General features: G+C 32.3%; 2 protein-coding genes and 2 long non-coding RNA genes across 8 annotated transcripts; 3 read left to right on the forward strand and 1 right to left on the reverse strand.

Annotated features, from left to right (window-relative positions):
- The first annotated feature begins 4,928 nt into the window (after positions 1-4,928).
- LOC127702182 (uncharacterized) lies at positions 4,929-6,224 on the forward strand. Its single transcript, XR_007982298.1, has 3 exons — positions 4,929-5,163; positions 5,686-5,767; positions 6,024-6,224. It is a non-coding gene; the product is annotated as an uncharacterized LOC127702182 (long non-coding RNA).
- A 1,900-nt stretch (positions 6,225-8,124) lies between these two features.
- On the forward strand, positions 8,125-101,494 carry LOC127702114 (serine/threonine-protein kinase SIK3-like). 5 transcript variants are annotated; one of them, XM_052206187.1, is made up of 18 exons: positions 8,125-8,272; positions 13,259-13,375; positions 23,562-23,625; positions 27,755-27,916; positions 40,558-40,682; positions 44,914-45,037; positions 55,323-55,555; positions 58,806-58,968; positions 61,777-61,889; positions 63,362-63,680; positions 65,133-65,245; positions 82,540-82,652; positions 83,235-83,410; positions 84,016-84,039; positions 86,198-86,409; positions 87,259-87,342; positions 88,867-88,916; positions 100,003-100,108. In XM_052206187.1, the coding sequence occupies exons 1-17, from the start codon at positions 8,138-8,140 to the stop codon at positions 88,909-88,911; spliced, it is 2,322 nt and encodes a 773-aa protein (XP_052062147.1). In that variant the 5' UTR covers positions 8,125-8,137; the 3' UTR covers positions 88,912-88,916; positions 100,003-100,108. The 5 variants fall into 5 exon arrangements, with proteins under 5 accessions (XP_052062147.1, XP_052062143.1, XP_052062144.1 ...); XM_052206183.1 differs by lacking the exon at positions 88,867-88,916 and having other exon boundaries at positions 100,003-101,494; XM_052206184.1 differs by lacking the exon at positions 88,867-88,916 and having other exon boundaries at positions 83,235-83,392; positions 100,003-101,494.
- On the forward strand, positions 65,663-74,446 carry LOC127702176 (uncharacterized). Its single transcript, XR_007982293.1, has 2 exons — positions 65,663-67,042; positions 68,949-74,446. It is a non-coding gene; the product is annotated as an uncharacterized LOC127702176 (long non-coding RNA).
- Positions 101,495-118,848: 17,354 nt separating the features above from the next.
- LOC127702124 (serine/threonine-protein kinase SIK2-like) lies at positions 118,849-140,570 on the reverse strand. Its single transcript, XM_052206208.1, has 8 exons — positions 140,287-140,570; positions 135,758-135,874; positions 134,422-134,485; positions 133,388-133,503; positions 126,690-126,860; positions 126,182-126,305; positions 125,128-125,348; positions 118,849-124,290 (listed from the first exon to the last, which is right to left on the reverse strand). The coding sequence occupies exons 1-8, from the start codon at positions 140,407-140,409 to the stop codon at positions 122,653-122,655; spliced, it is 2,574 nt and encodes an 857-aa protein (XP_052062168.1). The 5' UTR covers positions 140,410-140,570; the 3' UTR covers positions 118,849-122,652.
- Positions 140,571-144,179: the final 3,609 nt, after the last annotated feature.

The following is a 144,179-nucleotide window of genomic DNA, read 5'->3' on the forward strand; positions in this document are numbered from 1 at the left end:
CCACGCAAGTATTTTTTCATTTACGACCGTTTAAAATTTAGATATTTAGCTAACTTTGGGTACGCATCCCTGCTCATTGGTGCTCTTACGTTACATAATTTTCATAAATGTAATGACTGATCAAACCTGTGAGACATAATGCACGTAAACATTACAATTTTAATTATGTTCTGTAATTATTAGGAATAAATTCAGTCCCAGTTTGACCTTAACAATGAATATTCTCTTAGTCTGGTAGTATCTATTAATGAAATTAGATATTTTTTTACAGAAAAATCCTTTTGTTTGATTATCTTTCTGCTTTTCCGACCACTGTGTTTCCGACCTTAGATAAATATTTTTAACAGAAATATCGTTTTCTTAATTTTCTTCATTATTTCCGACATTTTCTCATGTTATGATTGAAATACTTAATATCAAATGATGAACGTTCAGAAATTATCAGTTTATTCTGGGTCATTGTATATCAATTAACTATTCCCAGGTTTATTAAATACGACACACACAAGGCGTAGAGGGACCGTCTCAAAGCATGAATTATATAATTGCGTTATCATTATACTTGATATGTAATAAACATTCACATTATTAAAAGCATATATGTTTTGTCAAAAGGCAAATAGGTTCTAACATATAAATGATTTTTAGAATGTAACCTAGTCTTTATTGTTTTACTTTCAAATCTACAAATGAACCGTTTGTCGGATTGTTGAAATATACAATGTCACGTTGTAGCCTATCTATATAACTACCTATATAAATGATGGAAAATTTTCGAGACGTTCCGAGAATCGTGATTCCGAGGATATCGAGTGGCCCATAGGCACTTCCAAAACTCGCCAATATATAAGCGTGAAACCCCTCAGTGGGTTCACGCAAAAACTTTTTCAAGCTGTCATATATATTCTAATGTGTATTACAATTGGAAGTTGAACAGTTATCAGAAGAATTTTTATATGAAATCCCATTTATTTTTTTTATTTTTCTGAATTTATCTATTATTCAACATGATATATTTTTAAAAAGTATAATATGAAAATTATATTATACATTGCATAAAATGTATACATTGCATAAAATGAATACAGGTCTCACTATACCTTCCTAAAAACAACAATTCTAATTTCTATATAAACACCAAGCCCGTCCATTGTTTGACACTTGTTTGATAAACGTGAGTTGGATTTTTCAAATTTTGGAGAACTATTAATAAACCAAATAATCTGTGTATTTTGAAGATGTTTGGAAAAAAATCGAGTTACTCCCCTTTTTTGCCACTTTTCACAGTTTACTACTTAAATGAATGTTACTTCGTAAAAAGATTAAATTTAACAAATTAAATGCAAAGATATATAAAAATATTACTTAATCATTATATCTTAATTAGGACAATTAAAAAATTAAAATATTTTCAAAATTATTTTGTTTATCTCTACTTCCTTTTAGATGTTTAAACTTTAAATTATATGATCTAATATAAAAGAAATATTTGATAAGGCAATATTTGAAAATTTACTGTTTCTTCAATACTTTGGGTGTATCAACAACAGTGTGAATGAAAAAATAAGAGGGGATAACACTTGAAATGAAAAAGTATGATAAGAAATGCAATGAAAACATAATATATAAGTTTTGAATATTTTCAGTAAATACTTTACCATGTGAATATGTTTTTGAAACGGGTATTTGATTTATAATATAAAAAATGTCCCCTAAATTCTTAAATGCAGCTGAAAAAGTTTGTACGCGTTTGACCTGAAATTTTCTTCTTCAATGCAGGTCATGACCTGCATTCATTTTCAGAGGTTGACAGGTATGAATGATTAGGTCTCTTCCTCAGATACTTTGAAAAATTTGTAAGGGGTTCCGCGGAACCCTGTGTCTCCCCTGCGATTGCTGCTGTCAGTGTAAAAATGTAATGTTGAATTAAAAAGTGAGTCCATTCATCAGTAAAATACAGAATTTAAAAAACTTTTCTTTAGATGCTTTTTTCTTGTTCTTGAAGATTATCGTCTGTCCAAGTTTCATAAGAATCCATAAAAGTTTACAAATTTATCATGTCAAAAAAGTTTAATCCCAGACTGTCTGTAAATGTTAACTGTAAAAAACGAAGTCCATCTATCAGAAAAACACTAAAAATGAAAAAATAATTATTTTCAAAGGTTTGCTTCAGAAAATATCTCTTAATCATTAAAAAGCTTCTGCTAAAGTTTCATAAAATTCTATCAAGGTTTTAAAAAGTAATTGATGTGTAACAAACTTAAACCCCAGACTGTATCTTCTTGTTAACTGTAAAAAAGATAAGTCCATTTATCAGTATAATACGGAAAAAATGAAATTAAATATTTTCATAATTTCGCCCTGGATACTGTATTTGGTCATAAACAAGCTTTTGTCCAAATTTCATAAAATTCCATGAATGTTTGATAAATTTATTGATGACTGAAAAACTTTAACCCCACACTAAATTTTCTTGTTAACTGTAAAAAAAACTAAATCCATTTATCAGTAAAATACGTATTTTAAAAATTTTGCTCTGGATACTGTATCTGGTCATAAATACTGTATGTTGACATAAACAAGCTCCTGTTTAAATTTCATAAAATTCCATGTAGGTTTGACAAAGTTATTGATGTATAAAAAAACTAACCACAGACTGAACCTAAATGTTGACGCCCCCGACGACGACGCCGACGACGGAATCTAGGATCGCTTTGTCTCGCTTTCGCGAAATATATTTCGCAGCTCGACATAAATAGGTCAACTATATTGGGTGTACAGAATGATTGTAAGGTGATGAGGTACGTCTGATCTCGACCTTAATTCGTTAACTTTTAGGTCCCAACTAGAGAGAGTGTGTATAGAATGATTGTAAGGTGTACATACTCATCTGACATTGTTTATCTACAATTGATCTTATTTTCATGGACCATTGATAATGTTAATTTTCTGTTATACCTGTATTAAAACCTTGGTCTTAAAGACTTTCAACATAGTAACACAGGCATGAAAATTCAGTATGTGCACTCGTCCTAATCGTAAAGGCATTTGGGACAAACTTTTGGTCAAAGTGTTCTTCCTTGAACACTTTATAAACTTTCAGAAAATGAAACTTAATTATGGCTGTGTTTGGATATACGCCTGAGGCGGCCTATGGTTTTATATATTATATATCAAAATATCAAACCATGGGTACCAAAAGGTACAATGGGTAACCATAGGCCGCCTAATGCATATATCCAAACATAGCCTATGATCCACACATGGCTGCAACTGCAAAAAAAATTATCAGTTTGTCTCCATTGCAATACACATTATCAAGTATTTTTCTTGAATGTTCCGTAGATATTTTTGTTGAGCCTGCAACATTTTGTCAGGAACTAAAGCACGCTTAGGTTCAGTCTGAGTAAGGTTTTTTAGACATTAAAAAATTGTTAAACATTCTTAAACTGTATGCTTTATTATGATTAAGAGATATAGATATTGTCTGAAGTAATTTTTAGTTTCTTCAATTTACAGTATTTTACTGATAAATGGCCTTAGTTCTTTGCAATTAGCATTTACATACAGTCTGGGATAAAAAAAATTAAGACATCGATTACTTTGTTAAACGCTCAGAATGTTATGAAACTTTGAAAGAAGCGTCTTAAAAATCAAGAAATAGCATTTGAAAAGTAAAGCTCGTTTTTGTAGACAAATTTTCTGTCAAGATTGTTAACTTAGTTCAGCTTTAGGGACCACCATTTGTTATTCTTGGGGAGGGGAGTATAAGAGCTAGGATAATTTGTTTCTGAAGATATATTCATAATATTAGAATGTTTGACTGCAATTTCTAGTCAATACTTTGTATTTTAAGATGAATATCAGATGCTTGGGTATCACTTTGTGAGGTTTCATTGCTGTTAATTCTGGTATGACATTGGTATTATGCATGAGTTTATCAAAGCTTTATATTTTTAAGGAAGAGTAGCCAATAGCAGATTTTTTCTTGCAAAATTAGTGATATATTGATCTGCAATTAATCAACAATCAGGTGACAATTACCAGTAATTCACTGGAGACAATAGGCATATATTAAAATTGCATAACTTTCAAATATGGCTTTCAAATATTCGGCTTTGAGCGTTCCTAGTGAAGGTAAATCCAGAAATGCGTTTCAGACGCACAAAGTTTATAAAGTGTTGTTTTTTTTATTTTTTGACTTGGCCTAAACTCAGCAAATAGCAATTGAATTCCCTTTTTATGCCTTTTCAGCAGTATATGGTATTTGTATATTTGAATGCTGGAAATGCAGTTTTGATAAAGGATAAATCCTCATCTAAATGATAGGAAATAAAGAACTCATTAGATAAAGTTAAAAGAAAAAAATCAGCTTTCAATACAGTCTTTTGGAAAAATATTAAGTCAAAATTCAATATATAAAAATAATACTACGCCATCCTGTGAAAGTTCTTCTATCCAGCCATGTAAACATCATTTTTTTTAACTATAAGCTATCAGGCAAAAAAAGAAAATGCAGAAGCAGTGCATCTTTTAAAAACTGACTCAGTCTACGCCACTACGCCACCATACAATCATTCGTCTTCAATGTCATATATTTATTTTAACCAAAAGCAATAAGTAATCCTAATAGGAGTTAAATATACAAATGCCTCTAAATACAGTCATTTACAAGTGATTTTTGTGGAACAGTGATATTGCAAAACAATATAAGTTTCGTTTACCTTTATCTATGAGGGTATGGATGGAGTTTACAGAATATACACTGTAAAAAATGTGCTTAGAATTTAAACGTGTTGCAAGACTTATGTGCTTAGGAAAGTGTTTAATTTCTAAACATAAACAAATAAACATGTTTTGGCTCTCAGCACTTCGCAATAAACATGTTTTGGCTCTCAGCACTTTTCAAAAAACATGTTGCTGTGCTAAACATGTTTAGCTACTTTGTCAAGTATATAAAGCTAAACGTGTTTAAATTCTAAACACTTTCAATATTTAGACACTTTCCTAAACACGTTTAGAATTACAACACATTTAGGCCGAATACGGCATTCATATCACGTGCTAATTTTTGAGCGGGAAGAAGAAACAAAGAACCCGAAGTCAAAGGCCACGCTGTTTACTTCTGATCATAACTGACCGTAACTTGACTGTTTCAGAAAGGTAAGGAGTTATGATTATACTGTCTTTTATTTTGTACTGCCAATTTTAAATGATTATTGACAGTTATAAGCATTATTTACAAGTACACTACCGTATAGTCAATGCAGGAGAGAAAAGGGGGTACCATCCCACGAAACAAGTGCTTGTAAGAGCTTTAAGTGTTCAAACTATCTTGTGTATAGATGATAAGAGTTGTTTAATGTTCTATCATGCAAGTTTGCATTTATTGTTTTATTTCTATGTTCTTGGAAAGGAGTTTGTGAGGATAATTTTCGTTCGGTACTCCTCGACAGATTATAATGGAACATGAAGGGTAGCGGAATCTGCCGAGTCTTATCAGGATGAGGTGCATCATTCGCAATTCCAGTGTCATATCGAGTTCATTGTTTTCGTAAGCACTTCCGATATGCACAATCAACATTTCCTCAAAATAAATAGAAAGATGCTTGTTTATTTCAATAGTTATAAGCGGTTGTGATTTTTTTTTTATAAATCTTATTGATATGTATTGTTTTATTCTAGATGAGAGAAGTGCAGAGGAAATCATCATCTGTCTTGGCATGCTAAAAGAGGAGATAAAGAACAGTAGCAAATATGCTGCTAGGTAAGAATCAAAAGTGTATTTGATTTTAAAAATGCCAATATATATTTGATCAAATGAATAATATTAAGCATGAAAAGAAGTTTTATATAAAAAAATATCAATTGATTCATCAGTAAATTTATGTTTTTATACCACGGTCCTAATGTTGTTATCTGGATCTTAAATCATGCTTTTACTTTTTGGTGTTGTAGTTCGTATTCTTATATTTTTAGATTAATTCTACTTAGTTGCTTAACAATATTTTTCTATATTTCAGGCCATTGACCAGCAGTTGGGTACTAAGAAAGGAGAAGCTCTTATTGACCTGTAAAATGAAAACAGGACATTTTCAAATTGTTTTGTTGTAGGGATGGGGTACAAGTAGAAGATTGGTCAATATTATGTACATGTACCTTGATATGAATTTATTTTTGATTGTGTTCAATGATAAACTGGAAATAAATGATAACATAAATTCCTTTGTTTTATATGTTGTAATTTTGTTTTTAAAGCTAGAATTAGTATAATGATAATTTCCTTTCAAAAGTTCCAGACTGTTTTACGAATATTTGAAATGAAGAAAAAATGCAATAGTCGAATGACGTGAATTGAATTAAAGAAAAAACTCATTGAGATTGAAAAGGTATTGGTCACATTCAATTTGATATGGAAATTCCAGTTTCTTAGTTTGATGCATTGGCTCCTTTTTGTGCTGGTATGAAAACCTGTTTTATTGAGAGCTATCATACGTTTTACAGTCAAGCCTTCCGGAATATTAGTTTAATTGGGGCCTAATGAAGTAACGGCTTCTCACAATAAAATGATAAACATGTTTCTTCACGACCCTTTATGGTCTAAACATGTTTACATTCAAAACACACCACAGCTAAACGTGTTTCCAGACAAAATACTTCTCAGCTAAACATGTTTCCAGATACAACAATTCACAGCTAAACATGTTTAAAGTCTAAGCACTTTTTAGCTAAACGTGTTTCTAGTCTAAACGCTTTACAGCTAAACATGTTTACAGTCTAAGCACTTTATAGCTTGACGTTTAGGCTGTTATCACATTAAATATTAAACATGTTTAGATTTAAAACATGTTAAAAATCGGTTTCATAAATGTGTTTAGGAAAGTGTTTAGGCTCTAAACACATTTTTTAGAGTATAGAAAAAAATGGGCCAAAATATTAAAAGATTAGAAAACAAGAGGCTCTCAAGAGCCTGAATCGCTCACCTGTATTTCAGAGGAGAAGATTTTTAAATGTTAGCAAACTTGATGAACAAATTGTGTAAAATTGTCTTTAAAGGGCAATAACTCCTTAAGGGGTCAATTGACAATTATGGTCATATTAACTTTTTTGTAGATCTTACTTTGTTGAACATTATTGCTGCTTACAGTTTATATATATCTAAAATAATATTCAAAATAATAACAAAAAACTGCAAAATTTTGTTAAAACTACCAATTCGGTGGCAGCAACCAAACAATGGGTTGTTCGATTCGTCTGAAAATTTCAGAGCTGAACAATTTTACCCCATGTCAGATTTGTTCTAAAAGCTTTAGTTTTTGAGATATAAGCCAAAAACTGCATTTGACCCCTATGTTCTATTTTTAGCCATGGCGGCCATGTTTGTCGATGGATCAAAACTTCGGATACAATTTATAAACTAGATACCCTAAGGAACATTTAGTTAAAGTTTGAAGGTATTTGGCCCAGTAGTTTCAGAGGAGAAGATTTTTGAAATAGTTTACGACGACAGACGACGACAGACGACGGACGACGACGGACGCCAAGTGATGGCATAAGCTCACATGGGACCCTTCGGGCCCCGGTGAGCTAAAAAGGGCAAAACAATAAATAATACAGTAGAAATAATGGGGTTCCTAAATGTCCAGAATAGAGAAAAATGAGCAAAATTTAGAAAGAATAGAGAAAAGGGTCTTAAAAATTAAGGAATGCAGAATTTAAGACCCTGATCCAGACCTTATCTATTGTTCCCAGACTTTTTAAGTTTTAAGATTACCCAGGGAATAGTATACTAATATAGTATGCCCCAGGGCAGAGACATATAATACAATTGTATTATATGTCTCTGCCAAGGGCTACCTAAATTCGATCTCGTTAAACAAGACATATCTGTGTGTCCACACTATCTTCTTATTTGCAACTATATTCTTATTATTTTCAGATACAAATTTCTCTGTTATTTTAAAGAATCTAATCACAATAGATCAGATAGTTTTATTTCAATATGTACTCTTAAGCTAAAGTTTCGATTGACCTACTTGGGTTGAATGTGTGTCAATGGTGTGTACTCAACCGTAGCAGTTCGTTGTGTATTGCTTTTGGAGACTTAACGCATGCGTGGATCTATATTGTAAACAAAATGGCGACGGTGAAGGGAAAGTCGCAACCCCACGGGGGAATCGTTAGAATAGGATGTTACGAAATTGATAGAACCATTGGAAAAGGAAATTTCGCCGTCGTCAAATTGGCTACTCACATGTACACTAAAACAAAGGTAAGATATGGCGTTACTCAGTAAACAATAAAATGATACACAGAAAACAGTCAGAATAACATCACTGCTCAGTCATTTGAGAATGTTCATACACACGTTCTGATACGTTGTTAAGTGTCATTTGGCCAATTTTACATTTAAGAAGCCTAGCATTAATGAAGGAAATGCTAAAGAGTACAACAAAGGGGATATATATTTTATACCTGAGGCCGAAGACTTCGAAATCTAAAAAGGTCGACAACCCACATGGGGCTGAGACAGAATTTGTTTACTTAATAATGATTGACAACTGAAACAATTGTTCATGTCGTAGTCCCAATTTTGTCCATTATGAAGATGACAGAGATATTTGTCACATTTATTTAAATGGAAACTATTACAATGTATTAAATATTTATTTCTTGAGCTAATTTTCCTGTACCATTCATAAGTTTAGGGAAGGACCATGTACATGTAACTTTGAGGGGGTTATTGTTTTTTTTTTCGATCTGAAAATTTTCTTATACCACATAAGCAATAAATTATTTTTTTATGGTTCAAAGCATCAAATATTGGCAAAAACTATCAATAAGGATTTGTTTTCCTTTCCCCTGATCTGAATATTTTTTCATGCAAATTTGAGAATCAGTTTTATTTGTAGCAAAAAGCCATACCCCCTCTCCATCACAGTTAAACATTGGTTCTCTTAGCAGTATGAAGAGTTTTTCTATGGTTTAAAGAAAAATTTCATGGGAATTGGATAAAATACTTTGGGTTGGGGAAACAAAATCTATACACAGGTGTTTATCTTAGTATTTTGGGAAAAAGGGAACCTGAGAGAACATGATGCCTTCATGTTTAGGAAATTACTGCTGTCAATTTCTAAAGTTCTGGAAAAAAGATTTATTGAACAACCACCCCTGTTTCCTCTAGAATTATTAATGAAGAAACCAGTGAAATGCCAGACCTGTCTTCATCTGTTACTGTACAAACCACTTATAGACCAAATTGAAATAGTCCTCTTCTAACCCAGTTCTACTAAATATATTATAATTGGAATAAAAGAAACATGACATTTTTAATCAGGTTTCTTAAATTTTTTGTATGACTTTTAACAAAATGTAGAGCTTGACTCTTTTCAATCAGGAATTTTCTAAATCATAAGGGAAAAGTCCTTGGTGTAATGATATTGTATGTATTGAAAATTCTTGATAAACTTGTTTAGACAATATGGTTGTTATTCATTAACTCATATCATGTGTATGGTCAACTTGAATTAAATTTCAATAAAATTTGTTGCTAGTATATATATATCATGCTTTTATTTTATGTGCATCTGTCTCAATTTATTTTTAAAAATCCAGAAAAATATGACTCCCAGTTTATCTGATGACTTGGCAATTTGAAATATATCACCACACCTTGTCATAATTTAGTAAAATAATTTTGAATGTCCAGGACATCATGTCAGTTGTAGTTTGAGATTCTCGTGAATGGTTGTAGACCTATAAATGAAGATATCTGTCAATCACATATAAATGAACTGATAAAGAGCTAATTTTTATTAATTCTATTATAAAAGATATCTCTCTTATTAACGAGTTGGTTATGGAAAAAACCACACTGCTGATCACAAGTTGACCTCGCGTTATAGGTTTGCTAACAAATTATCCATCAGCTGTTTTTTCTTTACTTTTTACAATCAATTTTTATCAATGATTAGCAAAAAATCACCTGTTAATACCCACCCCTCAACCTATCGGATAGTACAACTGGTCGACTCGTATAAAAATACTGAAAACAAATCAGCAGATCGATTTTGCAACATCATCTGACCTCATGACAATAAATATCATCGACAATGATAACTCAAACAGTCGCTCGGTTTCCCGTTATAATAGTTTTGAATGTTAAATACAAGGATGTTCATTGTCACCGTTGTATTTATTTCATTTAATCGTTGACAGTATTAGTACTTGGTCGTTTCAAATATACCTCGATTTTCCTTGTCAGTCACCATATTTGCTTACCTGTCATGCCTGTGCGACTTGTAAATCACAAGTTGTCTTTTTTATACTGATTTTGATAGCGACTTGACTTTGCTTTGTAGTCAGTCGGCTGGTTTGTTTAAGCAATTTTGAAAATTCTTTGGCAACTTAAATCTTCATTAATTTTTGCCGGGAAAAATTACGGCCTGAAATGGGTAATACTGGGCAATACTGGGTAATATGATTTTTAGCTTATTTTTGCACAGAATAGTAAAGACATATTGCAGTTTCATAGTATTATTGCTGAATATATACATTTTATACAGATAAACATTGATACTGTAAATTCAGAAATTATTGCGAGGTTTTTATTAATGCGAATAATGCGACTAGGTGAGGATCGCAATAATAAGAACTCGCATATTGATAACTACAATGTAATACATAGATCTGTATGTAGATTGTTCTGAAATCGCAATAATTAATCTCGCATTCTTGTCCATTTTTGAAAAATCGCCATAATAAATGCACACAATAATTTCTGAATTTACAGTAGTCTATTTCAGAGAACAAAAAAAAAAACCAATTTCTTCCTATATATTCTCCAATAATTTTATTTAGGCAGAATACTTATAAGTTTTTCACATTTTTGGATACCTTGTTTATTTCCCAGCTTTGTTTGAATCAATCCAAAGTTTGTAAATGCAAATTAGAGTAGATCATTAGTAAATTGTAAAATTTAATTGCTATATACAATCCAATTGCTAAATAAACACTCTAATATTGCATATGTCACCCACATTTTTAGATATGAAAAGGCTAATTATTGCAATATAAACATATCTGGGTAAATGATGTGCAATGATAAGTTTGTAAAAAATTTTGTAAACACATTTTAGCAATGAGCAAAAGTGTTAAATAGTCATTTAATTTCCTTACATATAATACATTATTTACTACATATATATATGTACATCTTTGAAAAAAAATCCAAATTGAATTATTTGGATTCGTGTTAACAGTTTGACCAATTTTGACAGAATGGTAATTTGAATGTTTTAGAAGGATTATCTATAGCTATATATAACTTATTGAGAAATATTTTCACTTTTGTCTATCTATGTTCATGCATGTCTTAGAATTAATGGACCAATACTTTCTCAAATGTATACACTATATAATAATACATGTACTATTAATAGTCTCAAACACGTGAACTTATGAATTAAAATAGTTTGTCTTATATATAACTTATACATTGCAATTGTAATTGATCACTGAATACTCTTATAGATTTAGGACAGTACTTCATATTACCCTGTATTACCCAGTTTTACCAAGTAAAACACATGTTTTCACAGTATTTCCCACTGGACTGGGCAATACTCATAAAAACCTGGGTTTTTGCCAACCCTGAATATATATATTATACGGACCATAGAAATCACATTTTCATCTTTTATTCTGTATCTGCTGGTTAATCAATCAAAACCATGTTGACAGCAAATATATAAGAAATAATTTTGCCTGAAAAAATTCAATAAATAGTCATTTTTATTGCGGTCGTATATTGGTATCACGTCGTCGTCGTCCGAAGACACATTGGTTTCCTGACAATAACTTTTGTTCAAGTGTATGGATTTCTATGAAATTTTGCCATAAGGTTTATGACCACAAAAGGAAGGTTGGGATTGATTTTGGGGATTATGGTCCTAACAGATCAGGAATTAGGGGCCAAAATGGGGCCCAAATAAGCATTTTTCTAGTTTCCAGACAATAACTTGTGAAATGGTGTATGGATCTTTCTGAAATTATACCACAAGTTACCATATCTCAAAGGGATGGTAAGAATTTGCTTGAGGGGGGGGGGGGGTTATGGCTCATACTGTTTAGGAATTAGGGGCAAAAAAGGGGTAAAAACAAGGGTTTCCAGGTTAATGGACAATTACTTCAGTACAAAACATAATTTTAAAGCAGTGGAAGGGAGGTAATTCAAACGCATATTGTCAAATTACCTCCCTTACACTGCTTGTATTTATAAAGAAATGTATTGTCTTTAGGTGATTAGCTGTCAATTTATTTTTAGAAGTTACTATTTTTGAAATGTTTAATAAAGGGTATTTTAATTATAGCCATGATTATGTGTGTGAAGGAATTTTATTTTTAGATATTACTATTTAATGTTGCTGATGGAGTCTTTTTAATTTAAAAAAAGCATTTTTCTAGTTTCCAGACAGTAACTAGTAACTTGTGATTAAGTGTATGGATCTCTCTAAAATTGTACTACAAGGTTCCATACTACAAAGGAAAGACTGCAATTGAGTTTGATGGTTAATGCTAAAAGGGGGATTCAAAAAGTTTGGGAGGAAGGAAGGGTTTCCAATTTTTTTTTCAAAGTTTTCCAAATTTTGAATTTTTGAAAAGTTTCAAGAAGAAATCTTCAATTGCACAGTATTGCGCATAAGATTTGTAAGGTCTTTGACCACATTTATTTTGTGTCAGAAACCTATATTATGTAAAAAATTTGATCACAATCCAAATTCAGATAGTATCAAGCTTGAATATTGTGTCCAAATTTGCCCCAACTGTTCAGGGTTCGACCTCTTCGGTCTTATCAGGCTGCGCTCAGCGAAGCATTTTATATTCTGTATATTCAATTGTATATAATACAATTTTGTCAGAGGAAGTTCTTGATTCTTATTGGCCAGTTTTGGAATGTTTTCTTTAAAGCTACAGAAAAAAGGCAAAATCTTTTCAAACTTAATATAGAATTGACAATTTTAAAGATAATTTCTACAATGTATCCCTATTTTGTACTAACCAAGTGACTTAAAAGTCAGCTGTATTGCCACATAATTGCTTATTTTATATAATAAAAAGTTAACACCACATCAAACAGGCAGGTATTCTGATTATTATTGGCTGTATACAAAACTTTCTTTTTGCAGTTTGATTTGATCTTAAAAATTGAACAAGCATATCTGTATACAAATATAATGTAGCTGTCTTTTCTTTGCAGGTTGCCATTAAGATTATAGATAAAACACAGCTTGATGATGATAACATGAAGAAAATTTACAGAGAAATACAAATTATGAAAATGTTGAAGCATCCTCACATCATTAGACTTTATCAGGTAAACTACACATGTAAATGCATCCAATTAGCAGGTAAAATAGACATGTAAATGTATCCAATTAGCAGGTAAACTACACATGTAAATATATCCAATTAGCAGGTAAACTACACATGTAAATGTATCCGATAAGCAGGTAAAATAGACATGTAAATGTATCCAATTAGCAGGTAAACTACACATGTAAATGTATCCAATTAGCAGGTAAACTACACATGTAAATGCATACGATTAGCAGTTTAACCACACATGTAAATGCATCCAATTATCAGGTAAACTACACATGTAAATGCATCCAACAAACACATCCCTTTGTTATTGCTCTGTGTTGTTGTTGGGTTGCTTTTGTATTGATAATAACTCCACATCTCCTTTAATTCCTAAGAAAACTTTTTTGCATCTACAGAAAATTTTGATTTTGTTTGACTGATAAATGGATTAACTTTTTAAGGTCAGCATCACACTTTTTAACTGACAGCAGCAATCCCATGTGAGAAATAGGATTCCACTGAACTCTTTACGAATTTTCATACTACACCTGACCATCTATAAAAATTAATTATTTCATGTGTCCATTAACGGAATTTGCACAAAAAATGGAGAGAAAACTAGATGAAGTCAAAATAATTAATAGAACAACAACATTTAAATGGAGACTTTTTTAAAGTCTTGGATTTTTTGTTGATTGATTGTTTTACCCACATCTCCATTTAAACATATTTAACAGTAACTGATTTGGACATTTTTCTCAATGACCATTATATTCGAAATCAACACAATGAATAAATTAAACATAAAAAATAAACAAATTCTACTCTAAAGTATGTTGCTATTGATGCATTTCTAATGACAGAAATGATATCTTTCTGTATAACTCGTTAGCTTCCGGGGGCTTTGCCTCTCTAACCCCTTACCAAGAGGCCCTCTACCATGGACCCGCTGGGGGCCCTCAGACCCCTTGCCGTGGTTCAGGCTTATTCTTAAAAATGGCCTAGCTATGCCTCTGAAAATGTGAATGATTTAAAAACAGAAATATATGGTCTTTATCAAAACTTATTTACCCACTCACAAGAGCTTTCAAAACTTTTTGACATAAATGGAGAATTCCAAAAAATAGGTGGAGAACTGTGTACTTGTAAAGCTAGTGTTAAACTTGGGTACCTGGCATAGGGAGGTACTCTTACTGCAAAGCTAGTGTTGAACTTGGGTACCTGGCATAGGGAGGTACTCTTACTGCAAAGCTAGTGTTGAACTTGGGTACCTGGCATAGGGAGGTACTCTTACTGCAAAGCTAGCATTGAACTTGGGTACCTGTCATAGGGAGGTACTCTTACTGCAAAGCTAGCATTGAACTTGGGTACCTGGCATAGGGAGGTACTCTTACTGCAAAGCTAGTGTTGAACTTGGGTACCTGGCATAGGGAGGTACTCTTACTGCAAAGCTGGTGTTGAACTTGGGTACCTGACATAGGGAGGTACTCTTACTGCAAAGCTAGTGTTGAACTTGGATACCTGGCATAGGGAGGTATAGAGGGAGGTACTCTTAATGCAAAGCTAGTGATGAACTTGGGTACCTGGCATAGGGAGGTACTCTTACTGCAAAGCTAGTGTTGAACTTGGGTACCTGGCATAGGGAGGTACTCTTACTGCAAAGCTAGTGTTGAACTTGGATACCTGGCATAGGGAGGTATATAGGGAGGTACTCTTAATGCAAAGCTAGTGATGAACTTGGGTACCTGGCATAGGGAGGTACTCTTACTGCAAAGCTAGTGTTGAACTTGGGTACCTGGCATAGGGAGGTACTCTTACTGCAAAGCTAGTGTTGAACTTGGATACCTGGCATAGGGAGGTACTCTTTCTGCAAAACCAGTGTTGAACTTGGATACCTGGCATAGGGAGGTACTCTTACTGCAAAGCTAGTGTTGAACTTGGATACCTGGCATGGGGAGGTACTCTTACTGCAAAGCTGGTGTTGAACTTGGATACCTGGCATAAGGAGGTACTCTTACTGCAAAGCTGCAAAATCATGAAAGCTGGGTATATCCTGGCATTAATTTTCACTTTTTGAAGACCCTTTTTGTTCACTAAAAAGATTTTACATATATTTAGTAAAATCTGCAGACAACAACAGACATATTCCATATAGCAGCATTCGTTAAAAACACTGCTAAAATAAAATTGTTTTCTTGTGAACATGGTAAATACAGGAGACTTTTAACAAGAATACAGAAGAAGTAGTAATCAGGAGACAGGGTTCGTAACAGAGTACACATTTTAAAAATGAATTAGATGGAGAACTCTTTTATAGACCATAACACATAACATGATTTAAAACATCATACTGTTGCCATGATCAAGTCAAAGAAAGGCTGAAGTAGGTCATATATCTATCCAAGAGGGTCATGTGAATCGATTATGTCTCTGCATCAATTGTTAACTATTTCATATTTTCATCCTCTCCACAGAACAACTGCACAAGATGTTACATATTATGTAAGTCAATATACTGTTCATCCAAAGGGGTTTAGGAAAATTAAATTCAATGTTCATATGCATAAAAATGTGTTACACTTATTAACATGGTTAATTAATACTTTATTTAATTGTTTTCTCATTGGAAATTCAAACGGTTTAGCTTCAGTTTTTAGTGACAGGTTGTTTTCAAAGATTTCCTGCAGCAGTACTGTCTGGTATTATTACAACACAACAGTGCCAAGAAAATTGCTGCTGCTTCATTGTTTTTCTGTCCCAAAAAATGCCTTTATATGTATGATGCAATCATTCAGACAAGCATGTTGTTTTTAAACACACTATTAAATAACATGTACATGTACTCTTTTTTGAGTTCAGAACATTTGTACCTTTATAATGATTTTATCAAAACATGTAGGTTTAAAGCCCCTTCCAAGCAAAAGTTCAAGTGTAGTTGAGAATTTAATGTCACATTTGTTGTCTGCTTTTAAATGGCAAGACATTAGTATTTACATGTTCATTGTGTTGATGGTGTATTAGTTCAGTGATTATCACATAATTTCAGTCCGAAGTGTAAATTTATACAAATTATACATTTTTACAGAGGCTAATGATCTTTTATTTAAAATTTGGTTATATATATGATATATAATTAATACATGGTATGTGTAAATTCCTTCTTCTGTGTTCTTATTTGCAAATGCATATATATATGGATGTAATATCATAAAAGATGATTATATAGATCTGACAGGAATACATGTCATTTGGTCTTTAGTGGAAAGTTGTCTCATTGGCAATCAAACCACTTCTTATTTTCATATGTTGATGAATATCATATTTAAGCTAGAAAATTGGTCTAGATTATCAGTAGAAATTCTGTAATATAAAAAAAAGAAGATATGGTATGATTGCCAATGAGACAAAACTCCACCATAGACCAAATGATGTAGAAGTTTAGCAACTATAGGTCATTGTATGGCTTTGAACAAAGAACAAAACCCATACCTCATAGAAAACTAACGGCCTGATATATATATATATGTACAAAACCTTAAAGGAAAAACAAATATGATATACAACAACAAATATGATATACAACAACAAACAACAACCAATAAATTACAGGCTTCTTACTAGGGACAGGCAACTATAAATTATTGTGTAAAGCTATATTGGTTTAAATTTGTTCCTCTAACCAGTTAAAGAGTATTACCCCTATTTTACTTGAATGTGATCGATGCTATCTGAAATGGATGTACAGCTATAGTTTCTACAAACAAGATTGTACATATATTTTATTATTCTCTGTTTACCTTGATGCTTAAAGAAATTTGTGGGGAGAAAACAGTAGTCAGTGCTACACATGGACAATAATAATTTGTTGTCTTTTATACATGTTTGCAAGCAAAATTCTAAGCACAAAACACATTTAGACAAACTTCCTATTTCATCATGTTCCTGAAATATTAGAGATGATTGATTTAATAAAAAGAATAATTAATTGTTGTTTCATGTAGACAACTTGAGGAATTCAAGGCATTTTTTTTCTCACTTGGTTACTATTTTATCCAATTTTGAGTGTGCTACACTGCAAATGTATATGATTTGAAGCACTAAAGCCTTTGTTTAAAAAATAAACAAAACATCCATTTGGGACTGTTGGTCGATAGTTGCACTTGATTTGATGGCCATAAAACTTTGACAGGATCATAGATTATCCTTGCAATGTTCTTCATGCAAAAATAAAATGTTAGGAAAAAAATTGATTGATTTGTGTTTGCTTAATATCAAGTGGCAAATATTTCTTTCATTATCAGGATGAGTACAAAGCAATAAATTAGATATGTACTCAGTCTTCAAAGTCAGTCAACAAGGTTGATGAACAGGAATTTGAAATGCCATTTAGAGACCTGCCTTGAAACATGTCACCTACACATCTCTCAGATAGGTGTTTCAAGTACCTGAACTTGTAGATAGCATGGTTCTATTCCAACACAGGACACCATATCAAGTATTCACATTATTACTGGATATTACTGCTACATACATGTATACATCTTGCACAGCTAAACTAACTCCCCTCGTCAGCATTAAATCTTACTAACACACGAGTTAAGTCTTAAAGACCACATTTCTCTACCATAGGCACCAGGGGGGGGGAGGGGAGGGGGGAAGGGATATAATAAAAAATGGTGTGAATGTTCGGCATACAATTTCCAGCTCATAAGCTATGCAGCCAGTTTCAGCTGTTATGATTGGACCCTTGTTGATTTTATGATCTTTTTAGTTCCCTACCGAGAAGTCGAAGGGGACCTTAGGTTTGCACTCCATCCATCTGTCTGTCTGTCCGTCCGTCCGTCAGTCAGTCAGTCAAAAAATTTTAGACGAATCAGACATCCCGTTGGGTTGCTGCCTCCGAATATTGGTAATTTTAAGGAAATTTTGCAGTTTTTATACGACCGCAAAAATTGAAAATTTTTTGGTCGTATATTGGTATGACGTTGGCGTCGTCGTCGTCGTCGTCGTCGTTGTCGTCGTCGTCGTCGTCCGGCGTCGTCTGGCGTCGTCCGAAGACACATTGGTTTTCGCACTCTAACTTTAGTTTAAGTGAATGGATCTCCATGAAATTTTACCATAAGGTTCAATACCATGAAAGGAAGGTTGGGATTGATTTTGGGGGTTATGGTACCAACAGTTAAGGAATTAGGGGCCAAAAAGGGGCCAACAATAAGCATTTTTGTAACTTCCAGACAATAACTTGTGTGTAAGTGTATGGATCTCTCTGACATTGTACCACAAGGTTCCATATCACAAAGGGAAGGCTGTAATTGATTTTGGGGGTAATTGCCTCAAAATGTTAGGAATTAGGGGCCAAAAAAGGGGCAAAAAACAAGCATTTTTCTAGTTTCATGACAATAACTTGTGTGTAAGTGTTTGGATATTTCTGAAATTGTACTACAAGGTTCCATATCACAAAGGGAAAGCTGGAATTGAGTTTGGGGGTAATTGCCCGAAACGTTTAGGAATTGGGGGCCAAAAAGGGGCCAAAAATAAGCATTTTTCTAGTTTCCAGACAATAACTTGTGTTCAAGTGTATGGATCTCTCTGAAATTGTACTGCAAGGTACCATACCACAAAGGGAAGGCTGAGATTGAGTTTGGGGGTGATGAATCATAAGGGGGTTCAAAAAATTTGGGGGGGGGGGGATTTTTTTTTTTTTCTTTTTTTTTTCTTTTTTTCCTTTTTTTTTTTCTTTTAAAATTTTCTATTTTAAGTTCGTTATTTCTGATTTATATTTAAAAGCAAATAATAATGATATGGTAGGAGATACACACCAAACAGGATGTGTAAATTATTATATAATAAGTATTGTGCAATAGCAAGAAATTTTCAATTGCACAGTACATTGTATTGCACAATAGCAAGAAATCTTCAATTGCACAGTATTGCGCAATAGCAAGAAATCTTCAATTGCACAGTATTGCGCAATAGCAAGAAATATCCAATAGCACAATATTGCGCAATAGCAAGAAATTGTCAATTGTACAGTATTGCGCAATAGCAAGAAATAATCAATTGCACAGTATTGTGCAAAAGAAGATACTTCGTATAAATTGCTTATTTCTTGATCAATTTCAATGGGGTTTTATTCTTGAATTCTTGGGGTTCTTTAATATGCTGAATCTAACCGTGTATTAAGTTTTTAGATTTTGGGCCCCGTTTTTAAATTGGTCCACATTGAGGTCCAAAGGGTCCAAAATTTTACTTTGTTTGATTTCATCAAAAATTGAATTATTGGGGTTCTTTGATATGCCGAATCTAACCGTGTATTTAGATTCTTAATTTTTGGTTCTGTTTTCAAATTGGTCTACATAAAGGTCCAAAGGGTCCAAAATTAAACTTAGTTTGATTTCAACAAAAATTGAATATATGGGGTTTTTTGATATGCTGAATCTAACCATGTATTTAGATTTTTGATTATGGGCCCAGTTTTCGAGTTGGTCCAAATCGGGGTCCAAAATTAAACTTTGTTTGATTTCAACAAAAATTGAATATATGGGGTTCTTTGATATGCTGAATCTAACCATGTATTTAGATTTTTGATTGTTGGGCCCCGTTATCAACTTTGTCCACATTGAGATCAAAAGGGTCCAAAATTAAACTTTGTTTGATTTCATCAAAAATTGAATATATGGGGTTCTTTGATATGCTGAATCTAACCATGTATTTAGATTTTTGATTATGGGCCCAGTTTTCGAGTTGGTCCAAATCGGGGTCCAAAATTAAACTTTGTTTGATTTCAACAAAAATTGAATATATGGGGTTCTTTGATATGCTGAATCTAACCATGTATTTAGATTTTTGATTATGGGCCCAGTTTTCAAGTTGGTCCAAATCGGGGTCCAAAATTAAACTTTGTTTGATTTCAACAAAAATTGAATATATGGGGTTCTTTGATATGCTGAATCTAACCATGTATTTAGATTTTTGATTGTTGGGCCCCGTTATCAACTTTGTCCACATTGAGATCAAAAGGGTCCAAAATTAAACTTTGTTTGATTTCATCAAAAATTGAATATATGGGGTTCTTTGATATGCTGAATCTAACCATGTATTTAGATTTTTGATTATGGGCCCAGTTTTCGAGTTGGTCCAAATCGGGGTCCAAAATTAAACTTTGTTTGATTTCAACAAAAATTGAATATATGGGGTTCTTTGATATGCTGAATCTAACCATGTATTTAGATTTTTGATTATGGGCCCAGTTTTCAAGTTGGTCCAAATCGGGGTCCAAAATTAAACTTTGTTTGATTTCAACAAAAATTGAATATATGGGGTTCTTTGATATGCTGAATCTAACCATGTATTTAGATTTTTGATTGTTGGGCCCCGTTATCAACTTTGTCCACATTGAGATCAAAAGGGTCCAAAATTAAACTTTGTTTGATTTCATCAAAAATTGAATATATGGGGTTCTTTGATATGCTGAATCTAACCATGTATTTAGATTTTTGATTATGGGCCCAGTTTTCAAGTTGGTCCAAATCGGGGTCCAAAATTAAACTTTGTTTGATTTCAACAAAAATTGAATATATGGGGTTCTTTGATATGCTGAATCTAACCATGTATTTAGATTTTTGATTATGGGCCCAGTTTTCAAGTTGGTCCAAATCGGGGTCCAAAATTAAACTTTGTTTGATTTCAACAAAAATGGAATATATGGGGTTCTCTAATATGCTGAATCTAACCGTGTATTAAGTTTTTGGATTTTGGGCCCCGTTTTTAAATTGGTCCACATTGAAGTCCAAAGGGTCCAAAATTTAACTTTGTTTGATTTCATCAAAAATTGAATTATTGGGGTTCTTTGATATGCCGAATCTAACTGTGTATTTAGATTCTTAATTTTTGGTTCCGTTTTCAAATTGGTCTACATAAAGGTCCAAAGGGTCCAAAATTAAACTTAGTTTGATTTTAACAAAAATTGAATTTTTAGGGTTCTTTGATATGCTGAATCTAAACATGTATTTAGATTTTTGATTATGGGCCCAGTTTTCAAGTTGGTCCAAATCGGGGTCCAAAATTAAACTTTGTTTGATTTCAACAAAAATTGAATATATGGGGTTCTTTGATATGCTGAATCTAACCATGTATTTAGATTTTTGATTTTTGGGCCCTGTTATCATTTTTGTCCACATTGAGATCAAAAGGGTCCAAAATTAAACTTTGTTTGATTTCATCAAAAATTGAATTCTTGGGGTTCTTTGATATGCTGAATCTAACCATGTATTTAGATTTTGGATATTGGACCATAATAGGTGAATGTCCAATTTAAAATTTTTAAGTTCTTAGACCACATTCATTCTGTGTCAGAAACCTATGCTGTGTCAAATATTTAATCACAATCCAAATTCAGAGCTGTATCAAGCTTGAATGTTGTGTCCATACTTGCCCCAACTGTTCAGGGTTCGACCTCTGCGGTCGTATCAAGCTGCGCCCTGCGGAGCATTTTATTGGTTATTATCTTAATTATTATTTTAGATAGAGATAAACTGTAAACAGCAATAATGTTCAGCAAAGTACGATCTACAAATAAGTCAATATGACCAAAATTTTCAATTGACCCCTTAAGGAGTTATTGCCCTTTATAGTCAAATTTTGAACAATTTTTTTCGTAAATTTTTTTAATCTTTTACAAAAACCTTCTCCACTGAATTTACTGGGACAAATAGAATTAAACTTAGCCACAATTTTCAATAGGGTATCTTGATTGAAAAATGTATCCGATGACCCTGTCATCCCACCAACATGACCACCATGGCTAAAAATAGAACATAGGGATTTACTATAGAAGTCTAAGGGAATATTGTAAAAAAAACATTTTCAAATGGTCAAAACTTAAAAACTACTTTAAAAAATGATAAGGGGTCTTCAGTAACTATTGTAAGTCTAGTTACTAGTGGGATGACCTGCTTTTAATTTAACTACTGGGCCAAATTAAACCAAACTTGGCCTCAATCATTATTAGGGTATCTAATACTATTTAATATGATTTAAACCTTATTTTACATGATTTCCAAAACCACAGAAGATACAGGTGAGCGACACAGGGGAGCGACACAGGCTTTTGAGAGCCTCTAGTTTTGTCATTCTTGAAGATATTGATTTGATAATTGGTATATAGTTTTATGACAAGTTACAGATCAAGTTTGAATTTTGTTCCGATCTGATGATTTTGTGCAGAGTTTTGGTCCTTGATATTTGTTATATAGTTTACACCATGACAAGTTATAGATCAAGTTATTCATGTGCAGGAAGTTTATGCCACAGTATTTATATTTTAGTCTTCTAATCCTACAAGGGGCCTCTGTGGCCGAGTTGTCTAAGTAGTCAAATTAGTGTATCTGTAGCCAGTCAACACTGAGGTTGTGAGGTTGAATCACGAATAACGCACATGGCAGGTGCTTTGGACATCAATCTTAATTGACTATGATTGTCAGTTTTCCTTCTAAAGGTCAGGTTCTCGCCAGGCACTCCAGCTTCCTCCACAAATAAAAACTAACTGCTAAGAAATAGCACAGTAGTGCTGAAAGGGGCATTAAACACCAATCTATCAATCAATCTGATCCCACATATATACATGTACATGTATAAAGACACACCCAATTGAGCTTTCAGATAACAAGAACAATATTACTTTCATTAAAAAGACATCTCTCAATCAGCCATTACTTAGCCAAATAAATATTGAAGAACAGTAAATTAAGTTGTTGTCGCTGGCATAGCTTTTCCATTAGTGTTACCTTAGCCACCACCTGTTTCACACATTGATGGCCTCACTGTGAGGCTGAGATGAAGTGGCACATTGATGGCCTCACTGTGAGGCTGAGATGAAGAACAGCAGTAAAAGTGTTGTTTCTTTGTATTAATTGTAATAAGGGATATGCATGTCATAAATTAACACACCATATCCTTTATTTTGCCATCAAACATGTACTATATGTTCTAATTTTCATATATAAATCAACTGAAAATTTTTAAGGGAAAGTTTGGGGAGGAGGAAGTGTCATAAGGAAGGAGCTTGCTGTTCAGGAGATGATTTTATTTATAAATGCCTGGAAAGACTGGTGGGTCATTTTCTGATATCCTCCATTTTTTGGGGTATAAAATTTGATTTTGGGACACCCTTATTTAAAGTTTTCTTATTTCAATAGGTAATAGAAACAGAGAGAATGTTATACTTAGTAACAGAATATGCCAGTGGTGGTGAAATATTTGGTAAGTAAAAAAATATATATAGAAAGTAGAAGTTTCCTTATGTGAAGTTGTTTTATGAATTAGTGATTGTATAACTTGACTGTTGTGGGTGTGTTTTTAAATGTACTGTCCACATAATTATATTTGTGTGCATGTATAGTTTCATCCTGTATGCTGTATGTGGCATAAATCAAATGTTCCTTTCAAACTACTTTTAAATTAAAATTGCTTAACAAGGATTTAGGAAGCAAAAAAAGAAAAAGAAAGTGGCAACTTTGTGCTATAAAAAAATTAGGAGATGTGATAAGATTACAAATGTGACAACTATCCACAATAGTCCAAACAATTTGGATAGAAACCACTTTAGGTCACTGTTTTACATTCAGCTATTAGCAAACCCTGTATCCTATAGTCAGCTACAAAATGCCCTGAATCATCAAAATGTGAAACAATTTAATGGAAAAAACATCTGCCTGATTTATAACAAAACAATTAACCAAAATTAATATTACAGTCATAAACCAATGTCCAATGACATACACTGAATAACAGGCTCCTGATTTGGGACAGACACATAAAGAATGTGGCTTGGTTTAACATGTTTATGAGAATTCAACCCTCCACTGGAACTGGCAAAGTGGTGTAACAGCACAACATAAGAACAAACTGTAAAAATCAGTTGGAAATGGTTTGGCTCATCAGATACCTACAAATTACAAAAAATAACTAACATGAAGACAAAAGGCAGAAATTATTGATCTAAGAGTAATCACAACCAATGAATTCTCTTTATAGAATGTACATCCTGATGTCACATGCAGGGCTCACGCTACCAGGCGACTAGGGCGAAGATGTCGCTTTCCCGTCCGTCACTTCGCTTTGCCCGACCCTCAAAAGCGAAAACTAGTCGCCCTGTGGTTTACGATACTCGCTTTCAGTCGCTTTCGTCATCGGCAATGTTCAATTTTTACCAAGTCGATGAAACAGCAATTTTTCAGTAAAAAGTAAAGAAATTCAAAGACATAAACAATTTATTTTCTTCAGAAAAGAGGTTAAAGCATTGATTTTAAAGTTGGTTGCAAGTTATTTCATAAAAACAATTTTTTATCACTTCCGGTACTTGTTAAAGAGCGTACATCAAATCATTCTAATTTTCGGCAAAATAAGTTCGTTACTTCATTAGAACGTGATGAAATTTGCCTGAAATAAATTTGTTATCCATCTATTGCATTAAAAACGTCATATTCCTTTCCAAATTGCGTGTCAAACATCGTTTATTTTTGTAAATTTTTCTTCTTCGTCCGCCATTGAAATATTTGTACTAAACTACTGATCCGAACCGGACCAGCTATGACCGAAATCCGGATTCATACGATAATGACTACTGAAGAATGAATGGCACAGCTGACAGAGGAATATTGATCCCAAAAGGAAAAATTACGCATTCCACGCGCATTAACACTCTTTTGGTTAGATCTACTTGATTAATGTATATATTTCCATGTATATGAATTGTTTCAATTTATCAATAAAAATTGCTCAACTCTGGGACTACTATACTATGTCCAAGCTTAACTGTGTTAAATTTATATATCTTTTAAATGAGAATTTTAACCACTGAATTTCACAAACATAACAGAGTATCTTTTTATACGACCGCAAAAAAATTTTTGTGGTCGTATATTGGTATGACGTTGGCGTCGTCGTCGTCCGGCGTCGTCGTCGTCATCATCGTCGTCGTCTGGCGTCGTCCGGCGTCGTCCGAAGACACATTGGTTTTCGCACTCTAACTTTAGTTTAAGTGAATGGATCTCTATGAAATTTTACCACAAGGTTCAATACCACAAAAGGAAGGTTGGGATTGATTTTGGGGGTTATGGTACTAACAGTAAAGGAATTAGGGGCCAAAAAGGGGCCAAAAATAAGCATTTTTGTAACTTCCAGACATAACTTGTGTGTTAGTGTATGGATCTCTCTGACATTGTACCACAAGGTTCCATATCACAAAAGGAATGCTGGGATTGATTTTGGGGGTAATTGCATTAACATTTTAGGAATTAGGGGCCAAAAAAGGGGCAAAAAACAAGCATTTTTCTAGTTTCATGACAATAACTTGTGTGTAAGTATTATGGATCTTTCTGAAATTGTACCACAAGGTTCCATATCACAAAAGGAAAGCTGGAATTGAGTTTGGGGGTAATTGCTGAAACGTTTAGGAATTGGGGGCCAAAAAGGGGCCAAAAATAAGCATTTTTCTAGTTTCAGGACAATAACTTGTGTGTAAGTGTATGGATCTTTCTGAAATTGTACTACAAGGTTCCATATCACAAAGGGAAAGCTGGGTTTGAGTTTGGGGGTAATTGCCCTAAATGTTTAGGAATTTGGGGCCAAAAAGGGCCCAAAAAACACATTTTTCTAAATTCCAGACAATAACTTGTGTTCAAGTGTATGGATCTCTCTGAAATTGTACTGCAAGGTACCATACCACAAAGGGAAGGCTGGGATTGAGTTTGGGGGTGATGAATCATAACGGGGTTCAAAAAATTGGGGGGGGGGGGGGGGGGTTTCCTTTTTTTTCTTTTCTTCCTTTTTTTTCTTTTCTTCCTTTTTTTTTCTTTTAGAATTTTCCTTTAAAGTTGGTTATTTCTGATTTATATTTAAAAGCAAATAATAATAATATGGTAGGAGATACACACCAAACAGGATGTGTAAATTATTATATAGTAAGTATTGTGCAATAGCAAGAAATTTTCAATTGCACAGTATTGCACAATAGCAAGAAATCTTCAATTGCACAGTATTGCGCAATAGCAAGAAATTTTCAATTGCACAGTATTGCGCAATAGCAAGAAATATTCAATAGCACAATATTGCGCAATAGCAAGAAATTGTCAATTGTACAGTATTGCGCAATAGCAAGAAATATTTAATTGCACAGTATTGTGCAAAAGAACTTCGTATAATTGCTTATTTCTTGACCAATTTCAATGGGGTTTTATTCTTGAATTCTTGGGGTTCTATAATATGCTGAATCTAACCGTGTATTTAGTTTTTGGATTTTGGGCCCCGTTTTTAATTTGGTCCACATTGAGGTCCAAAGGGTCCAAAATTAAACTTTGTTTGATTTCATCAAAAATTGAATTATTGGGGTTCTTTGATATGCCGAATCTAACCGTGTATTTAGATTCTTAATTTTTGGTTCCATTTTCAAATTGGTCTACATTAAGGTCCAAAGGGTCCAAAATTAAACTTAGTTTGATTTTAACAAAAATTGAATTCTTAGGGTTCTTTGATATGCTGAATCTAAACATGTATTTAGATTTTTGATTATGGGCCCAGTTTTCAAGTTGGTCCAAATCAGTGTCCAAAATTAAACTTTGTTTGATTTCAACAAAAATTGAATATATGGGGTTGTTTGATATGCTGAATCTAACCATGTATTTAGATTTATGATTTTTGGGCCCCGTTATCAACTTTGTCCACATTGAGGTCAAAAGGGTCCAAAATTAAACTTTGTTTGATTTCATCAAAAATTGAATTCTTGGGGTTCTTTGATATGCTGAATCTAACCATGTATTTAGATTTTGGATATTGGACCATAATAGGTGAATGTCCAATTTAAAATTTTTAAGTTCTTAGACCACATTCATTCTGTGTCAGAAACCTATGCTGTGTCAAATATTTAATCACAATCCAAATGCAAAGCTGTATCAAGCTTGAATGTTGTGTCCATACTTGGCCCAACTGTTCAGGGTTCGACCTCTGCGGTCGTATCAAGCTGCGCCCTGCGGAGCATTTTATTTATTATTGCTAGATATTAAACCGGTTTTTTTTTCTGACAAGAGGACTAATATGATTGTGCAACTAGATATGATAAAATTAAACAACTTTGAATTTGAACTGTTACTTTTATTGTACTCCCAGGTACAAATTGAGCAATAATAAAAAAATAAGATACATATGGGCCTTTGTATTATAGTAAAACCAGACATTGTAGCGCCGCGAGCGAACGAGCACTTCTCTCTTAAATCTCACCACTTCTCCCTCTCAGTTTCAAAAAGAGAAGTCACTTCTCCCTATGATTCTGAAGTAGTGTGAGCCCTGCACATGGGTCAATTTTTTTTCAAAATGTTATTTTGCAATTTTGCAGATCATTTGGTGGCACATGGTAGAATGAATGAAAGAGAAGCAAGAAAGAAGTTTAAACAGATAATTGCAGCAGTATCATATTGCCACAGTCGTCAAATTGTACATCGTGATTTAAAGGCAGAAAATTTATTACTGGATGCCAGTCTTAACATTAAAATAGCTGGTAAGTTAATAACACTGTTGTTAAGACCTGTTTTAAAATGGCATTGTAAATTCATGATCTATTTACATTTACTATACACATCAAAGTATTTGGTTTTTACTTAAAATCACCTCTCATTCCCATGACAAAAACTCACCAAATTTTTTATTTACTTTTTTTGTACCGATAACCTGAATACCTTTAATTTTTGGTCATTGGCCTTTTGGATTCAGTTTTGTCAGGCAAATATGACCATTTCTTGACCCTTGATCTTGGTCATGTATGTGAAATATCTTTTATTGTACTACAGTTGATATTATGTTTATTTTTAACAAAAACTGTATGTGAAATGGACAATTTTTATACGACCGCAAACAATTTTTTGGGATGGTATAATGGTATGGTGTTGTCTGCGTCGTCTGCGTAGTCGTCCGAAGACACATTGGTTTCCGGACAATAACTTTAGTTTAAGTGAATGGATCTCTATGAAATTTTTTTAGAAGGTTCAATACCACAAAAGGAAGGTTGGGATTGATTTTGGGGATGATGGTCCCAACCTTTTAGGAATTAAGGGCCCAAAAGGGGCCCAAAACAAGCATTTGGCATGACACGGGTTATGTTCTTCTCATATATGTTATGATGGTATGATACTAAACCCCTAACGGGAAGGATTGTGCCTGATATTCATATGATGAAGACATAATCTTTCAATCAGTTTAATTGAAGTCTGGAGCTGGCATGTCAGTTAACTGCTAGTAGTCTGTTAACGTTGTTATTTATGTATTATTGTCATTTTGTTTATTTTCTTTGGTTACATCTTCTGACATCAGACTCGGACTTCTCTTGAACTGAATTTTAATGTGCGTATTGTTATGCGTTTACTTTTCTACATTGGCTAGAGGTATAGGGGGAGGGTTGAGATCTCATAAACATGTTTAACCCCGCCGCATTTTTGCGCCTGTCCCAAGTCAGGAGCCTCTAGCCTTTGTTAGTCTTGTATTATTTTTAATTTTAGTTTCTTGTGTACAATTTGGAGTTTAGTATGGCGTTCATTATCACTGAACTAGTATATATATTTGTTTAGGGGCCAGCTGAAGGACGCCTCCGGGTGCGGAAATTTCTCGCTGCATTGAAGACCTGTTGGTGGCCTTCTGCTGTTGTCTGTTCTGTGGTCGGGTTGTTGTCTCTTTGACACATTCCCCATTTCCATTCTCAATTTTATTTTTCTAGTTTCATGATAATAACTTGTGTATAAGTATTTCGATTGCTCTGAAATTGTACGACAATGTTCAATACCACAAGTAGAAGGTTGGGATTTATTTCAGGGGTTATGGGGCCAACAGTTTAGGAATTAAGGGCCAAAAAGGGGCCAAAAACAAGCATTTTTCTAGTTTCCAGACAATAACTTGTGTGTAAGTGTATGGATCTCTCTGACATTGTTCCACAAGGTTCCATATCACAAAGGGAAGGCTAGGATTGAGTTTGGGGTTAATTGCCCAAATATGTAGGAATTAGGGGCCAAAAACAAGCATTTTCTAGTTTCCAGACAATAACTTGTGTTTAAGTGTATGGATCTCTCTGAAATTGTACTACAAGGTTCCATACTACAAAGGAAAGGCTGGGATCGAGTTTTGGGGTTATTGCTCCAAGGGGGGTTTCAAAAAGTTGGGGAGGGGGGATTTTTTTTTCCAATTTTTTTATAGGATTCATATTTTTTTTTCAAAATTTTTCAAATTTTGAATTTTTGAAAAGTTTCAAGAAGAAATCTTCAATTGCACAGTATTGCGCAATAGATTTGTAAGATCTTTGACCACATTTATTTTGTGTCAGAAATCTATATTATGTCAAAAATTTGATCACAATCCAAATTCAGACAGTATCAAGCTTGAATATTGTGTCCAAATTTGTACCAACTGTTCAGGGTTCGACCTCTGCGATCGTATCAGGCTGCGCTTAGCGAAGCATTTTATTGTCAATTAATACCTGTTTGTGACATCACAAATGACATTTTTCTGCACTGTAGGAACAAAACTCACAAAAGTTTATCGCTGTATTCATTAATATAATTTTGAATGTGCTGAAGAATTATCCTTATTTTGCAATATCAGGAGATAAAGATTGGCTTTTATTATACCTTCACTTTTACTTATTCTTTAATTTTTGGAAAGATTGGAAATATTGTTTCTTAAAAAATCTTACCAGAAAAAATACTTGTGGAAGTCATGAACATTTCAGTATTTTTGTCTTAAGATTTTTTTGTGAAAAAGTTCCCCAACCATCTTCCAGCAGGATGTAGCCAGGTTAGCCACTAAATCCATACACTGAAATATAGTTCATAAAACTTCTAATGTCTATGTTAATATGCACCAAAAAACTGTTTAAAATTTTGAACATATCTTTAGAGCAGTTTTGAATGTCATAAGTTTGGTCTATTTGCTGTCTAGTTTAATCTTTATTATTAAGTAAAAGTACTGATTCCACATCAGTATGATTGACTCATTTAATCATCTCACATATATTTGTAATTTCTACATGTAGAAAAGTACAAAACCCTTAGTGAAAACTTAGCAATCATCTCTCATTTTAAGTACATAATTTGTAAGTAATATTTTCCTTTGTGTGTTAATGCCAATATTGATATAGACGATGATTAGAAATGTTAGGGACAGATCACCTTATTTACGTTATATAATTACTTTATCTTGATAATAGAAATTCTCTTGTTTGTGTTTTTTTTTACCAGCAGATGTAGATTTGACACATTGAGTTGACAGCAAAGTTTATTAGTGATAATTGCAGGTGATAAGCGGACACCATTAATTAACACAACACATGGCATCGCCAGCTTTCATTGTATAAATCAATAGTGCTTAATGCTAAATTGTTTTCCTGAAAATGATAGTTGTTGTTGATCACTTTTCATTTTGTTATACAAATATTATTGAACTGTCAATAATTTCTTACATTGATATTTCTTATGAGTCATTATAGGTTTGTGGTTCATGTTGCTACAATTGTAGTACCTGGTATATTTGATATTTGTATGTTTTTATATAGATTAGACCGTTGGTTTTCCTGTTTGAATGGTTTTACACTAGTCATTTTGGAGCCCTTTATAGCTTGCTGTTCGGTGTGAGCCTAGGCTCTATGTTGAAGGCTGTACTTTGACCTATAATGGTTTACTTTTACAAATTGTGACTTGGATGGAGAGTTGTCTCATTGGCACTCATACCACATCTTCTTATATCTATTTTAGAGAAGGGAAGAGTTTTAATACATGTAGATGTAAAATATACATAAACCCTGCATATTTTCACTAAAGATCTGCTCAAATGTTTCCTTTATTTACAAACCTTACAAACTTTCTAATGTGACTTGGCACATATATAATACATCTAAATATATCAGATTTCCTTCAGTTTTTTGACAAATTTTACACTAATTGTGATATTAAATAATAATTATCTTTAGGTCAGACTAATTTTTTTTAAGGCCTTTAACATTAGTGATCTGAAATTTAAAAAAATAGAACTGATGTGATTAATTTCACAGGTGATAGGAAAAAACTCAGCCAGATATTTAATCCTGTATATTCTATTATCTGAGTTCAATAAATAACAACAGATTATCTACTGTTGACATATTTTATAGTCAAAGAAAACAAGTATTGGTGTTATATGGATATTTTTATTAAATCACTTTTAGTAGCTAGTACATAAACATCTAGGTACAAAAAAGTAATAAGATATTTCAGATATATGATATCTCCCTTACAGCTCAAAATCTCTCTGGCAGCTTAAAAATGTCTCTTGGCTCTTGGATAATTATTATTATTCGGGAAATCCCCTTCCTCATCTGACTAACTGGGTTTATGAAATCCTGGTAAGCTTTTTTATGGAGTTCAAACTTTGCCTACTGCAGTTTGGGTTTTAAATTGTTACAAATAATATTTGAAGTAAATGTAAAACTGTCTAGACATTATCCTGTAGCTTAACTGGCTAGTGTAGAGAATTTATCTTGCCTAAAAAGTGGTGGGCATTATTTAGCCAAAATAAAGAAGTGAAAAATTCTCAAAATCTCTGCTTATTTGGGCCACTGAAATAAACATCAATATATATAAGAATAATACCCACTTAAAAAAAAAAGAAGAAATTTGAAGAATTTGAATTATTTTAGATTGAAAGGATCAACAATTCAAAAGGAGAAAAATTTTGCATATAATTCATTTTTCTGCGAGTCTTACAGAGCTTATAGTTAATTTGGAACCAGATTATAGTAAAGCATAATAATTGACATACAAGTTTGTCATATGAAGTAATGAAATGTATTTAGTATGATTTCCCAAATAAGTTGACCGGAAATTTCTTTAAATTTAAATGATTTTAGGATCACTCTTAAATGTATTAGTTTAGAAAAAAAAATGTTATAGGCTGCAGATCCAGCTTTAACGAGAATTGAATACACTTAGTTTATATTGATGGTTAACACATCTTTTGTCTGACCTGTGGTAAATGGAGAGACATACAGATGCTTGTCTAGCACCAGTGATGGTTTAATTGTTAGTTTTTCTATAAAGCTTCATATTTCAGAAGGTAGAAGAACTGGATAATCCATCTGGTAGACGGATGATGTTTTGCTTGAAGTTTCCATTTTACATATATGTATATCTGTTGTCCTTGACCTCATTTTCATGGTTTAAATGCTGTTTAAAAACATCTAGTTTTTTATCATGTGATTTTTTTTTTATCAGTAGTAATCAAACAGCTGATATACATTAATATCATCAGTGCAAGTTAACATATCTGTGAGACAGGGTTCACTTGACCTTGACCTCATTTTATGGTTCAGTGATCAATGTTAAGTTTTTGTGGTAACAACAGCTTTATGTTAACATTGAATTATAGATCAACTGTATTTGTTGTACAAAAGTATTGTGTAGTGTAGATGTCAGTCTGACTGTTCATCTGACCTTGACCTTTTTCATGGATTATTGATATTTGCAAACATTAGTGATATCGATGCCTTTAAAAGACCTTGAACTCAAAGACAAAAAATCAATGGTAATTAGAAAGGCAGATGAAACATTTCATCCTGTGCACTCTTGTTGCTCTATCATTCATGTTAATATGCACTAGATGGCAGTTGTGATGTTTTGATTAACACAGTTATATTTTATTGAATTTTGATGAACCTTTTTTAATATTCATGTAAATAAAAATGGAATTGTGCTTCTGAATTTTCCAAGAGTTTCTACCACTATATTTCGAAACCAGGATGAACAAATTGTGTCTTGTTTAGATTTTAATGTGCTACTGCCTTTCACATCAATACACTACATTTGTTTGTGTGTTTGGATTTGAATTCATTGAATGCATCAAACAATAAAAACTATCTATTGAATGATAAAAACCAAAGTGAGACCCTAGTTTTGAAAATGGAACTGTATAGTTAGGTTGGGGTAATGTATAATTTCTGCCACAGATCAAATTGCCAAATTGTTGTCTGAAACTTATTTAGTAACATGATTTCAAGTAAACTCTCATTTATTTTGTTCAGAATTATGCAAAAGGTTTCCATTGCCTAAGTTGCTAGGATTTTACCATTTACTACCAAATATAAGAGTTGGCAACCCAAACACACCTACAGACTTCTGTAACTCCTAAACTATTGAATTAATTTCCATGGATATCTTACAGATTATACAGTAAAGAATAACATTGTGTACTTTCTTATTTATTTGTGACCAAATATTGTTTTCTATAGCATAACTTGGATTACGTGGTAGAAATTTTGTAATCTGAATGTACTGAATCAGCTTTTTCCTAGTTTCTTCTCGTCTATTCTTTATCTACATGAAATGCAGTAGTTTATAATCATGTTCTGTGCTATAGTCCTTGAAGGTTCAATAGAATTTGCATAGTTTAGAACAGAAGACTTAAATGTCAAATGATCATTTGAATATTATTTTACATACCAGGAAGACAGCATTCTTTGCCAGATCAATCCCACAGCTCTTGAAGTACAACAAATATAAATCTTCTAGGAAGTATTAATTTTCCCTTTAGACAAATGAATAATGTAAGAAATTATCAAGGCTGGTAGCTTTCTTTCATATATCTTTTATTAACAATGGACAAAGAATAGGAGTGCAGGGTGTAGAGTGAAAGAACAGACATATTTTTTAATAGTTACTATCTTGGAAGTCCATATTTGTATTCTCTATTGACATGTAAAACTACACATACATTTTGTTAGATTTTTATATGACTGCAAAAAATTTTGCTGTCGTATATTGGTATCACGTTGTCGTCGTCGTCAGCGTCGTCCCTGGACATTTGGTTTCCGGACAATAACTTTAGTTAATGTAAATAGAAATCTAAGAAGGTTTATAACCACAAAAGGAAGGTTGGAATTGATGTTGGGGGTTATAGTCCTAACAGTTTAGGAATTAGGGGCCAAAAAGGAGCCCAAATAAGCATTTTTCTAGTTTCCAGACAATAACTTGTGGAACGGTGTATGGATCTCTCTGAAATATACCACAAAGGGATGGTAAGGATGGGCTTTGGAGGGTTATGGCTCAAACTGTTTAGGAATTAGGGGCAAAAAAGGGGGAAAAACAAGGGTTTCCTGGTTAATGGACAATTAAAAAAAAGTACAATGTTATATTTGGATTACCTCCCTTACACTGCTATAAATTATGTGTAAAGAAATGTTGTATTGTCTTGAGGTGATAAGCTGTCAATTTATTTTTAGAAGTTACTATTTAAAAATGCTGATTAAGGAATATTAATTTTAGCCATGATTATGTATGTCATTTTCTATTTTAAGACTTTTATGATGTATTTAAATGGGTAATTATGGTTGCAAACTCCATTGGAAATTTGAATTGAGATTATGACCATATCTTAAAGGAAATAATTTTTTTTTTTGGAAAAAGGGGGGGGGGGGGGGGGAGGTGAAAAAAAATGGGGGGAGGGGGGGGGACAATTTTTTCTCATTTCAGAAATTAAAAAGAAAATGTCTTCAAAAGGGGGGGTAAACAAAATTTTTTTTTTGGGGGGGAGGGGGGTCAATTTGCAACAGCATAGTGTATTGCACAAAAGCAAAAAATTGAATATAAATTCAAAAATCATATAACCAATTCTAAGTTCTTTGACTACAGATATTCTGTGTCAGAAACCTATTATGTGTCAAATATTTAATTACAATCCAAATTCAGACCTGTATCAAGCGCGAATATTGTGTCCATTTTTACCCCAACTCTTCAGCTCTCGGCGAAGCAATTTATTTAAAATTGTGGACCTTATGTTATTAAAATCTTCAGGTTTATATTAAACTGGTCTATAATAGAAAAAAAAAACATAGGCTTTAATGTTACATACTGTAAAGTTGAACATTTTTGTGAGGGGTTTATTTAGCTGATTTCAATTAGAATTTAGATAGAAACTTGAAAATATCCCTTTGCAAAAGATTTTTAAAGATACGAAGATGAGAATTAGGGGAAAAAAAATACAGAAAATAATAATCTTGCAAACGGGTTTGACCCTAGAAATCGTGAAATTTAAACTTTAAAAAATGAAAACTAAAAAACTTTATCGAAATCCCTAATGTTTCCTGATAAACTCTCTTCATTTGACCTGAACCAGAAACAATGAGCAAGCCTCCACTTGTAAATAGATGAACATTGTGATTTCCATATGACCCTTGATGTTTGGACTGTTACTTATTTGATATTCTGAACAACTTTAGTTTTGGCTTAATCAATAAAGTTTTTCTCTCTACACATGATGAATTGTTGAATGTCCAATATTTTATAAATGTCAGTTGTAGGAGGGTGATGTAAATTAATTATTATGTGGTGTTTAAGACAGATAAAACAATCAAGTTTGAAATTTGTCATAGAAAGAAAACCTATTTTCCATCCATACATTATTAGTTCAGAATCAATAGAATTACATCATATATCAACCTTGATATTTCAGATAAGTTAGAAGTAACACAATCATTTTACCAATAGAATTTTCAAATGGATTCCAAGTGTTATTTGGTTTAGAAAGTCCTAAGCTTAAAAGTTAAATCTAATCAATTCGCGTCACACAGTTTTGCCGTAAACTTTCATTTGTCAATATTCTGAAGGATTTTGGAAGTTTAAACATTTATAATAGACATCTTATAAACAAATTACTTTTGCTTTTTACAATTATGTCTCAGAAAATCAAATTTTCAAGCTTACATTTTTTGTGATAAAATCTCAACGTTGTTTCGGTTCATTCTAACTTATGAAGATTGTGTTGAACAACTTTCTAAGAGGCAATTAGTACTTGGCATTTCATTGATGATTTTATTAAAAAATGTTGATTGTCCTTGAAAAAAAAGAAAAAACTTTTTGAATACCATAGACAATGTCACACAAAGAGCCATCATAAGATTGATGAAGTTTGTCGATTTCAATGGTTATAAAGTTCAGGCTTGCAAAATTCCAATTGGGTCTGTAAAAATTTCTACTACAGCAATTATAATCTATACAAAATTTTTCAAAAAAATGAGTGTCGGGTCTGTGGCTGCAAAAGTTTATCGTGAAGACTGAGTCATTGCAGATATTAAAACATTGCAGATATTAAAACGACATTTATCAGATAGTATTGCTCATTTTAATTGTGTCTTGAATGTTTGCTTTAGAGCTTCAAAACTTATTTCAATATAATACTAAACTGCTAAACGTTGACATAGCTTATGATGAGATTCTGCATTAACATTCAACATGTTCAGATATGAGTCACAGCCTTTAACTCAAAAAGATATAATGCTACAAGATGTCCTATATTGACGTACGTTCATCCCCACATCATCTTTCAAAGATGTTAATTTGGGTATAATACTTTTTTGTAGCTCATATCTAATTTTGTCAAAAAGGATGTGTTTAATGGTCATTTTTGGTCAAATATGTCAACATCTACATGTTTATGACATCTTAGATCATCAATACTGACCTTTCTGCTCTAAGGTGTCTAGTTGATGATATCATCCACTGACCTTTCTGCTCTAAGGTGTCTAGTAGATGATATCATCAATACTGACCTTTCTGCTCTAAGGTGTCTAGTAGATGATATCATCCACTGACCTTTCTGCTCTAAGGTGTCTAGTAGATGATATCATCCACTGACCTTTCTGCTCTAAGGTGTCTAGTAGATGATATCATCCACTGACCTTTCTGCTCTAAGGTGTCTAGTAGATGATATCATCCTATTTTTTCATTAAAAGAAATAGCATTCATTGAAAGGATTGAAACAATTACTATTTTTGTAATTTCAGTGTGCAAAAAAAAAAAGGCTGAATCATAGTTCCTCCTTTGCCCCTCACATTCCTCAAGATGAAGCAAGTTTTTTATTTGTTTCTGCAAAGGACAAGGTTCACTTTTGGCAAAATGTGGCCTTGAATATTTCAACTTTTATCATAAAATATCAAAAAGGCCAAATCTGGTTCTTAAATGGATTAATTTCAAAATCCTTAATGTTAAGTAATACACGATGAAGTACATTAGACTCCAAAGTCAGCTCATTTTCAAGATATTGTAAAAGAAACCAGTGATTTTGATAATTTTATGACCTAGAAGCTTTAGGAAAACCATAACATATGATCCTAGATGTTCTGTAACCAAAAGTTGCAAAGGTTAATATTGAATTCCTAGACACATAAATGTTCTAGATCAGGGATGGTGACCAAAGTAAATTATGGTAAAAACTGTTATAAATTATGGAAAAGGTTACCAAGACTGACTTCACAACACTTGTAATTTAAAATGTGAGGTGCCAAAACGAAGTTATTTTATCAGGTTGTATTTTGACCTGATTTAAAAACATTAAAATCTCAGAGCCAATTTTAGCCCTTTGTGAACCTACTCCTTTTAATGTCAATTGTGATGATATATCTGGCATAAAGCTAGTTTTAATTGTACTAACTAACTAGACATTTTGATAAACAATTGTCCACTTCAAAAAATATCTTAAAATAGTTGATCTATGGAATGATTCTGTTTGGTTGAACTTTTGAAATTGTGGTCCACCGGTCTATGCCCAAGAAATAAATCAACGAAAAATTTGTATATCATGAAAATGAATTCACAGTATGTGTAGAGACAGACTTTTGATTCTACTTATTGATCATTACCTAATGACCTAAAATTACAGAATCTGCTGAAGGTTTTATTTACTGCACATATGTTTCACAAATACATAGCCATAAAAGTGTAGTATGAAAATAAACAAAGTCTTGTGATACATTAAAATCGAAAGTAATTGTCTGGAACAAAAGTTTTGACCCTAACCTAGTAATAAACATCTGTATACAATTTGTTTCATATGTGTAGAGATTCTTTGTCAAATCTGCATCTAATTATCTTCAAAGGAACTAGTGCATTTAGAGTAATAGATTAGTCTGAGAAGATGTTAATAAAATAATGAAATATTCATAACATGTCTAATTTCTAGGTCAGTCTTATAAAATAAGTTCACAAGTGCTAAACAATTTTTAAAAACCATTATTATAAAAAAATCGTTTTGTTTTCATTTACCTGTTCAAGTCAGTAACATTTATTTACCATTGAAAAGTCTGTAATAATACAGAAAGATAATACTGAGTAAATTTGCATTTAATAATCATAGCTTTTGTAGACACAGATGCATACTCTATAGCTCTTTAAAATATGTGGCCATTAAACAATGAAAGGATAGAAGAGTAATTTGTTTTGACAGTGAATATCAGTCAAGGTTCTCAGACAATTGTGGTATTGATTCCTCATTCAGGTCAGGGATAACTGTACTTCAGTGCAATGTTTTGATTAGAATCGTGTTGACACAGATCTGTTGACTATAGAAAACCACATAGCTGGAAACTTGCACTCTGGAGAATCTGTAATCCTACCCCGTGTTGACATTGAATTTTATATCCTATATTTTGTGAGGTATTGTGACAGATTGGTGCTTCAGTTTAATCTATACAATAAAATATAAACTATAATTAAGGAAATACTATTCAGTTTGGCTCAAATTCAAAAGACTATTGAACAATATATAATATAGCATTAGCAGTTTATGTGGCGTGTCTACATGTATGATTAAATAGATTACATTTCATAAATCTGCTTTTTATTGTTTTATGTAATTAATATTTATGTAATCTAGATCATTAGCTTCTTTAAATTATAAGTTTTAAGTACAGCTAAGTTATCCTACTCATGAAAAAATACTTCCTTTATGTAATCTTGGTGACATCTGAAGGCTGTAATGCAATTCATGGTCATACATGTATACTTGTCCTATTAAAATTGTTGTAAAAAGTAGGAATGTGCAACAGGTTTTAGGTGCAGATGTAATACAGAATTACATAAACATACTGTTCTGCGTTAGCTGATTTAAAAATCTATTGCCTAATACAGCCATTTAAAGATGTATAAAATTTCATACCTTACAGCCACTTTAAGTTACAAAAAATCTCATACATTATAGCCACTTTAAGATGTACAAAATCTTATACCTTATAGCCACTTTAAGATGTACAAAATCTCATACCTTATAGCCACATTTAGATGTACAAAATCTCATACTTTACTATATTTGCTGCATGAATGATTGTATGGTGTACATGTCTGTATGGCATCTATCATCTGACCTTGACCTCATTTTTGTCCCCTGCGTAACACGTTGCGGGGCACATAGAAATACTGGGCGTCCGTCTGTCTGTGTGTCCGTCCTTCCGGTCTTGCATTGCATCCGAAAATTGCATTGTTAGCACTCTTATATGTTATTTGTTCAATTCTTGCCAGAATTTTATGAAACTTATATCATAGGTTTATATCAGCAATGTCATTGACACTTTCGGGAATAAGTTCTGATCAAATATTTTTAACGAATTATGCCCCTTGGAAATATAAATTATAATGGAAATCATATTGCATTTGCTCTGAAGCCTTCATTTCTCTAAGATATTAAAAAAAAGTTTTATAGAACAAAAAAAAGTGCTTTTAGTTATTGCCCTTGTACCTTGGATTAATAAAATATGTGGCACGTGGAGGACATTGGAACTCTGTTCTTTAATCATTATTTATTTGCCAATGTTAAGTTTTCTTGGTTAAATCTGTTTCTTAGATACTTTAAGCAATAAGTTAACTGTATTTGGTGCATGGAATGATTGCAAATGTGGTATGTATCATCTGACCTTGGCCTCATTTTCATGCATTTTTTTGTCAATTTAAGTTTTCATGGTTTGGTCTGTTTCTTTGATACTGTATCAAAAGTTAAACTATATTTGGTGCATTGAATGATTGTAAGGTGTACATGTTCGTCTGCAAGGGTTTATCTGACCTTGAACTTATTGTTATGGATCATTGATAATGTTAAATTTATGTGATACTTGTAGTAAAACCTTTATCTTTTAAGACTTTTAATATAAATCAATCATGGTGATTGGTCAGTAAAGCAGGCAATATATTTCAGCATGTGCACTCTTATTTGAATTTATAGTATCTGCAAAAACTAGTTGGTCTGACATGATGAAAATATAGAATTATGTATAAACCTCAGTGAGATAGTTGACCTTTAAAAAATGGACATCAACATAAAATATTATGGAATATTTATTATAAAAATGTTGTATTTTTCTTTCAGATTTTGGTTTCAGTAATTACTATAATCAGAATTGTTGTTTAAAGACATGGTGTGGTAGTCCACCATATGCAGCTCCAGAACTCTTTGAAGGGAAAGAATACAGTGCTCCTAAAGTTGATATATGGGTAATTAACATTTATGTATTTATTTGTATTGTATTGTTTATATGCCTTCAACCCCTTGGGGTATAAATGTGCATTTCAATAATAAATAAATTAATTAATTGATTTAATCTTCCATTTTATTACTTATATTAAAAAGAATATGAATTACCATACATTTTTTCAGGAAAAATCTTTATAATGAAACATTATGCTCTTCAGGTATAGCCTGTTAAATACATGTACTTATAGAGAAAAGTACTCATCTGATAAAATAGTTTATCCTATATAAGTATAGATTGGTGCCAAAAATTGCCTGACTTAAAATTGCCTGTCCTGATTAAAATTCCTGGGGATTTAAATCGGACTTTGATATATGGTAGCATATATTTAAGAAGAGGGATCTTTCATTTATTTCTAGCTCAATTTATGGCAATTGGTATGGTCAGCTTGCTCACCAAAGTTCACAATTGCCAATGCACTTGTGGGTTAAGAAGAGCAGAACCTGGAAGAATCAATAGTTGTTTGTCCCTGGTGCCCATATTATTTTCTTGTTTCTTCTAATTCTCAGTGCCAAATTGGGTTTAAATTGGCTTAATAGTGGTTTCCGAGGAGCTGAAAAAGTTGGCTCATGATTAAGAAATACACTATTAACATATACGGCAATGTCAATCACATAGTGATTGTACCTGATGAGTTATAAAAAAGGGTGAATTTATATAAGATTTTTTTTTTCAATGGTCAGATTCTTCCATTAATTTTAAGGCTTTTTGACCTTAGTTTTCTAGAATAATACAAGAAAACTGAATATATAAGACTTCCTGGTATGGAATATTCATTTAAACAGAAAACTGATTATATAAGACTTCCTGGTATGGAATATTCATTTAAACAGAAAACATGACTTATGCATCATATACTTGAAAACAGAACAAACAGTATTTAGCATGGAAATGAGGCTTTTTCTGGTCATTTAGATTCAGTGTTATATAACTAATAGGCAGGTGATTACATATTGTATAAGTATCATTGTTTGTTCATGAAAATTAATGTCCTTGACATTGGTTAATAAAACCAGATTAAATGTCCTTGACCTGTGTGAATAAAACCAGATTAATGTCCTTGGCATTTGTGAATAAAACCAGATATATGTCCTTGACATTTGTAAATAAAACCAGATTAATGTCCTTGACATTTGTGAATAAAACCAGATTAATGTCCTTGACATTTGTGAATAAACCCAGATTAATGTCCTTGACATTTGTGAATAAAACCAGATTTATGTCCTTGACATTTGTGAATAAAACCAGATTAAATGTCTTTGTCATATATTTTATTGGCCTGTCATAGTCATACAGAATTTGATTGAAAAAAACTTCAATTTTGTCTGAGGAAACCATTTATGTGATAAACTTATAGAGATTTGTCATCAAGAGTATTGAAGGTTAGATCAGCAAGATTATAAAACTTATTCACTTGAACACTCCCAATATGCCTTTTTCAGCTTATTCCATTTTTGTTGCAACTTAATGTCAAATTTAAGAAGGTAGAAGTTGATACAATTTGTTTTTTTGCATAGTGAGATATTTTAAAAGAACTTGTTCGTTTCATTTTTATGCCCCCGTCGTGGCGTCATGTTAACCATTCTAGAGTTATGCCCTTTACAAATGGAAAAATTGCCGAACTTTTCGTTTCCGTTCTTTAACTTTAGTTTGCCTCAACCAAATGTTATGAAACTTATACACAATGCTTATTACCACAAAATATAGATCAAGTTTCAATTTTGGTGGGGTCACTTTAACCGTTCTAGAGTTATGCCCCTTTACAAATGGAAAAATTGCTGAATTATATGCAAGTGGGGGCATCATCTGTGTCCCATGGACACATTCCCAATTTATTTTAAACAAATTTTTGATGGATTTCCCCAATCCATTATAAGTATATTTCCCTGTTCACTTCATCTTTTCTTGAAATTTGAAAAAAAAGCATTTGTTTCTGCAGTCTGTGCCAAAAAACCATCATTGATTGTTACTTGCACATGTCCAGTGGCATTTATTTCATGCATATTCAGGACAATTTCTGCAAAAGAAATATGCAGTTTTCTAGTCAAACTTTAAATATAGATCAATATATTTTACAAGTTTCTGAGTCATTTGATGTATTGTAGTTTTATTCTGTCAGTAAATTATATCATTGATGACATACATACCTTTCTATCAAGGGAGTTCTAGGAGCTTAAAAATGACAAAACAAATTTTCAATTCAATTTTACTTGGAAAAAGAGTCAAAATTTCAATGATTACCATTTTCTCTCAGGGTAGAGAGAATCCTTTTAAAAGATGCATGCTGTTTTGTCTCACAGATTGTAGGAACTGTCACATTGATTCTTTCTGTGTGGTATTTGCTGTTTCTAGTGTGATGAACTAAACCAGTATATTGGTATGACGTTGGCGTCGTCGTCGTCCGAAGACACATGGGGGTTATGGTCCTAACAGTTTAGGAATTAGGGGCCAAAAAGAGGCCCAAAAAGTCATTTTTCTAGTTTCCAAACAATAGCTTGAATTTAAGTGTATGGATTTCTGAAATTATACCACAAGTTTCCATACCACAAAGGGATGGTTTAGATTGGCTTTGGGGGGTTATGGCTCAAACCGTTTAGAAATTAGGGTAAAAAAAGGGAAAAAACAAGGGTTTCCAGGTTAATGGACAATTTAAAAGCAGTGTAAGGGAGGTAATCCAAAAACAAAATTGTACAATGTTGGATTACCTCCCTTACACTGCTTTTAAATTATCTATTTAAGACTTTTATGATGTATTTAAGAATTTTTTTTTTTGGAAAAGGGGGGGGGGGGGGCAATTTTTTCTCATTTCAGATTTCAGAAATTAAACAAAATTTCTTCACATATTTGGGGATTTTTTGGGGGGGTTGGGGGGTTCAATACGCAACAGCATAATGTATTGCACAAAAGCAAACAAAAAAGGGGGTTAATTTTTAGTCCCCTACCGACGAAGTCGAAGGGGACTTTAGGTTTGCACTCCGTCTGTCTGTCTCTCCTTCTGTCAGTCCGGCAAATCAGTTTTCCACACTTTCTTTCTTCATGCTTGAAGATATTGATTTGATATTTGGTATATTGTTTTGTCATGACAAGTTACAGATCAAGTTCGAATTTTGTTCCAGTCTGATAATTTTGTGCAGAGTTATGGTCCTTGGACTTGGAAAATTCACTCAAATATTCAGTTTTCCGCACTTTTTTCGTCATTCTTGAAGATATTGATTTAATGATTAGTACATTGTTTTATCATGACAAGTGACAGATCAAGTTCGAATTTTGTTCTGGTCTGATGATTTTGTGCAGAGTTATGGTCCTTGGACTTAGAAAATTCACTCAAATGATCAGTTTTCCGCATTTTTTTTCGTCATGCTTGAAGATATTGATTTGACAATTGGTATATAGTTTTATCATGACAAGTTACAGAGCAAGTATGAATTTTGTTTTGGTTTGATGATTTTTTGCAGAGTTATGGTCCTTGGACTTAGAAAATTCACTTAAATTATCAGTTTTCTGCACTTTTTTTCGTCATGCTTGAAGATATTGACTTGATATTTGTTATATAGTTTACACCATGACAAGTTATAGATCAAGTTAGCATTTTGTTCCAGTACAATTAATTTTTAACCGGTAGGGGACTATGTATTGCCATGCAATACTCTCAGAATGCTTGTTATTTATATTTTTTTGTGAGGGGGGGGGTGTCAATTCGCACAGGCACAGTGTATTGCAGAAAAGCAAAAAATTGAATATAAATTCAAATCATATAACCAATTCTAAGTTCTTTGACTACAGTTATTCTGTGTCAGAAACCTATTATGTGTCAAATATTTAATTACAATCCAAATTCAGACCTGTATCAAGCGCGAATATTGTGTCCATTTTTGCCCCAACTGTTCAGAGTTGGACCTCTGTGGTTGTATCCAGCTGCGCTCAGCGAAACATTTTATTAGCCGTTGATCTAGTAAGGTAATAATTGACCGCAGCCATTTTGTCATCTGGAGACTGGACAGAGTGGCCCCTTCAATGTCAACTAACTACAGGTTGATTTGCAGAATTGCTTTTTGATTCACCAACTAAAACTATCTGGAAATGTCTTGAAATTTATTTGTTGATGCTAGTTGTTTTGTTAATGTAATTTAACTTACTGTTATGATTGATATATACTGTGTATGTTTGACTTTACTTGTTCTCTTTTTTTTCAGAGTTTGGGTGTAGTATTATATGTATTAGTGTGTGGTGCTCTTCCATTTGATGGCAGTACATTACAGAGTCTACGGAGTCGTGTATTAAGTGGCAAATTTAGAGTACCATTTTTCATGTCTACAGGTAAATTTTCAGTTGTATGATTTTTATGCCACCACCGCAGTGGAGGGGGCATTAAATGTTACCCTTGTCTGTCTGTATGTCCGTATGTACACACATCTGTATGTATGTCCAGAAATTGGTTTCCTTTCTCTAACTTTAGTCTGCCTCAACCAAATGTTATGAAACTTCTACACAATGCTTATTGCCACAAAACTCATGGACACATCCTCCTTTTATTTTACAATATGGAATGGGAGCTGTACCATAAAAACAGACATGAGAACCAGGGAAGGCACTTTGAAATCACAATTATGGGTGGTTGGTAAAGACTATTTTGTACAATGAATATGTAAGGGAAATTCTAAAATTGCCTATATAGATGGTCACCCCATTTTCAAAGAGCCTTCCCTTGGTACCATGTGTGTTTCATTGGAACTGTCCTGCTATGATTTTATACTGTTATGTCAAGATCTTAGGGGAATCAAGCAGATAGAACTAAATGTACTGATTCTTTATTTTATAATTACTGGCCTTCATGGGACAAATACAATGTAAAGCATACAAGCATGTAAGATTGAAAAAAAACTGTGATTGATTGATAAAAGTACAGGATAACAGTGTAGAATAAACATATTTATGAATAACATTATGTAACAGTTGTAACATATAGCATTTTATTCCTAAGAAATCTACAAATGTTCAGCGTTAGATACCTTCGTCTTAATTGTTCAATCATAATCAGATCTTTAAATCACATAGATGAATAGATTTCTTACTTTTGATGAGATCGTCTAAAATGTTATCATTATTTTTTCTAACATTAGCTCATGCTTATAATTGAATAGCCTTGCTTCACTTTCCTGCCGAAATTTGGTTGTTATCTTTGGGCAGTTTGGCTTCTTCCACCAATAAAGACGGACAGCCATGAAATAACCAAGTGCTGAAAGTGGTGTTTAACACCAATCAATCAATCACTTTGTGCAAAAAAAAATGTTTTAAATTTTAGTCTGTAATTTCAACTAAACCAAACTAGTTTGTTGAAGTTGGTTGATGACATTTCTTTACATTTTGAAGTAGTTGCTAGTGCAATTGTAGTTGTGGTAAAGATAATGTTGGACAGGCATTAGGGGGTAAAACAGCTTATAGTGCAACCATCTTCAATCAATCATCAACGGTCTTCAATCAAGATCCTTATAACTTAGTTGTTGTTTTGAGTTCTGAACAGTTTTTATACAACCGCAAACAAATTTTGCGGTCGTATGTTGGTATGACCTTGGGGTCGTCATTGTTGTCGTCTCCAGCATCGTTGTCGTCCGAAGACACATTGGTTTTCGCACTCTAACTTTAGTTTAAGTAAATGGATCTCTATGAAATTTTACCATAAGGTTCAATACCACAAAAGGAAGGTTGGGATTGATTTTGGGGGTTATGGTACCAACAGTTAAGGAAAAAGGGGCCAAAAATAAGCATTTTTGTAACTTCCAGACATTACATGTGTGTTAGTGTATGGATCACTCTGACATTGTACCACAAGGTTCCATATCACAAAGGGAATGCTGGGATTGATTTTGGGGGTAATTGCCTCAAAATTTTAGGAATTAGGGGCAAAAAACAAGCATTTTTCTAGTTTCATGACAATAACTTGTGTGTAAGTTATGAATCTTTCTGAAATTGTACTACAAGGTTCCATATCACAAAGGGAAAGCTGGAATTGAGTTTGGGGGTAATTGCCCGAAACATTTAGGAATAAGGGGCCAAAAATAAGCATTTTTCTAGTTTCCAGAGAATAACTTGTGTTCAAGTGAATGGATCTCTCTGAAATTGTACTGCAAGGTACCATACCACAAATGGAAGGCTTGGAATGATTTTGGGGGTAATTGCTTCAAAATTTTAGGAATTAGGGGCCAAAAAAGGAGCAAAAAACAAGCATTTTTCTAGTTTCCAGACAATAACTTGTGTGTAAGTGTTTGGATCTTTATGAAATTGTACTACAAGGTTCCATATCACAAAGGGAAAGCTGGGTTTGAGTTTGGGGGTAATTGCCTTAAACGTTTAGGAATTTGGGGCCAAAAAGCATTTTTCTAGTTTCCAGACAATAACTTGTGTTCAAGTGTATGGATCTCTATGAAATTGTTCTGCAAGGTACCATACCACAAAGGGAAGGCTGGGATTGAGTTTGGGGGTGATGAATCATAAGGGGGTTCAAAAAATTTGGGGGGGGGGATTTTTTTCCCCCTTTTTATACGACCGCAAAAAAATTTTTGTGGTCGTATATTGGTATAACGTTGGCGTCGTCGTCGTCGTCGTCTGGCGTCGTCCGAAGACACATTGGTTTTCGCACTCTAACTTTAGTTTAAGTGAATGGATCTTTATGAAATTTTACCACAAGGTTCAATACCACAAAAGGAAGGTTGGGATTGATTTTGGGGGTTATGGTAATAACAGTAAAGGAATTAGGGGTCAAAAAGGGGCCAAAAATAAGCATTTTTAGCTCACCTGACCTGAAAGGTCAAGTGAGCTTTTCTCATCACTTTGCGTCCGTCGTCCTGCGTCCGTCGTCCGTCGTCCGTAAACTTTTACAAAAATCTTCTCCTCTGAAACTACTGGGCCAAATTTGACCAAACTTGGCCACAATCATCATTGGGGTCTTTAGTTTAAAAAATGTGTCTGATGACCCCGCCAACCAACCAAGATGGCCGCCATGGCTAAAAATAGAACATAGGGGTAAAATGTAGATTTTGGCTTATATCTCTGAAACCAAAGCATTTAGAGCAAATCTGACAAGAGGTAAAATTGTTAATCAGGTCAAGATCTATCAGCCCTGAAATTTTCAGATGAATCGGACAACCCGTTGTTGGGTTGCTGCCCCTGAATTGGTAATTTTAAGGAAATTTTGCCGTTTTTGGTTATTATCTTGAATATTATTATAGATAGAGATAAACTGTAAACAGCAATAATGTTCAGCAAAGTAAGATCTACAAATAAGTCAACTTGACCAAAATGGTCAGTTGACCCCTTAAGGAGTTATTGCCCTTTATAGTCAATTTTTAACCATTTTTTGTAAATTTTTGTAATCTTTTACAAAAATCTTCTCCTCTGAAACTACTAAGACAAATTTAACCAAAATTGTCCACAATCATCATTAGGGTATCTAGTTTAAAAAATGTGTCCGATGACCCTGCCCGCAAACCAAGATGGATGACATGGCAAAAAAATAATACATAGGGTAAAATGCAGTTTTTGGCTCATATCTCTGAAACCAAAGCATTTAGAGCAAATCTGATGGTATAAAATTGTTCATTAGGTCAAGATCTATCTGCCCTGAAAATTTCAGACCAATCAGGCAACATGTTGTTGGGTTGCTGCCCCTGAATTGGTAATTTTAAGAAAATTTTGCAGCTTTTGGTTATTATCTTGAATATTATTATAGATAGAGATAAACTGTAAACAGCAATAATGTACAGCAAAGTTAGATCTACAAATAAGTCAACATGACCAAAATTGTCAATTGACCCCTTAAGGAGTTATTGCCCTTTATAGTCAATTTTTTACAATTTTCATATATTTTGTTATTTTTTGTAAATTTTTACAAAATATTTTCCACTGTAACTACTGGGCCAAGTTCATTATAGATAGAGATAATAGTAAGGAGCAAGAATGTTCAGTAAAGTAAGATCTACAAACACATCACCATCACCAAAACACAATTTTGTCATGAATCCATCTGTGTCCATTGTTTAATATGCACATAGACCAAGGTGAGCGACACAGGCTCTTTAGAGCCTCTAGTTGTAACTTCCAGACATAACTTGTGTGTTAGTGTATGGATCTCGCTGACATTGTACCACAAGGTTCCATATCACTAAAGGAATGCTGGGATTGATTTTGGGGGTAATTGCCTTCAAATTTTAGGAATTAGGGGCCAAAAAAGGGGCAAAAAACAAGCATTTTTCTAGTTTCATGACAATAACTTGTGTGTAAGTGTATGGATCTTTCTGAAATTGTACTACAAGGTTCCATATCACAAAGGGAAAGCTGGGTTTGAGTTTGGGGGTAATTGCCCTAAACGTTTAGGAATTTGGGGCCAAAAAGGGGCCAAAAAACACATTTTTTTCTAGTTTCCAGACAATAACTTGTGTTCAAGTGTATGGATCTCTCTGAAATTGTACTGCAAGGTACCATACCACAAAGGGAAGGCTAGGATTGAGTTTGGGGGTGATGAATCATAATGGGGGTTCAAAAAATTTTGGGGGGGGATTTATTTTTTTTTCCTTTTTTTTTCTTTTTTTCCTTTTTTGTTTCTTTTAAAATTTTCCATTTTAAGTTGGTTATTTCTGATTTATATTTAAAATCAAATAATAATGATATGGTAGGAGATACACACCAAACAGGATGTGTAAATTATTATATAATAAGTATTGTGCAATAGCAAGAAATTTTCAATTGCACAGTATTGCACAATAGCAAGAAATCTTCAATTGCACAGTATTGCGCAATAGCAAGAAATCTTCAATTGCACAGTATTGCGCAATAGCAAGAAATATCCAATAGCACAATATTGCGCAATAGCAAGAAATTGTCAATTGTACAGTATTGCGCAATAGCAAGAAATATTTAATAGCACAGGATTGTGCAAAAGAAGATACTTCCTATAAATTGCTTATTTCTTGACCAATTTCAATGGGGTTTTATTCTTGATTTCATGGGGTTCTTTAATATGCTGAATCTAACCGTGTATTTAGTTTTTGGATTTTGGGCCCCGTTTTTAAATTGGTCCACATTGAGGTCCAAAGGGTCCAAAATTAAACTTTGTTTGATTTCATCAAAAATTGAATTATTGGGGTTCTTTGATATGTCGAATCTAACTGTGTATTTAGATTCTTAAATTTTGGTTCCGTTTTCAAATTGGTCTACATTAAGGTCCAAAGGGTCCAAAATTAAAATTAGTTTGATTTTAACAAAAATTGAATTCTTAGGGTTCTTTGATATGCTGAATCTAAACATGTATTTAGATTTTTGATTATGGGCCCAGTTTTCAAGTTGGTCCAAATCGGGGTCTAAAATTAAACTTTGTTTGATTTCAACAAAAATTGAATATATGGGGTTCTTTGATATGCTGAATCTAACCATGTATTTAGATTTTTGATTTTTGGGCCCCGTTATCAACTTTGTCCACATTGAGGTCAAAAGGGTCCAAAATTAAACTTTGTTTGATTTAATCAAAAATTGAATTATTGGGGTTCTTTGATATGCCGAATCTAACCGTGTATTTAGATTCTTAATTTTTGGTTCCGTTTTCAAATTGGTCTACATTAAGGTCCAAAGGGTCCAAAATTAAACTTAGTTTGATTTTAACAAAAATTGAATTCTTAGGGTTCTTTGATATGCTGAATCTAAACATGTATTTAGATTTTTGATTATGGGCCCAGTTTTCAAGTTGGTCCAAATCGGGGTCCAAAATCAAACTTTGTTTGATTTCAACAAAAATTGAATATATGGGGTTGTTTGATATGCTGAATCTAACCATGTATTTAGATTTATGATTTTTGGGCCCCGTTATCAACTTTGTCCACATTGAGGTCAAAAGGGTCCAAAATTAAACTTTGTTTGATTTCATCAAAAATTGAATTCTTGGGGTTCTTTGATATGCTGAATCTAACCATGTATTTAGATTTTGGATATTGGACCATAATAGGTGAATGTCCAATTTAAAATTTTTAAGTTCTTAGACCACATTCAATCTGTGTTAGAAACCTATGCTGTGTCAAATATTTAATCACAATCCAAATCCAAAGCTGTATCAAGCTTGAATGTTGTGTCCATACTTGCCCCAACTGTTCAGGGTTCGACCTCTGCGGTCGTATCAAGCTGCGCCCTGCGGAGCATTTTATTTTCTTTAAAATTTTCCATTTTAAATTGGTTAGTTCTTAGACCACATTCATTCTGTGTCAGAAACCTATGCTGTGTCAAATATTTAATCACAATCCAAATTCAGTGCTGTATCAAGCTTGAATGTTGTGTCCATACTTGCCCCAACTGTTCAGGGTTCGACCTCTGCGGTCGTATCAAGCTGCGCCCAGCAGAGCCTTTTATTTGAAATAAAAAAATTATGCAATAATAATCAAAAATATAATCTTCAAAGATCAAGTTTTTTTTCATATTAAGTTAGTAAAATAAATGTAGTGTTCATTTTATTTGTAGGGAGTTAGGTGTGTAAAGGGCCAAAATATTGCTTTTAAAATCCTAGGAGCTTTTTTTTTACTAATGTAAATGTGAAAATCTTTACCTGTATGAACTTCTAAAAAGGTTTTCAAATATAATTTAATTTCACAATAATTTAAAGGTTAATGCAGACTTTAATGAAATATTGAATTAAAAAAAAATTGATTTCAGTGAAAAAACAAGCCAAAAGAATGATTTTATTTCACTCATTTCTTAGGAAAAGTGCTATCAGCATCAAGTCTATTGATAAGATATCTGATCTTCAACCAGACCTACTCAGTCTATGAATGTTAATTTTGATTTGTCAATATACAATGTATTCTGTTTGCATACATTGTGCAGTGTTGTACTGATTAACAGACAAAAAAAGTTGGAAAATGTTAAAATCTTGACAGCAACAATGAACAGCAAACAGACGTCATGTATTATATTGATCTGGATGATGTGCAAGTTTTCAAGGACAGAAATATATAGTACAAAGACATTATGGCATGTATATGCAGTAAATAAGTCAACTATTTACTAATCTAGATACTCAGACATTTCTTAATGCATCCATTTTCCATAATTTAAAGATTTAATTCTAGATAACAAATTTGAAAAATTGTATTTTAATGATGTCAGCTTGAAGCAAAATATAAGACTAAATAAGTAACTGTACAAGACAATTTGGCAAAATGGGCAAGAGATTATCTTTGTTTGACTGATGCCATTTTGGTAAAAGAGGGAATTGTTCAAACTCCACAGTTCCAGACTTGTGTCAGAATCTTTTTTCCGATCTAATTCTGAAACAATTTAAGAAACTTGGGGTACTTTAAATGAACCAAATGCCAGGTCTTAATGAGATGGCTTATTCTTATGGTACAAGTCATGTCACACCAATTTTGATTGGATGATGTCTGCCATCAATTTTAAAAAAATGACAGGGACTGCTAGTTTCTTGCTGAAGGTCAGTGGTTCTCTCCTGCAATAACTAGGCATAAACATGATTAAGCAGTCAACTTCCTTAGTGTTCTTGTGGTAGAATGCATGCCCATCATTGAGCAGTCAACCCCCTTAATGTTCTTGTGGTAGAATGCATGCCCATCATTGAGCAGTCAACCCCCTTAGTGTTCTTGTGGTAGAATGCTTGCCCCTTTTGCTAGAATTTTGGGGTTTGATACAATGAAAAATTTATAATTTGTAATTAATGCCTTTCTACTTAACATTGCATTAATTTGTTTATGTTCCAATTATGCCTGTAAAATTTGCTTTTGGACTTAATGCACTGTACAGTCAGCAATCATTGGACTGTGATAACTGAACAGTCAGCAATCATTGGACTGTGATAAAAACAACTTTTTTGTTAAATAGATAGGTGAAGCTATACATGTATTTAGGTATTGCTGTCATAAATAATACTGTGGAATCATTTATATTTGTGGATACCAATTTTTTGTGGATAGAGGAAAAGTTGTATTTTCGTCGATATTTGATTTCACAGTTTTTATGAATATATAGGAAATTTGTATTTTTGATAAACAACTAAATTTGTTGTTTACCCATACCCATGAAATCCACGAAAACAAGTTCCCCATGAAAACAAGTTCCCCATGAAAACAAGTTCCCTACGAAAACAAGTTCCCCACGAAAACAAGTTCCCAATGAAAACAAGTACATTTGTTCCCCATGAAAACAAGTTCCCCATGATAACAAGTTCCCTATGAAAACAAGTACCCCATGAAAACAAGTTCCCCATGATAACAAGTTCCCCGTTCCCCATGATAACAAGTTCCCCATGAAAACAAGTACCCCATGAAAACAAGTTCCCCATGATAACAAGTTCCCCATGAAAACAAGTTCCCCATGATAACAAGTTCCCCATGAAAACAAGTACCCCATGAAAGCAAGTTCTCCATGAAAACAAGTTCCCCATGATAACAAGTTCCCCATGAAAACAAGTTCCCCATGATAACAAGTTCCCCATGATAACAAGTTCCCCATGAAAACAAGTTCCCCATGATAACAAGTTCCCCATGAAAACAAGTACCCCATGAAAACAATAATTAATCCACAGTATTTTGTAATAAAATAGGGAAAATGATTTACACTCTTAAAGGTTAAAACTACTTAAAATGACTTCTACGTCACTTGGTCTCTGTTGGAGAGTTATCTCATTGGCAATAATACCACATCTTCTTATTTTTATATATAACATAAAATGCCATTGATTGATTGATTGACACAAAAAAAATGATTTTGAAAATCTATAGAAAAAGGTGACAATTACGTCCTTTTAAACATCGTCACCATAACATATTATTGTAAATGATAAACAGGGCTCCATTATCTGTAAATATGGTTAGGTCTATGTACATATATATCTGTTTTATCATTATACTAAGCTTCCTAAAAATTACATAATATTTTAAATACATCTCTTTATAAATTTGGTCTCCTAGTGTGCATTTTTTAATGGATATAAAAGAATTACTTTTCTTGCAGAATTTTTTATTAATTTGAAATGTTACATGGGTAAATGGAACGATTATATTATCGAAGTTATAATTGAAATTGAACAATTTGATTGCAACAGTTGCTATAGATTGGTTTAATGCAGTAAAGGGCCTAATATGTAATGTTATTTATCATATGAGCTAAACATTATGTGGTTTTTGTCCTACTTTGATGATTACACAAAAGTGATACAACATATTTGTCTATCCTGTTGGAAATTATTGTTCAATTTAGTAAGGTTTTTCATAAAAAGAAGGAAGCATTTTCAAAAGGTGTTGCACACGTAAATTGATTGATTTTCATGACAGCTTGCGTAAAAGGATTGAAAGATAGTTTTTTTACATCACTTTTATTCTGGAAACATTATCACTTGTACATACCTACTGTCAAATTGTTATTAGATATTGGTTTTTAGTGATAATGGTTTAATGGTTTACATAAACACTAATCTATATGTTTAAACTACAAACTAAGTTAAACTCAGTTAATATCTAACCAAAGAACTCAAAATGATATAATTGTGAAATTACAAATCCTCATAAAAATAATAATGTTTGCTAACTCTTGTACTTATTACTTAAATGCTAGAGTTCAATAATCAACAATAACGTGTGAAAGGCCTTGTTATAAGACACAACAATATCTGGAGAATTAACATATGAACAAAGAGAAATTGGTTACCATGGTAAAACAGACAGCGAAATCGGAACTATACATTTCATTCTTATAAGTCATGTCTGTTGAAAAGTTGAAAATTAGCCAAATGAACAATTTCTAGATATTTATTTTGGTCTTCCTTTTTCTTTACCTTTTTTTGTTGTCTTGATCAGAAGCCTTATTGTGACATTGATAATAACCATTCAAAAAATAATTTTATTTTTTTGAAAAATTTGACAATGGTAGCGTTCTTTATTCAGGAATGTCCCTGTTGAAATTTTATTGAAAATCACATTTTCAATGTTAAGTTTTTCATTCTGATATCTAACATATATATGTATGCAGATTTTTTGGAAATTGCAATAATTTATCTCTCATTATTGTCAATTATTCAAAATTTGCAATAATAAATGCACGCAATAATTTCTGAATTTACAGTAATTATATGGAAAATTGCATTGTAAGGGTTCTCGCATGTACAATTCTTTCCAGAAAATTAAGATCAAAGGTTTATATCATCGATGACTCGTTCCAAAACCAGTGCCTATACTAATTTAAGAGAGTTATGCCCCTTGAGAATTAATTATATTGAAATTCCATCGTATTAAGCGCTCTCAAGCCTACTTCTCTAAGATTTAAAAAAAAAAGGTTTAAAGAACCTCCCAAAAAAAAAATTATTGACCTTGGATAGATAAAATATGTGCAACACAGGGGACATTGGAACTCAGTTCTTTTATGTATTTTATATTTTTGTTGTCTTTTCCTGGATTAGTTATTTTTAAAAATCCTATTGACTCATGTAGCATTTGTTGTCTATGACACCTTTTTACTTGCCATGATGATTGTAATTGCCAATATGAAAATGAATTTCAGACCTTTGACATTTTCAGTTCTTGTTTAATTATAATTAATTTATTGATTATTATTTCAGAATGTGAACAATTAATTAAACAGATGTTAACAGTAGATCCTAACAAAAGAATAACAATGGAGCAAATTATTAAACATAAATGGACGATACTCGCTGGTGAAGATATAGACTTTGATGCTTTAATATTAGAAAATAATCGTCCATCAGATGTAGATCCTGACTTAGAAAATCTTAATGAACATATCATAGCTCATATGGAAAGTATAGATCTAAATAGAGAACAAATTTTTAAGGTAATAAAACACATTGTGTCTGTCCAAGTACAGTGCATGGGAATAAGTATTTGTCACCTACAATTGTTTCCCTTTATATTTTTTATTTTATACTTAGTAGTAAATACAGATAAATTGCATGTGTAATACAGTCAACGGCAATCGTGCTGTATCAGCTATCTGTGATGATATCGATATCAGTCACGGTTGAAAAGGCTTTATCACACCTTTAATCTATATGACGTCACATCATTGATTCCAGTCACTGTTGCAAAGACTTTATCAAACCCCGAATCTGTATGACGTCATGTCAAACCCATAATCTGTATGACGTCATGTCACATAAAAAACATCTACGTGAGGTATATATATACTAAAGTGTATATGATATGGCTTTTTCAATATCACACACCGTATCAACCCTCAACCAATATAATCCCTCGAGCAGAGCTCTTGGGATTATATTGGTGTCTCGGGTTGATACGGATGTGATATTGAAAAAGCCATATAATATTCTCTATATATAACACATTTAAGAAGATATATATTGAAGATGTGCATGGTTAAATATTTACAAACCAGACAGTGCCTAACAAATGCTTATTTTCATCAACTGTACGCCACAAACATTACAAAGGTAATGAACACCAAGTCGCACCCTCTGTATCTGTACTGTGTTATTGTGCACATATTGTTATGTAATTAGATGTTTGCTATAGCATTGTATGTACATCACATATAAGATGGTTGTATCACCAAATGAACAATCCTGAACACAATTGTCCTTAGTTTTGTTGTTATATATGCATTAAATAGAACGATTTTGAAAACTATTGACATACAACAATCACTTTTGCTTTGAGACATCAGACATTTCTTGTGATGTTAAATTTATATGGGAATGTCTTTGATGTCCAGTAATGACAGGCAAATAGCAATAAGGTGTATGCCAATATATTAGAAAAGAAAGGATATGGGGTATCCATCTGTGACACAATCAGTATATGCAGAGCAAAAAATACAAAAAGAAAAGTGATGCCTTCAACACGGAGCAAAAAAAAACTCTCCACACTGCAAGTTTAAGACAACCCCTAGCACCAGTTTGAGCAAAATTCTTTGCAAACTGAGGAATTGAAGAACAAAGCCATGGAGTAATATCAATAAAATAAATCTGGCACCAAAACCAAACATGTATACTGTCATAATTTAACCTGTCAATCACACTGAAGCATGTAAAAAACAATACAAACATTTAGACAACCAAAGGGCATATTGAGATACATGTTAAATTACATGGCAAGAAAAAACCTATGTACATGTATAGGGCAAATAATTTCGAAAGACTATGTAAGATGTAACACCACAACTAAGGCCCGGTCAAATAAGCTATTTTTTCAGTACTTTTCTGGTTTAAAGTGACACTTAATTGAACTCTTGTAAATCCGTTTATACCTCACCTTGCCTAAAAGGCAAGATTAGCTTTTGCCATCAATTTGTGTCTGTCCATCATTTGTCTGCTGTAAAATAATTTCAGGGGAAATTAGGACCTACCTTTTCTTTTTAATTCTAAATGTTTTTCATTATGATGTAAATCAAAATATTGTTATTATTGTATCCAGGGCCTAATCTAGGATTTTGAAGAGGGAGAAGTGACTTCTCCTTCCATGAGAGAGAAGGGAGAAGTGGTCAACTTCTTGGAGAAGTGAGATTCCATAACCGTTTCGGTTGCATCGTGTTTTCAAGCTTATCACTAAGGAAATTGTTTAATATTCAATAAAAGATGTACTTGCAGTTTTTTCATATGTTATTGTACACAATGTATATATAGAAAGTTCTTAATAAAAAGGTTTAGACAATATATAGTTGTTATTTATTTATTGATACCATAATGTGTTCTAAATAAAATTTGTTGATTGGGACATGAGGGAGTAGCCTAGTAATATTATCAAGATTATGATGCATTAAATTTATGTGCATCTGCCTCAATTTATTTTTAAGACTCCAGAAAAATATGATGAATTTCACATGACTGGGAATTTAATTTATATCACCACTTGTCATTGTTTTGTAAAACATTATTAAATGTCCAGGACATTTATGTTAGTTGTAGTAAATTGAGATTATCGTTAAAGATTGTAAGTCTATAAATGAAAATATCTTTCAATCTCAAGTTAATTATCCGATAAAGAGCTAATTTCTATCATTTTTTAAAAATATCATCCATATCAACGAAGTGGTCATGAGAAAAAATCCACTGCTGATCACAATCTGGTTTAGTGTCGTACGTTTGCAATCACATTATCCATCAGCTGTCTTTCTGCCTTTTATATTTCAATTTTTATTTATTGAATATAATAAATCTACCGTTAATTCCCACCCTTTACCTACCGAATAGTAAAATTGATCGACTCGTGTAGGTAATAAAAATAAAACAAATCAGCTGAGTGATTACGCAACATCCTCAGATGAATATCATCGTAAAACGATAACTTAACAGACGGTCAGTTTTCTGTTTGAACAGTTTTGAAAGTTATATCCGAGGATGTTCAAAGTTGCCGTTGTATTTATTTAATTTGATCTTTAACAGTATTAGTCCTGGGTTGTCAGCCGCCATTTTATTTTACCTGTGAGACTTGTCAATCACAAGTTGTCTCCCTTTTACCGATTTTGATAGCGATTTGACTTCGCTATGAAGTCAGTCGGCCGGCGAGATTTAGCGATTTTTAAAATTCTTTGGCGACTTAAATCGTCATTTCGCCGCAAGATTATGGCCTGATTGTATCTTTTTAAGTAATTATCTAGTAAAATACAGGATCTCTAGTACAACTCTGTCCCAATTTCTACTAGTAGATGTTTGAATTCTGATTTGTACTAGATTTAAATTAGTTTAAATCATCATTCTAATTTCTATTAGTAAATATTGGAATGGAGGATTATGGATCCTACTGAATTCCAATTTGTACTGTAACATATACATGAATTATTCAGAGTAACCCAACACATGATGTACATTTGTCTTGTGTTTTGGTTTATTTTAGCTTACTATTTTCACCTGGAAGACAGTTAAATTTATCTTCTATTATCTTGAAGAACAAATTATGAAAACATATAACTAAATTAAAAATTATATGAAACCCCGCTCCCCATAAAAAAGGGGGAAAAAAGGTTCAGATCAGAGTCAAGATAAATCAAACAAAGAAAAAACTAAATGCTTACAATTTATATGAAAGTTACATTTCATGTTGTCATTTCTTTTACTTCTATATTTCAGTCTGTGAAAGAGCAGGCTTATGATTACCATAGTGCAATATATCACTTATTACAAGACAAATATAAAAAACATCCAAAGACAATACAAAAGACAATTGTACCACAAAATCTGCCATTAGCCGTGGTGTCCACAGAAAGACGGTCCAGTATTACTACAGGTATTGGTATGTATCATTAAATCTTAGTACTGTATATTGAATTTTTTTTTAGGGGATGTAAAATTTCACAATTTAAGGGCAACAAAGTATACGCAAAAATTTGGCAGTTTTTATTTTGACATATTCTTTATTCCAAATTGAATATTTTGGCGGATAAGGAAATGGTTGCAGTTAAAAAGTTGTAAAAATTAACAGGAAGAAAACAGCGAAACATAATTTTTCTGTTATTCTATAAAAATACAAAATATTAAAAGAAATAATTATTTGAATAGTAAAAAGAAATGCATATGGATAATGAAAAACAATAGGTGAGGTAAAACACATGTCAAATAATCTACACCAAGAAATGTTTACTACAAATGAGAACTTCGCTTCATGTAACATATCTGCAGAACCGTAGCTCATAGGTTGTTATGATGTTTTTTGACAATTTGCGAACCATAGAGCTACGGATTTTTCATATTTCAAAACGTTCGGAATTGCGACCCAGGTTCAGGTCGCACAATTTTTCCCAAATTTTGATTATTTATCATCCATGGATAGCTTGTCAATGTATACAGTTCGTTTCGTTAGATATTTTTCTATGATATGACATACCTATTTATGTTTGAATATTCATTTCCTTGACACTAATAATTTATTAATTCCTTTTGTATACATCTCCGCCTATTTTGTTCAGCCATTTTGAATCTCGTCGTGACGTCATAAAGACCAAGAACAGATAACTCAAATAGGAAAACATGTGTTGGTTTGTTTACTTATTACTAAACAGGATTCGTGTGTTTTTCAAGCTTTGAAACACTAATTAACACGAAATTTTTAAACTGCTGGGAAGAATTATTATTTTTTTTTGTATTAATGTTTAATAAAATGTTCTTTCATTCAAATAGTTATGAAATAGATTAAAGGACAACATAAACAAACCTGAACCTTGGTCGCAATTACGAAAGTTTTGAAAAACTAAAAATCTGTAGCTCTATTGTCCACAAATTGTCAAAAAAAAATCATAAGGACCTATGAGCTAGGGTTCCGCAGCTACATGTGACAATGCTTTAGTATGATTCATTCAGATCATCGCTCAACAACATCTTTTTATATATTCTTACTTATACTGGTACTTTATAAATTCTATGGCCCCCGCAATAAAGTTGTAGGGGCCATATAGTTTTACCCTTATCCGTCATGCCGTCATTCTTCATTTTGTTATTCTATCATTCTGTCATTCTGCAACGGAAAAGTTAAACCGACTTTTTTTCTAAACGCCTTCACATATTGAGCTGATTTTTAGTATGTGAGTCTACTATGATGAGTAACAGATTAAGTTTAAGTCTCGTTCTGCTCCACTGATTTATGCTGAAATTACGGGCTTTGGACTTTGAAAATTTCGTAAAAATAACAGTTATACTGACTCTCATTCTGAAATTTCCACTCCTAAAAATGGCTTCAAGCATTTTTATACGACCGCAAAAATTAAAATTTTTTTTGAAAATAAAAAATTTTTTGGTCGTATTTTGGTATCACATTGTCGTCATCAGTGTTGTCCAAAGACAGATGGTTTCCGGATAATAACTTTAGTATAAGTGAATAGAAATCAATAAAATTTTAACACAAGGTTTATAACCACAAAAGGAAGGTTGGGATTGATTTTGGGGGTTATGGTCACAAAGGTTTAGGAATTAGGGGCCAGAAAGGGGCCCAAATAAGCATTTTTGCAGTTTCCAGACAATAACTTGTGTTAAAGTGTATGAATCTCTCTGAAATTATACCACAAGTTTCCATACAACAAAGGGATGGTTATGGGGGTTATGGCTCAAACCATTTAGCAATAAGCGGCAAAAAAGGGGGAAAACAAGGGTTTTTATGGTTAAAGGACAATTTAGACAATTTAAAAGCAGTGTAAGGGAGGTAATCCAATCCATTTAAAGAATACTGTTGTATATATGTTTGATTACCTCCCTTACACTGCTTGTAAATTATGTATTAAGAAATGATGATTGTCTTGAGATGATTAGCTGTAAATTTATTTTTAGGAGTTACTATTAATTAATATTAATTTTAACTATGACTGTATGTCATTTTATATTTTAATATTTTATGATGTATTGAAATGAGTAGTTATGGTTGCAAACTTTATTAGAAATTTGAATTGAGATTATTTTTGGAATAAGGGAAAGGGGGAGTTGAAAAAATTCGCAACAGCATAGAGTATTGCACAAAAGCAAAAAATTGAATATAAATTCAAATAATATAACCAATTTTAAGTTCTTTGACTACAGTTATTCTGTGTCAGAAACCTATTATGTGTCAAATATTTAATTACAATCCAAATTCAGACCTGTATCAAGCTCGAATATTGTGTCCATTTTTGCCCCAACTGTTCAGGGTTGGACCTCTGTGGTCGTATCCAGCTGCGCTCAGCAAAGCATTTTATTTGCGAATGGGGCCATTCATGTCATTCTGATACATCTAGTTTGTCTCATATTTCTGAGGAGTTTTCTGAAAATTTGGTAACAAGTATGTGATCATGCTATACAGTGTGATGTGTTTTCACATCCATTGTTTATCAACTTCTGTTTACTGAATACTTACAGATGGGGAATTTGTGCGACATAAGCCACAATTCAACTTGTAAAATGTTCTATCATTCTTCATAAAGCTTTACATGATTATACATCTATCAATTATGTTTGACAGAGAAAACCAGTTATTGAAGTATTTTTGTATATCAATGAACAATATGACTACTACATAATGCTTTATATTATTACCTGATTAAATGATTGAATGTAGGTAAATATGATATTATTATTTTAGTGATACCAGAGTTTCAAGCTACTGATGTAAAAGATACCAAGCCTGCTACAATTCCCTCCATTCCAGCACAACTGCGGTTTTATGCACCTGCAGAAGATAGTAGTGTTAGTGAGGTATGAATGCAATTTTTTACAAATTTTCCTGTTTTTGCCAATTATCCAGAAAATTTTAATAGATAGGTTGAAACTGTTAATGGCAAAAATGATCAGCAATAAAAAACCAACCAAAATTTCAAAATGACCAACCATTGGGCAACTAATTATTAGGGAGTTATGGTTCTTAAATGACAATTTTTGACAATTATCTCAATAAATATAACAGATGGATAAAAACTGTAAGCAGCAATTTAAGATCTACAAGAAAGCCATTGAAAGAAAGACTCCCATATAAATTTGTAATTATACTGTAACAAATACAAAGTTGAATTATTAGAATGTATAACTTTTTAAGAACCTTTCCTAAAAGAGTTCATTATGATTGAAATTTGCCATACACAGTTCTAATTTCAGTTGTTGGTTCTGAAACAAAAATTTTAGCATCTCAAAATTGAAAAGCCCTGAAAGTTAATATAATTTTCATTTTTTTAAAAATGCTTATTCTGAAAAATAATAAGTGAGTCAACACAGTATTATATTGACTATTGTATTGATAAGGTAAAGCAGATGTTGATATCCATGGTTTGCCTAAACTGAAGCTGTTTGTATCACAATTCTGATTATTTAACAGAAATTTTTTAATGTATTTATCATTGCTAAAATATGTGAAGGGATTGGTATTGCATAATTTAGAACTCACGCCTGAAATTCTGATAAAATAAAATAAGATAAAATGAACACTTTATCATCCAGCATATCATCACCGGAAATCTGACTCTCATCGATCAAAATTATTATTTCTATGAGAAGTCGTACAGTTTATAGTTTTTCTTAAGAAAAAAATGGGTAAAATCCTGTCTGAAGTTGTATATATAGTTCATAGTGTTTGCTTATATTGGATGTATTCTCTAGATTAAATCAACAATGCCCGTATCCATGTAGTCAAACCTACATGGGGATCTTTCCATCTATGTCTTGATTTCGACAACAGTTGTAATATTGCGTTGGACACTTAAATTCGTAGATAAAGCCATCCACAAAAACCATGAAAATTGGTACCCCACGAATAAAAGTACTTTCACAATAATTAATATAAGAATATGAAGATGTGGTATGATTGCCAATGAAACAACTTTCCATCGGAGACCAGTTAACAACTATAGGTCACAGCACGACCTTCAACAATGAGCAAAAGCCTTACCTCATACCAAGCTATAAATTGCCCCGAAATGATAAATGTAAAACAATTGAAACCAGAAAACTAACGGCCTGATTCATGTAACAATTCAAAACAATAAACAAAAAAACAATTATGATATACACCAACAAACAACAACCACTGAATTACTTGCTCTTGATTTGGGGAGGCACATACAAAATGTGGCAGGGTTAAACACTTTCTTGTCTGTTGATCAACAATTGAAATTAATGAATAATTCAATGATCTGGTAATTAACTATTAAGCGTAATTTACTTGTATATAATTTTAGTCTGAAGACAGTAACAGTCAGAATTCTGATTCTGAGGCAGAGGAGCCATCACCAGAAGCATTAGCAAGATATCTAGCAATGAGACGACATACTGTAGGTGTAGGTGATTCCCGACATGAAGTTCCAGAGAATGAACGATTAAAACTTGCCAATCATCAGCCCATTATTGCAATGCCACAACCCAATCTACTCATGCCATTTAGTTTCTTGCCACATATCAATTTGCCGCAGACCAATTTACCATATGTACAGAATGAAGCCATGCAAAGTTATCCAGGCATAGGGGAACAACATTTGTTACAACCACCTGCATTCACAGGTTAGTGTTTGTTTAGATATACATCGATCAAGTTTATTCTGAAAGGTATTATTGCACTGAAAATTGTATGCTGTTAAATACTATTCTTCATGGGTATCAATTTTCATGGTTTGAGAATTTATTTTTAATTCATAAGGTTTTAAATTGTAACGGACTTGAAGAAACGTTTAGTGTTAGTGTTAAATAGAAGCAACAAATTCACTTTTTTGTCAGCATTGCAGGGGGCATAGAAATACTATGAGGTCCGTCTGTCTGTCTGTCCTTCCATCCAGCCTTGTTAGCGCTCTCATGGGTATAATTCTTGCCAGATTTTTTCATGAAACTTATATCATAGGTTCTCCGACAAGTTCGAAAATCATTACTGATCAACAATTTTTCATTGTAAGCGCTCTCGTGTGTACAATTCTTGCCAGATTTTTATGAAACTAATATCATAGGTTTATATCAGCTATGTCTTACACAAGTTCAAAAATCAGTGCCGACCAAATATTTTTTAAAGAGTTATGCCCCTTGGAAATATTAATTATATGGAAAGTTGCATTGTTAGAGCTCTCATGTGTACAATTCTTGTCAGAATTTGATGAAACTCATATCAAAGGTTCATATCAGTAATGTCTCTGACATGTTCGAAAAATCAGTGCTGATCAATTATTTTTTAAGAGTTATGTCCTTGGAAATATTAATTACCGGTATATGGAAAATTTCATTGTAAGCGCTCTTGCTGTTCAATTTTTGCCAGATTTTTATCAAGCTTCTATCAAAGGTTTATATCAGCAATGTCTTGGACAGTTTCGAAAATCTGTGCCGATCAAATATTTTAAAAGAGTTATGCCCTTTTGAAATAATATCAAAAATTACATTGTAAGAGCTCTCAAGTCTTCATTTCTCTCTTAAAGATATTTATAAAAATTTTAAAGCACAAAAAAAAGGGTTTTTTTTAGTTATTGCCCTTGGACAGATAAAATATTTAATATAAAAGAATTCTTTTTATAAATTATTGAATATATAAATTACTTAAACAGTTTGCACCTGCTCTTTGATTTCACTGTATTTCCATCCTTTACTTTTCTTCAGACAAAAGAGAGTGCCCTTATTTCTTTTCAAATTGTTTAATCATTTTAATCATCTACCTAATCGATAATAAAGATAAAATGCCTCTTAACAAATTTCTTCTTTTTTGATAGCATTACCTTTATGATGAATAAAATCAGAAATGTAATCGTTGTTCATTCGAATTATGCGTTTTAGACAGCTAAAGGTCCTTCAAATATTAAAAATTAATGGAAAAAATATCATTTGGAAACCATATCTATTGTAAAATTGATACTTGAAAATTTGTTATCTCTATCAAATAGCAACTTGGTTCTTGTTGTTTAGATGAAGGTTAATCCTAAAATGAAGATAAGTACAAAATGTATATATTATTAAATGTTCCATTTTGTTTAATTTCAGGACTTGGTGGTCGGAGGGCTTCAGATGGTGGTGCTAACATACATTTATTCAATCGTCAAATGTATGGTAACAGTTTACCAGGAAGTCCTGGAAGTCAAGAAACACTTGCTACAGTAACTACTTTTACTTTCTTTTCTTTTTAGCTCACCTGGCCCGAAGGGCCAAGTGAGCTTTTCTCATCCGTCGTCGTTAGCTTTTTACAAAAATCTTCTCCTCTGAAACCACAGGGCCAAATTAAACCAAACTTGGCCACAATCATCATTAGGGTATCTAGTTTTAAAAATGTGTCCGATGACCCCGCCAACCAACCAAGATGGCCGCCATGGCTAAAAATAGAACATACAGGTAAAATGTAGATTTTGGCTTATATCTCTGAAACCAAAGCATTTAGAGTAAATCTGACATCGGGTAAAACTAATTATCAGGTCAAGATCTATCTGCCCTGAAATTTTCAGACAAATCTGACAACCTGTTGTTGGGTTGCTGCCCCTGAATTGGTAATTTTAAGGAAATTTTGCAGTTTTAGGTTATCTTGAATATTATTATAGATAGAGATAAACTGTAAACAGCAATAATATTCAGCAAAGTAAGATCTACAAATAAGTTGTCATGACCAAAATTGTCAGTCGACCCCTTTAGGAGTTATTGCCCTTAATAGTCAATTTTTAACAATTTTTCGTAAATTTTTATACGACCGCAAAAATTGAAAATTTTTTGGTCGTATATTGGTATGACGTTGGCGTCGTCGTCGTCGGCGTCGTCCGAAGACACATTGGTTTTCGCACTCTAACTTTAGTTTAAGTGAATGGATCTCCATGAAATTTTACCATAAGGTTCAATACCACGAAAGGAAGGTTGGGATTGATTTTGGGGGTTATGGTACCAACAGTTAAGGAATAAGGGGCCAAAAATAAGCATTTTTGTAACTTCCAGACAATAACTTGTGTGTAAGTGTATGGATCTCTCTGACATTGTACCACAAGGTTCCATATCACAAAGGGAAGGCTGTAATTGATTTTGGGGGTAATTGCCTCAAATTTTAGGAATTAGGGGCCAAAAAAGGGGCAAAAAACAAGCATTTTTCTAGTTTCATGACAATAACTTGTGTGTAAGTGTTTGGATATTTCTGAAATTGTACTACAAGGTTCCATATCACAAAGGGAAAGCTGGAATTGAGTTTGGGGGTAATTGCCCGAAACGTTTAGGAATTGGGGGCCAAAAAGGGGCAAAAAATAAGCATTTTTCTAGTTTCCAGACAATAACTTGTGTTCAAGTGTATGGATCTCTCTGAAATTGTACTGCAAGGTACCATACCACAAAGGGAAGGCTGGGATTGAGTTTGGGGGTGATGAATCATAAGGGGGTTCAAAAAATTTGGGGGGGGGATTTTTTTTTTTCTTTTTTTTTCTTTTTTTCCTTTTTTTTTCTTTTAAAATTTTCCATTTTAAGTTTGTTATTTCTGATTATTATTTAAAAGCAAATAATAATGATATGGTAGGAGATACACACCAAACAGGATGTGTAAATTATTATATAATAAGTATTGTGCAATAGCAAGAAATTTTCAATTGCACAGTATTGCACAATTGCAAGAAATCTTCAATTGCACAGTATTGCGCAATAGCAAGAAATCTTCAATTGCACAGTATTGCGCAATAGCAAGAAATATCCAATAGCACAATATTGTGCAATAGCAAGAAATTGTCAATTGTACAGTATTGCACAATAGCAAGAAATATTCAATTGCACAGTATTGTGCAAAAGAAGATACTTCGTATAAATTGCTTATTTCTTGATCAATTTCAATGGGGTTTTATTCTTGAATTCTTGGGGTTCTTTAATATGCTGAATCTAACCGTGTATTAAGTTTTTGGATTTTGGGCCCAGTTTTTAAATTGGTCCACATTGAGGTCCAAAGGGTCCAAAATTTAACTTTGTTTGATTTCATCAAAAATTGAATTATTGGGGTTCTTTGATATGCCGAATCTAACCGTGTATTTAGATTCTTAATTTTTGGTTCCGTTTTCAAATTGGTCTACATTAAGATCAAAAGGGTCCAAAATTAAACTTAGTTTGATTTTAACAAAAATTGAATTTTTAGGGTTCTTTGATATGCTGAATCTAAACATGTATTTAGATTTTTGATTATGGGCCCAGTTTTCAAGTTGGTCCAAATCGGGGTCCAAAATTAAACTTTGTTTGATTTCAACAAAAATTGAATATATGGGGTTCTTTGATATGCTGAATCTAACCATGTATTTAGATTTTTGATTTTTGGGCCCCGTTATCAACTTTGTCCACATTGAGGTCAAAAGGGTCCAAAATTAAACTTTGTTTGATTTCATCAAAAATTGAATTCTTGGGGTTCTTTGATATGCTGAATCTAACCATGTATTTAGATTTTTTATTTGTGGACCCGCTATCAAATTGGTTCATATTGAGGTCAAAAGGGTCCAAAATAAAACTTTGTTTGATTTCATCAAAAATTGCATTATTGGGGTTCTTTGATATGCCAAATCTAACCGTGTATATAGATTTTTAATTTTGGGTCCCGTTTTTAAATTGGTCTACATTAAGGTCCAAAGGGTCCAAAATTAAACTTAGTTTGATTTTAACAAAAATTGAATTCTTGGGGTTCTTTGATATGCTGAATCTAAACATGTGTTTAGATTTTTATACGACCGCAAAAAAATTTTTGTGGTCGTATATTGGTATGACGTTGGCGTCGTCGTCGTCGTCGTCGTCGTCGTCGTTGTCGTCGTCGTCGTCCGAATACACATTGGTTTTCGCACTCTAACTTTAGTTTAAGTGAATGGATCTTTTTGAAATTTTACCATAAGGTTAAATACCACAAAAGGAAGGTTGGGATTGATTTTGGGGGTTATGGTACCAACAGTTAAGGAATTAGGGGCCAAAAAGGGGCCAAAAATAAGCATTTTCTAGTTTCCAGACAATAACTGTGGAGCAGTGTATGGATCTCTCTGAAATTATACTACAAGTTTCCATACCACAAAGGGATGGTTAGGATTTGCTTTGGGAGGTTATGGCTCAAACCGTTTAGGAATTAGGGGCAAAAAAGGGGGAAAAACAAGGTTGTCCTGGTTAATGGACAAATACTTTAGTACAAAACATAATTTAAAGCAGTGTAAGGGAGATAAATCAAATACATCATTGAAATTATCTCCCTTACACTGCTTTTAAATTATGTATAAAGTAATGGTTAATGAACAATAAAGATAATTTAAAACAGTGTAAGGGAGGTAATCAAAATACAACGTTTTGGTTACTTCCCTTACACTGCTTTTAAATTATGTTTAAAGAAATGCATATTTATAAAGGAAGACCAGTAAAAATATCTGCAAATGTTGCATCATTTTATTTTACAAAAAAATCTATATGAAAGATTTGACACTATATTTTTAATTCTATTATAAAATAGATTAAGTTAGCACTATGGTAAAATTAAATGGGTAATTATGGTTGCCAACTCCATTGGAAATTTGAATTGAGATTATGACCATATCTTGAGGGAAAGAATTTTTTTGGGGAAAAAAGGGGGGGGGATAAAAAGAAATTGTGGGGGGTCATTTTTTTCTCATTTCAGATTTCAGAAATTAAAAAGAATTATTCTTCAAATATTATTTTTTTTTCAAATTTCAAATATTGAAAAATTTCAAGAAGTAATCTTTAATTGCACAGTATGGCCCATTAGATTTGTAAAATCTTTGATCACATTTATTTATTTGTTATGCCGAATCTAACAGTGTATTTAGATTTTTAATTTTGGGTCCAGTTTTCAAAATAGTCTACATTAAGGTCCAAAGGGTCCAAAATTAAACTTTGTTTGATTTTAGCAAAAATTGAATATATGAGGTTCTTTGATATGCTGAATCTAAATATGTATTTAGATTTTTGATTTTTGGCCCAGTTTTCAAGTTGGTCCAAATTGGGGTCCAAAATTAAACTTTGTTTGATTTCAACAAAAATTGAATATATGGGGTTCTTTGATATGCTGAATCTAACCATGTATTTAGATTTTTTATTTGTGGACCCCGTTATCAAATTGGTTCATATTGAGGTCAAAAGGGTCCAAAATTAAACTTTGTTTGATTTCATCTAAAATTGAATTATTGGGGCTCTTTGATATTCCAAATCTAACCGTGTATTTAGATTTTTAATTTTGGGTCCTGTTTTTTAAATTGGTCTACATTAAGGTCCAAAGGGTCCAAAATTAAACTTAGTTTGATTTTAACAAAAATTGAATTCTTGGGGTTCTTTGATATGCTGAATCTAAACATGTGTTTAGATTTTTGATTATGGGCCCAGTTTTCAAGTTGGTCCAAGATAGGGTCCAGTATTTAAACTTTGTTTGATTTCAACAAAAATTGAATATATGGGGTTCTTTGATATGCTGAATCTAAACATGTATTTAGATTTTTGATTATGGGCCCAGTTTTCAAGTTGGTCCAAATTGGGGTCAAAAATTAAACTTTGTTTGATTTCAACAAAAATTGAATATATGAGGTTCTTTGATATGCTGAATCTAACCATGTATTTAGATTTTTTATACGACCGCAAAAATTAAAAATTTTTTGGTCGTATATTGGTATGACGTTGGCGTCGTCGTCGTCGTCGTCGTCGTCGTTGTCGTCGTCGTCGTCGTCGTCGTCGTCCGAAGACACATTGGTTTTCGCACTCTAACTTTAGTTTAAGTGAATGGATCTCCATGAAATTTCACCATAAGGTTCAATACCACAAAAGGAAGGTTGGGATTGATTTTGGGGGTTATGGTACCAAAGGTTAAGGAATTAGGGGCCAAAAAGGGGCCAAAAATAAGCATTTTTGTAACTTTCAGACAATAACTTGTGTGTAAGTGTATGGATCTCTCTGACATTGTACCACAAGGTTCCATATCACAAAGGGAAGGCTGTAATTGATTTTGGGGGTAATTGCCTCAAAATTTTAGGAATTAGGGGCCAAAAAAGGGGCAGAAAACAAGCATTTTTCTAGTTTCATGACAATAACTTGTGTGTAAGTGTTTGGATATTTCTGAAATTGTACTACAAGGTTCCATATCACAAAGGGAAAGCTGGAATTGAGTTTGGGGGTAATTGCCCGAAACGTTTAGGAATTGGGGGCCAAAAAGGGGCCAAAAATAAGCATTTTTCTAGTTTACAGACAATAACTTGTGTTCAAGTGTATGGATCTCTCTGAAATTGTACTGCAAGGTACCATACCACAAAGGGAAGGCTGGGATTGAGTTTGGGGGTGATGAATCATAAGGGGGTTCAAAAAATTTTGGGGGGGGGATTTTTTTTTTTTTTTTTTTCTTTTTTTCCTTTTTTTTTTCTTTTAAAATTTTCCATTTTAAGTTGGTTATTTCTGATTTATATTTAAAAGCAAATAATAATGATATGGTAGGAGATACACACCAAACAGGATGTGTAAATTATTATATAATAAGTATTGTGAAATAGCAAGAAATTTTCAATTGCACAGTATTGCACAATAGCAAGAAATCTTCAATTGCACAGTATTGCGCAATAGCAAGAAATCTTCAATTTAACAGTATTGCGCAATAGCAAGAAATATCCAATAGCACAATATTGCGCAATAGCAAGAAATTGTCAATTGTACAGTATTGCGCAATAGCAAGAAATATTCAATTGCACAGTATTGTGCAAAAGAAGATACTTCGTATAAATTGCTTATTTCTTGATCAATTTCAATGGGGTTTTATTCTTGAATTCTTGGGGTTCTTTAATATGCTGAATCTAACCGTGTATTAAGTTTTTGGATTTTGGGCCCCGTTTTTAAATTGGTCCACATTGAGGTCCAAAGGGTCCAAAATTAAACTTTGTTTGATTTCATCAAAAATTGAATTATTGGGGTTCTTTGATATGCCGAATCTAACCGTGTATTTAGATTTTTAATTTTGGGTCCCGTTTTTTAAATTTGTCTACATTAAGGTCTAAAGGGTCCAAAATTAAACTTAGTTTGATTTTAACAAAAATTGAATTCTTAGGGTTCTTTGATATGCTGAATCTAAACATGTGTTTAGATTTTTGATTATGGGCCCAGTTTTCAAGTTGGTCCAAGTTGGGGTCCAAAATTAAACTTTGTTTGATTTCAACAAAAATTGAATATATGGGGTTCTTTGATATGCTGAATCTAAACATGTATTTAGATTTTAGATTTTTGGCCCAGTTTTCAAGTTGGTCCAAATTGGGGTCCAAAATTAAACTTTGTTTGATTTCAACAAAAATTGAATATATGGGGTTCTTTGATATGCTGAATCTTACCATGTATTTAGATTTTTTATTTGTGGGCCCGCTATCAAATTGGTTCATATTGAGGTCAAAAGGGTCCAAAATTAAACTTTGTTTGATTTCATCAAAAATTGAATTATTGGGGTTCTTTGATATGCCAAATCTAACCGTGTATTTAGATTTTTAATTTTGGGTCCTGTTTTTTAAATTGCTCTACATTAAGGTCCAAAGGGTCCAAAATTAAACTTAGTTTGATTTTAACAAAAATTGAATTTTTGGGGTTCTTTGATATGCTGAATCTAAACATGTGTTTAGATTTTTGATTATGGGACCAGTTTTCAAGTTGGTCCAAGTTGGGGTCCAAAATTAAACTTTGTTTGATTTCAACAAAAATTGAATATATGGGGTTCTTTGATATGCTGAATCTAAACATGTATTTAGATTTTAGATTTTTGGCCCAGTTTTCAAGATGGTCCAAATTGGGGTCCAAAATTAAACTTTGTTTGATTTCAACAAAAATTGAATATATGGGGTTCTTTGATATGCTGAATCTTACCATGTATTTAGATTTTTTATTTGTGGGCCCGCTATCAGATTGGTTCATATTGAGGTCAAAAGGGTCCAAAATTAAACTTTGTTTGATTTCATCAAAAATTGAATTATTGGGGTTCTTTGATATGCCAAATCTAACTGTGTTTTTAGATTTTTAATTTAGGGTCCCGTTTTTTAAATTTGTCTACATTAAGGTCCAAAGGGTCCAAAATTAAACTTAGTTTGATTTTAACAAAAATTGAATTCTTCGGGTACTTTGATATGCTGAATCTAACACATGTTTAGATTTTTGATTATGGGACCAGTTTTCAAGTTTGTCCAAGTTGGGGTCCAAAATTAAACTTTGTTTGATTTCAACAAAAATTGAATATATGGGGTTCTTTGATATGCTGAATCTAACCATGTATTTTGATTTTGGACATTGGACCATAATAGGTAAATTAAAAAAATTGAAGTTCTAAGACCACATTCTTTCTGTGTCAGAAACCTATGCTGTGTCAAATATTTAATCACAATCCAAATTCAGAGCTGTATCAAGCTTGAATGTTGTGTCCATACTTGCCCCAACTGTTCAGGGTTCGACCTCTGCGGTCGTATCAAGCTGCGCCCAGCGAAGCATTTTATTATTTGTAGGCCCCGCTATCAAATTTGTTCATATTGAGGTCAAAAGGGTCCAAAATTAAACTTTGTTTGATTTCATCAAAAATTGAATTATTGGGGTTCTTTGATATGCCAAATCTAACCGTGTTTTTAGATGTTTAATTTGGGTCCAGTTTTTTAAGTTGGTCTTCATTGAGGTCCAAAGGGTCCAAAATTAAACTTAGTTTGATTTTAACAAAAATTGAATTCTTGGGGTTCTTTGATATGCTGAATCTAAACATGTGTTTAGATTTTTGATTATGGGCCCAGTTTTCAAGTTCGTCCAAGTTGGGGTCCAAAATTAAACTTTTTTTGATTTCAACAAAAATTGAATATATGGGGTTCTTTGATATGCTGAATCTAACCATGAATTTAGATTTTTTATTTGTGGGCCCCGCTATCTAATTGGTTCATATTGAGGTCAAAAGGGTCCAAAATTAAACTTTGTTTGATTTCATCAAAAATTGAATTATTGGGGTTCTTTGATATTCCAAATCTAACCGTGTATTTAGATTTTTAATTTTAAGTCCTGTTTTTTAAATTGGTCTACATTAAGGTCTAAAGGGTCCAAAATTAAACTTAGTTTGATTTTAGCAAAAATTGATTTCTTGGGGTTCTTTGATATGCTGAATCTAAGCATATGTTTAGATTTTTGATTATGGGCCCAGTTTTCAAGTTTGTCCAAGTTGGGGTCCAAAATTAAACTTTGTTTGATTTTAACAAAAATTGAATATATGGGGTTCTTTGATATGCTGAATCTAACCATGTATTTTGATTTTGGACATTGGACCATAATAGGTAAATTAAAAAAATTCAAGTTCTTAGACCACATTCTTTCTGTGTCAGAAACCTATGCTGTGTCAAATATTTAATCACAATCCAAATTCAGAGCTGTATCAAGCTTGAATGTTGTGTCCATACTTGCCCCAACTGTTCAGGGTTCGACCTCTGCGGTCGTATCAAGCTGCGCCCCAGCGAAGCATTTTATTGATTATGGGCCCAGTTTTCAAGTTGGTCCAAGTTGGGGTCCAAAATTAAACTTTGTTTGATTTCAACAAAAATTGAATATATGGGGTTCTTTGATATGCTGAATCTAAACATGTATTTAGATTTTAGATTTTTGGCCCAGTTTTCAAGTTGGTCCAAATTGGGGTCCAAAATTAAACTTTGTTTGATTTCAACAAAAATTGAATATATGGGGTTCTTTGATATGCTGAATCTTACCATGTATTTAGATTTTTTATTTGTGGGCCCGCTATCAAATTGGTTCATATTGAGGTCAAAAGGGTCCAAAATTAAACTTTGTTTGATTTCATCAAAAATTGAATTATTGGGGTTATTTGATATGCCAAATCTAACCGTGTTTTTAGATTTTTAATTTTGGGTCCCATTTTTAAATTGGTCTACATTAAGGTCGAAAGGGTCCAAAATTAAACTTAGTTTGATTTTAACAAAAATTGAATTCTTCGGGTATTTTGATATGCTGAATCTAAACATGTGTTTAGATTTTTGATTATGGGACCAGTTTTCAAGTTTGTCCAAGTTGGGGTCCAAAATTAAACTTTGTTTGATTTCAACAAAAATTGAATATATGGGGTTCTTTGATATGCTGAATCTAACCATGTATTTTGATTTTGGACATTGGACCATAATAGGTAAATTAAAAAAATTTGAAGTTCTTAGACCTCATTCTTTCTGTGTCAGAAACCTATGCTGTGTCAAATATTTAATCACAATCCAAATTCAGAGCTGTATCAAGCTTGAATGTTGTGTCCATACTTGCCCCAACTGTTCAGGGTTCGACCTCTGCGGTCGTATCAAGCTGCGCCCAGCGAAGCATTTTATTGTAATCATTTTACAAAAATCTTCTTCTCTGAAACTACTGAGACAAATTTAACCATACTTGGCCATAATCATTATTAGGGTATCTAGTTTAAAAAATTTGTCCGATGACCCCGCCTTCCAACCATCATGGCCGACTTGGTTAAAATTAGAACATAGGGGTAAAATGCAGTTTTTGGTTTATATCTCTGAAACTAAAGCATTTAGAGCAAATCTGACATGTTGCAAAAATGTTCATCAGATTTAGATTTATCTGCCCTGAAATTTTAAGACGAATCTGACAACCCGTTGTTGGGTTGCTGCCCCTGAGTAAGTAATTTTACAAAAATTTTGCAGTTTTTTGTTATTATCTTAGATATCATTATAATATCTAATATCTAATACTATTAATTATGATTTTAACCTTATTTTACATGATTTCCAAAGCATCAGTAAATACAGGTGAGCGACACAGGCTCTTGAGAGCCTCTAGTTTATGTCCCCGCCGTAGCGGTGGGGGCATTAAGTTTTACCCTTGTCTGTCTTTACGTCCCAAAATTGGTTTCCGTTTTCTTACTTGAGTTTGCCTCAACCAAATGTTATGAAACGTATACACAATGCTTATTACCACAAAACACAGATCAAGTTTGAATTTTGGTGGCGCCACTTTAACCGTTCTAGAGTTATGCCCCTTTATAAATGGAAAAATTGCAAAATTTTTATTTTCTTCTAAATATCAAGTAATTTTTATACGACCGCAAAAATTTTTGCGGTCGTATATTGGTATGACGTTGGCGTCGTCGTCGTCGTCCGAAGACACATTGGTTTTCGCACTCCAACTTTAGTTTAAGTGAATGGATCTCTTTGAAATTTTACCATAAGGTTCAATACCACAAAAGGAAGGTTGGGATTGATTTTGGGGGTTATGGTACCAACAGTTAAGGAATTAGGGGCCAAAAAGGGGCCAAAAATAAGCATTTTTGTAACTTCCAGACATAACTTGTGTGTTAGTGTATGGATCTCTCTGACATTGTACCAAAAGGTTCCTTATCACAAAGGGAATGCTGGGATTGATTTTGGGGGTAATTGCCTCAAAATATTAGGAATTAGGGGCCAAAAAAGGGGCAAAAAACAAGCATTTTTCTAATTTCATGACAATAACTTGTGTGTAAGTGTATGGATCTTTCTGAAATTGTACTACAAGGTTCAATATCACACAGGGAATGCTGGGATTGATTTTGAGGGTAATTGCCTCGAAATTTTAGGAATTAGGGGCCAAAAAAGGGGCAAAAAACAAGCATTTTTCTAGTTTCATGACAATAACTTGTGTTAATGTTTGGATATTTCTGAAATTGTACTACAAGGTTCCATATCACAAAGGGAAAACTGGAATTGAGTTTGGGGGTAATTGATCTATACGTTTAGGAATTGGGGGCCAAAAAGGGGCCAAAAAACACATTTTTCTAGTTTCCAGACAATAACTTGTGTTCAAGTGTATGGATCTCTCTGAAATTGTACTGCAAGGTACCATACCACAAAGGGAAGGCTGGGATTGAGTTTGGGGGTGATGAATCATAAGGGGGTTCAAAAAATTGGGGGGGGGGGGATTTTTTTTTTTTTTCCATTTTTTTTCTTTTTTCCTTTTTTTTCTTTTAAAATTTTCCATTTTAAGTTGGTAATTTCTGATTTATATTTAAAAGCAAATAATAATGATATGGTAGGAGATACACACCAAACAGGATGTGTAAATTATTATATAATAAGTATTGTGCAATAGCAAGAAATTTTCAATTGCACAGTATTGCACAATAGCAAGAAATCTTCAATTGCACAGTATTGCGCAATAGCAAGAATCCAATAGCACAATATTGGGCAATAGCAAGAAATTGTCAATTGTGCAGTATTGCGCAATAGCAAGAAATATTCAATTGCACAGTATTGTGCATAAGAAGATACTTCGTATAAATTGCTTATTTCTTGACCAATTTCAATGGGGTTTTATTCTTGAATTCTTGGGGTTCTTTAATATGCTGAATCTAACCGTGTATTAAGTTTTTGGATTTTGGGCCCCGTTTTTAAATTGGTCCACATTGAGGTCCAAAGGGTCCAAAATTAAACTTTGTTTGATTTCATCAAAAATTGAATTATTGAGGTTCTTTGATATGCTGAATCTAACTGTGTATTTAGATTCTTAATTTTTGGTTCCGTTTTCAAATTGGTCTACATTAAGGTCCAAAGGGTCCAAAATTAAACTAAGTTTGATTTTTAACTAAAATTGAATTCTTAGGGTTCTTTGATATGCTGAATCTAAACATGTATTTAGATTTTTGATTATGGGCCCAGTTTTCAAGTTGGTCCAAATCGGGGTCCAAAATTAAACTTTGTTTGATTTCAACAAAAATTGAATATATGGGGTTCTTTGATATGCTGAATCTAACCATGTATTTAGATTTTTGATTTTTGGGCCCGTTATCAACTTTGTCCACATTGAGGTCAAAAGGCAGGCCTCAACAATAACGCTTGTCCGATTGTCCGGTACAAGAGGAAAAAAAGGTTGGACAAGTAAAAGCTATATCAAGCTTGTCCGACGGGACAAGTAAAATTATTCTGCAGAAAATAAATTTAATCCAACTTTGATGAACAAAGTAATTATAAACAAAAAACAAGAAAAGAAGATAAAAACAAGTATTAATTTGACATGTTTACTTGCAATCGATACTTTAAAACTGGTTCTTTGCCAGGTACTGTTTAAGAGGTAAAAGGCATACTTTTCTCGGAAACCTTTTTTTCTGATCCGAATCAGCGATGCGCTTTGTAGACAAGGTAACTTTTCAAGACAGTTCGTCACCAGCTCGGAAACGATTTGGCTCCAAATTTAATAGACAGTTGGGCACCGTAGGAGACATATTTAATAGACATGATTAATAGACAGTTTGGCAACGCAGGAGACATTTCATTTCGGGACCAAGACAAATCAGTACCTCTTTTTCCGACCTTATTCTGTTGCTTTATAATAAATATCATACCTGTAATTTTTTTTAACAAAAAATATTTTTTAAATAAAAATGAAGAAATTATTTACCATAAAATTCACAAAATCATATTTGATCATATTTAGAAAAAAACAATACTTGCAATACGGTGACCTATAGTTGTTAATTTCTGTGTCATTTGGTCTCTTACAGAGAGTTGTCTCATTGGCAATCATACCTCATCTTCTTTTTTTTATTGATTGCCATTGAAAAAACTTTTTTCAACTTAAAAACCAAGATATAAATCCAATGAGTGTACATTGACAGGCCTATCAGACGGTGCCTCATGTGCAGAGTCTGATGAGACTTTGGCATTGAAGAAAGCTAGAACCTAAGTCCTGTGACATGACCAGATTCAGTTGTTATCGACTCATATTTTTGAAAAGTATTTCAAAAGATATAAATCAAATTCTGTTCTATTGTTTTAATTCATTTTGTTCCTTGAATCAACTTAAAATGCAAAAACGGTTATCAATAAGATTGTTTTTGGACAAGTTACAATTTCATTCGGACAAGTAAGTTTTGGTATGTACTTGTCCTACTGGACAAGTTGAAAAAAAAGTTATTGTAGAGGCCTGAAAGGGTCCAAAATTAAACTTTGTTTGATGTCATCAAAAATTGAATTCTTGGGGTTCTTTGATATGCTGAATCTAACCATGTATTTAGATTTTGGATATTGGACCTTAATAGGTGAATGTCCAATTTAAAATTTTTAAGTTCTTAGACCACATTCATTCTGTGTCAGAAACCTATGCTGTGTCAAATATTTAATAACAATCCAAATTCAGAGCTGTATCAAGCTTGAATGTTGTTTCCATACTTGCCCCAACTGTTCAGGGTTCGACCTCTGCGGTCGTATCAAGCTGCGCCCTGCGGAGCATTTTATTAAAATTGGAGTTATCTTCCTTTGTCCATGATTATAGTTGAATCAACTACAATCAATGCTTTATACAATGCAATGTTTAATTTTGCCTTCCACTGATAAAACACAGATCAAGTTGAATTTGGGTAGTGTCACTTTAACCATTATTGAGTTATGCCCCTTTATAAATGGAAAGATTGCAAAATTTTTAGTTTCCATTCTGTAACTTAAGTTTGCCCCAACGAAACATTATGAAACCTATACACAATATTCATTACCACAAAACTAAGATTAAGTACAAATTTTTTGTTTCCTTTTTAGCTCACCTGGCCTGAAGGGCCAAGTGAGCTTTCTCATCACTTGGCCTCCGTCGTCCGTTGTCGTTTTCGTTGTCGTCGTCCGTCGTCGTTAGCTTTTTAAAAAAAACTTCTCCTCTGAAACCACTGGGCCAAATTAAACCAAACTTGGCCACAATCATCATTAGGGTATCTAGTTTTAAAAAATGTGTCTGATGACCCCGCCAACCAACCAAGATGGCCGCCATGGCTAAAAATAGAACATACGGGTAAAATGTAGATTTTGGCTTATATCTCTGAAACCAAAGCATTTAGAGTAAAGCTGACATCGGGTAAAACTAATTATCAGGTCAAGATCTATCTGCCCTGAAATTTTCAGACAAATCTGACAATCTGTTGTTGGGTTGCTGTCCCTGAATTGGTAATTTTAAGGAAATTTTGCAGTTTTAGGTTATTATCTTGAATATTATTATAGATAGAGATAAACTGTAAACAGCAATAATGTTCAGCAAAGTAAGATCTACAAATAAGTTGTCATGACCAAAATTGTCAGTCAACCCCTTTAGGAGTTATTGCCCTTAATAGTCAATTTTTAACAATTTTTCGTAAATTTTTGTTATCTTTTACAAAAATCTTCTTCTCTGAAACTACTGAGACAAATTTAACCATACTTGGCCATAATCATTATTAGGGTATCTAGTTTCAAAATTCGTCCGATGACCCCGCCTTCCAACCATCAGGGCCAACTTGGTTAAAAATAGAACATAGGGGTAAAATGCAGTTTTTGGTTTATATCTCTGAAACTAAAGCATTTAGAGCAAATCTGACATGTGGCAGAAATGTTCATCAGATTTAGATTTATCTGCCCTGAAATTTTCAGACAAATCCGACAACCCGTTGTTGGGTTGCTGCCCCTGAGTAAGTAATTTTACAAAAATTTTGCAGTTTTTATACGACCGCAAAAATTAAAATTTTTTTGGTCGTATATTGGTATGACGTTGGCGTCATCGTCATCGTCGGCGTCGTCCGAAGACACATTGGTTTTTGCACTCTAACTTTAGTTTAAGTGAATGGATCTCCATGAAATTTTACCATGAGGTTCAATACCACGAAAGGAAGGTTGGGATTGATTTTGGGGGTTATGGTACCAACAGTTAAGGAATTAGGGGCCAAAAATAAGCATTTTTGTAACTTCCAGACAATAACTTGTGTGTAAGTGTATGGATCTCTCTGACATTGTACCACAAGGTTCCATATCACAAAGGGAAGGCTGTAATTGATTTTGGGGGTAATTGCCTCAAAATTTTAGGAATTAGGGGCCAAAAAAGGGGCAAAAAACAAGCATTTTTCTAGTTTCATGACAATAACTTGTGTGTAAGTGTTTGGATATTTCTGAAATTGTACTACAAGGTTCCATATCACAAAGGGAAAGCTGGAATTGAGTTTGGGGGTAATTGCCCAAAGGTTTAGGAATTGGGGGCCAAAAAGGGGCCAAAAATAAGCATTTTTCTAGTTTCCAGACAATAACTTGTGTTCAAGTGTATGGATCTCTCTGAAATTGTACTGCAAGGTACCATACCACAAAGGGAAGGCTGGGATTGAGTTTGGGGGTGATGAATCATAAGGGGGTTCAAAAAATTTGGGGGGGGGGATTTTTTTTTAATTTTTTTTCCTTTTTTTTTTCTTTTAAAATTTTCCATTTTAAGTTGGTTATTTCTGATTAATATTTAAAAGTAAATAATAATGATATGGTAGGAGATACACACCAAACAGGATGTGTAAATTATTATATAATAAGTATTGTCCAATAGCAAGAAATTTTCAATTGCACAGTATTGCACAATAGCAAGAAATCTTCAATTGCACAGTATTGCGCAATAGCAAGAAATCTTCAATTGCACAGTATTGCGCAATAGCAAGAAATATCCAATAGCACAATATTGCGCAATAGCAAGAAATTGTCAATTGTACAGTATTGCGCAATAGCAAGAAATATTCAATTGCACAGTATTGTGCAAAAGAAGATACTTCGTATAAATTGATTATTTCTTGATCAATTTCAATGGGGTTTTATTCTTGAATTCTTGGGGTTCTTTTATATGCTGAATCTCATCGTGTATTTAGTTTTTGGATTTTGGGCCCCGTTTTTAAATTGGTCCACATTGAGGTCCAAAGGGTCCAAAATTTAACTTTGTTTGATTTCATCAAAAATTGAATTATCGGGGTTCTTTGATATGCCGAATCTAATCGTGTATTTAGATTCTTAATTTTTGGAATCCGTTTTCAAATTGGTCTACATTAAGGTCCAAAGGGTCCAAAATTAAACTTAGTTTGATTTTAACAAAAATTGAATTTATAGGGTTCTTTGATATGCTGAATCTAAACATGTATTTAGATTTTTGATTATGGGCCCAGTTTTCAAGTTGGTCCAAATCGGGGTCCAAAATTAAACTTTGTTTGATTTCAACAAAAATTGAATATATGGGGTTCTTTGATATGCTGAATCTAACCATTATTTAGATTTTTGATTTTTGGGCCCCGTTATCAACTTTGTCCACATTGAGGTCAAAAGGGTCCAAAATTAAACTTTGTTTGATTTCATCAAAAATTGAATTCTTGGGGTTCTTTGATATGCTGAATCTAACCATGTATTTAGATTTTGGATATTGGACCATAATAGGTGAATGTCCAATTTAAAATTTTTAAGTTCTTAGACCACATTCATTCTGTGTCAGAAACCTATGCTGTGTCAAATATTTAATCACAATCCAAATTCAGAGCTGTATCAAGCTTTAATGTTGTGTCCATACTTGCCCCAACTGTTCAGGGTTCGACCTCTGCGGTCGTATCAAGCTGCGCCCTGCAGAGCATTTTATTTGTTATTATCTTAGATATCATTACAATATCTAATATCTATTACTATTAATTATGATTTTAACCTTATTTTACATGATTTCCAAAGCATCAGTAAATACAGGTGAGCGATACAGGCTCTTGAGAGCCTCTAGTTCTAACTTTAGTTTGCCTCAACCAAATGTTATGAAACTTATACACAATGCTTATTACTGCATAATACAGATTAAGTATGAAATTTGGTGGCGACACTTTTACCATTCTTGAGTTATGTCCCTTTATAAACATAAAAACATAAAAATTGCTGAATTTTTCGTTTCTGTTCTCTAACCAAATGTTATAAAACTTATACACAACCGTTCTGGAGTTATGCTTGTTTACAAATAGAAAAATTGCTGAATTTTTAGTTTCTGTTCTCTACTCAAGTTAGCCTCAACCAAATGTGGCGACAAATGTTACACACAATGCTCATTACCACAAAACTCAGATCAAGTTCAAATTTGGGTAGCGTCACTTTTACCGTTCTTCAGTTATGTCCCTTTATAACTATATGATATGCAACCGGGGGCATCATCTGTGTCCACATGTGGACACTATCCACATTTATTTATCCATTGTTTGATTTAATATCCAGTTTGATATTCATGAATACTCTGATTGGCATTATTACTTATATGTATGTAATGAATTCTGAAATTAAATTTAGAAATAAATAGAAATGAACAATTCATTAATACTGTAAATTCAGAAATTATTGCGAGGTTTATGTTATTAATGTGAATAATGTGAATGTGTGAGTATCACAATATTAAGAACTCTCATTCTGATATCTGATACATATAGCTACATGAAGATTTTCCTGAAATCACATTTTTTTGTATTCTTTAAAAATTGCATAAATAAATGCATGCAATAATTTCAGAATTTTCAGTATTCATTACAAAATGGATTTTTGATTATAAAAAATTATATAAAAATTCAAATTCTATAGCATTTCAATAATTTTATGATATTGTGGGTTGATTTCCTACCCTAATGAAGTAACTTATACTATATGATTATAAACATGTATTGGTTTTACAGTCTCCACTGTCACCTTCTGGTTTACATCTACCTACACCTCCTCTACATGGCTCAATAACAGTAGAAGAGGAAGAAGGTTCTGATCAGGAACCAGATCCTGAAGCAGTTCAAAGGTATGTTAGATGGATGTCAAGGAAAATCAGTTGTAGATATATTATCTTTAATCTATAGTAAAAATTTATTTTGTTTGGGTGCAATAAGACACTTATAAGGTAGTTTTGATGCATATACAAATTCATTCTATTCTTCTATGGGGTGTCCCTAATTGAGTCATCTTTATCCCCACCCAGAATGATATTTGAGAATATATAGATATGGGGTATGTGCCAATGATACACCCAGCAATACACTACAACCAGAAAGACGGGAGGTGCAATCAATTAATGTAGCATTTTCACTATCTAGTGGTAAAAAAGGAACAGGGGAAAACAATAAATATTATACAATGCATATCCTACATACAACAATGAAAATAAATATTTCCTAATACACTGTGTCTGTTGAGAAAGCTTTGAAATTGGATGGCACAAGAATTAATATGGTAACAGTATCTTTTCCTAAGAATATTTCTATTGGTTTTTTTATGAAATTGTAATGAGGAATGGTAGTTTGTGAGAAAAAAAAATGTACATATTTTTTCATTCTTTGAAATAAAACAGTGAACTGATGTCATATGTTTCCATTCCTTTTTGTAGGTATCTGCAAAATAGAGGTCACCGTCAAAGACATACTCTTGCAATGTCTAACCCTATGAGTGAAATACCTGAGGAATTACAAAGAAAATTATCTCTACAGCAACCTCTACGTTCTGGTCGACGAGGTAGTCACTTCCAAGAGAGACAAGCTGTTGTTGGTATGTATGATCAGACTGGTGAGTGAAAGCTGGAATAAAAAAAAAAAACAAACCTTCATTGGAAATGAAGTTATATTGGGTGCAAGTATTCTATTAAAAAATATATGGTACCCACAGAAGACACTTTGAAAATATAGAAACCACTCTTAAAAGCAATTTTGGAGACCTGCATACATTTGCCATTGTCAAATCAAATCAAGTTGCCCTGTGTCTTGTGTATGTTTTTATAGAGCAGTGCTTTTATTTTTGTTCTTCATAGTGATAGTTTATGCAAGATCTTGGTTCAAGATTTTTAGAAAGATTATAAATAGAAAAGCGTGATGAGACGGGATCTTGGGCAATGTTAGGTGCAGAAATAAAGGGTTTTTCAGAAAGATTCAGTTATATTATGCCTCACATTTAAAAACTAGAGATTGAACAACAAGGTGTCATCAGATTTTCTAGTTCAAAGTATTTGTGAACATCGATCGTCGTGATAACAAATTATTAATAACACTGTTTCTGAACTGACATTTTAAATTATATTCACATACAACATGGATTATATAATATTGCAGAGAATCAAACAAAAAATTCAAGCATAAGTAACGAACATGTTCCAATTATTATGATATTTCTTGCAGTGGTCAGGAATGGCAGGGCTCCTTGTAAGTAAAAGTGCTAATTAATATGAGTGCTTAAACAAACTAATATGCACATAAGTTGGTTTAATATCCATGATGGTGCAGTGTTGCTATTTTGACTGAATTTTATTTGTCCTGCCTACTCCTCCTACAGTTTTCATGCTAGAACCTTCATTAATCAGGGTGTTAGTACATATACTAAAGGTGTGCATATTGTCAGAATTTTGATTTTCTTTAAATTTTCCACAAATGACATGTTGTTGAACATTGTCATCTTTTGGTATTATAATGTGTGCAGGGTACATGGTTTGTCCAGCTTACTCCTACAGTTTTCAAGCTAGAACTTTTATACTGATGAGGGTGTTAGTACATATACTGAAGGTGTGCATTTTGTCATTATTTTGATTTTGGTTAAAGTTAAATTGAAAACTAATGACAGAATGTTTGATCTTCTTTCATTGTCTTTGGCAGGGGGATGAAATGTGTCTTTCAGACACAACTAAATTGTACTTCAACATCACTAAATCTAATGTTTGTGGCACATTATTCATGCATGCTGTAGTGGCATCATCTTTGTCTATTGACAAAATTGATTCAATGTAACCAGTTGATTAAGGATGTTCGCTTGTCATGTTTTTGAATTTATGTAAGATTTTCGGAATCCTCTGCTTGTATCCATTTTGAATGTCTTAAAAAATTTTGCCAACTAACCCCCATTTTTCTTTTTATAAATCTTTAACATGTATAATTATAAGTCATCTGTAAAAGTCTTATAAAATCTTTGTTATTTTTTAATAGTTTTTGAGAACTTTAACTTGGCAATGATAAAGCTATGAAAAATCAAGAGAGAACATTTTCCCGTCAAAATTTCAATGGCTTATATCTTGAAAACAAGCACACAGACATATATTTTTTTTTTTTCGCTCTTTTGGTTCCTTTATTAATCCTCTATCAATATATACTAGTGTTATGCAAAGCTTGTTATTTTGAAACTGAGTAGCAAACTTCCTTAAATCAAACTTTTATAGAACTTCAGTTGACAGAATGGATTTAATTTTAACCTATCAATTAAATCAAACTTTTAGGGAACTTCAATTTAATAACAGGATTGATTCAATTCAACCTAATTTATTCAAGCTTTTAGGGAACTTCAATTGAGACAATTGTATCATTTGTACTACAGAGATCAATTCAATCCATTTGTACTTCAGGGATCAGTTCAATCCATTGAATCAAAGGAGTCAATTGAACATGAAAAATATGAGACATAAAAGAATTAACTTTTTTGACATCTAGACATCAATTTAGTCAATTGTTAGAATATAACGACCGGGATGAATTGAATAGATTGAATTTTAAAAAACCAATTGACATCCAGATTTCAGTTGAGACATTTGTATACTGTCAATTCAGAAATTATTGCGAGGTTTTAATCAATGCAAATAATTCAACTTGATGATTATCGCAATAATAAGAACTCGCATTCCAATATCTGATACATATATCTGTATGCAAATTTTCCTGAAATCACAATAATTAATCTCGCATTTTGGTCTATTCTTCAAAAGATGCAATAATAAATGCCCACAATAATTTCTGAATTTACAGTAATTTGTACTGTGCTGGCCAATTCAATCTATGAGTAATATCATTAATGTCATTTGACTAGTTTGAATTCTTTCATAGTATTATTTCAATTGACATAATTTGACTCAATTGATTTATTCTTTCTTTGTTAGGATTGGAAGACAGAATAGTTATAATCTACTGAATTGAAATATAACAATTCAGCAATACTGCACCACAATCTGAATATCACAGAAAAGAAATTAAATAAAACACAGGAAATGAATAAAATCTTCATAATCAAAACATTATGTACATCTGTTTATATTTCTTTCAGTGCAAAAAATACTTTTGAGAAATTCTTCAACAAAGCACATCTTATAGCACTAAAGGAAAGCACATAGGTATAGCACTAAAGTGAGGTGGAATCATTTAATGAGGATATGCACAATCAATTCTAAGTATTCTTGGTCAAATCTATAACATTTCATGTAGATTAGAAAGAAAGAGCATTGAAAGTTATAAAAACAGTGTAACTATTAATGACATATGATAGACAAATCAAATCTTCCTTTTAAAACATCAGAATTACAAAATATTTTCAAATTTATTGCAGCTCCTAGTACATTAAGAGAACCAATAAACTCATTGCATTTACCAAACGAGAGATTTTCTCCAGTACGTCGAGCAAGTGATGGTCTGCAGAATCTCAGCAAGTTTCAGTCACTTCATTTAGAAAAGATCTACAATCAGACGTTACAGTCTTCATCGAGAAATAACAGTTCAACTAGTCTTAAACAGTTACAGCATGAATGCCAAGAATTACAAGTATATTATCTTACAACTATTTGTTAAAATATTTGCAATGCACAGATCTTAATATATTTTTGATCTGTCCTTATAAACAGTAAAATATTAAAATTGTCATATTAAGTTACAGGTAGAAATATGACAGGCTGTTGCCTCATATATCTTACCAGTTTGGTATTTTGAGATTGGTGTGAAAAAGAAAAAAAATGTTGATTCATTGTAGCAAATTATTTTCACCATCATAAAACGTACATATGTAACTAAAACAATTGTGCAAGCTATTATCTCCCTTGAAATTGGTTGATATGTCTTGAATAATGTAATACTGCCTTTAAGGAAACAAAGTGTTTTTCCCCACATATGTACAAATGTATATGGCAGATCTTTGATAGTCAGCAATTTATACCCAAATTTTCTAGATGTTTTTATGCCCCATTTATGGGCATTATGTTTTTCGGTCTGTGCGTCCTTTCTTTTGTTCATCCGTCTGTTCGTTCGTCCATCCGTCTGTCCCGCTTCAGGTTAAAGTTTTTGATGAAGTTGAAGTCCAATCAACTTGAAACTTAGTACACATGTTCCCTATGATATGATCTTTCTAATTTAATGCCAAATTAGAGTTTTGACCCCAATTTCACGGTCCACTGAACATAGAAAATGATAGTGCGAGTGGGGCATCCATGTACTATGGACACATTCTTGTTTTGATATATTCTTTGGGTAACTACTGTATAAACATACCCCACATCTCCTTATATTAGTAAACAGATGACAAACATAGTGTATTGAATTTAGCTCCAAAATTTTCTCTTTGGTTATCGTAAAAAAAATTCTGAAGACTTGTTTACCTCTTTGATTGTATATTTTCAGAATACTGTAGGGAATCGTGATCCAATGAAAGAATCAGAACTTCAGCAACAGCACTCATTACACAGATTTCATCAATCATTACAGGTGTGTACATAGGTGTTAATCATAGCTTCACAGTGTTATCTTTTGTGTCATCTTTAGAAACATGATATATATATTTTTGTCATGGTGGTCATGCAAAAGGGGTTATGCCAAGGTAACACCAGGCAATTAAAGAAAAGATTCTTTGCTATATTATGCATAAAAAGATTAACATGTTTTGATTTTTGCTACCAAGTTTACCAAAGTTTTTTGATTTTTTTTAAACATGAAACAGTAAAAATCATATATGTCTATTCCATAGGAACAGGTAAAAAATCAACAGAAAACAGATCAGTAAATTTCCTACCTAACTTCCTAATCTTGAACATGAAACCCTAAATAGTCATTTGTTTAAGCTAACCTGGCCTGTTGTATGGCATTTGCGTAGACTTTTAAAAATCTCCTCTGAAACCACTAAACCAGTTGGGACCAAGCTTGTTCTGCATCCTTCTTATCGGCCTTCTTTATCAGTATGCCTGCTTTTAAAACAATATGGCTACTATTGCTAAAAATAAGCACATAGTGTGAATAGAAGATTATAAGAATCCTTTTATGGACAAATTGTCATTAAACATTGATTAAAGGATATATTAATGATTCCCATTAAGAACAATGGTTTATCCCAAATGCACTTAGATATGACAGTCACCTTTTAATCAAAAGTTGGATTTGACAGATTCAATGGAAATATTTTAGAAAATAGTAAAAACACTAATTGCTAGAAAACTAAGGTTAAATGATACATTCCTGATCATAGAAAATTGATACCTAATGGACATGACAAACAGATATTTTTTAGGATAACTTGCTATTTTTGGAATATCTATAAAAAAAAAACACTTGAATAAATGGCTTGTCCACAATCACAAAAAATATGTCAATGTGTATAGACATGTTAAACCAAAATGAAAAAAATTATCCTAGGCATAGACTGACAAGTTAATTTCAGAATAATTCCTCATTTAGTCCAATCTATTTTTGTCAACTTACCTTAAAATTAACTGGTCAACAATAGAAAAAATAATCCGGTTCTGCTTAGATTAGTTTGTGGAAATAGGGTAAAAATGAGAAGAGGGACTATAGTGATAGATGTTAGTGTTCATTATGGTAATAGTTTGTTTTTATATACCAAAGAGTGTAGCAATTATATAGTTAAAAACAAATTTGTTATGATTATTACCATCTTTGAACTGGAATATGCAGGATGAGTTAACTTTGAGTAAAAAATTTCTCCTTTTTTGAAGTCTGAACAGTTCAACTTTTTTCAGCTCATGTTAGCTATTGCCATCATTACTTCCTCTTTACTCTTACTAGCCTTGTGGAAGTAATGTTTTTTTGAGACAAGCCTAAAAGCATATGAATCTTTAAATGATCATATTTAGTTTCAGGAAACAGTTTATATAGACAATGTTGCATCATGCATTTTATAGTTATGTTCTAATATTATTTTCTGTGAATCATAATTTCATAATTTGTATGCATTTATTATTTTGAGTTTTTGTGTGCATTATTATCTTTTGTTTTAAGGATTATGAATCAATCAACAAAAGGTCTTATCCTAAGTATTTGTGACACAGGTTTGTGTTTCATCGTCTCCCAACTTTTTATATTGCATTCTGGAATATGTTATTCTTTTACTGGACTCCAGTATCTTTACTTTAAATGTATATAATCATTAAAAAAAAACTTTCTAATCTTTGTATTGTTTAGAAATAGTAAATTTGCTTTCCTGTCGATCTAATTTCCTTGGAGACTGATTTAAAAATTTGTCTTTTCAACAAACCGTAGTAACATTTCTTATCTTAAAATCTTGCATAAAAATTCATTCTAAGCATCTATGACTGGAAGATAATACTGTATGTCCCTGAAAAGTAGCGTTTCTTAAAAATTTTACCAACAACAGATTGCAATTTAAGATTTTAAAGTAATTTTTAAATTTAACATTTATACATTTGAAGAATATAATTGTCTCTCAAATACTTTTCAGAACAAACAATTTTAGTTCTTAGCATGTAGATTGAGTTGTTTTCTAGGAAACAAATGTCAGCTTGAATGTAGATGGCTCACCACACAGGTGCCAGCTGTTACTTCCTTTTTAATAATACATAAAATGTCTAAACTGAATGTCAGCAGCATATTAAATGTTTACTTTTCATGGGGTTAAAGTTTTTTTTTAAGACATCATTAACTTTGTCAAACGCCAGAATCCTCCAACAATAAAAATGGTCTGCCATGATATAGCCAAGCGTGCTGAATTTGGATTTAAACACCAACAATCAATCAATCAATCCAAGCAAGGAGTATCTTAAAAATTGGACATCATATATACTACTATAACAATGTAATTAAATTAATTACTGCCTTATATAGCTGAAGTAAACTGTTTCCAGGGTGATACTTCTGTACTGGTATCATGGTCTTATAAGCACACACACGTGTGATATGGTATAAAATATCTCAAGCTATGTAGGTTTCAGATTAAAGAAAACTGAAATACAAGTAGACAACCAGTTAAATGCATAAAATTTGATAGCCAGAAGGCTTAGAAAAATATCTTTTGAAATATAACTATCAATTTGTTGAGGTAGCATAATACCATTTTGCATACCATTAAATGACTTTAACCCAAAAAAAGATTCCAGAATGCAATATAATAAAACTATGCTTCAGGCATGTTCATTGAAAAGGCATGTTGTAAATATTTCACTGCATTTATGTATGGGAAACCAGGTATTTTATAAGATATTGTAAGAAAGAATATTTCTGTGGTGATATGGGGCATGCCAGTTGGTTAAAAAAAAATTGTCGTCAATTTGTATGATTATGGTAATGGAGTTCTGCATGGGTGAAGGTTTCTTAAAAATTATTTTATTGGGGTTAAATATTTTAATTAGAATTCTTTGTTATGCATTATTTCTCACTTTTACAAGTTCAGTTACTAAAATGTCCTTCACTACACAATTTCTTTCATAATTATCTACAGTTTTAATTGTTCTCCTTATTAAATGGTGTTTTTATTATAATTAGTAATAAAGGTTATTTTGAATGAGTTTATTTGTGTGTTGACTTTGCTGAATGACATACTTAAGAAAGTAAGTTCAACGACAAGTTTACGCATCAATAAACTCTGTAAAATAACCTTCATTACTTTCAATTACAATAGAATGCAATCAAAATTATATTCAGATTAAAAATTTCATCAACACTTACAGAAACATTTCACTTTCTGTACGTTTTGATATTCATACTTGTGACATCATAAAACATGTGTTTACATGTAAAAACTCTTTGGTTGACAGTACACATAAAAATGATATGAGATGTAATAATATTGGAATTATAGTTCACTGCCTGGATTTATACAGATAGAAAACAACATGAAAGTCATTATTCATTTACACCATTGTTCATACATATCGTTCACTAGAATCAAAATATTGTATGGAATTTTTAGTAGGGTGCCCAGTGTCGAAAAAAGGCCTCTAGTTAACAAGTTTAAGTTAACGGAATAACACACCGCTAAATTTAGTTGCAATTTATAGGAAAATCATTATATTTTACAATCATGAATGTCGTCCTAACTTACTGTGGTCACGATTTTCTATATTTTTTGTTTTTACAGGGTATCCCAAGATACCGTATTGTAGGGGAATCTTAAACATGATAAATGATATTATTGCGCTCATTGTTGGAGGTTGAAATAGAACTTAGAATATAGTTTATATATTAGATATATCGTATAACGAAAGCGAAATTTTTTAAGTAAGTGTAGTATAAGTATTTCAGCATTTTGATAGGTCAATTTACCACATTTTCATCAAAAGCTAAATTATTACATGTATCATCACAAGCTTTTTTATTTAATACAATAACACACAGTTCACATGTATGCTAAATTTTGTGTGTGTAATATAAGTCGTTGTGGAGAAATTAACAATTAAAAACTCAAATTAAGTTTACATTTTTGTAATATAAGTCGTCGTGGAGAAATTAGCAATTAAAAACTCAAATTAAGTTAACATTTTTGTATTGATTCAACACTGATTATTGTTAATCATTTTGGTGCTAATATTATTAGGTCTTTAACATGGACAGTTGTCAATCAATTGTTGTATGGTTGATTTTTATGTTATGCCCGCGCCGTAGCGGAGGGGGCATTAAGTTTTACCCTTGTCCGTCTGTACGTCCCAAAATTGGTTTCCGTTCTCTAACTTAATTTTGCCTCAACCAAATGTTATGAAACTTATACACAATGCTTATAACCACAAAACACAGATCAAGTTTGAATTTTAGTGGCGTCACTTTTGCCGTTCTAGAGTTACGCCCTCTACAAATGGAAAAATTGCTGAAATTTTCGTTTCCATTCTCTTACTTTAGTTTGCCTCAACCAAATGTTATGAAATGTATACACAATGCTTATTACCACAAAACTCAGATCAAGTACAAATTTGGGTAGCGTCACTTTTACAGTTATTGAGTTATATCCCTTTATAAGGTTATATGCAAGCTTGGGCATCATCTGTGTCCCATGGACACATTCCCCATTTATTTTGTTTTAAATGGCCAATTAAGCTTGTTCTCATCTTTCCAATGATATAAAATACAGCCGTGTGTTATTCCATTAACCCAAATCGTTCAAATTCGTTGACTGGGCACCCTACTATTTGTTTTATGAAGATGAAATTACAATACATATTCTTTATGTTGTTAAAAGTTTTCATAAATATGTTTTTCTCATGGTAAAATTTAAAGTCTCTTTCTGCATCATTTTCTTCCTTTCTTGACCTGTGTTAACACGCCTTTTAAGTCATTTATCATTATTAAGCCTGCTGATTAGTCTACTTTGCCCTATTGTACCATAAGTCAAGATGACCTCAACAGCTTTAAAAACAGTGTAGGAAGGTCCCTTTTAATTTTTGTGAAATCTCAAGAAAAAAATGTGGTAAACAACTTTGTTTTGTGTAAAAATCACAAATTTTGACAAGCATCTTAATGTGCTAAGATTTCAACAGAAAATGATGTTTAGGTGTAAATACTTCTCAATGTCCTAATGTCCAACAGACTAAAAAAGATTTCGAGAACTCTGAAAGTTCTGGCTCAGTGTGTAGGTCTTATGCAAAACAGGTTTCACAATCATATCACATCAACATGTTCTCAACTTCTTGTGTTTGCATGTAATATTCACTGTTCGATGTTAAACACCAATCTGTGTTCATCCATCCAGTTTCATTTACTTCTTGCACAGGTCTGTTAACTTATTTGGCTTTAGTGCTACTTTTTTTTTTTATCATTTTCTGTTGTTTTATTTCTTCAATATCTGTTTTTTAAGTTTTAGATTTTCAGCTATAATTACCTAGATCACAAAGAGACAATAATTAAGAAAATATTTATTTGAAGTACCAAATTGATGCTTTATAAATGAGTTAATGGTCAAAAGGAGATAACTTAAATTTATAGAACTCATCCAAACATTTACTGAAGTTATGTTCCGTGGAAATGTAAATACTGTAGTAAATTGGTTGTAAGCGCTCACAAGCCTACAGTTCTTGTCAGATATTGTATGAAATTTATATCAAAGGTTTATATCAGTTATATCTTGGATAAGTTAAAAAATCAGCGCAGAACTGTTTTTTTACAGGCATCATGCAGCTTATTTATATTGCGGTCGTATATTGGTATGACGTTGGCGTTGTCGTCGTCGTCCGAAGACACATTGGTTTTCGCACAATAACTTTTGTTTAAGTGAATGGATCTCTATGAAATTTTACCATAAGGTTCAATACCACAAAAGGAAGGTTGGGATTGATTTTGGGGGTTATGGTACCAACAGTTAAGGAATAAGGGGCCAAAAAGGGGCCAAAAATAAGCATTTTTCTAGTTTCCAGACAATAACTTGTGGAACGGTGTATGGATCTCTCTGAAATTATACCACAAGTTTCCATACCACAAAGGGATGGTTAGGATTTGCTTTGGGGGGTTATGGCTTAAACCGTTTAGGAATTAGGGGGAAAAACAAGGGTGTCCTGATTAATGGACAAATACTTTAGTACAAAACATAATTTAAAGCAGTGTAATGGAGGTAATTCAAATACATCATTTGAATTCTTCCCTTACATTGCTTTTAAATTATGTATAAAGTAATGGTTAATGAACAATAAAGACAATTTAAAAGCAGTGTTAGGGAGGTAATCCAAATACAACGTTTTGATTACCTCCCTTACACTGCTTTTAAATTATGTTTAAAGAAATGCATATTTATAAAGGAAGACCAGTAAAAATATCTGCAAATGTTGCATCTTTTTTTTTTACAAAAAAATCCATATGAAAGATTTGACACCATATTTTAAATTCTATTATAAAATAGATTAAATTAGCACTATGGTAAATTTAAATGGGTAATTATGGTTGCAAACTCCATTGGAAATTTGAATTGAGATTATGACCATATCTTGAAATTTTTTTGGGGAAAAAGGGGGGGGGGGGGGTAAAAAGAAATTGTGGGGGGTCAATTTTTTCTCATTTCAGAAATTAAAAAGAAAAATTCTTTAAATATTTTTTTTTTTGCAAAAAAAAAGTGTGTGTGTGTGGGGGGGGGGGGGGGAGGGTGTTAATATGCAACAGCATAGTGTATTGCACAGAGGCAAAAACAAAAGGGGGGTAAATTTTTTATTTTTTTTTGTGGGGGGAGGGGGGGTCAATTTGCAACAGCAAAGTGTATTGCACAAAAGCAAAAAATTGAATATAAATTCAAATCATATAACCAATTCTAAGTTCTTTGACTACAGTTATTCTGTGTCAGAAACCTGTATGTGTCAAATATTTAATTACAATCCAAATTCAGACCTGTATCAAGCACGAATATTTCGTCCATTTTTGCCCCAACTGTTCAGGGTTGGACCTCTGCGGTCGTATCCAGAGGCACTCGGCGAAGCAATTCATTTTTAATATCATATTGTAAGCACTCATCACACCTACATTTCTTGTCAGATTTTTAAAAAATTTATGTCAAAGTTTTATATCAGCATGGTATTGAACTGAAAGAGTGATTATCAGTGGCGATCAACTATTTTTACAGGCGTTGTGCCCTCGGAAATAGAAATTATATTGAAAATAACCCTGTTAGCGATCTCATACCTACATTTCTTATAGGTTATTTATGATAAGTTTTTAAAAACTTCCCAGAATTTTATTTTGAGTTATTGCCCTTGGACAGATTAAATATTAAATATGTGTATTGGAGGTGAACATTGAAACACTGTTATTTAGTTGTTTTATGTGTAGAAATCTGTTACATTTCACTAGTAGAGTCCTATCATACAGAACAACAAGGCAACATTTGAATTCACCTTGACCTAACATTCATGATTGAATACACTTTTTGGCCTATGGATATGTTAATTACAAATATTACCAGACTTTGAATAAAGGGCTGTAGATGCACTAACTTTCCATGTAGATGCAAGGCAATAAGAAGTATTCTTATAAAAAACAACAATTTTCATTTGCTTGTAGACCGTACCAAAAAGCAGTATTTGAAAGCAGTACACAAAATATTTGGGTAATTGATAGAGTAACAATTATTTAATAGAAAGGCTTTTCAGAATAAACAAAATCAGACTTTAGATGTATATGGTAGATACATATATGTTGTGGGATATCTATGGCATGCCTTTCAAAAAATTGCATGAATTTTGTGTGATTTTTTTCTTATTTTATACTCAAAAGTAGGCAAGATGTGCATTAGAAATTTGCTTTTATTTTTTATTAACATATTCTGAATTTTTAGACATGGACAGTATAAATATTTAGTTACATTTCGTCCAGTAATTTCAGGAGTGTCAAAATGTTTAAAGTGATTTATTACTAGTACTGAGCAGGTACATTATTAGTTGTGTGCTAGTAGAATCATTTATTTTTTTGGATAGCAATTTTCATTGATTTAAAAAGAAAAAAAAGCATCAAGATAGATACCTGATTTCATGGTATTAAATTTTTATACGACCGCAAAAAAATTTTGTGGTCGTATATTGGTATGACGTTGGCGTCGTCGTCGTCGTCGTCCGGCGTCGTCGTCGTCCGGCGTCGTCGTCCGAATACATATTGGTTTTCGCACTCTAACTTTAGTTTAAGTGAATGGATCTTTTTGAAATTTGACCATAAGGTTAAATACCACAAAAGGAAGGTTGGGATTGATTTTGGGGGTTATGGTACCAACAGTTAAGGAATTAGGGGCCAAAAAGGGGCCAAAAATGAGTATTTTCTAGTTTCCAGACAATAACTGTGGAACGGTGTATGGATCTCTCTGAAATAATACTACAAGTTTCCATACCACAAAGGGATGGTTAGGATTTGCTTTGGGGGGTTATGGCTCAAACCGTTTAGGAATTAGGGGCAAAAAAGGGGGAAAAACAAGGTTGTCCTGGTTAATGGACAAATACTTTAGTACAAAACATAATTTAAAGCAGTGTAAGGGAGATAAATCAAATACATCATTGAAATTATCTCCCTTACACTGCTTTTAAATTATGTTTAAAGTAATGGTTAATGAACAATAAAGATAATCTAAAACAGTGTAAGGGAGGTAATCCAAATACAACGTTTTGGTTACTTCCCTTACACTGCTTTTAAATTATGTTTAAAGAAATGCATATTTATAAAGGAAGACCAGTAAAAATATCTGCAAATGTTTTCATCTTTTTTTTTTACAAAAAAATCCATATGAAAGATTTGACACTATATTTTTATTAATTCTATTATAAAATAGATTAAGTTAGCACTATGGTAAATTTAAATGGGTAATTATGGTTGCCAACTCCATTGGAAATTTGAATTCAGATTATGACCATATCTTGAGGGAAAGAATTTTTTTGGGGGAAAAAGGGGGGGGGGATAAAAAGAAATTGTGGGGGGCCAATTTTTTCTCATTTCAGATTTCAGAAATTAAAAAGAATTATTCTTCAAATATTATTTTTTTTTCAAATTTCAAATATTGAAAAATTTCAAGAAGTAATCTTTAATTGCACAGTATGGCGCATTAGATTTGTAAAATCTTTGATCACATTTATTTATTTGTTATGCCGAATCTAACAGTGTATTTAGATTTTTAATTTTGGGTCCAGTTTTCAAATTGGTCTACATTAATGTCCAAAGGGTCCAAAATTAAACTTTGTTTGATTTTAGCAAAAATTGAATATATGAGGTTCTTTGATATGCTGAATCTAAACATGTATTTAGATTTTTGATTTTTGGCCCAGTTTTCAAGTTGGTCCAAATTGGGGTCCAAAATTAAACTTTGTTTGATTTCAACAAAAATTGAATATATGGGGTTCTTTGATATGCTGAATCTAACCATGTATTTAGATTTTTTATTTGTGGACCCCGTTATCTAATTGGTTCATATTGAGGTCAAAAGGGTCCAAAATTAAACTTTGTTTGATTTCATCTAAAATTGAATTATTGGGGTTCTTTGATATTCCAAATCTAACCGTGTATTTAGGTTTTTAATTTTGGGTCCTGTTTTTTAAATTGGTCTACATTGAGGTCCAAAGGGTCCAAAATTAAACTTAGTTTGATTTTAACAAAAATTGAATTCTTGGGGTTCTTTGATTTGCTGAATCTAAACATGTGTTTAGATTTTTGATTATGGGCCCAGTTTTCAAGTTGGTCCAAGATAGGGTCCAGTATTTAAACTTTGTTTGATTTCAACAAAAATTGAATATATGGGGTTCTTTGATATGCTGAATCTAACCATGAATTTAGAATTTTTATTTGTGGGCCCCGCTATCAAATTGGTTCATATTGAGGTCAAAAGGGTCCAAAATTAAACTTTGTTTGATTTCATCAAAAATTGAATTATTGGGGTTCTTTGATATTCCAAATCTAACCGTGTATTTAGATTTTTAATTTTAAGTCCCGTTTTTTAAATTGGTCTACATTAAGGTCCAAAGGGTCCAAAATTAAACTTAGTTTGATTTTAGCAAAAATTGAATTCTTGGGGTTCTTTGATATGCTGAATCTAAACATGTGTTTAGATTTTTGATTATGGGCCCAGTTTTCAAGTTTGTCCAAGTTGGGGTCCAAAATTAAACTTTGTTTGATTTTAACAAAAATTGAATATATGGGGTTCTTTGATATGCTGAATCTAACCATGTATTTTGATTTTGGACATGGGACCATAATAGGTAAATTAAAAAAATTCAAGTTCTTAGACCACATTCTTTCTGTGTCAGAAACCTATGCTGTGTCAAATATTTAATAACAATCCAAATTCAGAGCTGTATCAAGCTTGAATGTTGTGTCCATACTTGCCCCAACTGTTCAGGGTTCGACCTCTGCGGTCGTATCAAGCTGCGCCCCAGCGAAGCATTTTATTTTAGATACAGGCCTACTGTATTTTATTTAAGATGTAGATCTGAGATTAAGCCAACTTGTATTTTATGAGATTTTCTAGAATAACTGAAATTTGTTCTAAAAGTCATAAAGCATTTTGAGATGTGTGGTCTATAGTACTGTGGTACTACATTTTTAGATTACATGCTTCACTGAAATTAAAGAGCAGATATTATAAAAACTATAGAATTTGCAAAATAGCTAAAAATGCCCATTGAATAGACCAAAATATGTTTTTTAACAAGGATTTCCCTTGGTTATTGATTTAGGGTTATACAGATGGGTGGCCAACTCCAACAGTTTCAATGCATTTACTTATGAATCATTTAACCAATGCTTTTCAAATTTAGATATGTTGTTACTGTCATACTGATGACAAAATGGACGTCAGGTTGGTTATTGATGATTTTCATTTTTGCCATTCAGGAGCTATGATCTTTGATTTACTGGAAAATGGCACTTCATGTCACAGTTCAACCAATGCTTTTTTCATCTTTTGATATGTTGTTACTGATGACAAAATTGAGGAAGATATTGACAATTTTCATTTTTGCCATTCAGGAGTTATGATCCTTGATTGATTGGAAAATGGAATTTTAAATCATTTCCGTGCAATAAGTAAAGAACCTTTCAACCAATACTTTTCAAATTTAGACATGTTGTTACTGATGAGAAATTGAAGGTCAAGTTTGATATTGACAAATGTCACTTTTGGCGTTCAGGAGTTTTTATTATACGACTGCAAAAAAATTTTGCGGTCGTATATTAGTATGACGTTGGCGTCGTCATCGTCGTCCGAAGACACATTGGTTTTCGTACTCTAACTTTAGTTTAAGTGAATGGATCTCTATGAAATTTTACCATAAGGTTCAATACCACAAAAGGAAGGTGGGGATTGATTTTGGGGTTTATGGTACCAATACTTAAGGAATTAGGGGCCAAAAAGGGGCCAAAAATAAGCATTTTTGTAACTTCCAGACATAACTTGTGTGTTAGTGTATGGATCTCTCTGACATTATACCACAAGGTTCCATATCACAAAGGGAATGCTGGGATTGATTTTGGGGGTAATTGCCTCAAATTTTAGGAATTAGGGGCCAAAAAGGGGCAAAAAACAAGCATTTTTTTAGTTTCATGACAATAACTTGTGTGTAAGTGTATGGATCTTTATGAAATTGTACTACAAGGTTCCATATCACAAAGGGAAAGCTGGAATTGAGTTTGGGGGTAATTGCCCAAAATGTTTAGGAATAAGGGGCCAAAAATAAGCATTTTTCTAGTTTCCAGACAATAACTTGTGTTCAAGTGTATGGATCTCTCTGAAATTGTACGGCAATGTACCATACCACAAAGGGAAGGCTGGGATTGAGTTTGGGGGTGATGAATCATAAGGGGGTTCAAAAAATTTGGGGGGGGGGGATTTTTTTTTCCTTTTTTTTCTTTAAAACTTTCCATTTTAAATTGGTTATTTCTGATTTCTGATTTATATATAAAAGCAAATAATAATGATATGGTTTAAATAGGTAAATTAAAAAATTTTAAGTTCTTAGACCACATTCATTCTGTGTCAGAAACCTATGCTGTGTCAAATATTTAATTACAATCCAAATTCAGTGCTGTATCAAGCTTGAATGTTGTGTCCATACTTGCCCCAACTGTTCAGGGTTCGACCTCTGCGGTCGTATCAAGCTGCGCCCCAGCAGAGAGCATTTTATTAGCTTTTACAGTGACACTAGCAAAATGTAATTAAAACCTGGTTTGCTGTCATTTTGACAGCCTCTTGTTTATATATAGTATATATACACCTGTACTATTCATGCTTTTCCAATTATAGCAGTTTGATCAATAGTTCAGATATTGCTTTTAGGATATGTATAAGTCTAGAACGATAATTACACACTACAATAATATCATGTAATCTTTTTTTATTTTGCTTTTTATAGCACAGTTTATTGCAGTTATTTTGTTTATATACCCTTTTTGTCACATTAAGATATAAATTTTTTGTTGTTTGGAAGTGAGATAAATTTGATCAGATTTAGTGGAGGTAATCGAAAGGGAGATGAAATTTTGTTCAAGAGGTGATGAGTGTGTTCAAGTATGTCTGAATATTGCCAATTGGTAGTTATTTGAATTTTAACTTCACCTAATGTAAAGAGAATATGGTAGAGCATTTAATAACAAAATCAAAAAAACTTATTTTAAATACTTGAGTAATTTTTATTTTAATTTGAAAAATATTTTTAATAAACTTACATATCTGTTTCTTTTCAGGGTTCAGCAATTCAGCATTCCCCTATTCCCTCACCCCCATTAGTGCCTGGGTCTCCCAGTTTTCAGCGACACAATCAACCTAGTCAAGAATTATATCAGCATCTACAGAGACTTCATCTCCAGAATCCTATTCGGAATAGTCCACCCTCAGGCAATCAGAGGACAGACTCTCCACCTCAGAGTTATAATCAACTCTTCCAAGTCTTTCCACAGCCTCATCAGAGGAGCAGTCCCCCACCAAATTTAGCAAATTTCCAGAATCTGCAATCTATTCGTGAAGATTCACAGGATCATGCTGATGAGTCACCTCGTTGTGAAAGTGAGGATGAAATGCAAGTTCAAGATAATATCTGTGATAAAAAACAGCAAAAATTTACACAAAAGCCACAAATCAGTATTACCGATACACATGGTCATGTGACTGATGTGACATCGGATAGTGATCCTTCAATGGAGGACTCAGATTCTCACACAGAAACGTCGCATAGTTCACCTGAACGACAGTTTACCACGACAACAACACACAGCTCACAACATCAGCCCTATACAACTACACAGAGTAGATCTCATCAACAGGCAACAACTGTTCACAGTACTCCCGCTCAGCAAGCATCTGATCAACGGACAGGGCATTATCAAACATTCCAGCAGTCAGTACCTTTAAACTGTCGTGTATTTGGTAATATTGTAAATACAAACTTGGCAAACATCCCTGCCGCAGAACCGGTTTGGGACAACACTCAAATAGCATATCTCCAGCAACTACAGCATTCACCATATATTGATGCCAATAGTTTTGTACAGTTTCAAATGAATCAGTTTTACAATGGAGATTTAGTTCATCGCCTTCATTCCCAAGAACCAAGTATCAAATCAAATTCAAACATTAATTTGACTTCAACTCGAACTGTAGAAGACATTCAGTTAGAAATTAAAAGAATCTTATTGAAACGAGAACGAGTAATAGAACGAGAACGTGAGCGAGTCTATCAATGTTCAGACACTGTATTCAAAGTTGAAAACTCTGACGTAGAATTAGAATTAGAGGTATGTGAGGGGGTTACATATAATGGATTACAGGTACGACGGATCTCCGGCGATAAAGGACAATACACTCAGCTTTGTGAAGAATTACTGTCTGGCATCAACTTATAACAGTAGTATATGGTATAAATAAACATTAAATTATAACAGTATACATCATACAAATCCTGTATCTGTAGGAACTTTTCCATTTTTATTTTATTAATGTCAGTAGTGTGCTTTACTAAATGGAAACAAGAAGTTCAGTTATTTTTTCTGTCATCATGAAAAGGTGGTCCACAAAAAAATGGGAATTTGAACATATCTCATATTTCCATAAAACATGTAAAATGTTCCAGTTTTTTTATAAATCTAAAGAATAAATACATAGTTGTACATCAGCATTGTAGATTTGTCTATACCAGTTATTCTATATCTGAATCGTTGTATTCAAATTATTGATCTTTTAGTTCAGTAACTTCCTTCATTATTTTAAGCCATAAAAGAATAAAAAAAACCTTGCCAAGTGGTCCTAAAAGATGGTAGTTCCAGGAAATTCCATTAAATGAAACAAAACATTTTTTTAAAATAAAGAAAATTTGAAAGCAAAGTGTTTCGTGTAAAGTAGAATTTTGTTAGTTGGGTTTAATTTCCCATAATATAACATTTCCAAAAGATTAAACACAATGATTGCATTTAAAAATGTTGTGAACACTTTTTTCAATGGCTTCATATGCAATTCCTTATCTGTTCTTGAAGAAATTGTTAAAATTTATTTGGCATCTTAAATTAATAAATAAAAGGAACTAAAACTTCTGGAACTCATTCAAATTGTACAGATCTTACCCCTACAGTTAGTTGGATCATGGAAGTATTATATTGACAGGAACTCCAACGAAAAATTAGCACATTCCCATCCCACTGATTTCTTTAAGAAAATAAAAGGTTCCGACTCAGTTTGTCAAGTACGTGATAACTCCTTTGTGGGGTATCTGTGATGCCGCCTTCGCCTGTTCTGTTAACTGAAGCTGTTCTTATCACGTGATTTGGTATCGAGTGTCTTATCTACCTACCAATGTAAATAAACACGGAAACTCCCGTGGTTATTTGTAAATCGCTACATGAATAACGACACCTGTTTCTGTTCAATAAATGAAGGCAAAAGCTGAAAAGATCTAAAAAATCGGTCCATATTTAACAGAATGACAAAAGAAAATTAAGTGCATTCGGAAAGAGGGCAAGCTTATTTTTGGTTTTGTTTAATATGTTTTAATCAATGAAACTTGGAAATCGGGAAATATCCGATATTAAAAATTACATGTACCTAAAGTCAGGTGTTTGCGGAAAATAATGTGATGCGCGAGTAGTGTGTAAGATGGCGAAGGATAGCTCAAATTTAAGTTAAAGGTTGTAAATTTTAATCGAATGTTACAAGAATATTTATGGTTTTCTCTATCGTCTCAATGAAGAAAAATGTTATTAACGTATTTATCAAATATGTTTTAAAGACTAAAAGAGGTTAATAATTACACGCTCGTGATGACCTTTACATAGCATTATCAGGTTACGAGACAGATGAATTGTTACACCTTTTATTATAATTTCAAAGTTATAATCAACCTAGTCCGAGATTACTCTGACGTTTGACAGATTTTTTTTACGAATGGCTTTAAATATTTCTGGATGCATTTAAAGAACGATCACCATGATGGGCCCTCAGCAGTATAATGTTTTTTTTATTCTTAAAATTTTATCATGTGAACCAAATTTGAATCATTTTATTTATGTGTGTAAATGCTTAACAGTTCTGAAACAAGTTACACCGTATGTTAAGCAATTTATGTTTTTGTTTCTTGTTGATCTGCATGAAATATTTGCCATTTGACTTTCGGTAAACAATTTAGCAAAATATTTGATATTTTTTCCGAACAAAGCCCTTTAACCTCCCTCGGCCCCCGCCGCTATGAACTAACTTTTGAATTAAATTTTTGTTGGAAATTCTTTCAGTAAACACTTAATTAAAATATTTGTCAAAGTTAGCAGTAAAACGCGATAATAATTGCTGATAAAAACTTTTCCGTTTACTTTTTATAAGAATTTTATGATTTTCAAGCCTAGCATGTATATAACAGTTACTGATGCGTGTTTAGCAAACGACCCTCTCATGAATAAAAAAATCTTACTATTTAGATTGATTGTAACTTAAACTGAAATTTTTATGGCTTTGAGTATTTTTACTCTTCAGTTATTTTTGGTGAAAACAGTTGCAGGGATTTCGTTTCTTTCTTTTTATTTGTTTTTACGCAGCAAAACCCGTCATTTCCTTGACAATTAAGTACACATCCGGTTATTTTGGTATGTTCCGTAATTACGATCAATCACGAGGTTCCAAAAATTTGATCGGAACCCATGCATCCATATGACATGTCGAGTTAATTAACAGATACTTGACGATTTTGCGGCATCGCACTATAAACGTTTGAAGTCTGTTTGTTGGAGTTCCTGTCAATATAATACTTCCATGGTTGGATGCATGCTTGTTTTCAATATGAATTTAATTTTGATCTCAGTTAAGCCAAAATTTTCCACAGAATGTTTACATTTAAAGTTTATGTACATACTATTAAGTTGAATGACTTCCATTTTGATAACCTTCATCTGACATACTTCTGATTCATTCTTTCTTTTCCTAAAATACTGTTTTATTTTTTGTTTAAAAAAAAAAAATTATTTTGTAAAAAATTGCACCTTCTAAATAAGTTTTCAGTTTTGAAATGTCAATGAAATAAGTTAAGAATAATCCAATAGTTATGAGTTAACCAAAAAAAAATTTATGAAATTTTTTATCTTTTTTTTTTGATAAACAGTCTTATGTCTTAACAGTCAAGCATTGTTGGCTAAAAACTGTTCTGTTGATATATTGTCTGATGGTACATCTTGTTTTTAACTGAAGACAAGAGGCTTTTATGCACTTTAATGTGGCTTGCTCAGGTGATTTTTGTCTATGACTGGTATACTTAATACAAATCAATATATAATAGGGCTAGCAAATAATGAACTGCAAAATAGCTCCATCTAGTATTTGCTAACACTGCTAAATGTATGTTGAACATTCCATTTTTCACTCTACAAAGTTTGTGTAAAAAATTCCCCCTCATTGTTTGTTAATGCAGTTTTATACTCAGCTGATCTTTATCAATTTATATTTTTTACAAAGGCATTATTTCAGAATTATTTGGTCTGTAACCGTGTTTCTGGTTCCCTGTTCAGCCAAAAAAAAAATCTTACAACTGTGATGGGTTGTATCTATGCTAACTGCTTTAAAGAATTGTGTGATAAAATGCAAGTAGTTATGTAAATGAATGTCACACATGATATTGAATGAATAACAAAATGTTTTTAAAAGGTTGCTTTTCTTTACCATTGTTTTTTTAGAACAAAAAACAATTGAGTTTTGATTCTCCCTGTAGTACTGTCAGATCTGATCGTTGAAACTGGTCGTGGTTGTACCACTATTAATCTTGTATATATGTGATGTATGTTTTATCGTACTATTGTCTTTCTCAGTGTGAATGTACTTTGTGAACATGATGGATAGAAGTGGTATATGATGTCAGCTTTAAAATACAGTAGACTCTTGTTACCTCATACTCAAAAGAAAAATTGTCACATAACTTAAATCAAAATTTAGGACTGTCTTCTATTAGTCTGATATTACTTGTGAAAATAAGGATTCCTTTGGATTTGATGTAACTAGAGACTGATAATAAAGGTACAAATGAGTGTTCAATGAATAGTCAGTTTTCTGAGATACATGTATAGTGACATTTGGGATATTGTTCAGTAGTTTTTTTGCAAAGGTCTTGCAATGTTTTGAATGTATGCTATTTTTCCTATTAATTTAAGATGAAGTGGAAAAAATATCAGTACTGTTAGTTGTTCTGTAATTGAAACAATAATTTTATTCAAAAGAAATTTTAGCTATTTGATATGTAAGCTCACCTGGCACAATCAAAGCTTTCTCATCACTTATTGTCCATTGTCTCCCTGTTGTTAACTTTTTCAAAAAGCCACTGTGAAAATCTGAAGCTAAGTCGACATTAACTGTCTGCTGTTTGTTGATAGACAATAAAACAACAACACTGTTCAGAAAAATTTACCATTTTTAAAAACTTTTATGAGGTTTTTTGATACATGTAAATTATGATACACTTTATTAAATTAAATTGATATGATCAACTTTATTAAGTATGAAATAATGCATTTATACACTACAAACTCTATAAAACAGGGCAGTAGTTCCAATACTTTGATGGTTACAGGATAGAATTTTTATAGTAATGTTTTACCAAAATATGTACAGGAACAACATGATTGATCTTGCATTATCATCCATTGTTGGGGTTTCATAGAAAATGCAAGTATCAAATTTAAGAATTTACAGTAGGTATTAGTATGGTATCTTGGTAATTCCAGCTAACTGCACCAGACAGAACTTTCATTATCTGAATATTGGTGCAAAGGTTTTATGTATTACATATTGGTGCCCCAATGGCTGCTGATAGCAAGTTAATTTGATTTGTTTTTTCTCTCAAAATTATTTTTTAATGAATAGCATAGACTTTAAAGGGAATTGCTATAACAAAGCTTCTCCTCTGAAACATTTAAGGCCCACAAGAATTTTGTATGTCTGTCTATTGCGATTTTTGTTACAAATACCATTTGCATCATATTTTTTTCCTGAAAATGCCCATATATATATATATATATATATAATCTGTACAAATATTTTGGAAAAATGAAATCATTTTACAACCTACTTGACTTCTTTTTTTATACTTGTGCAACTCAAAAAAAAATTCTGTGACTTATTATTTCAAACCAAAACTGGCAAAAATAACACATGAGGTTGTGATCGCAAGGTAAGCAATTTAAGCTCCATGAAACTTAGATATTTTTATTTTCATGGTATAAACTTTTCAATAAGTTTGTTGTAAGGACCAAATGACCAAGAAGAAAATGGAAGTCCTTAAATGAGTTTCACATTGAAAAGTAATATATATGAATCCTGGGAAGAAAGCTAATTTGTTAGTGTTAAAGTATAGCTTCATTAAGTTCATTTACTAGAACATTCATGAAATTCAAATAATATTTGTAGGTCTGACTTCAGAGCTTGAGAAGCTGTTATGAGCTTTTTTTATATAAAATTCATAGAAAGAAAAAATTATGAACAAGAAATAATGTACTAAAACTGATTTTGTGAATGAATGTCCTCAACTGAAATGGTAAATTATTAGTGCTACCCATATCCTTAGTTATTTATGTGAGAGTGGTCAAGTATGCATATTTGTTATTGTTAAACTTTTACTATTTTTATGTAAATTGTTTTGATATATATTGTTATAGAATTTTGTGCTTGTACAAATATCAAAAGATTCTTAAATTTTAAAGTATTTATTATTGAACATCATTGTTTATTATACAATGAAATATGTGCTGATTCTTCAAGCTTTTGGTACAGATAAGTAAACATTACACTGTTAAGTTGGTCTTCTAGTCAAAACTTATAATTTTCTATACCAGATATTTTTCTACAACAAACCTTATAATTAGTTAATGCACTTCTTGGATTAAAACAAGTGTTGTTATTGGACAGATTCATAGTATCATTTTAATTCATTTCTTACACATTATGTAGATTTTGTGTAACTTATATGGTGTGTAAGATCACAGTGCAGTCATTTTTTGTTCTGGGGTTATTTCCCTTTGTATATTTATTTCTTAAATTTTACATTATGATGCGGTTATCATAGAAGAAAAAAATAACATTGTTAAAAATGCCTGTTGATAAATTTAGAAATTATTAAGAAACTAAGGTTCCAACTCCCTCCGGCAAAGTTGACCTTAGATGGATTTGGCTAATTTTTGTTTAGTTCCTCTTGGTCAAGAAAGAAATCATCCATACTGATCAGATTGTAGCAATTGTTGTAGTAAGAAAATGTGTGTAATAATACTAAACCTGTAACCTTGGCAACAGGAAATTTAATACATGTAAAGTAGATAAATTTAGATGAGATATATATCTGTAATAAAGTATAATGATGTAGAATCACACTGGAAAATTCTAATTATTTTATGAATACAATTTTTAAAAAGATGACCCAGTGTTCTCCCTAGGGCCTTTTAGCATCATGGTAATGTGATGCTGTATTTCTTGAATGTGATGCTATCTGAAGTGGTTTTCTTATAGATTGTGTTATGGATGTGATGCTATAATTTTTAGAAACAAGATGGTATTTCAAATTTCCCTGTTTCCCAGGATGCTAAATGAAATGTCTGGGGAGAACTCTGTCTGACCATAAAATAATATTTAGCCTCTTTGTGCAAGTTTAAAGAAAGCAGTAGACTATTGCACTTTTTTCATCAGAAATTGCACTTTCAAACTGCAGACCTTTTTAAGATAAAAGAGCTTTTTAAAACACAAAGGATACTCGTGATACTTTGACAATTTTTCTGCTATAATTGATTTTGATTCAACTTGGTAGTAATTTGGGCCAAATATGTCTGCCTTGCTAGCAGGATAATTCCAGCCTACCATTCCATATGGCGCTTTGATTCAGAAACAGCTGTATGTATATATGTTTTATAAATACTTATCAGGATTTTTAATTGAATCTCATTCACTGCTATTATGTAATTTGGATTCATAAGTGTGAAATAGCAGAAAATAAAATAATTCTCAAAACTCTTTTGAGCAATGGGCATTATTGGTGAAATCTGTCCAAATGTTTGAAGAATTAGCCGTTAAAAATTTGTATGCAGTGCATTTAAAATGGATATTTGGTTGCAGTGGTACAAATTTGTGCTTATTTTATATAAATATTTTATTATAAGTGATGTCTAAACATGAAATGTATGCATTTTGTTTGAATCTGATAGTGTTTCACCCAAGGTGAAGAAGTTGTATGATTGTTTATTGGCAATATTTTTCTTACCGATAACATTAAATGTGAAAAATCTTTCTTTTTCTTTTTTATACGACCGCAAAAATTGAAAATTTTTTGGTCGTATATTGGTATGACGTCGTCGTCGGCGTCGTCCGGCTTGTCCGAAGACACATTGGTTTTCGCACTCTAACTTTAGTTTAAGTGAATGGATCTCCATGAAATTTTACCATAAGGTTCAATACCACGAAAGGAAGGTGGGGAATGATTTTGGGGGTTATGGTACCAACAGTTAAGGAATTAGGGGCCAAAAAGGGGCCAAAAATAAGCATTTTTGTAACTTCCAGACAATAACTTGTGTGTAAGTGTATGGATCTCTCTGACATTGTACCATAAGGTTCCACATCACAAAGGGAAGGCTGTAATTGATATTGGGGGTAATTGCCTCAAAATTTTAGGAATTAGGGGCCAAAAAAGGGGCAAAAAACAAGCATTTTTCTAGTTTCATGACAATAACTTGTGTGTAAGTGTTTGGATATTTCTGAAATTGTACTACAAGGTTCCATATCACAAAGGGAAAGCTGGAATTGAGTTTGGGGGTAATTGCCCGAAACGTTTAGGAATTGGGGGCCAAAAAGGGGCCAAAAATAAGCATTTTTCTAGTTTCCAGACAATAACTTGTGTTCAAGTGTATGGATCTCTCTGAAATTGTACTGCAAGGTACCATACCACAAAGGGAAGGCTGGGATTGAGTTTGGGGGTGATGAATCATAAGGGGTTCAAAAAATTTGGGGGGGGGATTTTTTTTTTCTTTTTTTTTCTTTTTTTCCTTTTTATTTTTCTTTTAAAATTTTCCATTTTAAGTTGGTTATTTCTGATTAATATTTAAAAGCAAATAATAATGATATGGTAGGAGATACACACCAAACAGGATGTGTAAATTATTATATAATAAGTATTGTGCAATAGTAAGAAATTTTCAATTGCACAGTATTGCACAATTGCAAGAAATCTTCAATTGCACAGTATTGCGCAATAGCAAGAAATCTTCAATTGCACAGTATTGCGCAATAGCAAGAAATATCCAATAGCACAATATTGCGCAATAGCAAGAAATTGTCAATTGTACAGTATTGCACAATAGCAAGAAATATTCAATTGCACAGTATTGTGCAAAAGAAGATACTTCGTATAAATTGCTTATTTCTTGATCAATTTCAATGGGGTTTTATTCTTGAATTATTGGGGTTCTTTAATATGCTGAATCTAACCGTGTATTAAGTTTTTGGATTTTGGGCCCCGTTTTTAAATTGGTCCACATTGAGGTCCAAAGGGTCCAAAATTTAACTTTGTTTGATTTCATCAAAAATTGAATTATTGGGGTTCTTTGATATGCCAAATCTAACCGTGTATTTAGATTTTTAATTTTGGGTCCCGTGTTTAAATTGGTCTACATTAAGGTCCAAAGGGTCCAAAATTAAACTTAGTTTGATTTTAACAAAAATTGAATTCTTGGGGTACTTTGATATGCTGAATCTAAACATGTGTTTAGATTTTTGATTATGGGACCAGTTTTCAAGTTTGTTCAAGTTGGGGTCCAAAATTAAACTTTGTTTGATTTCAACAAAAATTGAATATATGGGGTTCTTTGATATGCTGAATCTAACCATGTATTTTGATTTTGGACATTGGACCATAATAGGTAAATTAAAAAAATTGAAGTTCTTGGACCACATTCTTTCTGTGTCAGAACCTATGCTGTGTCAAATATTTAATCACAATCCAAATTCAGAGCTGTATCAAGCTTGAATGTTGTGTCCATACTTGCCCCAACTGTTCAGGGTTCGACCTCTGCGGTCGTATCAAGCTGCGCCCAGCGAAGCATTTTATTCTTACTGCACAAGTGAGGCTTATTAAATATATGCAACTTAACTTATATTAATAAGACGTCTGAAAAAGGTACATAATAAACTCATCATAGATACCAGGATTTAAAAAATCGGTACACCGTGACATGCGTTTCGTCTACAAAAGACTCATCAGTGACGCTTGAATCAAAAAAGTTAAAAGGCCAAAAAAGTACAAAGTTGAAGAGCATCGAAATCCCAAAATTTTGAGAGGTTTTGCCAAATACAGCTAAGGTAATCTAACCTAATGAAGAAAATCTTTAGTATTTTGAAAAATAAAACGGAGGTAAATGTATTTTAATCTTGGCCTATGTAAAATGAAGATTTTACTGTCGCAAATTTAGGTTACCTAGTGATGTGTAATCTCAATTCAAATGCTAAACAAACAAAACACTCAATTTAAGACATTATATTGGTGTAAAAATCTTAGAAGATGAAATTTCTGCAAAACATCCTTGTCTTTGGCACCTAAACAATAGAACTTCATAGGCAGGCTTCCGACATTGAGTATAAACACAGTATTTGGATATTTAAAAAAGATCATAATAGGAGACGAGAAAAACACAAAAATATATGTTATGGAAGCTGTTCCGCCCAATAAATATAGAATTTAACGAAAATAAACCATTTTTCAATATACAAGTATATTCAACAATATGTGGTGTGATGAGTATATGTAAAATTGAGAATAGAAATGGGGAATGTGTCAAAGAGACAACAACCAGACCATAGAGCAGACAACAGCCGAAGGCCACCAATGAGTCTTCAATGCAGCGAGAAACTCCCGCACCCGGAGGCATCCTTCAGCTGACCCCTAAACAAATATGTATACTAGTTCAGTGATAATGGACGCCATACTAAACTCCAAATTATACACAAGAAACTAAAATTAAAAATGATACAAGACTAACAAAGGCCAGAGGCTCCTGACTTGGGACAGGCGCAAAAATGCGGCGGGGTTAGGGAGCTACCATTTGATTTTTATGGGGGGGGGGGCTAGGATGAAAAATTTTGTCCTGCCTTTTTATTTTTCCCTCTATTTGGTCCTGCCTTTTTTTTTTAGTTTATCCTGACTTTTTTTTTTACATAAATTGTCATCCTGCCTTTTTTTTTACTCAAAACTCCTGTCCTGCCTTTTTTTTCAAATTTCATCCTAGCCCCCCCATAAAAATCAAATGGTAGCTCCCTTAAACATGTTTTTTGAGATCTCAACCCTCCCCCTATACCTCTAGCCAATGTAGAAAAAACAAACGTACAACAGTACGCACAGTAAAACTCAGTTTAAGAGAAGTCCGAGTCCGATGTCAGAATAGGAAACAAAAGAAAATAAACAAAATGACAATAATACATAAATAACAACAGACTACTAGCAGTTACTGACATGCCAGCTCCAGACCTCAATTAAACTGATATGTGTAAGAGTCAAATTTATGTCCAGCCTCAAATCTGTGTCCTTTCCTCAGATCTGTGTCCCATCATGTTATGTTACTCAAATCTGTGGCCCTTTGTCCAGCCTCAAATCTGTGTCTTTTTAACAGACAAATTTAGAATCTTTTGTGGTTAAGGCTATTAACCCTCCCCTAACCTGGGACCATTGTGTAACACAATAGAAGGAACACACTGCAAGAAAAAAAGTTGGAAAGGGCTTTGCTCATCAGATCAGCACAAAGCATAAAATTCAACCACCAAAAATAAAAAAGACGAAGAACTGATCCAAAGTGAACTCAGATCTATTTTACAATTTGGTCTTAAGGCTTTGTTACTTATTTGATGAACCATAACAAAAGTGTAAATGAAATGTGTTTATATTATGAGAAAAACAAGTTTTATAAATTCTGACTGTTTTCACTTTTTCTTTGGTTTTATTATAAAAAGATTAAAAAATTAAACTTGATTACTTAGTATAAGGCTACTTGATAACAAATATAAAAAGTTTTTAGTCCACTACCGTCGAAGGGGACTTTAGTTTTGCACTCCGTCCGTCTGTCTGTTCATCCGTCAGTCCGGCAAATCAGTTTTCCACACCTTTTTATACGACCGCAAAAAAATTTTTGTGGTCGTATATTGGTATGTTGTTGGCGTCCTCATCGTCGTTGTCGTCGTTGTCGTCGTCCGAAGACACATTGGTTTTCGCACTCTAACTTTAGTTTAAGTGAATGGATCTCTATGAAATTTTACCACAAGGTTCAATACCACAAAAGGAAGGTTGGGATTGATTTTGGGGGTTATGGTACCAACATTAAAGGAATTAGGGGCCAAAAATAAGCATTTTTGTAACTTCCAGACATAACTTGTGGGTTAGTGTATGGATCTCTCTGACATTGTACCACAAGGTTCCATATCACAAAAGGAATGCTGAGATTGATTTTGGGGGTAATTGCCTCAAAATTTTAGGAATTAGGGGCCAAAAAAGGGGCAAAAAACAAGCATTTTTCTAGTTTCAGGACAATAACTTGTGTGTAAGTGTATGGATCTTTCTGAAATTGTACTACAAGGTTCCATATCAATAAGGGAAAGCTGGGTTTGAGTTTGGGGGTAATTGCCCTAAACGTTTAGGAATTGGGGGCCAAAAAGGGGCCAAAAAACACATTTTTCTAGTTTCCAGACAGTAACTTGTGTTCAAGTGTATGGATCTCTCTGAAATTGTACTGCAAGGTACCATACCACAAAGGGAAGGCTGGGATTGAGTTTGGGGGTGATGAATCATAAGGGGGTTCAAAAAATTTGGGGGGGGATTTTTTTTTTTTTCCTTTTTTTTTTTCTTTTAAAATTTTCCATTTTAAGTTGGTTATTTCTGATTTATATTTAAAAGCAAATAATAATGATATGGTAGGAGATACACACCAAACAGGATGTGTAAATTATTATATAATAAGTATTGTGCAATAGCAAGAAATTTTCAATTGCACAGTATTGCACAATAGCAAGAAATCTTCAATTGCACAGTATTGCGCAATAGCAAGAAATCTTCAATTGCACAGTATTGCACAATAGCAAGAAATATCCAATAGCACAATATTGCGCAATAGCAAGAAATTGTCAATTGTACAGTATTGCTCAATAGCAAGAAATATTTAATTGCACAGTATTGTGCAAAAGAAGATACTTCGTATAAATTGCTTATTTCTTGACCAATTTCAATGGGGTTTTATTCTTGAATTCTTGGGGTTCTTTAATATGCTGAATCTAACCGTGTATTTAGTTTTTGTATTTTGGGCCCAGTTTTAAAATTGGTCCACATTGAGGTCCAAAGGGTATAAAATTAAACTTTGTTTGATTTCATCAAAAATTGAATTATTGGGGTTCTTTGATATGCCGAATCTAACCGTGTATTTAGATTCTTAATTTTTGGTTCTGTTTTCAAATTGGTCTACATTAAGGTCCAAAGGGTCCAAAATTAAACTTAGTTTGATTTTAACAAAAATTGAATTCTTAGGGTTCTTTAATATGCTGAATCTAAACATGTATTTATATTTTTGATTATTGTCCCAGTTTTCAAGTTGGTCCAAATCGGGGTCCAAAATTAAACTTTGTTTGATTTCAACAAAAATTGAACATACAGGGTTCTTTGATATGCTGAATCTAACCATGTATTTAGATTTTTGATTTTTGGGCCCTGTTATCAACTTTGTCCACATTGAGGTCAAAAGGGTCCAAAATTAAACTTTGTTTGATTTCATCAAAAATTGAATTCTTGGGGTTCTTTGATATGCTGAATCTAACCATGTATTTAGATTTTGGATATTGGACCATAATAGGTGAATGTCCAATTTAAAATTTTAAGTTCTTAGACCACATTCATTCTGTGTCAGAAACCTATGCTGTGTCAAATATTTAATCACAATCCAAATGCAAAGCTGTATCAAGCTTGAATGTTGTGTCCATACTTGCCCCAACTGTTCAGGGTTCGACCTTTGCGGTCCTATCAAGCTGCGCCCTGTGGAGCATTTTATTTCTACCTGTTTGAAGATATTGATTTGATATTTGGTGTATTGTTTTATCATGACACGTTACAGATCAAGTTTGAATTTTGTTCTGATCTGATGATTTTGTGCAGAGTTGTGGTCCTTGGACTTAGAAAATTCACTCGAATAATCAGTTTTCTGCACTTTTTTTCCTCATGTTTAAAATATTGATTTGATAATTGGTATATAGTTTTATCATGACAAGTTACAAATCAAGTTCGAATTTTGTTCCAGTCTGATGATTTTGTGCAGAGTTATGTCCTTGGACTTAGAAAATTCACTCAAATAATCAGTTTTCCTCACTTTTTTTCGTCATGCTTGAAGATATTGATTTGATAATTGGTATATAGTTTTATCATGACAAGTTTAGCATTTTGTTCCAGTACAATGAATTTTTAAAAGGTAGAGGACTATGTATTGCCATGCAATACTCTCAGAATGCTTGTTTTTATACGACCGCAAAAAAATTTTTGTGGTCGTATATTGGTATGACGTTGGCGTCGTCGTCGTCGTCCGGCGTCGTCCGAAGACACATTGGTTTTCGCACTCTAACTTTAGTTTAAGTGAATGGATCTCTATGAAATTTTACCACAAGGTTCAATACCACAAAAGGAAGGTTGGGATTGATTTTGGGGGTTATGGTACCAACAGTAAAGGAATTAGGGGCCAAAAAGGGGCCAAAAATAAGCATTTTTGTAACTTCCAGACATAACTTGTGTGTTAGTGTATGGATCTCTCTGACATTGTACCACAAGGTTCCATATCACAAAAGGAATGCTGGGATTGATTTTGGGGGTAATTGCCTCAAAATTTTAGGAATTAGGGGCCAAAAAAGGGGCAAAAAACAAGCATTTTTCTAGTTTCATGACAATAACTTGTGTGTAAGTGTATGGATCTTTCTGAAATTGTACTACAAGGTTCCATATCACAAAGGGAAAGCTGGGTTTGAGTTTGGGGGTAATTGCCGAAACATTTAGGAATTGGGGGCCAAAAAGGGGCCAAAAATAAGCATTTTTCTAGTTTCCAGACAATAACTTGTGTTCAAGTGTATGGATCTCTCTGAAATTGTAGTGCAAGGTACCATACCACAAAGGGAAGGCTGGGATTGAGTTTGGGGGTGATGAATCATAAGGGGGTTCAAAAAATTTGAGGGGGGGGATTTTTTTTTTTCCTTTTTTTTCTTTTTTTCCTTTTTTTTTCTTTTAAAATTTTCCATTTTAAGTTGGTTATTTCTGATTTATATTTAAAAGCAAATAATAATGATATGGTAGGAGATACACACCAAACAGGATGTGTAAATTATTATATAATAAGTATTGTCCAATAGCAAGAAATTTTTAATTGCACAGTATTGCACAATAGCAAGAAATCTTCAAATGCACAGTATTGCGCAATAGCAAGAAATCTTCAATTGCACAGTATTGCGCAATAGCAAGTATTGTAAAATTTTTCCAATAGCACAATATTGCGCAATAGCAAGAAATTGTCAATTGTACAGTATTGCGCAATAGCAAGAAATATTTAATTGCACAGTATTGTGCAAAAGAAGATACTTCGTATAAATTGCTTATTTCTTGACCAATTTCAATGGGGTTTTATTCTTGAATTCTTGGGGTTCTTTAATATGCTGAATCTAACCATGTATTTAGTTTTTGGATTTTGGGCCCCATTTTTAAATTGGTCCACATTGAGGTCCAAAGGGTCCAAAATTAAACTTTGTTTGATTTCATCAAAAATTGAATTATTGGGGTTCTTTGATATGCCGAATCTAACTGTGTATTTAGATTCTTAATTTTTGGTTCCGTTTTCAAATTGGTCTACATTAAGGTCCAAAGGGTCCAAAATTAAACTTAGTTTGATTTCAACAAAAATTGAAATCTTAGGGTTCTTTGATATGCTGAATCTAAACATGTATTTAGATTTTTGATTATGGGCCCAGTTTTCAAGTTTGTCCAAATCGGGGTCCAAAGGGTCCAAAATTAAACTTTGTTTGATTTCATCAAAAATTGAATTCTTGGGGTTCTTTGATATGCTGAATCTAACCATGTATTTAGATTTTGGATATTGGACCATAATAGGTGAATGTCCAATTTAAAATTTTTAAGTTCTTAGACCACATTCATTCTGTGTCAGAAACCTATGCTGTGTCAAATATTTAATCACAATCCAAATGCAAAGCTGTATCAAGCTTGAATGTTGTGTCCATACTTGCCCCAACTGTTCAGGGTTCGACCTCTGCGGTCGTATCAAGCTGCGCCCTGCGGAGCATTTTATTAATTTTTTTTTCTTGCAAGAAACTGTTAGCTTCCATGTGCATTATTTAACACACATTAGCTTTTTAATGACCTGAACTGATATCGATTTAATGCAAATATAAAAGTCATAATGATGTCTTTGACTACAAAAAACTTTCCTCTGTGATGTTGACGTCAACACATAGGACATTGTTGAAAAGGAGACAGACACATGTGAGAAATAAAAAGCGACATAGATTTGTGACATCTATGGCCTATTATAGAATAGGACACAGATTTGAGGCTTACATATGGCAGTCTGAAATATTTCATACAGCCCTGACCTCAATTTCATATCCAGTAGTCCGGTTAATTTTTCAGGAGGTCAGTTCCTCAGTAGCTATGATACATTACCAGTGAGTTTAACTTGTGGCTATTTAAAAAAAATATCCAATATTTCACTAGACAAGACATCTTAAGTATGTCAACTTCAGTACTCTTGAGACCAATTGACCTACAGCTTTCATACTAGGTAGGATTATTTGTCATCATTTCCCTTAACTCTACAATATCCTCAGGTTGATTTGATAATTTTATGGGATTTATGGGACTTGCACCATTTGTTGGAGTATTGTAACAATGACACCTTGTGAACAAAACTCCTCTTACACAAAGCTCTCATACTTGTTAGGAGAGTTTGCCATCATGTGTAGATAATCATATTGTACCACCATTTGGAAAAGACCCTTATTACAAGAGCAATGAGACTTGAACCATTTTTATTAGTATTGTAACAATTGCACCTTGTGGACGCCACTCCTCTCAGACCATTTGAAAGAAAGCCCTCATACTTGATACTTTTGATTGCTATCATGAGTTGTTGACCATATTATACCTCCATTTTTACTGAAGTTGAGAGGTCTATTTATTTTGGAGTATTTAGACAAAACACATTGTGAAAGTAACTCTTTTCATATTATTTAACAGAGAGCTCTTATTATACTGTATACTTTTGTTTGCCATCATGTGAAGTTGACCATTTTCACCAGAGTTACAGGACTTTAACCATTAGTTGGAGTATTGTAAACCCAGCAACTCCTCCAAGACCGTTATACAGAAAGCTCTCATACTTAGTAGTAGTGTTTGCAATCATGTGTAGTTGACTAAATACCTTCATTTTGGTCCAGTTATTTTTACAGGAGTAAAGGGTTTTTGACTAAATTTTTTTTAGTATTGTGACAATTACACCTTGTGAATGTAACTCCTCCGAGACCATTTGACAGAAAGCCGTCATACTTGGTAGGACTGTTTGCCATCATTTGTTGTTAATCATATTACACCCTCATTTTGATTTGTCAATTTTTAAGGGTCTACAATCGTCTACTTATTCAATAGACTTTCTCAGTTTGTTATAACTTGAAATTACTCTTCAATTCAATGCTTTCATTCCTTTTGATTTCATCTGCAAAATCCCTTTTGAAATGAATGTTTAATGAATTATTTATTTGGAATTTTGTTTTCTCTGGACCAGCAAATGGTCTAGATATTTATATCCTTTTTTATGTCTTGGTGGATACCTACTGTGGATTCATTTATTTTTCCAGGATTGATGAAGATTCTATTTTTGTGTGTATTTTATTTCCTGGTTTTGAGGAAGTCTGGATAAAATAAATGGGGAATGTGTCCATGGGACACAGGTCTAGCCCCCGCTTGCATATAACCTTATAAAGGGACATAACTCAAGAATGGTAAAAGTGACACTACCCAAATTTGTACTTGATCTAAGTTTTGTGGTAATAAGCATAGTGTATAAATTTCATAACATTTGGTAGAGGCAGACTTAAGTTATTGAATAAAAACGAGGATTTGGCAATTTTTCCATTTGTAAAAGGGGCACAACTCAGAACAGTGAAAGTGAGGCCACCAAAATTCAAACTTGATCCGTGTTTTGTGGTAATAAGCATTGCACATAAGTTTCATAACATTTGTTTAAGGCCAACTAAAGTTTGAGAACAGAAATGAAAATTTCAGCAATTTTTCCATTTGTAAAGGGGCATAACTCTAGAAAGGTAAAAGTAACGCAACAAAAATTCAAACTTGATCTGTGTTTAGTGGTAATAAGCATTGTGTTCAAGTTTCATAACATTTGGTTGAGGCAAACTAAAGTTAGAGAACGGAAACCAATTTACAGACAGATGGAGAAGGGTAAAACTTAATGCCCCCTCCACTACAGCGGGGGCATAAAAATATAGAAAATTTGTTCTTTGTTAAATTCAATGTCGAAGACATCCACAATAATTGGTGTAAGGGATTAATAATGAGTCTACAGTATCTCATTGGCAATCATACCATGTCTCTATTTTTTTAAAAATTTATTTAATTATATAGACCACTGTCATGACGAGGCTGTTCCCAAATTAGCCTATAGATATGATTTTTTTAACCCTCTTTTTGATTATTGTATTGATGGTTGTCTTTTGAAGAGTGTGCCTTAAAAAGTACTTTGATTTTGAGTTTGCATTTAATTTGCCTTCTTCATCACCAACAACACAACAGTAAAATACTACTGTAACAGTTTTATTGCTGGGCAAAGGAAACCAGTACAGAAGCACTGCCATCAATCAGGGCTCTGAAGTAAATATTGGAAAACTCACAAAACCAACACTCTGCACTATTCTATACAGACTGATGTTCAAGATTCGAAGTTCAATCAAATAGCAAAGTTCCCCAAAACAGCCAAATCTTTACTCTAGAATAACTATAAAAACACAAATATATTCAACATTTTATTCCTGCAACAATACATTGCATGATAAATTTATTTGCCATAATTTTGTGCATCAACAATAATAAATTTACATTTAAGGGGATACAACCCCTCTAAAGCAACACAACAAATTATGATTATCATTGTACTACTGTTGGAACCATGATATTAAAATGTTCAAATGTATAATGATCCACCTTTGCTTATATCCTCCATAAAAAATCATTCTGTATACTAAAAATACTTCCAAAATTTTGCTTGACACATTACTCCATAAAAACTGAAAATATTCAATATCGAATGGAAACAGTTATCTGAGTAAAACAGGTATAAAATAGTCATCAAGGAACCGAATCTAAAAACAAACAGAATTAAATGAAATGAACTAAAATTTGCTGCAAAATGGATCATAAAATGTTAGAGGTATTACTAAGTTATAAATTCAGTAACTGATATTAAAAGGTTAAAGCTGTGTAAGAAACTATCAAAGAATAACATATAGCAAATATCAAATCTTGTAACACACTAAAACTAAGATGCACCAATTTAACCCCCTCACACACACAATTCATTCAAACAAGAGTATAGAAATAAGTGGTAAATTCAGGTTTTGCTCTGTAAAATTAAGTGCAGACCAATTGAAATGCTGAACATCATAATATTGCTTAAACCATTTAACAATTAACTATTGTACAAGACCAGGAAGTAATATTAAATTTTCTGGTCTAAATGCCAGTTGATACACTTGAGTTTTTTTTCATGATTTAAATTCCCTTTATATTTCTGCAACAATAATGTAAATTTAAATAAAGACTCAGATTTGTATTCAATTGCTTAATTACTTTTTCAGAAATTTAACTCCTCATTTTAATCAGCCTTTATTCTCTCAGCTGTTGCTCTAAGTAAATTTTAACATGAGGATAAAAATAAAAGTTGTATGGTCTAGAATAAATAAAAAAAAAATTATTTTCCCTACCATTTATTACATTCTAGGTTTGTTTTAAACATGGAATCCAACATTTAAACATGGCAATCTCTTGACAGGTTGCACCATTTAGGCACTTTGAAAACAATACTGGTGTATTATTGAGTGTATACAATCTTTGTTATATACATAGAAAGTAGTTTATAAGCTGTTAAACAATTCTTTTTTTATCCCTGATGAAACATCAATAAATAATGGAATGACTACAAAATAATTTACAAGCTTTTATACATTAATATATGCATACTTTTTTTCTGAAAGGCATTCTTGTAAAATCAATGAAAAATTGAACCAAAAATATTTTATTTGTTTGAAGTTATTACTTCCCTTTTGTCATATATCAGACAGGAAATTTAAAAGTTTAAAAATATTTAGACATAACATTGGTTCAATTACTGTTATAATCACATTTGCAAAATGGGAAATTTTTAAACATTTTTTTTAACTACACATGTCATTTAAAAGCATCATTATTTAATAACAAAATATATTTTCCTAAACTTCTCTATAAAAAATCTTTATAAAGAAAATGAATATTTAATTGATTTAAGACAGAATTATACAACCACTTCAAAACTATTTGCAGATTTCTTTTTACTGTAAATACACAAGGATTGATGGTCAAAATTCATTTTCTCTAGCAACATTTATACAAGAACAGTTGAACAATAGCTAGGATATTGTCAGTTTCATCAGAGATTTACTTGAGGAACTGGGTTCAACATATGTGCAAAAATTTCAAGAGAAAATAATTTTCCCTATATGTTAAGAGCCAAAATTACAACAGTGAAATTGTGCAATTTGGGTTTTTTCAATTTTGGTAGCAAAATTCTGAATAATATTGTGATGCCAATTTTTCACAACTTTGTAATGCCACATTTTCCTCTTCCTTTAGTATAAAATCTTTATTTGTTTCCCAAATTATCTCACTTCAAAAATTGTCAAGTATTTCATTATTATTTTCCCTGTAGATTTTTTTGCATTACAAACCAATTGAAATTTTGTACCTTGTTGAAACTCGGATTTATTGTTTTCATATATACATGAACTCATAACTCCATGACATTTTGCATATCATGCATAACCATAACAAAACAACAATAGGCATCAACAGCCAATCTATGTCAGGCTATTAAACTGAAATAAATCTCTTTTTTTGACAATAGTGTGTCATTATAAATTTCTTAAAGGACATAAAAGTGGTAGAAAAGCAAGTGTTTTTTGGAAAATAAGTTAAAAAATATCTAAATTGACAGACTGTAACAAATGCATGTATGTTAAAACTTTTTTTGTCAAATCCATTGAAATGGTAATAAAAGACAAATAATCATTACGGTTTTATGATAAAATTTTATATATCTGGATACCATGAAAAAAACATTATCATCTCTACCAGCATGACCAATCTCAAGTCTTGAAAATTTTTTTTTACCATGCAAAAATGCAATTTTACATTTCCCATTTTGTCAAACAGCAATACATGTAGAATAGAGAACCAAAATCATTAAAAAAATACAATTAAGTAAAATGCTTTTGATTCATAAATTATAACAAAAATATACAAAATACATGAACATATAAAGAACTAATATTACAACAAAATAGCACGGAATGACTACAAACATTAAATAGAACAAAATAATATTCAACAAATAGCATTTTTTTTCTACAAGAGAAGTCAATGAATTCAAAATGACTAGAACCACAAATTTCATTTGTGACCAACATTTACCATGCAGTCACAAGGTAGGATGATTTCATACAACTTTAATTGGTATTCTAAATACAAACGAAATACCAACCAAATTAAATTTAAAAATAGTAAGTTATCCTCAATTTTTACATAACACCAATTTGATTCATTAAAACATTTTTTTCTCAATTGTTTTAGAGTTTTTGCAATAACGAAATAAAATCTGAATGACAAACAAAACACCTAACAATTATTAAGAGATTAGAACTTTCTTAAACATGTAATGATGTTATAGGTCGTCATAAAAAGTTAAAGAAACATATCACATCATTTTTCTTTCTTGAAGGATATTTTCCAGAATTCCTAATAAGTATTGACTTTCGATTCCTTTGTTTATGCAATTTTGTTTACCCCTAATGATTAAAAAAACAGACAAAATCATTTAAAAAAAAATGTAAGGAATTTAAAAAAAAATTAAGAGAAAAATACAAGATTTTTTATATGACTTATTTGAATTTGTAACAGAGGTGGAAAAATGTGTTTGATTAGTTTGAATACAACTGTAGGAGGCATATTGTCAACAAAATCAACAAATGTCTTTACTCTTCAAATCATACAAAAAATCCTATTAACAATTCAAATCCACTCATCTGATTGTGGTATCCATAACAACATGAGTTTGAAAAATATGAAAACTTCTAATGATAATGATAAATGACAGCAAATCATGAAGATTTTGAATGATAAAATACTATAAATAAAACATACATTGTTCTCCATTTCCTGACCAAGTTTACAAAATAATTTTGAACTCTTTTCATTCTGAGGATATTTAACAACAGTGAAAAACATGGTTTGTTATAACAAAAAATTTCATAGTCCGAAAATATTGGGGAACATGGTAAAATTCAGTTTTTTGAATAACATGGAATCACATCAGCAAAATTTGACTTTACTTTTAGTTTAAATTATGTGAAATTCTTGCTTTCATATCAGCAGAATTTATAAAAAACAATAATTAGGTACCGGACAGCAGATCTGAACATTTGGTGCAGGTTAAGGAAAACAATAAATCAGTTTTACTTTCTCATTCTTAATGAATAATGAACAATTACAAAATGAGGAGACAAAGCTATGACATATCCATGTCTTCTTCAACATAAGCCATTTGACTAGGATCAGAGTTGCCCCCCATGGTGGACTGATTCTCCTGAAATGGAGGAGCATTTTGAGTGATCTGATACTCTAGTCCTTGAGGATTAACAACATAATTATAGGCCGGATTATACTGAGAGGAGTCCATCTGAGAATCACCATGTTTCTGTTCATTAAACTGTTTGTTCTGTTCATGCTGCATCATTAACTGATGTTGTAACACAGCTAAGTCTACACCTTGGGGAATAAAAGCATTTTTACGACTAGGAGTAGTTGGACATGATGAGGTCTGATAGGTAGGTGTAGAACTAAATGACAGTTTATGCTCCACTGCCTGCTTCACTTCTTCACTCGGATCCACAGGCTGCTGTTGTGCAAGTTTGTAAGATATTTTCCTGATGACTTGAGGTCGACCTAGTTGATTTAATTCACTGGTGGTCAACCTCTGAGGCATAGATACAGGCATGTAGGTAAGTGTTTGTTGCTGGTCACCTTGTGCATACTGAGGATCAATCTGTAATTGCTGAAACTGATTTTGCAACGGACAGTGAAGTTGTTGTTGAAATCTATGTTGAAGTAATTGTTGTTGTAAAGGCTTGTTGCTGAACCCGTCAATCTGCCTTTCTACTTGAAGAGACTGCTTCAAAGCTAATAACCTATGAGGTTGAATATCAAATGTCTCAGATGGTAGACTCATTCTTTTCATCAGTGGACGGGGCCGTACAATTTGACTAGGTTTAGCACCATCTATTGATTGTTCTTGCTGAGATTGCGGGATATTGTACTGCTCGTACATGTTTTGTACATGCATTTGTTCTTGTTGTATGTCAACCATTCCTGGGGCTCGCATGCCCTGTCTTAACTGTCTGAATGCAAACATACCCTGTGCAACAAGTCCATCAGAAGCTCTTCTACCTTCACGAAAGTGAACAGGAGATCTTGTTTGACTACGATCTTCTCCATTTTGTTCCTCTTCACTTCCAGTTGACGATTCATTCTCCTGTACAACAGTACCAGTGGCCTGTGCACATGATTGTAAACTAGACATAATATCTGATCCTAATGATGAATCAAAACTTGCGAACGGAGATCCACTAGTGTTACTTTGATTGGATGTGGGCATATGAGACAAATCACCGTAAGCAGAACTAGGAATCAGACCAATGCCAAATCCATCAGGTACAAACTGATCCTTACTAGACTGTTCATCATCTTCATCCTCTAAAATATCTGCTTCAACTCCTTCATCGATCGATGTAGTAATCATATGACCTGATATGTATGATTTCACACATGGCTGAGGTAACGTGTCAACCATGCAGCCTGTTACACCGTGAGGCGTCGGAACGTCCATTTCACGATTAAAAGTAGATTCATAAGGATTAGGCTGCCGCCAAGAACTAGCTGTGTTATGTGCTTCAGTCTCTGTAGTTTGAACACCGGTTTGACTAGAAGGAACAACTCTTGACATAGCTTGTTCTGCAATAGTGCTAGGTCGCCTGTGACGAGCATCTATTTTGTTTTCAGGAGGAAAACTACTTCGATGTTGTTTTAATCTATCCATAAGAAGATAATATATTGCTGTGTAATGGTCATAAGAGTCCTTCTCTAATGCCTAAAAAACAATTATTGTAGAGATAAGTTCATATTACAATACTATTTATAAGTTTTTGTTAATACTATTGCTTTTTGTTTTAAATCTATTTCTAAAGAATTTGTAAACATCTTCAGTAACATAAAATCCATTTCAACTATTGAATATGGAATATGTTGTCATTTTTTCACATTATAAGTCTAACCTTCTTTATTTTCAGTAAATTTTCTTTGCTGGAAATTCAAAATATCATACATTTCTGTGTAATAATTATAACATTCTTCCCTTTGTACATCTGTGTGATACAGTTTTGTATCAAGTTACACAAACATATTCATATTAACTATAAACATTGCTACTAAAGTTACTTAATGGTTCAATGTTATCATGCAATGACTAAAACAAGTCAGGTGATCAAATTTCACTTTACTCAATGTTTGAAATATTGATTCTTGGATACAGCATGTACCTTTTCATTTCGAGTTGGTTTTTTTTCTAAATAAACAGAAGTATTTGTGATATAAAAATTTCCACTGCAGGTTCAATGCATGAATGAAAAAAATTATTATACATTTGATATTGTTAAATTTTCCTTAGGTTGTGTTGTCTTGTATTAAATGTGACTATCCCTTACCATGTGTTCTTTCCATTGTGACTACTGAACTGCTTCATTTTTACCCAATACAAATACATTTTTGGTGAACATGTACATTGAAGAGGGATAAAATCAACACTTCAGGGTTTTATATGTCTCATCAGTACATTTGGATATGTAAATAGACATGTCTTTAAACTCCTATCACCTTGCTCTTACCAGTAAGTAGAAAATGTATGATAAATGCTTTAAGTAAACCATACCTCTTTTGTTTTCTGTTGATCTATACCTAAACTCTGCATAAGTCTAAGTATCTGTTCGTTGAACTCCCCTAACTTTGCATTTATCCCCAACATGGGACTAGGAGGGGTAGATTTGGGCTGTCCTTCTTCAGATTGCATCCATTTGTGCTTCTTAATTTGATTTATAGAAAATCTTTTGTTAGGGTCCAGCACTAACATTCTTCTAATCAAATTCTCACAATCTGCAATTCATTAAAATAAGGCAATGAATATTTAATTTTTCTGCTTATGTTGGAATTCAGATTGCAATAATGCAAGTTCACATGAAATAAAACAGGATATTGATATCAACAAAATATGTTTTAACCCTTTTATGAAATAATGTATCTTTCAGCATTCAAGTGATTCAAGTAGCTGGATTAAAGATGAAAATACGTGTCTATGAAATCCTCTATCAATAACTAAGCTGACTAAATATTAATTAGTATTCATTTTAAATGATGTTAAGAAAAAGTCACGCACACACTCACATTCATGAGAGAGTTCAAGAAATGTTTACACCTTTTTTCCAAAAATAGTTGTGAGAGCCAGGTAATTAATTCTGCATGTAAAATAATTGATAATAGTTATTTATATTTCATCAAAAACATCGCTTATTTTAAAGTAGATTCTAAATAGAAATTACTCTTGTGTGTGAAATCACTGATATAGCATATCAATTACCACTCTTTTGTGATTTAAGTCAATTTTATTTCTTTAACCTGATTGAAAAGGCGGAAAAAATATTTTACAAATTCAAACTATAGAAATATCTAGTTATGATAGCTCATAAATAATCCTAAATGATAAAATCTCAGTTGATAGCCATATACAACATTCTTGCACCAAACACACATTAAAAGATGTTATATAATTGTCCAGACCTTGACATATATTTATTACAATAGCCTGTCATAAATTCTTATTACATGTATTTAGGAATGTATGAATGATTTAAATTTTTTGTTGTTTTCAAGTTATTGGACTTTTTCTGGGGAGTGTATGTACATGTGCAGTATAATTCCTAGTTCTTTACCTGTAGTCATAAAATAAGGAATTCTAAATCTCCCAGATAGAACTCTATCACGTAAAATCTGTAAACTCTGACCATCAAATGGTAAAGCACCACATACCAATACATACAGCACTACTCCTAAGCTCTAAAATAAATAAAAATATATATAATCTACAAACATGTCTTTATTATGTGCAATATTGACATTTTAACATTTTGTACAAAATCTTACAAAATTGTACAATATGCAATACAGAACACCTGATTAAGAAACATAAAATCTCAACCCTTTCAAAAACTATTGTTTATAAAGATCTGATTCAGAGAATATGATGTTTATAATTTGTCAAAGCAATAAAAATGTGTACTACTTGTATAAATGTAGGTCAGTGCTAACCTTCTTTGTATTCACAGACAACTATGCGACAACATTATTTAATTACAAATTGTCAGATCGTACCTAGAGGCCAAATAAACACCACCACTGACGTAATAATATTTAATCATGTACGTCAGACAAACTGCTTACCCATATATCAATCTGAGGTCCCAAATATTTCTTCCCTTCAAATACTTCTGGAGCAGCATATGGAGGACTGCCACACCATGTAGACAAATGTTCATTCTTTTTGTAGAAATTTCCAAAACCAAAATCTGCTATTTTTATATTCATGTTGGCATCTAGCAGTAAGTTCTCAGCCTGAAAGAACAAAGACGGGTACCAATGTTATTACATTTCTCTATTTCTTAACATGGAAATTATTCAAAATGCATACTATATTAAAATCAATTCCCTTGTTATAATAAACAAGCATTTTATCATCAGTGTACCAAGAAAGTATGATAATTCTATCATCAGGATGATAATTCTATCATCAGGGTACCAGGATACTTTTATTCAGTGTTCTCTGGAAGGCATTTTAATCATTAAGATTTTTAAATCTTCCATATAAAATTTGAATATTTCTAAAAAGAACTGAAGTTTGATGTACAAAAATGTACATGTACAAGCTTCATAGTACAGCAACAGAAAGAAAAGTAAACTTATTCCTGTCTCTCATTTTATCACTGGAATATTGTTTTCTGGTTTATTTCCAAACTGAGCCTTGTAACTTGTAGATAGCTCAGTTATTTAACTGATGTCTTTTTACAGAATTAAAGTACAATACAAGGCCTTAACCTATTCAACCTATCCGTCATCGATAATGGTCAAGTACCATAATGCTGACTAGTCAATAATTCATTAATGGTATTAGTAACCTTCCATTACTGGCATTAGGCAATATTTATTACAATTCATTGGAATTATACCTTTATATGATTGCACTCATATATTTAATTATCATCAATCAAAGAAAATACTCTTCAACCTTTTCCATATTTACACGTCATAGCAACTTGTCTGATTAATTCAAATTTTCTCAAGAGCAGTTTTGTTTTCAACCAGCATAATATATTTTTTGACAGAATTTAAATTGAAATGACCAATTGAAATACGATATGGATTTTGTTCAACTACAAGCATAATTATTCACTTATTTAGTAATTTATCATTATTACCTATCAGTATGCATGTAGTTAATTACACTGCACATTTACAAATGAAAGGGGAAAATGTGGGTTTTTAAATGTTTCCACCCACATTCTAACATTTACGTATATGTAGCTTTATAAAATTCATCAACTGCAAATGTTTGCTGCAAACATCAGGTGATTCAAAAGGTTGTCTTAAAGCAACATAATTGTATCCAAAATCTAATGATTCAATTTGACCACAACAATTTTGTACAATAACATGCCTACATTTGTAATAAATTAGTCATTTCTAAGGTATTTCCTTTCATTTTCAAACTAATGCTTACAAGTATTTAGCATGACTGAAGTCATATATAATCTATTTAACTGTTCGGAGAAACAGGTGCCTGTAATGCTGGATTTTAAAAGACCCTCTGGTTATAAGTCATTTTAAAATCCTCATCTCCACCATTAAAAAATTAAACAAAATAAATAAATTTAAGTAATGTAAACATTTCCACACAGTTTTATTTTTGTATAGAGATACAAAAAAATGATCTTGTAAGAAAATTTTATAGATGTAGGCGATGTAATTATCTTGTAAAATAAATTTAAACTATTATTTCCTAAAATTAATCTAAACTATCAGCAAAATTAATAACAGATCATTTTACTGATAAAAACTAAGTGAAATGATGAATTACTAATCAAGTGTACTATTGTCGGCCAAAAATAAATTGATGCATACTAAAATAAGATGTCAATTTTGTTATCTAACAGTTTTCGTTCAAATTTCCGCTGTCGACAAACACCTACACAGAAGAAGTCAAATTTAGACTTGTAATTGTGCTGTTTTTTTTAACTGTATTCGGTAAAGTATTTTGTTTCAAAGAGTTTCAAATTCTTAATGTTTACTGGTACTTAGGTAATCAAAACAAAATTCTGTATAAACCATAATTTCAGAGCAAAACAGAAATGAAATGGGAACAATTTCTAATTAAGCTTTTATACTACCCTATATGTTACCCCTGTCTGTTCTACTTACATTCAAATTTCTAAATGTTTTCCAGTCCGTTATAAAACACATTAACTAACAAATAACCTTTGTTACAATGCTTTTAATGATAAATATGCATACATAACTGTAATGCATTATTGACTAACAAAAATCTTTTTTCTTAAAAGTTATTTTCATTTCTGCTTCATACAGAATTTTATAGCATGTTTTAAGGCCTGGAATAATGATATATTTCATGAAAAGAGAATACTTCATAAATAAATAAGAATTTTCAGAATTTCAATGAAGTAGTCATCAAACTGGGGCAAATTGAGAATTTGTTGAATTAGCCAAATATGAATGAAGGAACATTTCATGTTTTTTTGAAAATTTCACATTTTTTCTTCAAATTTTTTTTGGACTGAGCACTTTCATAAATTTAGTGAATACTTTTATTTCTTTTTTGCCGAAGTTGCAATTGTGTCATTGCTTAGCTTTAACAGGTTTCAGAGCTAACACAAATCTGTGCATATAATACACATATGAAACTATATTCCCCCAATAACATTACCCAAAAGGTCAATTGAGACAGAGAAAACAAACACAAATATGATTTCATCAACTTTCCAATCAAATCATATACATATAGGGCGAAATATCAATGTTACAATGAATTTTTGTGCAATTTTCCTCCATTAGAAAAGATCACTCATTGAAGCTGCTACTTGACATGTAAACTTCTCTCACCGGATGCAACCAGTTCACAACATATTTGATTCAGTAAATACACAAGATATGTTTGTAAACATCATGGATCAATTTTGGTTCACAATCATTGAAAGCTTAATGATTTAACCCAGTATTTAATACAAGCAATCTCATTTATGGGATGTGTACTCTTTTATTTCAAGCCAATGAACGTGTCTACTTCAAAGGGCTATGAAACAAAAGACTTTTATTTTTTAATAATCTATGCTACCAAAAATATCCACAGGCCCAGACTTAAATTGTCCACTGTAAAACTGAAAGATTATTTTCATATGAACTGTTGACACAGAGATGTCTCTTGCCAATTTTAATAATTGATGAATCTGTTACTACAGGACATTTTTTTGAAGGCGAGATTAAAAGTTTGAGGAAACTTAATTTTTGAAGCATAGATATTAAAATCATGGCTTTAATAATTGTAAATAATGTACATTTTCTACATGTACATCTTCTGTAAAAAAAAAAGAGGTTCAAATCGAAATGTACGGTCTTTTTGATGTGAGAACTTGTAGGACAGAACCTGAGAAAATACTATATTTCTAGTACATTCAAAACTGACAAAAATGGACTGATTGTACAAGTCAGTTATTGTAATACAGATTTTCAACCTTTTATTCTTTGATCTTTGAACTTCTAATTTCCAAGGCTCTATTTAGGGACATTTGTTAAAGCCATAACAGAAACCAGGAAGATGATGAATAAACATTTACTTATACAAAAATCTCACCCTATCTTAATAAAAAGTTTATCTTTTCATTGTTCATTCATTGGCTGGATATATTGAAAAACAATGACAAATCTGAATGTCTCACCTTAATGATCCTGTGTGACACGCACAGGGAAAAGTTAAAATGCAAAGCATGTAAAAGAGGGCTAGAAAACAATTTGGATTAATTATCTTGTTTGAAGTTACAAGTTATATATATTACATCCTCCTCCACAGATATATACATTGTATACCTTCCTACTCATTTTACTATCAGGTTTATAGAATGAATACCAAGAAATGTTTTATTTGAAAAAAAAACTTCCAATGTATATATCAAAGTTCACTGTTTTAATGGCAAATTCTTTCATCAGCTTGCTGAGTTGGATATGTTAAAGTTTACTTTTAATGTCTTTGTTGCAATATATCCTCTAATGCAGGTTTTGTAGGAGATACAAAAAAATAAAAGATACTTTTGAAGCACAATTTTCCTGCCTTCACATACATTTTTTAAACATTTAACAGTTAGAACAAAGTTCAACAAACAGATAATATTGGTTAAGTGCATTTGTACCAAGCAGATGTTCTCAATTTCAAAGAGAACAAAAATTAAAAAGTCATTTTCTGTGTCTTTCTCATTAAATTTATTGAAATATCAATACTTTACAGTAAACTGACAGTTGCAATCAATTTGACATGACCTTTTGACTACACATACCAATGCATACAAGTTACAGCTCATTGCGTACATGTTGTTTTCTGCTATAGATTTTTTATACATGTATTTCTTATTCTATTTTACTTTTTAGAGATTAATTCAATCCACCTGCATGTTATCTGATATGTTACAACAATGATAGGAATGAATGCAAACAATGTCCTCTATAGGGGGTATCTAGTACAGGATAAGGACATACCCTTATTTGATTATTCAATTTAAAGTGGGTTTTATCATACTTCACATAATCAACCAAGTCATAGATATCCCCCAGGAAGATTTTTTACTACTTCCCTACTACAAATGAAGTAAAAAATATTTTTAACAGAACCAAGACCTTCTTTTACATTTAAAATCACTCATAATTTTTTGTAGACATTTATTTTTCACCTGATTGACTTCACTTCATTTTACAAACCTTTAAAATTAAAGATAAGCAGAAATTTTTAATCAATTGTTACGACCAGATCAAATCATTATGGAATTTAATGGTTACATTTATGTCATTAAAATAGCCTAATTTTTTTTTCCGTTTGTTTAAATAGCTTAGGTTTGATTCTTAATTAAAGCACAAGTTAATAACCAATGTAATATGATGGGCAAAAACCTGATTGACAATTACATTAGATTTTTCTTGTTTACAACATAATATAACTAGTAGATTGACGTCATTCATGACCTTAAAACCAACTGGGCTTGAGGCACAAACAGGGACTATAGGTAACAAAAGCATCAATAATAACACTTTAAGACTTTTTATTGAAATTCCTCCAAGAAATGTAAACTTGTGTTTATCTTTTATTCCTTCCTGATGAATCTTGACTTATATTTATATACACTCATCAGTCAGACATATTTATATAATGTCTACAGTCAATAAAAATCTTAAAGATCCACATATGTAAATATATACTAGTAAAAGGACATGGAACTAAGTTATTTTTTTTCTTCATTTTTACAGCATTGCTTTCTTAGATGTTTACTCTTTAATCAATAGGTACTTGTTAATGGGTAAAGCATACATTCTTCCCAAATGAACCCCAAAAAAGGGTACTTATAAAGCAGAAATATTGGAATTTTAACGACACAAACTTATATATAAAGTTTTTATTTTAAGATGAAGCATAAAATTTATCTAATTCACTACAATTATCTTCTACAAATGTTGTTAAACTGTTTTATAATGTAATTTATAAAAGTTAAATATATTCAGTTTTAAGTTGAGCTTTTAGTGGATAAGGAAGTCAGCTTATTAATGTACATATATATAGCTGATGAATAATAGAGAGGCTTTAAGCAGCTTTAACAGGTCAACATGGATATTATCTCTTCTAAGCCGTCTTTATTACTACTTAAATGGTTTAGTCCATCAGTCCTGATAGTAATTCATTATTTACTATACAGGTTGCAAAATCAAGAGGGATCCCTTAAACCTTCCCAACTTTAAAATTCAAATTTATGGTTTTTAAATGACTGTAAATTTTGCAAATTTGAAACAAATTTTATTGATCATATTCCCATTTTTAAATAGTTACTTACCTGCTTTTTATAAATTTGTCTGTATGAATCATTTCAGATTAAACAAAGTAAAAATTGTGTCACTTATTTTGAAATTATATAAAGGTTAATTTTTTCTTTTCATAAAAGACAAAAGTTCAATATATGTCTCAAGAAATTAACTAACTTTAAGAAAGCTATTGATGTCTGAGAATTTTTCATTTTATACCACAAATGTGTACATGTACAACCAATCTGGTCCATTGTATACAGTAACATACATTTTATATGTTAACTATTTTGATAATTGTCAGAAGATAATATCATACAAGAATTTGCTTTGAAAGTTTAGCCATATAATATAGTACTAGCCTTCAAAACGAGACAGAACAGGGTATTTTTATTCTTCTAATACATTTAGTATGTGTTTCGGTACCCTTGAAACTTTTATTGTAGTTCTTTATTTGTACCATACTGATAAGTACTTCCTGAATAAGCTTGGGTACCAGATCACACAGAATTTGAAACTTTATTACAATACATACATGTATAAAAGCTGAAATTCAGGATCAGTTTAAATGTTACCAGCTCTATGCATCAAAAATTTCAATTTTAGCCCTTTTAGATAAAATGCATACATTATGTAACAACTGTCCTTTTAGGGTAAGTTAGAACATTACATTTTAATCTTTACAGAGAATCATAAACTGGTCCAATATATCTAGAAAATATTGAATGAGTCTTCACACCCTGCCAATAAACCAACCAGCCTAGGCTTGTTAAAATTCTATTACATTTCTATAATTTGCATTGGGTCCATTTATCCCAAGGTGGAACAGTGGGACAGACAGACAGACTGGCGGAGTGCAAACCTATAGTCCCCTTTGACTTCGTCTGTAGGGGACTAAAGAGACTTTAAAAGGTTATCAGCCAAAATTTGTTTGGTAATGGTGACTAAATTTCAGACGAGAATGTGTCAATTAATTGGTGTACTTGATTATATTATCCATACATCATATAACTAACCTTTAGATCTCTATGTACAACATGTCTCGTGTGACAATAGTCAACAGCCAGTATGATCTGCCAGAATTTCTTCCTGGCATCCCTTTCAGACAAACGACCATGCTGTGCTATAAAATCTGGAAATACAATTAAAAATCATTTAAAGATGGAAAATAAATCACAATATAAGCTCCGATGTAATTATCAATATTCTAAAGATATTTTCAGAAGTAATTAATTTTATTAGAAAATTGTAATGTGCAAAGACTGTTTTATAAATTATCTTTATATGATGTAGAAAAAGTTCAGACATTCAAATGTTTCTTAAATGAACAATTCCATAGCTCTTACTGGTCCTTTAATAAAGCATTTTACTTTTTACAAATGTCTGGATCAGTGAATTTCATTTTATATCATTACAGTGGCACAATGATGGCATTACTAATTTTTTCAATTAGTAGACTAAATTTTAAAACTTTCTGGAAAGACTTGCATTTATAAGGAAGTTTGCAATGATAACTTCTGCAATTGACAGAAATGCATAAGAAAAACACTGATAATATTCATTGTACTGTATGATGTCATAAATGCAAAAGTTAAGTTTAAACACTTTTAACATGATATGATTGGTGTTACTGTGCAGACTAAAATGGTCTTGGATGTCTATCCTTGTAGATCTATACAACTTTATTTTTTCCATTTTTCTTTAACACAAATAGTTTGCAATGACAATATATATATGATCAGATATATTGAAACTTTAACAAATTAAAGATCTCAATATATGTATATACTCTGTATAATTCAATTTAAGATTGCTTGCCATAGCCAGAGTGACAACTGGACCACTAATATAACTTCCTGACCCCAAATTTATAAGCCTTTCAATAACTCAAACGAATGTTTCTCTGATTTGTACATGTACATTTTTGTAGCTTTCAACTTCTTTAAAAATGTAAAAAAAAACGAAAAAACTGACGACGCCTTGGCTCAGTCTGCTATGACAAGCAAATATTTTTAAGTCTGGCCTTAGTTGTAAAGCTTATGGTACCTACCAAATATTTCTCCATTTGGAGCATATTCTGATACTAAATACAACATGTTCTTTGTTTCCATAACCTGCATACAGAAACAAAATTTAGAAATTCTCAACAAATCTTTCTTGTTCAAACTACAACATATTTTGAATCTTCTAGTATACACATCTTAAAATAGCAACACTGACACAACATGTATAACTTTCATATATTCCTGAACAATGCAGGTGCAGCCAATGTTAGGCAGTACAATGTAACAGTATATCAAATGCAAGATACTTGTTTATAATCATGATAATATACCAGTGAAACCTATATATATATGTGGATATTTTGCAGTCAACTGGTGCATCCCTGTAAGTCTAAGATACATGTACATACATTTTTGTATTATGCAGTGAGTCTATAACTGTCACAAGTTAAAAAAAATAATTCCAACATCCTTACACATCATAAGTTTTTAAGCTTTTATTTTCCCAAATTATAATGCTAAACAACTAAAATAAAAACATTCTAAGAAACTTATTTGGATAGAATATAAGTAAAATAATACTGTCAACTACATTTGTAAGTAATACCTGTTGCTTCTGGGTAGATTGCTTCATTGTTGTTTGCTTAACTTCTTGTTGCAATTATTTCATGCATATTTATGATCAATACAGGAACAAATTAACAATTATTCCAATAGGTACATTTTTGTATAGGTTCAGCAAGGTGGCACGACCAGGAATACATGTTTGAGGGTGGGACTGGAAAATAAGGATATGTTGGAAAGAGTTGTTGCAAGGGTAAACTAATTTGCAAAGAGCGTGGCACACATCCTACATGAGACATCAGGTTTAAGTTTCCCATTCTGACCTGATAATCCCACGAAAAAATACACCTTGCACAGCCAAATAAAAGGCCCCACCTTGAGCAATTTAAAATTCTAAATGAGGTACATTTTGAATAACATAGAGACAAGAAATTCCAACTGTATGTACATCTACATAAAAGGAAATAACATTATACAACTATCAAATTTAATGTAAAAGGCTGGTACTGAGATTTATGTTCAGATGACATATGTCATTGACCCATAACCTGATACCAAATACAACATCTGCATACATGTACATTGTAACTGAAAATAGTAATGTACCAAGTATCCTAAAGGAAAAATAGATATGACACAAGAGTTACAATACCATGATGGATGTATTTTTTATGGTTGATAATTTATAAAATATAAAGATAAAAAATACTGTCTGCAATATAATGGAACCCCCCACCCCCCAAAAAAAATGTACAGGGAACATGCATCTATTCTACTACAAAACATGAGAGGAAATACTTTATTGGAAGATGACCTTACCTGATAGAGTTTGATGATATTTTGGTGATTGACCATTTTCAGGATCTGGACTTCCCTGTACACTTTGGTTAAGTTATCTTCATTTAATTGTGTTTTATCTATAATCTTGATGGCAACCTGAAATTTAAAGTATAGTGTAGGAATATAATACATATAAATTATATATACACACTGAAAGACTGATGCTTGCTAGCAAGTCATTAATTCTGCTAAATTAATGAAGATTACAGTAAGAACCTTCTATCAAAGGTCATATGCAATGGTTTTTCAACATGTAAATGTATATCTATCAAGGATGCAAATTACCAGAGACCAAGTCCCTAATTTCAGTATGGGCTAACGAAAATTTCTTTCCTAGTCCAGGTAGGAACCAGAAAATTCTTCTCATTTGTTTTGTTACTTGTCCTGGGCTACATACAACCACTGGCCCAGCTGCTAATTCAGGAAAAATGCTAAATCTGTATCAACGCTTACTGGTATTATTTTTTTAGATTCAATAGCTCATTGTAAAGTACATCTGGTTAAAATAAGATGATTTTCAACAGAAAACTTTTTGATTGAATTTAGAATAAAATCATTAAGGTATCAAACAAGGATCTGGAAAATTTTTTCAAACAACTAAGGTCATTTTTATAGGACTTGAGGTCATTTTATTCAATTGGTCAAATTCATACTAAAACAAGAATGTGTCCACAGTACACGGATGCCCCACTCGCACTATCATTTTCTATGTTCAATGGATCATGAAATTGGGGTCAAAACTCTAATTTGGAATTAAAATTAGAAAGATCATATCATAGGGAGCATGTGTACTTAGTTTCACGTTGATGAGACTTCAACTTCATCAAAAACTACCTTGACCAAAAACTTTAACCTGAAGTGGGACAGACGGACGGACCGACATACTGAAAAACATAATGCCCCTGAGTGGGGCATAACTAGTAAATTTGCACAATTAACGTTTCCTTAAAAACATTTTTTTTTAACTAATAAATATCAATATTAAAAAATGCAAGTCAGTTTCCTTCATTAATTCTATAGACATATATAAAGTACTTTGTTTCTTCCGTTACTGACAACCACAGATGTTTATTAATTCTTTACATACATTGTATTCCTTCATTAATATTACAACCAATCAATTAACTGTCTTTAAAGTACTAACATACACCTGTCAAATACTTATGTCCACAAACAACCTACAACATCGGTTTTTGTACTATATCACATTCATCAATTGACAAAATTACACCTCAAGAGTTCAAGCATGATAACGGTATGTTATATACATGTATTACATGACATACATTGTACATGTATATATTTTCTTTCACTTGTACTCAGACAAGGTACAGATACATTTGTACTTCTTGAAGCCGAGACCCAATTGTGGTTAAAACATTCAACTGGTTGTTGCCATTACACATGTAAATATACAATGTACATGTATTTGGTATAAATACTATATGAAGTCTTACATACATGTACAAAATGTACATCGAAGTGTTTTATCACCATGGTACCTCTTCACATGGACCATGGTGCTATACATTTTCCAGGGATCTATCAAAATTGATTTTATAATAGTTTGTATTATAAATGTGGTCCTATAATTTTAGGACACATTGCTTTATCAAAGTACTGGGAAGAACACTGGTGTGTTTACTAAACTATGTAATTTTGTGGAAAAAATAAGTTTTAATACCTTGACTTTTGCATACATGTAGGTATATATATATCATGTTAATTATGATTGTCCAAAAATCCCACTAAAATGGATAATTGTACATGTACCAACTAAAAATCATAGGTACAAGTAGAAAAACCAAACTCAATTATTTCTTGAAAACAACAATCAATCAATCATATTTACAAGAAAAAATGAAAATACATGTAGCTTATAAAATCCCTGACTTTTTAAGGATTAGCACGTTAGCACGATTAGAGAATAAAAAGATTAATTTTATATGACCTTACATTAATTGCTTGCAATTTGTTATTTCATATACATGTTCATTTGTACATACATGTATACCAAGTAAAAACAAAAAAAAACAAAAAAAACACAGCAGACAATATTTAGCTCCTTCTCCATAGGAATTATTTTTTAATCTACATCTACATAACCATTTTAAATCTACATTACGACTTATCTTGAAAAAATTCAATTGTTGCATTTAAATGTATCAGCAGATTTCATGGCTTTTAACCATATTTCTTTGAACAGGAACAGTTAAAATCAAAATTACAAAAATTTGACCATACATGTAGTGAGCTTATCAAATGTTCCATTAAATACATTAAATAATTTATTGATTTTAAAAGTTGTGACTACTTCCTGGTCAAATACACGTAGTACTACTAGTAGGAACTAAAGTAGACATAAAAACATATTTGTTCATTTGAGGAATACTGTCTTGCACCATAAAGCAGTAGTTCTTGTTCCAACTGCAATAACATCAATACATAATGTACATGTACTAGTCTTTCTCTACTACATGTACGGTATACAATATTTTCATTTAGATCATGTAGATGGAAGAAAGTGTGACTGATACTGTGATGAAAACATAACATTATATAACATTACTTTTGTCTGCATTTTTGTTATGCCAAATTCCCTTCAGTAGTCTGTAATTGTACATTTTTTAACAATAAAATGCACTATTCTTTCTGACACAAAAAATGTACATGACTACATCATTGCAATGCATGTACAAATGTATATGTATTTTGGCAATGGGTGTTGCATCATCAAAACTGTTTTGATTACTTTAATATGGAAAAGTTAAAAAGAGCAAAATGTAATAAATAAAATATACAAAGTGTCCATGCAAACAAACATTACCCCTACTTGTTCGAAACTTGAAAGTTGCGACACATGAAATCTAGATCTTTGGTAAAATCATTTACAACACAACAGAAAATTAAAACAAGACTCCACGTCCTCAGGCTCAGGGGGTGATTCTGCAATGAATCAAGATGATTGAGATTTAAAGACACTTGGTAGCTCCAAAACATCAGTGAAAAGTTCAATCCTCAATGGAAAAAATTGCATACATAAAGGTAATAGATATTCACTATAAAGATACAGTGTACCCAGAATCAATTATTACAATAAGACAACTATATGAGGAACACCTTGGTACATGTACATAACACAGGGATCCAAATTAGCAGTAGCCCATGCCATGGCTGCTAAATGCTCTGTTGAAAATAACTAGAAAGCAGCCCATGTGACTCTGACAGGGAGTTATCTATTTCATGCCTATTTTGCTGTGCTATTCAGCAGTAGGCTCTGGTCATGACAGTGTTTCATCAGTCATTAGTGCCAGCAGGCCAATACTGGAAATTTGTAAGTCACATTATTGTTATTGGGAAAATTAGCTTCAGATGCATGATAAAGAGTATTTCATTTGACATTTCATGAAGTCCATCATTTTTGGTAATGAAAAGAAAAGGTTTTAAATCATGAACTTGTACGACATGTACATAAATATGAATTAAAACATATATTTTAGGATCCTTTATATTCAAACAAATACTGGTATAACGTCATAACAGTTCTGACGACCAACATTAGTAGTTTGATATTCATTTTCTGAAATTTTTAGCACAATGAAAAAGATAAACTGTGTTAGACACCAGGATCATTCTACAAACATTGCGTCAAAGGGTTAAAGCTCCAGGTAACTGTTGACAGTCGACTTTTAGCTTTTGTTCGAATGACCAGGGCAACTAAAAAGTTTGTCCAGTTAACTGTTTCCTATTTCAATGAAAGAAACTGTATGATACAATTTCAAATGTAAGTGATTGGTTAAGTACATGTATATGTAAATATGAAAATTATACATTTGTAATTTTGAATACATGTACGTCTTGATAAGAGACTTACATATTTGGCGTTTACCAGTACATTTCAGATGTCACAATGATGTCATTTATGTCGATTGACCTCTGGCCAACCAGCATACTTAATTCACAAAAATAACTCAAACGCGATCTATACATGTACATAAGTTCAACATGTACAAAATGTACAGTTAAAAAGATTTTTAGACAAGTCGAACTTTATTTGCACCTCAACAAAACATGATGAATACCAACTACACTTTTAATCAAATTAGTTTATCAAACTGCGGGATACTAGTGATATTACAGGATATTTGACAATTCAACAGTGTTCAAAGATTTCGCAAGTTCTCTTGTAATCACAAATAAATCATCTTATGTAATGTTTGTTTACATTATTTTTAGGCTTTTTCAAGAATTGTAAGTCAACATCATAAATTCTAGTTTTGTTGTGGAATAATTGAGATTTATTAGGTTTAAATCAAGAAAAGTTTCTCTACCAGCTTTGACATTAGTGACGTCACAACTTCTCTGTGTCAGCAGTTGGCAGAAATAATGGCATCTCTGCTAACTTTACCCCAATTTGTTTGCAAAATACATTGTCATGCAATCGTTTTTGTTTGAATTGTTTTATGCATTCTTCTACTTTGCTTTACTCTGCTGATTAGAAAACTCACCTCACTTTTTGTTATCCTGTGTCTTCCTAGTTTCACAACAGCGAAGTTTCCTTTTCCTATCGTTTTCTCGATGTCATAAAACCCCACCCGTATTTGTCCCTTGGGTCTCTCCGCCATGACCATCTTTTAAGTTTTATTTTTAAATTCCTTGTGATTTTCGTATGCATTCGAAATGTTATCCTGTGTTTCATAAATCTTGTACAATCCTTCTGTAACTCGCATGGCGGTAATAAGTGCGAGACCGGGTCTGTGACGTAAGCGCTGACGTAAATCTGGTTAGATATTGACCGGTTTTCTTTGAACGATAGTTTCGTATCCTTTGTTGCTAAGGTAGCTTTTCCGAATGACGTATTGAACAAAGTGGTCTTAGCTGGTTGTGAATCACAAATATTTATTATAAAATATGATGTGGTGTAACAAAATTTGAACAACGCTAATTATAGATAAATTACATTTTTTTGTCATAATTTATTCGTCACAGTTAAATGTCTGTAATCTAGTTCAAGTCAGTTTTATTTCATATATTTGACATATATATAGTTCAGTTTGTCGACCAATCTTAGATTGTGCAGTGTCTCTGGATTGTGCAATAGAACAAAATGGTATACAGGAATATTTAGTTATCAATGCTATTTTATTTATTCATTTATTTTGCGAAATGACTTTGACAAGCGGACTATTCTGAATAATTATTCGGTGTTAAGAATAAATGCAATACAAATGTTTGCAAAATCGTTTTCCGGAAGAAATTCAATTATAAGGAATTTAAGGTACCATCTTTCTTGTTTTTAGAAAAATATAAATCAAACAATTTTATTTTTATCATTTAGATGAGCATCATTATTTTGCGAATATAGGCAAAATTTATCTTTAGAAATTGATAATAACTTTCCTGACTGTACAGTTTTGAACAGCTAATGTCTATCTTAATTTATTATGAAGCCAATTTACATTCAAGCAAAGATTTATATACTGATTCAAGGTATTAATTAGTAGTGTATTATTCTATTCCTTGAAAATTACGACCCTTATTCGTTTTTGGTAGATAAAATGATGTTCAGTGTCATGTGTTTACTTTACTGGCTACAACTGGATCAGTACCGCTGTGTTCAAATGGTACATACCATCCGTCCAGTAGGCAAGATATGACTTTTCAGCTATCATAAATGAAATAAGTATTACACTATTAATTAAGAGTGAGCTAAAAACTCCCTATATAAAAGGCAAAGTTGACCTTCTGCAGTTAACCATTTTGGCTGTTTAGTTTCAATACCTTATTTATCTTGATGGTCTTAAAATAACGTTGAAGATTTGGATTTGAAAACTCCTGATATTACATACCAGTTGAAGCCGGGTAGTTCATGCGATATGATATGTTGCTCGCTGATTATTATTTATCTCCCATATTAGTGTAATATAATACTATACTATTGACTTGCTCCTGGATAGTTGACATAAACAAAATAGTATATACAATTAATGTATTATGATATTAAGCTTAACGATAAATGGCATATTACATAAAAACTAAAGTCTCACATTAATTGTAGATAAACTCATCATCGATACCAGGCTTAAAAATTTGTATGCAAGACGCGCGTTTCCTCTACAAAAGACTCATCAGCGACGCTCGAATAAAAAAAAAGTTAAAAAGGCCAAATGAAGTACGAATGTAGTTTTGATTTTATAAAGAAGTAAATATTGAGACTTTAAAGCTATTTATTTTGCCGGAACTAAAAGAGTTCCTTTCTGAATTTTCCTGTAAAATGTATGCTGCTATATAAGCTTCTCTGAGAGAGACAACAGACTTTCACACTATGCAGTCCTATGCATGTCATTGATGATATGTTTGCCGGATTTTATGATCATAATGAAGCTGAGCCTTATATTTATCCCATCCATTGTAGTTAAATAATAAATGTTTATTAAATCCTATACAAGTATCACATGATCCAAGAAAATGAGGTCAAGGTCAGATTAATCAAATCGGAAATACATGTACACCTTACAATCATTCCATACACTACAATATAGTTGACCTATTGCTTATAGTTTCTTAGAAACGAACGAAAACTTAATATTAACCAATGAACCATGAAAATGAGGTCAAGGTCAAATAAATCCTGCCAGACAAACATGTACACCTTGCAATCAATCTATGCATTAAATATAGTTGATATATTGCTCATAGTATCTAAGAAACAAACTTAACCATGAAAACTTAACATTGACCAATGAACCATGAAAATGAGGTCAAGGTTAGAGGATACCTGCTAGACAGACATATACACACTACAATCATTCCATACACCAAATATAGTTGACCTATTTCTTATAGTTAAAGAAAAACAGACCAAAACATAAAAACTTAACACTGAGCAATGAACCGTGAAAATGAGGTCAAGGTCAAATAAAACCTGCCAGACTGTCATATACATCGTAAAATATTTCCATACACCAAATATAATAGACCACTTTCGAGTTCATCCTTCACCGGAAAAAACTCGTCAATTATGCGCGCCTTTATGACGTCATTTACCAGATAGAGGGGATCGCCTGTATCCCTGCACTATTAACGTTCATCAAGCGTCTTAGTGATCGTCATTGTGCAGGATAAACTAGAAATAATATTTGTTTTGTAAGTACTTAATCACAATTCCCTAATGACAGTAGTGCTGATTGTCAATTATGAGAATTTAATTTGCCGAATAACTCGTGCAATATAGCATTATAGTTTTCCAACCACTTGCTCAACATTGGAACGGAAGTGACGATGCCCCTTAACGCACGAAGGATGTTCACTAAAACCAGAGTTTTTGACGGAAATGCATCGAACTCGAAAGTTGTCTATTCAGTTGACCTATTGCATATAGTTTTAGACCAAAAACACAAAAACTTAACTTTAACCACTGAACCATGAAAATGAGGTCAAGGTCAGATGATACCTGCCAGTTGGACATGTACCATGATCTTACAATCATTTCATACACCAAATATAGTAGACATATTGCTTATAGTATCTGAGATATGGACGACCACGAAAACTTAACCTTGTTCACTGATCCATGAAATGAGATCGAGGTCAGATGAAAACTGTCTGACAGGCATGAGGACCTTGCAAGGTACGCACATACTAAATATAGTTATCCTATTACTCATAATAAGAGAGAAATTGAGATTACAAAAAATCTTAACTTTTTGTCAAGTAGTCACCGAACCATGAAAATGAGGTCAAGGACAATAGACAAATGACAGACGGAAACTTCATAACATAAGGCATCTTTATACAAAGTATGATTTGAAGCATCCAGGTCTTCCACCTTCTAAAATATAAAGCATTTAAGTAGTTAGTTAGCGCCGCCGCTGGATCCCTATCCCTATGTCGAGCTTTCTGCGACAAAAGTCGCAGACTTGACAAAAATTTATCAGATAGTGTTGGGATTCTATATTATGTAGTGTTGACAAACAATGCCTTGGATTAGCCAATGTTTATTGGATTAACAATCCAATAATAATCACAAGGGAGAAATTTTCCTCAAAAGTGGGAGTTGAGTTTGCCTGTCGAAATAATTGCAGATAATTTCTGTTGATGTTGATATTTTTTTTGTTATTATTACTATTATAGTTTTTTACTGAAATGAAATGTAAATTTTGCGGGTGGCAGACTTCTTTTGCAATTGCTAAATATTTATATCTCTTTGTTTATTTAGCAGCCGAAATAAACGGCTTCCATTTTGAACGTTTTCGAAAATGAACTATACGAAGAACAAGGTTACATATGAAGGACGATGAACTTGGGTTATATGTGGAGCTTCGTCATAGGCTCTGTTTATTGACCTTTTGTTATGACGTATATGCTGTGTCAATATTTGATTCTTCAACCTGACCATGAA

This window comes from Mytilus californianus, unplaced genomic scaffold, assembly GCF_021869535.1.
Source record: "Mytilus californianus isolate M0D057914Y unplaced genomic scaffold, xbMytCali1.0.p SCAF_5, whole genome shotgun sequence".
Lineage (NCBI taxonomy): Eukaryota > Metazoa > Mollusca > Bivalvia > Mytilida > Mytilidae > Mytilus > Mytilus californianus.

Coding starts and splice junctions, on each gene's coding strand:
- LOC127702114 (XM_052206183.1), top strand. CDS start 8,138: ATGGCGACGGTGAAGGGAAAGTCGCAACCCCACGGGGGAATCGTTAGA. Junction 40,683..44,913: donor CTCCTAAAGTTGATATATGG/GTAATTAACATT, acceptor CTTTTTTTTCAG/AGTTTGGGTGTAGTATTATA. Junction 84,040..86,197: donor CAGGAATGGCAGGGCTCCTT/GTAAGTAAAAGT, acceptor AATTTATTGCAG/CTCCTAGTACATTAAGAGAA.
- LOC127702124 (XM_052206208.1), bottom strand. CDS start 140,409: ATGGTCATGGCGGAGAGACCCAAGGGACAAATACGGGTGGGGTTTTAT. Junction 134,486..135,757: donor ATATCATCAAACTCTATCAG/GTAAGGTCATCT, acceptor TTCTGTATGCAG/GTTATGGAAACAAAGAACAT. Junction 125,349..126,181: donor TCCTTATTTTATGACTACAG/GTAAAGAACTAG, acceptor AATGAATTGCAG/ATTGTGAGAATTTGATTAGA.